The 142,539-nt window shown below is 41.6% G+C and overlaps 1 protein-coding gene and 1 long non-coding RNA gene across 5 annotated transcripts; one reads left to right on the top strand and one right to left on the bottom strand.

The window, feature by feature from the left end:
- The first annotated feature begins 38,345 nt into the window (after positions 1 to 38,345).
- On the top strand, positions 38,346 to 139,451 carry ARHGEF6 (Rac/Cdc42 guanine nucleotide exchange factor 6). Of its 4 annotated transcripts, none has more exons than XM_025460895.3 (22): positions 38,346 to 38,881; positions 40,086 to 40,169; positions 67,675 to 67,759; positions 70,123 to 70,244; positions 71,553 to 71,754; positions 83,213 to 83,283; positions 97,320 to 97,414; positions 100,115 to 100,210; positions 101,678 to 101,800; positions 117,152 to 117,290; positions 119,937 to 119,996; positions 121,863 to 122,009; positions 125,026 to 125,112; positions 125,930 to 126,008; positions 127,055 to 127,200; positions 128,257 to 128,394; positions 129,960 to 129,980; positions 131,086 to 131,179; positions 132,230 to 132,319; positions 134,169 to 134,268; positions 135,868 to 135,922; positions 136,990 to 139,451. In XM_025460895.3, the coding sequence occupies exons 1-22, from the start codon at positions 38,717 to 38,719 to the stop codon at positions 137,128 to 137,130; spliced, it is 2,340 nt and encodes a 779-aa protein (XP_025316680.1). In that variant the 5' UTR covers positions 38,346 to 38,716; the 3' UTR covers positions 137,131 to 139,451. The 4 variants fall into 4 exon arrangements, with proteins under 4 accessions (XP_025316680.1, XP_048963347.1, XP_025316684.1 ...); XM_025460899.3 differs by having other exon boundaries at positions 38,689 to 38,881; positions 128,269 to 128,394; XM_025460897.3 differs by lacking the exons at positions 38,346 to 38,881; positions 40,086 to 40,169 and adding an exon at positions 48,662 to 48,812.
- LOC112668489 (uncharacterized) lies at positions 117,656 to 119,516 on the bottom strand. The gene is made up of 2 exons (XR_003141714.3): positions 119,152 to 119,516; positions 117,656 to 117,943 (listed from the first exon to the last, which is right to left on the bottom strand). It is a non-coding gene; the product is annotated as an uncharacterized LOC112668489 (long non-coding RNA).
- Positions 139,452 to 142,539: the final 3,088 nt, after the last annotated feature.

Below are 142,539 nucleotides of genomic sequence, written 5' to 3'. Positions count from 1 at the left end.
GACCACAGGTTTCTGTTGTTGCAGGGTAGATTTGCATATTTTAGGACTTTATGAATTCAGTCTTACACCAACATACTTTTTGTGTTTAGCTACTGTCCACATGATTTTGAGATTTAGCCATGTAGTTGTATTAGTTTCTTTTTGGTGCAGAGAATTCCAGTGTGTAGCTTACAGTGTATAATATAGTTTATCTGTTCTGATAGGCACCTAGGCTTCTAGTTTTGGGCTATTATGAATAATGTTATGAATATTAGACAAGTTTTGGACATATAGATAAAATTTGGAGTGAAATTGATGAAGTACCTGAGTGGACTCTTTAATTTTTAAAGTGCTGAATAGTGTTCCAAGAGTACTATTTTTATGCCCTCTTAGCAAGCAATTTATGGGTTTTCTGGGTGCTTTCCAACATTGGCTGCTGTTCTATTTCATTTTACCCATTTTTGGTGGGTGGGTGGGGTTGGTATCACATTGAGATTTTAATTTGTATTTCCCTGGTGACTAATGTTAAGCACTTTTTAAAAAATGAACTTCATTTTGGGGTGATTGTAAATTTTTTTTTTTAATTTTTATTTATTTATGATAGTCACAGAGAGAGAGAGAGAGGCAGAGACACAGGCAGAGGGAGAAGCAGACTCCATGCACCGGGAGCCTGACGTGGGATTCGATCCCGGGTCTCCAGGATCGCGCCCTGGGCCAAAGGCAGGCGCTAAACCACTGCGCCACCCAGGGATCCCGTGATTGTAAATTTATAGAAAAGCACAGATAGAGTTCCTATATATCTACACCTAGTTCACCCAAATTTTAATGTCTTACATAATTATGGTGTATTTGTCAAAACTAAGATTATCATTGGTGTATGTTTTACGAGTCTGGTAGTTATAACTTTGTTAGGTCTATAATCCTTTTGAATTGATATTTTTTTGGTAAGAGTTGGAATTTTTTAAAAATAAGGATATCTGTTCTAGTCTGTTGAAAAGATTGCTCTTCCGTTGAATTACTATCTCCATGTCTTTGTAGGAACCATGTATACCTACATCCATTACTTTTTCAATTAATGTGTCTGATCTTGGTTATTGTAGCTCCATATTATGTCTAAAAATACTAATTTTTAAAAGTTATTTTTTGTGGAATTATTTTTTAATTAAAGATTTTATTCATGAGAGAGACAGGCACAGGGAGGAGAAGCAAGCTCCATGCAAGGAACCTAATGCGGAACCGGATCCTGGAACTCCAGAATCATGCCCTGAGCCAAAGGCATTACGCTCAACCCCTGAGACACCCACGCCTCCCTCTGTGAAATGTTTTTTCCTCAAAGTTATTGTTGAAGAGTTTTTGTTTTACTTCAAACTCCATCTTCTATGTTTAGAGACTTTTTAAAGTGGAAATTGTGAGTTTATGCTCATGATTTTAAGAGTAGGAGATGAGCTCTGAGGGTTTTTCAACTCTGAACTTCACTGTAGGGGCTGTTTGGGGAACCCCTGGTGCCAGTGACTATGTTTTTCCTCTTGGGATAGTCCCATTTCCTCAAGGAAATCTTGGCCACATTCCTATCTTGAGGGTGTAGGGTGTATTTATTGGTTCAAGATGTCAGGCTGGGGTGTGTGTGTGTTTTGGGAGCTGATGGACCCGTGTGCTCTTACTACATGTACTATGCTGTCAACCCCAGTGGCTTCAGTGCTACCATCATATAATCCACTTCCAGCTGGCTTGGCCTCGCTGTTTTTTTTTTTTTTTTCTTAAAGAGTTATTTATTTATTCATGAGAGACACAGAGGCAGAGACATGGGCAGAGAGAGGAGGCTCTATGCAGGGAGCCTGATGTGGGGGCTCAATCAGGACTCTAGGATCATGCCCTGGGCTGAAGGTAGATGCTGAGCCACCCAGGCATCCCAGCACCGCCGGTCTTAACATGGTAATGAGGTGAAGGTTCTTTTCAGAGTAATGTTGGGGGAGGGGAAAGAAAGGAGAGAAATTTCTTATCTAGCCTCTCATGGTGCTGTTCCTCTTCCATTTTAGTTTTAGATCGCTGTCTCCTGACCTCCATCTCTGCTCTAGACTCCCCTTCTCCAGTCTTTAGGTGTTCTTCAGTTATATCTAGACTACCTTGAGTTTGAATTCAAGCTCCAGCATTACCAGTTGTGTGACCCTAGGCAGTTTACTTAACCTCTCCATGTTCTCTCACCTGTCAAATGGGGAGAAGAGGATCTATTTCTTAGCATAGGATATCTCAGAACATGAGGATTAAATTGAGTTAATAGTGCCTGGCACATGGTGAATGCTGTACATGTAGTAGATTTCATCATCTGTCATCTTCAGGGCTGGAATTGGGGGAAGGATCCCAATACCTTATGTTAGAATCTTGGGGAAGAAATAGAAATCCCTGTAATAAGCCAAGGTTTTTTTTTTTTTTTTTTTTTTTTCCTGAGTCCTAGTCCTTAGTTTTTTGGTACATTATGATGATTAATCTATACAAGGCCCTTCTCATTTCACTTTCACATTTTATTCCCACACCCATTTACCCCTCTCCAGTGGCAACCATTCTAGTGCATTTAATGTATATTGATGTTTTATATGCATGTATTTTTAATTTACTGAAATGCTGTGGTATTCTGTTAAATGTTTTTGTTGTGATTTCTCATCAGCATCTTTTGAAGACTTCAAGCATATAGGCCGTTGTTTCTTAGTATTTAATAGCCAGCATTCCCGTATTTTGCCTATCCACTTCAGTTTGGTGTGGAAGCGGTTTCTTTGTGGGTTGTAGTGTATACCTGGCCGGCTGCCTGGAGCATGCTATTTGACCCTAGTTATAGAACTCTCATGGCAATTGGAGGTGGTTGTGCTGGATATTAAGGAGAATGGCATCCCTTTTCAAGGAGTGTGCCCCACATGAGGTTATCATAGGGTTTTTAAGCAGAGGAAGGCCTATTTGTAGACCTTGCAGGGTAGTCTGCATCAACTGGTATGGGTGGAGATTCAGAATGACTTGGACATTAAAGATTGTCAGTTTCATCTGGATCCACAGAGGAGGTTCCACAGGGTCTTATTCCGTACCAATCCGTGCACTTTAATGTGAGCCTGAATTCAACTGTTGTAATTCAGCACCCTGTACAGTTGTTTTTCAGGAATATCAGCTCTGTGACTACAAGACCTAGGTTTTTTAAAGGTCTTACTCATTTATTCATGAGAGACCCAGAGAGGCAGAGGGAGAAAGTCTCCCTGCAAAGAGCCCAATGTGGGACTTGATCGCAGACCCCAGGATGATGCGCTGAGCCACCCAGGCATCCCTGCAAGACCTAAGTTTTTTGTTTGTTTTTTGTTTTTTTTTTTAGAGTTGCCACAGAAGTTCTTTGATTCTCAGACTATGACTGGGAGCTGGCAGTTAATGGACTTGAGCTTGTAATTTTTTTCTTTGTAAGCATTCAGGTGAACTAAAAAAAAATCCACCCAACACCACAGTCTTTATGGTCATCTTACTAGTATAAGGGTTAAGTGTAGTAAGTGTTTGGCTCGTGAAGCATGCGTTTTAAGTTAGCACTTCTTGATTCATTGTGATGCTCCTACATGCCATGGATTACTACCATTTGCAAGGAACTCAAGCACAAAGGCATGAACAAACCAATCCTCAAATTCTGTTTTTGTGGGGTCTATCTCCAGTTGTCACTCCAGGGTCTATTTCTAGGTCAATTTAGTGTTTAGGTCCAGTCAGAAGAGAAACCACCGTCATCAAACAGGGAAAGTTTTAACATGGATGGGGGAAATGAGGGATTACTAAGAGAACTCTGAAGAATAAAAGAATACCAGATATAATAGAATGACCAAAATAACGTGATGTATGTAACAGTCACTAAGGCAGAGATGGAGTACTAAGGAAGGCACCCCTCTCCCCTACCAAGGACAGTGATAGACCCCCCCCCCCCCCCCCCGCTACCGCCCCAGGGCTGAAACCTAGACCTGGTTGGAGAGCCACGGTTAGAGAAGTCACTGGTCTCCCTCCCCAAACTGCAGAACTTACTAGAACTATATTCTGGGGAACATGGAGAAGGTTGTTCTTTGGGAGGGTGGTCTCAGAGGTACTGGGCTAGAACACAGCAGGAGGCCTTCTGGGGAAGATGCAGCACATTGCACCCTGCAGGAGCCAGGCACTGGACAGCCTCAGCACAGTAAGGGCCCAAGGCTGCAGGAACCTGCCCTTGCTGCAGGAGCCAAACCTGGAGGAGTTGCCCATGCCAGAGAAGCAGTCTGTAAAAAGCCTGCCAAACAAGCATACCTGAACCAGGAAGCAAAACCCTTTTGCTTCCTGTGGTGTTTAATGCCTTTTACTGACAAAACCTAATGTATTATGATATATTAAAAAGTAGATCTTTTGGTTTTCATCCCCAGCTCCTGAAACCGCTCTGGAGTGATAAAGGTGTATCTTTTGGGTTTTGTCCTCAGTTCCTGAAATAGCACTAGGTTGATAAGGGTGAAAAGAACACCTTTTCGTTTATTCCTGATAAACCCCTTTCAGCCACACCCAGGTTTGTTATTAAACTTACTTTTGGAAAGTCCCTAAGGATGGGAGCTGGTTGCTAGAGGAACTGACCATGTGATTAGAGAGGGTTAAAACTTTAAGCCCCACCTCCTTGACCTTAGGGGATGGAGGAGAAGGGATGATGAGCCCAAGCACCAGTGGCCAAGTTTAGTCAGTCATACCTACATAGTAAAACCTTCACCAAAAAAAAAAAATGCAATGGGGAGGGGATTTGGAGAACCTCTTCACATAGTTGCTGGGGTGGGGTTGTGCCCTGCCAGAGGGGGCACGGGTACCCCGTGGCCCTTTCCCATACCTTGCCCTAGGCAGCTCTTCAGTTTGGCTGTTCCTAAGTTCTGTCCTTTATAATAAATGGTTCATCACGAATACAGTTTTTTCCCTGAATTCTGTGAGCTGTTCTGGATAATTTCCAAACCCAAGGAGGGAGTAGCAGGAATCTGATGTATAGGAGGCCCAGATTTAGGATTGGCATCCTAAGTGGGGCAGCTGTGTGGGACTGAGCCCTTGTAGACGCTAACTCCAGATGGAATTGAATTGCGGGCCACCCAGCTGTTGCCGGAGAATGGATCAATGGAAAAAAACCCCACATTTGGTGGCCTGAGATCTTGAAAGTAGTACAGAGGAAACAAGTTTTCCTTTTACATACTGTTACAACTGGCAAAGGGAAAATATTTAAGGGGTTCAGATTTATTTTCCTTCTTTAAAAGGTTTACTTATTTGAGAGACCAAGAAAGAGTGGGGGATAGAGGGAGAGGGAGAATCCTGAAGCTGATGACCCGCTGAGCGCAGAGCCCAACATAGGGCTTGATCTCACAACCCCAAGATCATGGCCTGATCCAAAATGGAGTCAGATTTAACCAACTGAGCTACATCCAGGCACCCTAGATTCATTTTTCAAAGATTTATTTATTCATGAGAGACACAGAGCTAAAGGCAGAGATCTAGGCAGAGGGAGAAGGAGGCTCCCCGCAGAGAGCCCAATGTGGGACTGGATCCAGCATCCTGGGATCATGCCCTGGGCCAAAGGCAGATGCTCAACCGCTAAGCCACCCAGGCGTCCCCCCAGATTCATTTTCATAGAGCAAGCAAAAGGTGAATTTGGAGATGAGAGGCAATAAATCGGTAATTGGTATGAAGGGTAATGTTGGCCTCAAAATTAATTAGAAAATGTTTCCTCTTCTCCAAAAGGGTGTGTTTAGGATTAGTATTGTCTTTAAATGTCTGATAGAAGTCACTAAAATCTGGAACTGGAATTCTCTGTGAAAAGATTTTTGTATTGCAAATTTATTTTAAAATTTTAGAAATTATGTTTTAGTTGACACACAATGTTATGTTAGTGTCAGGTGTTCAACTTAGTGATTGGACAAGTTTATACATTATGCTGTGTTTCCCACATGCATAGCTCTTGCTATTACAATGTCATTGACTATGTTCCCCATGCAGTGCCTTTTAATCCTGTGACATTCATTCCATACTGCAAGGGTGCCCCTCCCACGCCCCTTCACCCAATTTGCCCACCTCCCATCCTTCCTTCTGGCAACCATCAGTTTGTTCTCTGCATTTAAATCTGATCCTGCTTTTTGTTAATTTGTGGGAGGTTTTTTTTTCTTTTTCTTTTTCTTTTTTTTTTTTGTGGTGGTTTTAATTTCCTGAGTAGATCTAGGTCTCTTCAGGTTTTCTACTTTTTGTGTCTCTGATAAGCAGGATTCCAGCATGGCTCCCCAGATTTCTCTCCCTAATCCCCAGGGCTATGAATATGATACAGTCATGATTGTGTTATGTTACAAGGTAAAAGAGAGAGGGGCAAGGGGCATCAGGCTGGCTCAGTCACATGCTCTTCTCTTTAAAAGATCTCTTCTCTCTTGATCTTGGGGTTGCGAATTCACGCCCCACTACTGGGTGTGGAGATTACTAAAATAAAGGTAAAAAGGATTTTGCATTTATAATTAAGGTTACTAATCTGTTGACTTTGAGTTAATCAAAAGGGAGATTACCTGGGTAGGTTCAGTATAATCACATGAGCTCTTTAAAAGCAAAGATTGAAAAAAAAAAAAAAAAAGGTTGTCTCTGGCTGGTAGCAAAAGAGGAAATCAAAGGTTAGAGCATGAGAAGGATTTCACATGTTCTTGTTTGCAAGTGGAAGGGTGGCTGCACGGCAGGAATAAAGGTAGCCTCTAGAAGCTGAGACAGCCCCAGGCTGATAGCCAACAATGAAAAGGAACTCCATTCTGCCATCAGTCCAAATGATCTTGAAAGCAGATTCTTCCCCAGAAGCTCTAGAGACTAGCCTGGCCCAGCCAACACCTTGATTTTAGTTTTTTTTTTAATTTTTATTTATTTATGATAGTTACAGAGAGAGAGAGGCAGAGACACAGGCAGAGGGAGAAGCAGGCTCCATGCACCGGGAGCCCGATGTGGGATTCGATCCCGGGTCTCCAGGATCGCGCCCTGGGCCAAAGGCAGGCGCCAAACCGCTGTGCCACCCAGGGATCCCGATTTTAGTTTTTAATGTTATCCAAAGCAAAGAACGCTGTAGAGCCTGCTTAGACTTTTGACCCACTACTTGCCCCAGATACTCATTTGACTCCCTGATCTCTCAAGTCTGCTCAAATCTTGCCCATCCCCTCAATGAGGGTTACCCTGACTATCCTACTTAATACTGCATCTGTCCATTCCATCTTCCCCCATTCCCAGCATGCCTGAACTTCATTACCCTGCTTTAGGTTTTTAAAAAATATTTAAATTCAATTTGCCAATATATAGTTTTACACTTAGTTACCCCATCCTCCACCTTAACCCTGCTCTAGTTTTTCCCCTATAATGCTTCTTTTTTTTTTAAAGATTTTATTTATTGATTCATGAGAGACACACAGAGGCAGAGACACAGGCAGAGGGAGGAGCAGGTTCCATGTAGGGAGCCGGCTGTGGGACTCTATCCCTGGACTCCAGGATCACACCCTGGACTGAAGGCGGCGCTAAACCACTGAGCCACCCGGGCTGCCTGCTTATTACTTTGTTACATAACATATAGTTTATCTGTTTATTATACCCATTGCTTATTTTATCTTCCTTTATTAGAACTGTCTTTATGAGATCAGGGAACTTTGCCTGTTTTATTAATGTATCCCAAAAGCCTAAGTGAGTGCCTGGGACAGTAGGAGTTCAACAAATTTGTGTTGAATGAATGAATAAACTTTTCTCATATTTATTCTTCCAGAAATGTGTCTGCCTAACACACTTTATTTTGCATATATATCCAAATTTATTGCTTCATGGCCACCCCAAAGAAAGATACCTCAGAGTTTCATGAATAATTACTCCACTCCCAAGTGCAAAATCTCTGGGAACTTCATATTCTCCAATATATGGACTAAAGATGTTGAATTTATCTCCAAACATGCTTTTTTTAAGATTTTATTTGATAGCTCAAGCAGTGTGGGAGCAGCAGGCAGTGGGAGAGGGAGAAGCAGGCTCCTGGCTGAGCAGGGAGGCCAATGCGGGGCTCAATCCCACAACCCAGGGATCATGGCCTAAGTCGAAGGCACATGCTTAACCAACTGAACCACTCAGGTGCCCCTGAAAATTTTCTTTTTAAGTAACCTCTACACCCAGTGTGGAGCTCAAACGCACAATCTGGAGATCCAGAGTCAAATGCTCCACCAACTGTGCCAGCCCGACGCCCCTATCTCCAAATATTCTATATAAAATAGTGGGAGGAAACAGGAATATGATAGGCTAAGGGACAAAAATCGAATGGAATCTACAACACTTGCTTTGCTAACTGGTCATGAGATCATGTTGGTATTTATTCCCTTTTTTTCCCAATAAAAATTAGAGGGATTTTTAATTTCAAGTCTTTGAGAAAGCAAAGTTAATGCAACCCAAAGTGGACAATCTGGGACACCTGGGTGCTCAGTGCTCAAGTCCTGGGATCGAGTCCCACATCGGGCTCCCTGCATGGAGCCTACTTCTCCCTCTGCCTATGTCTTTGCCTCTTTCTGTGTGTGTGTCTCATGAAAAATAAAATCTTTAAAAAAAATTGGAAGATCTAATTAACAACAAGCCAAAGTAATTTTGTTATAAATTAACCCGTTTATTATAGGCTAGCAGTGTTTCAAATGGACCTTCTACTGGTCTTTAACTCCTTCAGTCTTCTGATGACAGGCTTTTGTGACAGCAGAAGTAGTGTTGCAAGTCCAGATGGCACTGGCTGTAGTTTTTATGCAGGAGCCACAATGCCAGATCCCCATAGCTCATCTTTTCATCTTGGTTTTGCCACAGAAGGAGCAAATGTACTTGGTGTGCTGGCTTATTTCAGTCTTCACCATTTTTCTGAGGGAGGCACCACAACAGGTCCCATATTTACCCATGATTCTGATCTTGGTGCATTTAGCCACATTGTTGCAAACTAGGGCTCCCATTTTATTTTTACTTTTTAATTAGAAAAAAAATTGACAGAGAGTACAAGCAGGGGAATGGTAGAGGGAGGAGCAGGATCCCTGCTGAGCAAGAAGCCTGATGCAGGGCTAGATCCCAGGACCCCGGGATCATGACCTGAGCTGAAGGCAGATGCTTGACCCACTGAGCCATCCAGGCACCCCAGATCTCCATTTTATATTCCCTTTACCTCAGTTAATAGTGGTATTTACTTGGTATGACCTAAACCTTTATTTCTGAGCACTAAGCCCTTAGTGATTCTACCTGTGTGTTATAGTAATTTTTAACTTTTTAAAACATTAAATAGAATAGTAAACCAAGCAACTTGCACTTCTGATGATGGTGGAGTAATTGGTATGAAACCTGCTTTCCCACCATAAACAATTTGTAAAACTGGACCAACTAACGAAAACAACCAGGAGGATCCATTTCCGTGCTCATTTGATTACAGGTTATAGAATTAACGTTCATGTTATTTGTAGGCTGTAAACTGCGGGATGTTCCCTGCTTCTAGAGGCCACCAATCTTTTAAATTTCTATCCCCTTTTCTACATATTCAAAGTCAGAAATGGCAGATTCAGTCCTTGTAACGTATCTCTGGCCTTTTCTGCTCCCGTCTTCTATTTTTAAGGACTCATGTAGTTCAGTTGGGCCTATTTGGATGATCTAGAATGATCTCCCTATTTTATGTAAACTGTTAGGAACCTCAATTCCCCCTACAACCTTAACTCTTTTTTTTCCATGTAACATAACATTCACAGGTTCTGAGGATCAAGAAGTGGACATCTTTGTTGGGGGGGAGCCATTGTTCAGCCTCCCACAACCGAGTATGTTCTCTGTCTATAATGGAACCAAACTAGAGATCAGTAACAAATAAAACTATAGCACTGTTAAGTAATCCATGGGCCAAAGAGAAAATCTCAAAGGAAATTTTTAAGGTACAGAGAATTGAATGAAAATGAAAATGCAACATATCAAAATATGTGGGATTCATCTAAGGCAGTGCTGGAAAGGAAATGTTTTTTATATAGTAGCTTCATTGAGGTATAACTTACCCTTTTTAAGTGTGCAATTCAGTGGTTTTTAGTATATTCACATAGTTGTGCAACCATCACCACTAATTTATTTTCATCACCCCAAAAAGAAACCCCGTAACTTTGTAGTTACTTCCCATTCCTTCTATTCCTCTCTGCCCATAGGCCCTAGAAATAACTAATCTACTTTCTGTTTCCATGGATTTGCCTATTCTTGCATGTAGATGAAACCTTATAATATGTGGCTTTTTGTGACAGGCTTTTTTCACTTAACATGTTTTCAAGGTTCATCTGTGTTGTAGCATCTACCAGTACTTCATTCCTTTTATTAATTAAATATCTATGTTTAGACATAATACAGTTTGTTTACCGATTCAACAACTGCTGGACATTTGAATAGTTTACACTTTTATTGGTTATTGTGAATAATGCTGCTGTGAGTATTCCTGTGCATATTTTTGTGTGAACGTTTTTAATTCTCCTGGGTATATACACCCAGGGTCATATAGTAACTCATTTGTACCATTTTGAGTTAATACAAAATTCTTTTCCAAAGTGACTACACCATTCTACAGTCCCATGAAATAAAAATTTTAAAACTAGAAGAAAGTTCTCAAATAATAGCACAAGTTTCCTTGATTAAGCAACTAGAAAACAAGCAAAATGAAACCAAAGGAAGTAGAGGAAGGAAATAAAAATAAGAACACAAATAGGGCAGCCCTGGTGGCCCAGGGGTTTAGCGCCACCTTCAGCCCAGGGTGTGATCCTGGTGTCCTGGGATCCAGTCCTGCGTTGGGCTCCCTGCGTGGAGCCTGCTTCTCCCTCTGCCTGTGTCTCTCTCTCTCTCTATCATGAATAAATAAATAAATAAATTAAATAAATAAATAAATAAATAAATAAAAATATTAAAAAAACCCAAATCACTGAAATTGAGGAGTGTCTGGGTGCTTAGTTGGGTGTCTGACTCTTTTATTTTTTTTTTAAGATTCATTTATTCACGAGAGACCCCCCACACAGAGGCAGAGACACAGGCAGAAGGGAGAAGCAGGCTTACAGGGAGCTCGATGTGGGACTCGATCTCAGACTCCAAGGTCATGCCCTTAGCCACAGGCAGACACTCAACCACTGAGCCACCCACGTGTCCTGAGTGTCGGACTCTTGATTTCAGCTCAGGTCATGATCTTGGATTCATCGAACTCTGCCGGGTGGCGTGGAGCCTGCTTAAGATTCTCTCTCTCACAGTCTGTCTTCCCCTCCATCTGCTCGCTCTCTAAAAATAAAATCACTGAAATCGAAAACAGGAAAACAATAGAGAAATCAGTGAAACAGGAAGTGATTCTTGTAAAATAAAATTGATAAACATCTAGCAAGTTTGACAAAGATAAAAAGACATAAATCAAAAGGGATATAACTAGATCCTATAGACATCAAAATGATAGAAGGGAGTATCAGGAACAACTTGTCACTCATAAATCTGAAAACTTAAGGTAAAAGTACCAATTCTCCAAATCACAAGGTACTTGAGATGGTTAATTTTACGTGTCAACTTGGCTATGGGATGCCCAGATAAATAATCATGCATCTGTGGGAGTGTTTGTGAGTGTTAATGGAGCTGCTTTGCTTGCACATGCGGACAGCTGGCAATGCCTATGGGTCTACATTCACTGTGACACAATCTTGTTCCTACTCACCTGCAGGCCATGGACTGTCTTTACCTGGTGACTGACCGATGTGGGAGTATGAAGCCTTGGTTCCTTTGGCTCAAGTAGAGACAAACTGAGGCAAAAATTATACTCAAGAGTCTGCCTGGTGGATCATGCTGAAGCAATCCTCCACAGGGATGTTAACAGACATTAGACATTTGTGTAGCTTCTTCCCCCTTTCCTGCTCTGTTTTCTCCAGTCTCTTACCAGGTTCTCCTGGGAACACTTCTTTGAAGTTCATTGCACATACATGGGGGCGCCTGGGTGGCTCAGTTTATTTAGCGTCTCACTTCAGCTCAAGTCGTGATGTTAGGGTTGTGAGATCCAGCCCTACATTGGGCTCCCTGCCCATTGGGGAGTCTGCTTAAGATTCTCTCTCCCTCTCCCTCTGCTCCTCTTCCCCGTGTTCATTCTTTCTAAAATAAATAAATTTCTAAAAAAATAATTTCATGCACGTGAGTTCTTAGCATCTGCTTTTGGGGAACCCACCCTGAGACAAGGGGAGTTACTCCTTATTCCCCAGTTTTCAGGTAGAGGGACATTATTAAAGTAAAACTCCAGGCTTCTCTGTGTCCTTCACTTTCCTCCATGAGAGGAGGAGTGACATGCCGAATTGTGAGTTTGGGACTAGGAATTTGGTATATGTTGATAGAGCAGATGTTCTGTGAACCTGTAGATAGTGGTGCTGGCTGACCCCTTCCTTGTGGGCACTTAAGGCAATACCATACTTGGCACATGTGTCAGTCTTTGTCAGGATGAACCACTGACCTTTCCAAAGGGAAGGGTTCAAATATAATTATTTTAACACCAAGTCAATGGTTGCTATCATCAAAGGATGGTGCCATATTGGGGATTTAGCGTTGGTCTCTGTTGCTGGAAGGTCAGATATTTGGCCATGACAATATATGGATCAGCCTTGGTAAGCGGAAGACCGTGCTATTTGACCCATGCGTAGCCTCCATCTCTGGCACTGTGGTTGAGATAAACTGGCCAGGTCATCCTGTCTCCTTGGTCATTTAGTGCTTCTGCTCTCTGGTGGGTGTTAATGTGAAAACACAGAAATCTTCATGTTGTGCCCATTGTCCTAAGTCCACCCACATAACGTCTTCCTTAGACCTCCTTGACCCCAATCTTTTCATCTTTCCAAGCCCCTGACCAGCTAACCTCAAACCATTCACTGTACCCATAAACCAATATATATTATGACCCCAGGACACTTCTACACAAAGTGGATGATCAAGTGTACCACCAAAAGCTCAGCCCATGGCTTTTATAGAATTCCTCGAGTGTGGATTTTCAAGCTGCCCATTTTCAGCTTGAACCCAAACAGCCTACCCAACCATGAACCAAATTTGAACTCTTTCCTTTTACATCAGATGGTCATGAGGGATACTCCATGTTCCCTATGCCTATAGGAATGAGTTGAAGGAAAGGTACCAGTGCAATGGTGGGTGACTCACGTGTCTGGACTACCTGTTCCTGCAGCTTACTTGTGCCCCCCTGGGCCTGCTTGAACCTAATCCTGCTGCATGTATCACTTTATCTCACAATGGATTGCTGCGGGGCCTGTCCAAACTTATGACTGGGTAGATCTAACAGAACCCAGCTCATGATAAGCAGTTCTGGAAACATGATGTCTCTTGATGTCCCAAGGTCAGTGCTCAATCTCTACCAGGGCCCATAGCATGTCAGGAGCTCCTTTTCAAATGATATATAGTTCTCTGCTTCCAGATGGCATGGCCTTGCTCCAGAGCCCTAAGGATCTGCACTGCACTGCTCCTTTTTGTCTTGGTCAGCACTTTTTTAAAAAAGATTTATTTTAGAGAGTGAGCAGGGGGAGGGGCAGAGAGAGAGGGAGAGGGAATCCCAAGCAGATTCCGTGCTGAACATGGAGCCAGACTTGGGGCTTGGTCTCATGACCCTGAGCTAATATCACGACCCAAGCTGAAACCAAGAGTCGGTCGCCCAACCAACTATGCCACCCAGGTGTCCCACACATTTTTTTAAACCTCAGGTACATTTTGGTGCACCTGGCTGGCTCAGTTGGAAGAGCATGTGACTTTTGAGTTCAAGCTCCACGTTGAGTGTGGAGCTTACAAAAAAACAAAAACAAAAACAAACAAAAAAAAAACAAGGACGCCTGGGTGACTCAGTGACTGAGCATCTGCCTTCGGCCCAGGGCATGATCCTGGGGTCCCGGGATCGAGTTCCACGTTGGGCTCCCTGCATGGAGCCTGCTTCTCCCTCTGCCTATGTCTCTGCCTCTCTCTCTCTCTCTCTCTCTCTCTCTCTCTCTCTCTCTCTCTCTGTGTGTGTTTCTCGTGAATAAATAAAATCTTAAAAAAAAAAAAACAAGCAAGCTAAAAATAAAAAAACCCTCACAGATACTTCTGGATCATCTGACCCAAGTGGCAGATTTGCATTTACTACAGTTTGAACTTGCTACAGAGCCCTTTCTTGCTCTGGGCTTCATTCAAAACTAGTGGCCTTGTAGATCATCCAATAAATGGACCAGTGTGGTATTCCCAAGAATAGAACAAGTTGCTTCCAGACCTGAAGAAGTCCGCTTTTTTACTCTTTCTTGGAGGAGGTTCAAAGTTCAAAATCAGGGCAGCCCGGGTGGCTCAGCGGTTTAGCGCCGCCTTCAGCCCAGGGCCTGATCCTGGAGACCCAGGATTGAGTCCCACGTTGGGCTCCCTGCATGGAACCTGCTTCTCCCTCTGCCTCTCTCTCTCTCTCTCTCTCTCATGAATAAATAAATAAAGTCTTAAAAAAAATTTCAAAATCACTTTGGAGCAAATGTGTCAGCCTTCCCTAGTCACTAGATCTCTAAGAACTTCACTCATGTGGCTTATCATTGCATCTTTGTAAGGTTTATCTCTGCCTCTCTAGAGTGCATATGTCTTAAGGCATCCAGAGAACTTTTGCTTTTCACTCACCAGATCTAATGAACATACCATCAATATGATGGACCAACACAATGTTCTATGAAATATCTAGATAGTTTAGGTATCTTGGTGCTATATTATGAGAGAGGACAGGAGAAATAACATAGGCCTGGGATATAACTGTGAGTCTATATTGGTGTCTGTTCCATGAGAATGGAAACTTCGATTTTTCTTCCAGTTGGGCATGAAAGAATAAATTTTCCCAAATCCATAGCCACCTGCCACCTGGCAGAGGCTATGTTAATCTGCGTAAAGGTACTACATCCAGCTCAGTAAATATAATTGGGACTATTATTGGGCAGGTGCCAGACTGGATAAATGGGGATATAATGGGGGACCATGAGTCTTGCATCATTTAATGTTTTGAGAGTGACATTACTTTTTGTCATCGCCACCACCCCTGCCCAGGGATGTGTTGTTTTTTATTTACTGTCTTGGTCATTGGAGGATTTTTTTGTGGGGGAGGAGGGCTTCAGGGGCTTCTAGGGCCTTTCCTATTACAGTAGCTTATTCTGTACATCAAGAACTGATATAAGGATTCTGATAACTGCTAATATATTCATTCCATCTCTTCATCTGGGAGCTATGTAGATGACTGCTGGACCCATTATGAAATCTGAGTTTATATTCCTTATCTCCTTATTATTCGCCTGAACCCCCCAAAAGCCCTCTCTAACAGTGTAGTGCAGTAGCACTGTGGGCTTGGTATCAATGAATACTTAACTTCCCGGTTGCCATACACCTCAAAAGTTCTGTGTATTCCCCTTTCCCTGGCTATCTGAATAAAAAGCTAGACAGGTTTTGGAGAAAGGCCTGGGGAAGTCATTACCAATATATCTGTCATGTTGTAGGGTGCTTCCTCATGGGAACCTGGCCTGGCATCTCACTTCCTCCTTCCCTCCTTCCCTTCCTCCCTTCCTCCCTCTATTCCTCCCTCCCTCCTTCTTTCCCTCCCTTCCCCCTTCCTCCTTCCCTTCCTCCTTTCCTCCCTTCCTTTCTTCTTCTTTCTGCTCCAGTAGCAGAAGAATCCAAAATCTTGTCTGTTTTTGCTTATGAGAGAGTCTGGTATTTATGACAAAGAATTCCTTAAGGGTTTTGAAACTCCCCTGCTGTTTTTCTAATCATTTACAGGAAAAGTTAGAGAAAATTGTTCCACTAGAAGGATCTATAATTTTCAAAATGTAGATGGTTGGCTGGCAGCCTCAGAAACCAGAGAGCAATGTAAAACTGATTGATGCTTGGGTTTTGTCATACTTTTTTGCTTTAAGAGGGCATAAGGCCTCACTAGACAAATTGCAGTATTGCTCATCCAAGGTAGAAGATTTAGTGTATCTGTTGTCAGCTGTTGGCCACAGAGTGTGATGATCTAGGAGTCAACCCATTTTGCAGATAAAACAGCCTACTAAAATAAACTCAGACAATTTTGATGCCAGTACAATACTAGACAGTGGATTCCATTTTTTGCAGAGTAGATAAAATCTCTGATGAAACAATTGCATGATAATCCTCCAGACCTTCTGGTTTGTTTTCTAGAATCTGAAGAGGCTTTTGAGCAACTTAAATTGATAATACCCTCTCTCCCAGCATCAAAGAGTCCAAAAATTGAAAACTCTGACCTGATTTATATGTTCTTGTCAAAATGCAGATGTAATGATATTTACCAATGAGTAATGCGCTGTGCCTAAAAGTGGCCCACTTGAGGCCTCCTATGTTGTGATGACTTATGATACAGCTTTGGAAGCTCACATTTTGCCTGGAATTAAACCTACGCAGACAGATGGGTTAATACCAGTTGCTACAGCTTTAATTCTTAGTTCTGGACTTAAAATCAACAAATAAAATCTACCACTAATTAATCTGTGTTTGGTGCCGGTCATGCAACAGCACAACTTAGAAAAAAAATAGAGGACTTTTCCTTTATTAAGCTAAAAAAAATCTCATGGAATAAAACTATCTCTGGAAAAAAAATATCTCCTGGAAAACTGATAGCTGATTTGTTAGGGGCTTTACAATTGAATGTGCAGATCCTAGTAGTTCATTTTGCTGACTGCAGCTGCAAAAGTGCTATAGAAACATGGCAAATTCCAAGTTTAGAAGCTCTGTTCTTCCTACAATAAAAAACTTTTGTTAAGTCACAAAATGTGAGAAATAAATAATGTTTTTCAGAAAAAGGAAATGGGCAAATGCATTGAAAAAGAAGCTGAATTTGACCGGGCTATGGGAATTACCTGACAATACTTTTTATGCCCCAGTTAGTGTGGTGTCATCAACAAAACCATCTGAATAAAAGGCCATTTTAAAGGCATTTGACTCTTACTATGTCTACCAAAAAGATGAAAATTTTTAAAATCTATTAAAGAGATGTACTATTTATCAGTAGAATTCTTTACAGACAACTCCCAAGGTAAGCACAGGAGGATATCCCTAACCAATTTTACCAGGAGCCTAGTGGCAGTTGGATTTCATAGAACTAATGTTTGCAGAAAGTAAGAGATGTTGTCTCATTATGATATGTATGATGTTTAGATGACTGAAATTTATCCCACTTCAAAAGCTGATGTACAGACAGTGGCAAAGGCTCGCTACATGCACATAATTCCCACTTTTGGGATATTGGAGCATATGGACTAGGACAGAGGAAGTCATCTTATTTCTTTCTACTGTTGTCCAGGAATTATGCCAATGTTGGCAGGTTCCTGTAAGCCTCAGTCCTCTGGATATGCAGAGCAAATGAATCAAACTCTTTGGAAGGTTCAGCAATCTACCAGGTTAAACTGGCCTAGAACCTAATTAAAAATTAAAGAGACCCCTGTGAGCAAGCAAGGACTCTCTCCCTTTGAACTTAGTTTGGCAGGTCTATGAATTTGGGTCTGAGGCCAGGTCCTGTGCCTAATTTAACTGAAGCTTTTCATAATCATGTTCAATACTTAAAAGGGCTCCTCTCTTTCTTAGAAACCTCAAGACTTGAGGTCATAGGACCTGGAAGGGCCTGCCTGAAGATGTCTATTTCTATCAATCAGGAAACTTTATCTTTGTAAAGGTATTCTAAAAGAAAGATGGGCTGTCACCTAGCTGAAAGGTACACTTTCAAGTGCTGCTGATCACCCATAATGGCTTTCAAAGTAAAGGAGAAATGTAGCTGTATTCATGCTTTTCTCACAAGAAGTCAGCAACACAGAAGGCTGCATTGTGGTTCCCACAAAGGACCTTTCTAGAGTAAGGGATATTGATACTGAACTCAACTGAAAAGGGATAGTCTAGAAAATTGATTAGTATTCTCAGAGGCTAAATAGGTCTCCTACTCATGGCAGTGGTTATTCCACTCACTTTAGGAATCACACTTACTAAGAAGACAGGAATCATTACACTACTTTTTCTTTCTGCACTCCCAAGTAATGATTCCAACCACATATTCCAATTCCTCTACATCATGCTCTTGGTATGGCCATGATCCGGATTTACAAATCCAACATTTTTTAAAAAGATTGTATTTATTTATTCAAGAGAGACACACACACAGAGAGAGAGGCAGAGACATAGGCAGAGGTAAAAGCAGGCTCCATGCAGGGAGCCCGATGTGGGACTTGATCCCAGGACTCCAGGATCACGCCCTGAGCAGAAGACAGATGCCGAACCACTGAGCCACCCAGGGATCCCCAAATCCCAACATTCTGATTATTGGCATGGTACAAGTGGCACCATCTTTATTAGTAATTTTTTATTGTAACAAAGTAAAAGTGGTTAGTATGCATCTATGTACTCAAGCTCTAAATTTAACACAGAAATGTTTTTGTTAACTGGTTGATTGGAAAGTTGATGTAGAAAATAGAAAAGCAAAACATTTAATTAATAGACAAACAGAAAGCTGGCATCTAGAGGTAGAAATTGCAGAAATCAGATATGATATCACTAGATGAACATTGGGAGGTAAGTTCTCTCCAGTCCCAGTATAGATGGATAAACAAAGATGAATACCTGTTATGTATAGATTCAGTTGACTGTTATAATAATACAAGTACTGACTTAGACCAATATGAAAAATGATCCATAGGATTAGTGTGTCCTCAAGACTTAAGACATCAGAGACATGTACAGTAAACACTAGAAGTTCCATCCATGCTCTTGAACTGGTGCCTCATAATAAGACTTCAAGAGGTGCCTGGGTGGCTCAGTTGGTTAAGCATCCGATTCTTGGTTTCTGCTCAGGTCATGATCTCATGGGTTGTGGGATCCAGCCCCACATTGGACTCCATGCTCAGTGGGGGAAATGCTGCTTGAAGATTTGCTCTCTCTGCCCCTCCCCCCATTTCTCTAAAATAAATAAAGTAAATAAATCTTTAAAAAATAATAAGACTGATACTAGATGATGGACATGGGAATCTTTGCATTTCATATTTGAAAAAGATTATTTGGAAAGATGGAACATTTACCAAAGGGCCTAAATTATCATGTAAGTATGATGTTGCTTATGTAATTGATGTACCTCAGGAGAAATTTATTGGTCTTAAAAGGATAACTCTTTCTCTTTTTAAGATTTTATTTATTTATTTGAGAGAGAGAGTGTGAGTGACCATGAGTGGAGGTGGGGAGGGGCAGGGGGAGAGAGAAAAGCAGGAGCAGGGAGCCTGAGGCAGATCTCCATCCCAGGACCCTGGGATCATGACCTGAGCTGAAGGTGCATGCTAAACCAACTGAGCCACACAGGTGCTCCAAAAAGGAAAAATCTTTTTTTTTTTTTTTTCAAAAAGGAAAAATCTTAATTAAAATTTTAAATGATCAGGCTCCTGAGTTAAGCAACCTCTTAGTCTTGGATTGGGAAAGACTTCATAAGGAACTACAAAACAATACTCAGTAGTTAATCATTTGAAAGCACAAGCAGGGGCACCTGGGGGGCTCAGTGGTTGAGTGTCTGCCTTTGGCTTAGGTTGTGATCCCAGGGTCCTGGGATTGAATGACGAATCAGGCTCCCCGTAGGGAGTCTGCTTCTCCCTCTGCATGTCTCTGCCTCTCTCTGTGTCTCTCATGAATAGATAAATAAAATCTTAAAAAATGTGAAAGCACAAGCAATAAAAGCATCACAATAGTTTATAAAATTAATGTATGACAAAAAAGTTTTTTTGTTGTTGCCGATCAAGAATCTGATTTAGGGATCCCTGGGTGGCGCAGTGGTTTGGCGCCTGCCTTTGGCCCAGGGCACGATCCTGGAGACCTGGGATCGAATCCCACGTCAGGCTCCTGGTGCATGGAGCCTGCTTCTCCCTCTGCCTGTGTCTCTGCCTCTCTCTCTCTCTCTCACTGCGTGCCTATCAATAAAAAAAAAAAAAAAGGAGCCAGCAATGTATATTTAAAAAAAAAAGAATCTGATTTAACCATTTACCATAGTATGAGATACTAATTTTTTAAAAGAGATTTAATTCAATTATTTATGAGAGACACAGAGAGAGAGAGAGAGAGAGAAGAAGAAGCAGGCTCCATGTGGGGAGCCCGATGTGGGACTCGATCTCCGGACTCCAGGATCACACCCTGGGCTGAAGGCAGGCACTAAACTGCTGAGCCATCCAGAGATCCCAGTATGAGATATTCAAAGTATTCTCTTAAGGTGGATAATATCCTGACTTTCCAAAAATTTAGTAATTCCATTATTCTATCACACTTTAGATGATTGCTTTGCTTTGTATTTTTCTGTGCATACGCTTGATTTCAATGGCTACAACTTCCCCAGAGAAAGGAAAAAAAATAATGGAGATGATTAAAAAACTTTTAATGTGATTACTTTATAGTAAACACAGGGAGGATATTGTAGGGACAAATACACATTTTGTAAAAAAAAAAAAAAGGGCTTAAATTTTCCCTGTTGAAAATAAAGTATGAGATTTCACTCCCCTTTCTTTTCTCAAAGCATTTACTTTAGAAACTTGTAATTTTAAGCATTTCTCATCTCTTTGAAATGTATGTAAATCCTTTTGAAGACTAAATAGACCTTTTGTCAGCTTTGTGACTCAGGAGTGTCTTTCTCAAGGAACTGGGAATATCTCTTTGATGTGAACAGTTAGAGATAACACCCCTGGGACTCCTGGGTGGCTCAGTCAGTTAAGCATCTGACTCTTGGTTTCTGCTCAGGTTATGATCTCAGGGTTGTGAGATTGAACCCCGAGAGGAGACATGCAGCTCTGTGCTCAGAAGGGAGTCAGCTTCTCTCCCTCTCCTTCTGCTCCTACCTCCCCTGCTTATGTGTGCACATGCACACACTCTCTCTCAAGTAAATAAATACATATTTTAAAAATATTTGGAGAGATAGCTATGTCCTAGCTTCTGTGGGAGGGTAGAAGCCTAACCTTAGTGGGCACCTTGCTCCAAGTTGCAAAACCACTTCCTGTCATAAAGATATGAGAAGTTGGTTGTTTATTGGTTTTTGTGTTTTTCTTTTTTTTATTAGTGATGGGGGAGGGGCAGAGGGAGAGAGAGAATCTTAAGCAGATTCTAGGCCCAGCGCAGAGCCCTACATGGGGCTCCACCCCGCAATCCTGAGATCATGACCTGAGCTACAATCAAGGGTCAGATGCTTAACTGACTGAGTTACTCAGGCACCTCTGATTCTTTTTTAAGGATTTTATTTATTTATTCATGAGAGATACATAGAGAGAGAGGCAGAGACATAGGCAGAGGGTGAAGCAGGCTCCCACTGGGGAGCCCAGTGCGGCACTTGATCCCAGAACCCTGGGATCACGTCCTGAGCCAAAGGCAGACACTCAACCACTGAGCCACCCAGGCATCCCATTTTTTGTTTTTAAAATATTTTATTTTTTTAAGTAATCTATACACCCAACATGGGCTCAGATTCACAACCCCAAGATCAAGAGTCACATGCTCCACCAACTAAGACAGCCAGGTGCCTCTGAAAAGTTGATTTCTTACCTTGATAAAGCCATTTAGCTAACACAGATATTCATACCATTACAAAGTAAAGTTAGGATTAGCTGTGTGTGACAAATGGTGCTGTCAGGCACTCTTCCTTAAGAAGTAGTCCATCATTAATCTTGAGAACATGTATGTAATAGGTTGTATCTGCTTGGCTATATAAAATGGGAAGATTTCTTTTCTGTCTTTGTAGTCTCTTAGTAGATTATCTATAATGCACATCACATTCTGGTTTAATGTTTGTTCAATAATAAAAATATTCTCTTTCGCTACTACCACTACGGGAAAGATTTCTGGGTTTGGAGAATACTTCACTTTTGTTTTTTTTTAATTGTATTTCTCCAGCTTAAGCAAAATAATGACCCCTCCCCAAGATGTCCATGTCCTAATCTCTGGGACTTGTGAATTTTACCTTACATGGCAAAAGGGATTCTGCAGATATGATTAAGGAAGATGGGGAAATTATCCTTGATTGTCTAGGTGGTTCCAATCTAGCCACATAAGTTCTCAAAAATGGAAGAAGAGGGCAGAAGAGTGGGTTAGAGATATGATATGAGGACTCAACTTGCTGTTGCTAGCTTTGAAGATGGAGAAAGGGAGCTGAAAGCCAGGGAATGCAGGTGTCTTAGTCTGTTCAGGCTGCTATAATAAAATACCCCAGATTGGGTAGTAATTTATTTCTCACAACAGAAATTTATTTCTCACAGTTCTGGAGGCTGCAAAGTCCAAGATCAAGATGCCAGCATGGTTGGGTGAAGGCCCTCCTTCTGGTTCATCACCAGTGCTTTCACACTATGTCCTCACTTGGTAGAAGGCATTAGAGAACTCTCCGAGGCCTCTTTTATTTTTATTTTTTCAAGTAATCTCTAAACCCAACATGGGGCTTGAAGTCACAATCCCAAGATCAGTATTTGCACGCTCCACCTACTGAGCCAGCCAGGCACCCCTCTCTGGGGTCTCTTTTATAAGACACTTACTCCATTCATGAGGGCTCCACCCTCATGATCTCTTCACTTCCTGAAGGACCCACCTCCTACTACCATCATGTTTGCGGGTTAGGATTTCAATAGGTGAACCATTGGAGAGGGGGCGGGCACAAACATTCAGACCATAGCAGCAGGTGGCCCCTAAGGGCTGGAAAAGACCAAAAAATGGATACTCTCTTACAGTCTCTAGAAAGGAGCATAGTTCTTTTTTTATTTTTTTAAAGATTTTATTTATTTATTCATGAAAGACACACAGACAGAGAGGCAGAGACACAGGCAGAGGGAGAAGCAGGCTCCATACAGGGAGCCCGATGTGGGACTCGATCCCAGGGCTCCAGGGTCACGCTCTGAGCTGAAGGCAAGCACTTAACCCCTGAGCCACCCAGGGATCCCAGAAAGGAGCATAGTTCTACTGACACCTTGATTTTTAGCCCAGTGAGACCTATGTTGGACTTCTGACCTATAGAGCTAGAAGACAGTCTGTAAAATTGTAGCTATTCTGGTACTGCCATAATAAAAAGTTACAAAGCAAGGGAGTCCCCAGCAGCTAGAGCAGGTCTAAGGAGAAAGCTGCAGGTGTAAGCTGTTAGCTGTAGCTCTCCTCACAACTGGATGATAGGATGTGCTGGCCAGGAAATGGGAAAACAGCTTTGGCTATGCCAGTGAGTCTGCCTGATTCTGGGATGCAATATAAAGGAACCCTGTATTTATGGTTTGGATTTCTTTTTTGGGGGAGAGGTCCTTTTTGGGAATACCTTACCCCAAGGGCACAAACATATCTTTACATTTTCTTCTGTTTTTATTTCAGTTTTATACATATAAGGATTTAATCCATCTCTTCTGAATCTTATTTTTGTTTGTGGTATGAGTTGCTGATCTACCTCTTTTCTCAATGGATAGCCAGTTGTCTCAACATCATTTATGGAGGAGGCAATCTTTCCCTGTTCATCTAAAATACCATGGCTATCATATACCAAATTCCCACATGGGCATGAATTAGCTTCTGGGTGGCCCTCAATTTTTTTCCTACTGATTTGTTTTCACCAATCTTGAGTCAGTACCACACTTATTTACTTATTGTAGGCTTAGAGTATGTCTTGGTATCTTGTGGGTAACATCCCTTATTTATTTTTATTTTTAAAAATAATCTCAGCTATTTGAGGGTGGTGAGATGGGTTGAATTTATCTCCTCCTTCTTTTTAAAATACACAACAGATTTATTGAGATCTAATTCATATACCATACATTTATCCCGTGTTAAGTGTACAATTCATGGTTTTTAGTATATTCACAGATATGTGCCACAATCAGGTAGAAATGACAAGTAAGCAGTTGAATATATGAGTCTGAAGTCTAAGGGAGAGTTGTAAAGTAGTAAAGTTGAAGTGAATCCAGTCTATTGTTTTTCTCTGGTCACATTCAGCTAGAATGAAGTTGAATTTAGCCAGAGTCGGGATTTTGGCAGATTATGGCAGAGGGAGAGTGGAAGAAGAAAGGTGAGGGAATTTGCAAGGAAATTATTCTAACAATGGACCATGGGATCTAGGCTGGTTAACAAGGAGAGTGGTAGGACTCCTGGGTGACCGAATTAGTTAAACATCCCACTCTTGGTTTCAGCTCAGGTGATGTTCTCATGGTTTGTGGGATTGAGCCCCTCAGCAAGCCTTGTGGTGGGCTCCTCACTCAGCAGGGAATCTACTTGAAAGATTCTCTCCCTTTGCCCCTCTGCCCACTCATGCTCTCTCTCTTTCAAAATAAATAAATCTTAAAAAAGAAAACAAGGAGAGTGGTGACATGAGGGCAGTCGTGGACCATAAAGAGGTGTTGGGTTAAATGGATAACAAGATAGTTGGGGGGACGCCTGGGTGGCTCAGCGGTTTGGTGTCTGCCTTTGGCTCAGGGTGTGATCCTGGGGTCCCAGGATCGAGTCCCACATCAGGCTCCCTGCATGGAGCCTGCTTCTCCCTCTGCCTATGTCTCTGCCTGCCTGCCTCTCTCTCTCTCTTTCTCTCTCTCTCTCTCTCTGTCTCTCATGAATAAATAAATAGAATCTTAAAAAAAAAGAATCTTAAAAAAAAAAACAAGATGGTTGGGATGGGGTACTAAATGAATGATCTGGAAAGCTATAATATTTGTTTAGAGTGCTGAATATTTGATCTTGAGATTTCAGAGGTGGTGTAGTTTTGGTAATGATATGTATTCAAATATGCTTATGAGAGTGGGTGGGGAGAGTGAAAACCAAGATCATTGGAAATGAAAAGTCAAGGCAATCAGAAGCCAGTGTTGGACTGATCATCCATATAGATATGGAAGTTACCAAGAACTGTGGCAGTTTTAGTGGTGGAAAGATAGCAAAGCAAGCTGGATGCTAAAGACTATTATGTCAAATGAAAAAAAAAAGAATAAGAAAGAGAACAAGATTTATGGCATGATATCACTCATGTAAAGCACACTACAAACTTTATGAGAGAACATGGATATTTATTTATTTTTTTTAAGTTTTTTTGTTTTTTATTTATTTATGATAGTCATACAGAGAGAGAGAGAGAGAGGCAGAGACATAGGCAGAGGGAGAAGCAGGCTCCATGCACCGGGAGCCCGACGTGGGATTCGATCCCGGGTCTCCAGGATCGCGCCCCGGGCCAAAGGCAGGGGCTAAACCGCTGCGCCACCCAGGGATCCCGAGAACATGGATATTTAATGAGATTTATCACACACATTGGAATGGGTGTCTGTGAGGAGAGTTTGTGAATGAAGGAAAAATATGAGAGTCCTCATGTAGGATTACATGTGTGGTAAACTGAGGAGTATGATTAACTGAACATTCTGCATCTGAAGATGAAGAAATATCTAATGAGTGTTCAGTGATAATAGCTGTGGTATAGTATTCAATTTTTTAAAAAGATTTATTTATTTGTTTATTTATTTATTATAGACATAGGGAGAGAGAGAGAGAGAGAGAGAGAGAGAGAGAGAGAGAGAGAGAGAGAGAGGCAGAGACACATGAGGAGGGAGAAGCAGGCTCCATGCCGGGAGCCCGACGTGGGACTCGATCCCGGGACTCCAGGATCGCGCCCTGGGCCAAAGGCAGGCGCTAAACCACTGAGCCACCCAGGGATCCCCCAGTATTCAATTTTTTAAAAAAGATTTCATTTGAGGTAGAGAGCCTGCACATGTGCATAAGTGGAGGGGTGGGACAGAGGGGCAGAGGGAGAGGAAGAAACAGGTTCTCCACTGAGCAGAGAGCCTGACATGGGGCTCAATCCCAGGACGCTGGAATCATGACCTGAGTGGAAGGCAGATGCTTAACTGGATGAGCCACCCTGGTGCAGCATAGTCTTCAATTTTATGCATATTTAAGCATTTGTTTTTAAAAAGGAGGGTCATATCATATATGCTATTTTGTATTTTGCTTTTTGTGTTTTTTTCAAGTAATCTCTATACCCAGTGTGGGGCTCAAACTCAACCTCAAGATCAAGAGTCAGATACTCTACTGACTGAGCTAGCCAGGCACCCCTGGACCATATACTTTTGCTAAAAGTTTTTCCACATTCATCTCTGAAAATCTTCTGCCCATTATATATCAAAGTCCCATCATATATAATGTCAATTCTTTGTGACCAGACTACCAGACTGCATCATCACCTACTGCTTTACAGTATGGGATGGGTAGACCATACTGGCCATCCAATTTGGTGATTTTCATAAGACAGTCTTTTAGGCCTCCGAGGTTTCTTTATTTAAAAACAAAAGTTCTCACTAGTTATTGCTGAAACAACCTACTAGTGAGTGCAGAAGCATAGAAACAAAGAGAATAATCATTTCCCCAATAAAACATGTCCAGCTGTCCAGATAGTACTGATGTTTCCAGCTTGATACAGTAAGACGCTAGTGACCTTGATGCATCATAGATATGTGGACCATCTCATGTGCAACTCCTTATAGACCCAGCTGGGTTCTTATCCAATGTCTCTCTTTTGAGTTGTACCTGATTTTTTTGTTTACCAGTTTTATCCAAATCCAATGGGGAATAGAACGATTCTGCTTTTGTTTCTTGGCCAGGAATTGCTTGATCTCAAAAGTCTTGCAAGGAGACATGGCAAGGAACATAGTCAACCACACACACCATGATGGTGGAGAAAGGGAGAGAGAGCAGAGTTTTCCTTCCTTGACAGATTTCCCAATATTGGCTGCCAAGTGGGTTCTGGCAAAATCTAAGTAGAAACAGCTGAAAGATGTGACTCCCAAAGTACCACAGGATGCCAGATTGTCAGCAAAATATCTCCAAAACTTTGTGCTTGTGCATTCATCTTAAGAGTACCTGCTGAAACTTGACCTTAAAGGCAAAGTTAATGACTCGATTGGGGATCAATATAATGAGTTTTCTCAAGTTGTTCCTCCAGAAGGAGAAAAGCCACTTCTTGGAGAAGCAGACTATATAATACTATGTGTCTTTGTATTGTTTGTCGACGTCAAGCTTTTCCCGTGTGTGTTTTACCTCTGGTGTTGTGAGACCCCTGGGCATCTCTCATTTCAAGAATGTTATATAAATGAAATATACAGTATGTAACTTTTTAGGATTGGCTTCTTTTTCACTCAGAATATTTTCCTTGAGATCCATCCAGGTTGTCGTGTGTATCAATAATTTGTCCTTTTCATTGCTGAATAGGTTCTGTGATCTGGATATACCATAGTTTGTCTAACCATTCACTTGTTGGAGGAAGAAACTTTGAGTTGTTTTTAGTTTGGGGCTGCTACAAATAAAGCTTTTATGAAGGTTCATGTATAGGCTTATATATTTTTTTTTCTGTGATAAATTCCCAAGCGTGTAATTGCTGAGTTGTATGGCAAGTACAAACTACTGCAAACTACTTTCCAGAGTGGTTGCAACATTTTACCTTCCCGCCAACCGTGTATGAGTGATCCAGTATCTCTGCATCCTCAGCACCATTTGGTGTTGTCAGTGTTTTTTATTCCAGTTCTTCTGATATGTGTGTAGTGATATCTTACTATGGTTTTTAATTTGCATTTCCCTAGTGGCTAATGATATTGATCATCTTTTCATGTGTTTATTTACTATCTACCTATTCTAGATCATGAAATATCTGTTCATGTCTTTTGCCCATTTTCTGTTGGATTCCTTTTTTTGTAACTGTTGAGTTTTTTAAAAAAATATTTTATTTATTTATTCATGAGAGACACACGAGAGAGAGAGAGAGAGAGAGAGAGAGAGAGAGAATTTATTTATTTATCTGAGAGAGAGAAAGAGCATGAGTGGGGAGCAGGGTGAGAGGGAGGAGAAGCAGACTTCCCACTGAGCAGGGAGCCTGAGGCAGCATTGACCCTGGGATCCTGACCTAAGTTGAAGGCAGATGCTTCTTTTTTTAAAAAATTTTACTTTTTATTATTTTTTTTTGCTTTTTTTAAAAAAAGATTTTATTTATTCCTGAGAGACACAGAGAGAGAGAGAGAGAGAGGCAGAGACACAAGCAGAGGGAGAAGCAGGCTCCATGCAGGAAGCCCGACGTGGGACTCGATCCTGGGTCTCCAGGATCATGCCCTGGGCTGAAGGCAACGCTAAACCGCTGAGCCACTGGGCTGCCCCAAAGGCAGATCCTTAACTAACTGAGCCACCTAGATTCCCCAGATTTTGACTTTATTGTCATCAACATATATCTTCTGAACTTGCCATAATTTCCCTAGGATAAGTTTCTAAAGTGACTTTGAGGAAGGACTTTAAGCATATAAAAGGTATATATCATAAAGGGAAAGAATGGTATATTTCATTACCTATAAAATTTTATTTTATTTTATTTTTTTCATTACCTATAAAATTTTAAACTTTTGTATAGTAGTTGTTAAGAAATATATAAAAGGCAAATAACAACTAGGAAAAATTTCTTTTAAAGATTTTATTTATTTTTCATGAGAGACAGAGAGAGAGGCAGAGACATAGGCAGAGGGAGAAGCAGGCTCCATGCAGGGAGCCCAATGTGGGACTCGATCCTAGGACTCCAGGATCACACTCTGGGCTGAGGGCAGACACTTAACCACTGAGCCACCCAGGCGTCCCCTCTAGGAAAAAAATTAAAACATATATACCAAAAGGTCAATATCCTGAATTATCTAAAGAGCCCTTATAACAACAATGAATTGTATTAGGTCTCACTTGTTGCATGATATAGAAGAATAATTAAAAGTAGATTAAGCCAATTTCTTTTTTAAAATTTTTTTATTTATTTATGATAGTCACAGAGAGAGAGAGAGAGAGAGAGGCAGAGACACAGGCAGAGGGAGAAGCAGGCTCCATGCTCCGGGAACCCGACGTGGGATTCGATCTCGGGTCTCCAGGATCGTGCCCTGGGCCAAAGGCAGGCGCCAAACCGCTGCGCCACCCAGGGATCCCAGATTAAGCCAATTTCTGCTTCTGCCCATGAAAGATTATGTAGTACAGATTTTCCTCCTAATGTAAACAACTAGAAAACTTTATAAAATATATGGAACAACTCTTTCCAGACATTGAGACAACAAGCAGTGCAGGATATTGATCCCCAAGAGAAGGGAAACAATGATGGAGAACTTTACGGTCACTCAGATTTTTTTTGCCTCAAAACAGATTCAGTATTACAGTCTCAAGGAAGGGCAACTTGATTGGATGCTGCTTTGAAAAAAAATCTCTAAAACACATTTTTAGGGATAATTGAAAAGTCTTGATACGGACTGAGAATTAGATGGTATTAGTGAATTATTGTTAATTTTCTTGGTTGTGATATAGATTTTTGGTTATGTTGAAAAGGTCCTTAATTTTAGGAGAGGCATGCTGAAGTATTTTGGGTGAAGTGATAAGATGTGTGAGTTGCATACAGTTTATTTATTTTATTTTATTTTTTTTTTTATTTTATTTTTTTTTTATTTTATTTTTTTAAAGTAATCTCTACACCCAACATGAAGTTTGAACTCATGGCTCTGAGATTGAGTCAGATATTCTACTGACTGAGCCACCCAGGTGCTTCATTTTATTTTTAAAAATACAGCCACTGTACCAATGTAGGCAAGTGAAATATGGCAGAATGTTACTAATTATTTAATCTGGATGATGGGTATGAAGGAGGTCATCATACTATTCTTTCAATTTTTTAGTATATTACAAATATTTCCTAATAAACTGTGTGTGTGTGTGTGTGTGTGTGTGTGTGTGTGTGTGTGTGTGTGAGGACTGTTGTTTTATTTCCCCTTCCTTTTTTCCTGATGGCTGGAATGCAGACATGATGGCTGGTGTGATCCTGGAGTTCCAGGATCGAGTCACACTTCTGGCTTCCTGCATGGAGCCTGCTTCTCCCACTGCCTGTGTCTCTGCCTCTCTGTGTCTCTCCATGAATAAATAAATAAAATCTTTAAAAAAAACAACTTTGCTGAGACATAATTCAGATATTATACAATTTACCTACTTAAAGTGTACAGTTCAGTAACTTCTAGTATATTCAGAGTTGTGCACAGTTCAGTAACTTCTAGTATATTCAGAGTTGTGCAACCATCACCAAATCATTTTTAGAACATTTTCTTCACTTCCCCTTAAAAGAAATCTTCATAACCATCAGCAGTCACTCCCAGTTTCCCCTCAACCCCCACCCCAGTCCTGGGCAACTGCCGTTCTACTACTGTGTCTGTATGGATTTGCCTATTCTGAACATGTCATATAAATAGAATCATATAATATATGATCTTTTGTATCTGGCTTCTTTCAGTTAGTATGTTTTCAAGGTTTGTCCATGATGTGGCATGTATCAGGACTTCATTCATTTTTATGACTAATATTTGACTGTAACATTTTATCTATCCATTCATCAAGTGATAAATATTGTATTGTTTGAACTTTTTGGCTGTTATGACTAATACTGGTATTAATATTTGTATACAAGTTTTCATATATACATATGTTTTTATTCCTCTTGGAGAGGAATTTCTGGGCCATATTGTGACTCTGTTAACATTTTGAGGCACTGTAAAACTGTTTTCTTATAGCAACTACAGTATTTGACATTCACACCACCAATGTATGAGGGTTACAGTTTCTCCACATCCTTACCAACATTAGTTATTATCTTTTTGGTTTTTTTAGTTAAAAAATTTTTAGTGAAAAAAAATTTAGTGACCTCTACTTCCAGTGTGGGGCTTAATTTATGATCCTGAGATCAGGAATTTCATGCTCTTGGGGTACCTGGGTGGCTCGGTTGGTTAGGTGTCTGATTCTTGGTTTTGGCTCAGGTCAAGATCTGGTGGTCATGAGACTGAGCCCTCTGTCAGGCTCTGTGCTCATCATGGAATCTGCTTCAGATTCTCTCTCCCTCCCTTTCTGCTTTTCCCCTTAGTTGTGCTCCTACTCTCTCTCTAAAATAAATAAATAAATAAAATCTGGGAAAAAAAGGAATCGTATGCTCTTCTGACTGAGCCAGCCAGGTGCCCCGATATCTGTCTTTTTTATTATGGCCATCCTAGTGGGTGTAAAGTGGAATCTCATTGTGGTTTTGATTTGCATTTGCCTGAAGACTAATAATGTCGAGGATCTTTTTTTGAGCTTATTAGCTATTTGTATATCTTTTTTGAAATTTTGTTTGTTTATTTATTTATTTGAGAGAGAGAGAGAATGAGAAATAAAGCACTGAGTAGGGAGAGGGGGAGGGAGAAGCAGACTCCCTGATGAGCAGGGAGCCTGACATGGGGCTACATCCTAGGACCCTGGGATCATGACCTGAGCTGAAAGCAGACACTTAACTGACTGAGCCACACCGGTGCCCCTGTATATCTTTTTTTTGGAGAATTGTCTATTCATAATTTGTCCATTTTTAGTTATTCGTCCTCTTATTATTGAATTATAAGAGTTCTTTATATATTCTGGATACAAGTCCCTAATTGGATATATGACTTGCGAATATTTTCTCATTCTGGAGTTGTCTTTTCACTTTCTTGATGATATCCTTTGAAGAACAAAATATTTGATTTTGATGAAGACCAATTTGTTTCTATTCTTTAGTTGCTTGTGGCCTCAGTCTGATATTTAAGAAACCATTATTGCCTAGTCCAAGTTCACACAAACAGTCATTTTGAACTATGAGGTAGGAAGCTAAAGATGGTGAAGTAACAGGAGAGTGGAATCCTGGGTCTCTAATGACTGTGAAGCTTCATGGTAGCCTTGGGCTGCCAAATTCTGGACTTATTTTACATGAGAGTGAGATAAAGTATTTTACTTTTAAAGATCAAGAACTGCTATTTCCTAAAATGCACCACATTTTACACCATGATGAAAAACAAAAGTACAGGGATCCCTGGGTGGCTTAGTGGTTTGCTGTCTGCCTTTGGCCCAGGGCGTGATCCTGGAGTCCCAGGATCGAGTCCCACATCAGGCTTCCTGCTTGGAGCCTGCTTCTCCCTCTGCCTGTGGCTCTGCCTCTCTCTGTGTGTCTTCCATGAATAAATAAATAAATAAATAAAAATCTTAAAAAAAAGTACAAGGGGATATTCATGTATGTATATAGCTAACATTGGTTTAGTATCCATCATGTATTATAGACTTTTACAAATCAATAGCAAAAAGACAACCCAGTGGAAAAGTAGACAATGGAAATGAGCAAGTATTTCACAGAAGAGGAAATATGCATGGACAATCGACATATGAAAACATGCTTTAGGGGCACCTGGGTAGCTCAGTTAATTAAGCATCTGACTCTTGATTTCAGCTCAGATCATAATCTCAGGGTAGTATAATGGAGTGCTGGTTGGGCTCTATGCTGGGCGTAGAACCTGCTTAAGATTCTCTCTCTCTTAGGGATCCCTGGGTGGCTCAGTGGTTTAGCGCCTGCTTTTGGCCCAGGGCGTGATCCTGGAGTCCCAGGTTTGAGTCCCACGTCGGGGTCCCTGCATGGGGCCTGCTTCTCCCTCTGCCTGTGCCTCTCTCTCTCTCTCTCTGTGTCTCTCATGAATAAATAAATAAAATCTTTTTTTTAAAAAAAGGATTCTCTCTCTCCCTCTAACCCTCCCACCCACCCTCTCTCTTTCCCTCTTTAAAAATTTTTTCAATGTTTTAACCTTATTAGGAATCATAGAAAAGTAAATTCTACACCCATGAAAATAAAAATTAAAAGTCTGAAATATGTAATAGCTATGATATGGAGCAATGGGAAACCAGAACCTGATTGCAAGAATGTAAAATTGTATAATCATTTGGAAAACAATGCTTTGAAGATCGCTACAAGATTAAGGGATTGTTGTCATGAAGGAAACTGAACAAGCAGGCAGCCCGGGTGGCTCAGTGGTTTAGTGCTGCCTTCAGCCCAGGGCCTGATCCTGGAGACCTGGGATTGAGTCCCATGTCGCATGTCGGGCTCCCTGCATGGAGCCTGCTTCTCCCTCTGCCTGTGTCTCTGCCTCTCCCTCTCTCTGTGACTTTCATGAATAAATAAAATCTTAAAAAAAGAGAAACTGAACAAACAAGCTGGAAAGATGGTAGGTTGTGGTTACAAAATGTAATGATTGAATTCATGATTAGGAAGCAGAGAAATTTGTGTAATGACAGTACATGTTGTGACCTTGCAAGCGATTGGCTAAAGTGAAGGAGTGTTCATTGAAGATAACGAGGCATGTCACTGGGTCCAATCAGGACAGAGAAACCACAGAGGAATTTGAAGAGGAAAAGTTTAACATAATTATTAACAGTAACAGGGGAATGGAGTAATAAGGATTGACTAGTAGTAAGAAGTAAAGAGAATTCTTTTTTCTTTTTTTAGAATTCTAAGAGTATAGGACTAGCAGATAAAATATATAATAGCAGACAATATGAAATAATACATACTACTCACTCCCCTAGAACTGTGAGAACCTCCCCTCTCCACCTGCAGCTGAAATCCAGGCCTTATTATAGAAGTTGCCATGGGGCTGAGTCAGTAGAAGTAGCTGGATACTTGTCCTCTAGAACTTGCTGAAAATGTGCCCTTATAGGATGCTTGTTTCCATTCATGGGGGAGAGGTTCACCAGAGACACTTTGGTATAGAACGCCCCCCACAAAGGTGATGCCACGGGAAGCTGCTACCCACTGTGAACTAGAGGAAGCCAGTGTTGCAGAAGGAGAGCACTAAGAAAGCTAGGAGCTCATCAGGAGCCTGTGGAGTGAGCACACAGGAAACAGGAAGTAAAACCCCTTCTTCCTGCAATATCTCTCTATCACCAGCTACCGATAAAATTTCGTATCAACTTCATATGGTGCAGGCTGGCAAAATAAAAATGATTTAAAAGCCCAGGTCTGTTTTCACAGAGCAAGCATGAAGAGGAGTTTGAGGTAATCCATCAATCACAAAAAGGAAAGGCAAGGAACTAAGCAGTCTTGACCTAGATGTTGGCAGAAATTGGTGTGGAGTGGGGGTGCTTTGGTGGCTCAGTCCTTTAGCCTCTGGCTCAGGTCAAGATCCCAGATGGAGCCCTATATCCAGCTCCCTGCTCATTGGGGAACCTGCTTCTCCCTTTCCCTCTGCCCTTCCTCCTCCTGCTCATGCGCTTTCTCTCTCTCTCTCTCTCTCTCTCTCTCTCTCTCTCTCCCTCTCTCTCTCTCAAATAAAATCTTAAAGAAATTGGGATGGAGTGGAAGGTTATAACCAACTTGTTTCTCCCAGTGTGACTTTGGTCTACCTGCACTGGAATCAAGTGGGATATTTAATAATACAGATTCCTTTGCTTCATTGCAGATCTTCTGAAGTAAGCTTAGCACTGGGGACTAGGGCTCCCAACTCTTCTTTTGAAGTGTCCCAGTAGATTTAAAATTTTAAAAATTTAAAAATCAATTATGGACGTTCCAAATATGTAAAGGAAAATGGTATAAACAGTTACCAGTGTACCCAGCAACTAGTTTTAGCAAATGTTAACATTGACCTTACTTCCTGCAGATCTTTTTTTTTTTTAAGTTTACTTTAATTGAAGTAATCCCTATACCCGATGTGGGGCTCAAACTCACAGCCCCTGTGGGGAGCCCAATGTGGGACTCATTCTAGGACCTCGGGATCACGACCTGAGCCAAAGGCAGATGCTCAACCACTGAGATACCCAGGCATCCCACATCTTTTTATTTTTAATAAAATGTTACCTATTTTGGCTCAAGTTTCACTCTTCATTCTTTTTTTTAAAGATTTTATTTCTTTATTTAAGAGAGAGAGAGAGACAGAAAGGAGAAGGCAGAGGGAGAAGGAGAAGCAGACTTCCCCCTGAGCAGAGAGCCCGATGCAGGGCTCAATCCTAGGACCCTGAGATCATGACCTGAGCTGAAGACAGACGCTTCACCCATGTAGCCCTCCAGGCGCTCCTACACTTTTCATTCTTTTCTCCACCTTCCCTCATAAGAGATGATTATTTTTGTACATTGTTGTTTGTAAGTCATGGCTTTAGGATACGGAGAGCCTTTGAGAGTTTTTGAGCAGGAGTATTGCACTATCAAAGAGGTTTTTCTGGAAGATCAACCAGACCATGCTCTGCCAGAGAATCCATTAGGATGAGAGGATGCAGGTGGGAAAGCCAGTGAGTGGGGAGGCTGGTTCAGTGGCTCAGGGTGCATAGTGCCAAGCTCTGCAGTTGAGTGAGAAACCCGTTCTCTGTTTACTCCTGTTGTCATGTGAAGCCTGTCGCTCTTTGTATCACCATGACCTCTAGTCTCCCAATGGCCCATCCTATTCCCCCAGTTCCTCAGCTCCTTTCTCTCCTCACTTGCTTCCCTAGTCAACCTACACTCCATGGTTAGTCATTCAGCCACATGCTTGCTACAGTCCTGGAATTCTTTGCTCTCCTGACATTTGACCATACTGACCCCAACTTCCAATCTTCATACTAATAGAAGTGCTTTGAGGTGGTAGCCTGGCTTTTCTCATTTAACTTTAGTGGTTATAGTAATGTGCTATAGCCATTGTCTAAAATGAGGCAGATTTTCATCTGGGTGACCTCAGTGGGCTCAAGCCTGTTTTGGGCAAGGCTGGGTTCCTGAAATGACCTAGGCTTTATTCTGGATCGGGAAATGTAAGTGATACCTCAATAATACTATCAGATTTGTTTGTCTGTAAAGTACAGTTCTTAAAAAATATTTATTTGAGATAGTGAGAGACAGCATGAGCAGGGGTGAGAGGGAGAAGCAGGCTTCTCACTGAGCAGGGAGCCTGATGTGAGGCTTGATCCCAGGAGCCTGGGATCATGACCTGAGCTGAAGGCAGATGCTCAACTGACTGAGCCACCCAGATGCCCCTGTAAAGTACAGTTTTGATGAGCAATTGTGAAAATTGTCAAAATGACATAGAAAAACGTATTCAGATAGGTCTGACTTGGGACTTTCATTTATCAACAAGTGGATTTTATATTTCTTCCTATGACACAGCTTTGGCCAGGGTCAAAAGTCAATGAAAACTTTTTTTTAAAGATCTTATTTACTTATTCATAAACACACACACACACACACACACACACACACACACACACAGAGGCAGAGGGAGAAGCAGGCACCATACAGAGAGCCTGACGTGGGACTCGATCCTGGGTCTCCAGGATCACGCCCTGGGCTGCAGGCAGCACTAAACCGCTGCACCACCAGGGCTGCCCTGATTGAGTATATTTATTTTGCTTCTAAGTATAATTACATCAAACCAAACAGTTGGAGGTCAAATCCTTGTTATAGAACTATTGATAGACAAAACAACATGAATGAATCTCAAAATGATGATGCTGAGTGAAAAAAAAAAAACAGAGAAAAGGAAGTACCACACTGTATGCTTCCATTTATATAGGATTTTAGAAAATGTGAACTAATCTGCAGGGGCTGAAAGCAGATTGGAAGGGAAGGTAGGGAAGAAGGGACATCTTTGGGGGTGATGGAAAGTTTTACTTGCATTGTGTTTGATTGTATTGCAGGTGTATATGTCAAATTTAATTAAATTGGACATCTTAAATAGGTGCATAATAATATGCATCAATTATATTTCAGTAAAAGAAATCAGCAAGGAAAAATTTTTGTTTTAAGACATAAGAGTTTATTCGTTCATTCATGCATTCCTCCAGCATTTTTAATTTTATTTATCTTTAAAGATTTTATTTATTTATTCATGAGAGACACACAGAGAGAGGGGCAGAGACACAGGCAGAGGGAGAAGCAGGCTCCATGCAGGGAGCCCGACGTGGGTCTCGATCCAGGGACTCCAGGATCATGCCCTGGGCCAAAGGCAGGCGTTAAACCGCTGAGCCACCCAGGGATCCCTCCTTCAGCATTTTTTAAAAAAGATTTTATTTATTTGAGAGAGAGCAGGAGCAGGGAGAGGGGAGAGGGAGAAGGGGGAGGGATGGAGGGAGAAAGAGAAGCAGACTCCTGACTGAGCAGGGAGCCTGACCCTAGGCTCTATCTCAGGACCCCAGGATCATGACCTGAGCCAAAGGCAGACAACCAATTGAGCTACTCAGATACCCCTCATTCAGCATTGTAGAATATCTACTATGTACCTGATCCTGCTGGGAACAGTGTTAAACAAAACAAACAAGACGTCTACTCTAGGGAGGTTACATTCTGGTGGAGGAGACATATCAACAAGTAAATAGTAACGTGATAAGTGTTAGGAACATGGCAAGAAGAGGAAGCTTTGAAAACATTTAGCAGGATTATCTAAGCTGATCATTTGGTAGTAGATGTCTAGAGCTGTGTTGAGAAGGATTCGGAAGCTTAGCAGGATCCCCTACTTGAGGAGGGGCAGTGACTGATGGGGAGGAGCATGCATTTGCCAGTTTAAGGCTATGCTGTTCTCATTGGTCTTCTTACAAGTTTCCCAATAGTATGACTATTTCAACTGGTTGTGAAAAGATCTCTTGTTTTAGACCAGGTTTGTTTTTTTTCAGAGCAGCATTTTTAAAAAAGGATTTTATTTATTTATTTGAGAAAGAGAGAGAGACAGCAAGAGAGAGTACAAGTGGGGGGTGGGTGGGGAGAGGGACGGAGAAGCAGACTCCCCACTGAGCAGGGAGCCCGACATGGGGCTCAATCCCAGGACCCTGGGATCATGACCCGAGCTGAAGGCAGATGCTTAACCAACTGAGCCACCCAGGCGCCCCTAGAGCACCATTTTTAACGCAAAGTGTTTCTTGTTGGGGAAGCATCAACTTTCCAGACTATAGTATAGACAGAGGACAAGTGCTCTTTTGTTCTCAAAAGTTCTGTTTTCAAGTGTTTTATACCCTCTCATAGGACTGTGTCAGAGCCTTTGCTAGGGGTACTGCAGCTGGATTGTGTAGTGGAACCAGGTCCAGAAAAAGAATTGCTAAAGAATGCAAGTAAACAGGATGTCAGATGTTATCCTTAGCCTATTTCCCTAAACATAGCTTTTTGGCTGCAAAGTAAAATGCCATTCTTCTAGCTTCTGCTTGTACACAGTGATGGCTGACAGCAGGCACCGTCTTCATTTGCTTGGCACGTTATCACCATGCAATTCAACGTGTTTTACAAGGGATGATCATGACACACCATCTCTGTGAGACAGTATGAGGACATCCGGCCATTTCTTGGAAGAATTTTCTCAGCCTACCTTCTTCATGAGCCTCAGATCTATGTGACCTAAGAGCCAGTTGGCATCTTCCTCCTGACAGCAGCCAGATTTTCACTGGGGCTAGACTATTTATTGACAGTGTTTCCCCAGACTGGCCCATGAGTGTCTCATTGCCAAAGTCCCCTGTGTTTTCCAAGAGCACTTGCTTCATTCTCTCTCCTCCCTCCCCAGCATCCTCCTCACTTCCTTCCCTTACAGCTTCTTGCACTGTTGGGTTTTTTTTTTGGGGGGGGGGGCTGTGTTTATGTGTGTTTCTTCTTCTTTTTTTTTTAACCCTGGTAAGTTAGCTTTGCAGGCTTGGAAAACAAAATCCAGCATTATCCAAAGATTTTTATTCTTTCTATTTCTACATCTTTTAAGTGTGATCTCTGTGGCTTTAAGATCCTGTAATTGGAGTGGGGTCGCGTTATCTAAGAAAGTCGTTGAAACGCTTTGCTCTGCAAGCCCCAGAAGAGAACTTATAAAAACGGAAGGCAGTAGCAGATGCAATTACGGATGTGGCTTAGTCCTTGCAGCTGCCCTGGGGAGCTGTGCAGAGCATACAGTCCTCAGCGATGAATCCAGAAGAGCGAATCGTGACATGGCTTATATCCTTGGGAGTTTTAGATTCCCCCAAAAAGACCATCTGTGATCCAGAGGAGTTCTTGAAGTCCTCGCTGAAAAATGGGGTAGTGCTGTGCAAACTGATCAACAGACTTAGGCCTGGCTCTCTAGAAAAGGTAAGGGAAATGGGCATTCTCTTTAGGATTGCTTACCACCAGAGAGCAGCAATAATGTAACCCTTGAGATGTTCTGTTGCCTGGATCATGGGACTCTGCCACTTGAATCTCTTCCTAGGAGTTTGGCATTCTGTCTTGTTTTTGTAGTTTGAAAAGCTCAGAAAATGAAAGGTTATCCGTTAGCACTTGGCCCCCAAATATAGTAAAATCATGATACAATGTTGGTGCCAGGGGACAAGGAGAAAATACTCGTATCATTTGCTCTGTCATAGAGATATGTGTTATTACTCTCTGTGTACCAAGGGCATATTTTGAACTTGGGGTATATATGAATTGGTGTAATAACGGGATGATTTATAATAGATATTGATGGTGTTTATTGACAGTTTGACTAAAATCAATGTTGATTTGCTTCTCAAAGAAATAAAATATCCTTTGAAACAGAGGCAACCAGAAGAAATAATCCAAAATGTCAGAAAAGGTTTGTTAAAACAATAGAAACCAGATATATGTTTTGTATGCAACATGTGTTCAAAGTGAAACTAACCTTACTCTCTTTTAAAAAGCCAAAAGTTTTAATTGTTGGAAATCCATATTCACAAGGATAGATAATTTCTAAAGTAGGCACTTTAAGTTTAAAGGTTGAATCCTACAGCTTTCTTAAGGTTAGCAGGGGACGTGACTATGAGCATAACGTGAGTGCTTTTGCCTTCTTGTACTGGTTGGTATTTTTATTGAGCAAATTGGTTTACTTATAATTTCTCTGAAACTTGAAAAACAGTGCTGAAGTGGTAGTGCAACATGCAGAACTGTAACCAAATGTAACAAACAGTAAATGGGAGGATAGAGTGTTAATAAATTATCATGGGGAGGAGGGAGCAAGAAAATAACTTAAAAGCAAGAACCAAGGTCAAAACACAGCCTGGATGTAATTTGCTGTCTCCGCACTTTGGCTGAAGGCTAAAAAATAGTTTGTCAGTAGAGATAGGTGGTTTGGGACTGGAAGTTTGGTGACATTTGAAACAGACCGACCGTTTAGACTTTTACATCACTTCCTCCAGTGGTTATTTCTCTTCCTGGATTGACAGCAATGTGGCCCCTGCCTTAAAAAGCTTACCTATCTAGTTATCAGAAAATGAGGACTATGGTGTATGCTTGGCATGCGATAACAGGGTTCAAGTGACATTTGGCTATGTTTTTCTAGTACTGTTTGGAGCCCCAAACCGAAGCTGACTGCCTCAACAACATCAGTGACTTCCTGAAAGGATGTGCAGCCCTTCAAGTGGAGGTAAGCCCACCCGGGATGCCTTGCCTTGCTAGTGAAAATGGTGTTGTACTAAAAGTACTGGGTTGTTTCTGACTGTTACACAGGGGTAGCATTTTATGGAGATCATGGTTAAGATTGGTGGTCTCCAGTGGTGGCTGGTTAGTTTGTCTTTTCCAGAAACCAGTTCCAAAACAAAATGAAACAAAACAAAATCAAAACTCAGAATATGCTATTTTTTAATACAGCATCCGTGCCCTGAAAGCAGGCTTCCAGTGACAAAGGCTGTGTAATGTGCCTCCCTCCTGGGAGGAACCAAAAGCAGGCCATTGGCCGCTCTAGGGGGTCATAGTAATCCCCCCCCTCCGAGTTGGGAAGAGATGAAAGTATACTGTCACTTTTTTCCTATTAACACTTTAGAACAGAGGCCATGAAAAGCCAAGAGAGCCTGGCCCTGTGGTAGAAATTGTATATTAACTTACATTGCACTATTTTATATCATATAGATCCTTACAGTATATTTGGGGGTATTGCTGCAAAGGAGGTGATACTTTTGTCTGAGTGTCCAATTATGTAACTTCTTTGTTCCTCAGTGTGTGTGTGTGTGTGTGTGTGTGTGTGTGTGTATTACATCTTTATTTGCAGAAGCAAAATCATGGAAACAACATCCATAACTAGCAATGGGAGAATAGTCAAATAAATTATAGTACATTCAAATGATGCTGAAGTCTTATACATTCATTTAAAAAAGATTGTAGGTTTTTAAAATGGAAGTATAGTTATATTGATATTAATATTAGTTGATATTAATATTAACTAATATTATATTAGTTTTAGATGTACAATGTGTGATTCAACATTCTATACATTACACAGTGCCCACCATAGTAAGTGTAGCTACCATTTGTCACCATACAATGTTACTTCAATATTATTCTTTAAAGATTTATTTATTTATTTATTTATTTATTTATTTATTTATAGAATGCGTGGGGGAGGGGCAGGGGAGAGAGAGAATCCTGAAGCAGACTCTCCTCCAAATGTGGAGCCCACTGCGGGGCTTTGTGTGGGTGGGGTTGGACACGAGGCTTGATGCCAGGACTTGGAGATCATGACCTGAGCCAAAATCAAGGGTCGGCCACCTAACCAACTGAGCCACCCAGGCGACCCTACAATATTATTGACTGTATTCCCTCTGTTTTATTTGTCATCCCCATGACTTACTTATTGTAACATTGGAGGTTTGTGCCTATTAGTCGCCTTCATCTATTTCATCCATCCTCTCAGTCCCCTTCTTTCTGGCAACCACCAGTGTGTTCTGTTTCTATGAGTCTGTTTCTATTTCATTTTGTTTTGTTTTTTAGATTCCACACATGAGTGAAATGGTATGGTAATGGCCTTTCTTTGTCTGACTTACTTCACTTAGCATAATACCCCATCCATGTTGTCCCAAATGGCAAGATTTCATTCATTTTTTTTATATGATTGAGTGCATGTATACCATATTTGTGTCTGTTCATCTCTGAATGGATGCTTGGGTGGCTTCCATATCTTAGCTATTGCAAATAATGCTTTAATAACCATACAGATGCATATTTTTTAAGGATTTTATTTATTTATTCATGAGACATACACACATACACACAGAGAGGAGAGAGAGAGAGAGAGAGAGAGAGAGAGAGAAGCAGAGACACAGGCAGAGGGAGAAGCAGGCTCCATGCAGGGAGCCTGATGCGGGACTCGATCCCGGGACTCTAGGATCATGCCCCCGGCCGAAGGCAGGCTCTAAACCACTGGGCCACCCAGGCGGCCCTACATATTTTTTTAATTCATGTTTTTGTTTTCTTTGGCTATTTGCCTCAGTGTTTTGATCTGTAAAATGGACACAACAATTGCTACCTCATGGGGTTGTTTTAAGGTCACATGAGATACTATATAATAATTTAGAGGAAGGAGCTTCAACCTGAAAAAGTTCTATGAGATAATGTATGTACCGTGCTCAGCTAAGAACCAGGGGCATAAGAAGTGTAGACCTGTTTTAGCAGTATAATTTGTGAAAAAGTATTGGTAGTGGGTTGATGATAGACTCCAATGCTAGGTTGCTTGGGTTCAAAGCTCAGTTCTCTCTCATTAGTAGCTTTGTGACCTTGGGCATGTTCTTTGACTGCCTCAGTCTCCCCACCTATAAAATGAGAATAATAGCAGCACCTATCTCATAGGATCAATATGTCAATTAATTCATGTCCCCAGAAGAGTGCCTGGCACATAGTAAGTATTCTCCAAGTATTAGCTATTATTATTAGTAGTAATACAAGTTGCTTTGCCCCAGATTAATTTGGCTTGCTTCAGAATTTTTCCTAAAGTTATCCACAGCATTAGGCTATAGTTGTCTCAGATTATTTTATTCTAGGTGTCCCTATTGCCCATAGTTAGCTGTGTGTCTGCAAGGGCACATGTGTGTGTATATGGCTTTTGAGGTAGGTGTAGCCTGAAACTTCTCTATATATCTTATAGAATAATGTCTACTGTGGTACAGATCATGGTATTTTCTTCTTTATTTGACAAATAAAAAACATGGTGAGATTGCCAGTGATTTCTGCACTGATAGCTGCCAGAAGATATCCTGAACTTCTTTGCAGTTCTAAGAATACTAGGTGATATAGAAACACCTTCTGGGTCTGGCATTGTGGGATAATGAGTCGTTTCACAAAAGTGGATTTTTCTGATAACTAATGCTTACTCCTTTAAGTACCAGTGCTTAAAATATTTTCACCCACTTTGGGGCACCTGGGTGGCTCAGTCGGGTAAGTGTCTGCCTTTGGCTCAGGTAATGATCTCAGTGTCCTGGGATCGAGCCCTGAGTCAGGCTCCCTGCTCAGCAGAGAGCCTGCTTCTCCCTCTCCTTCTTAAAAAAAAAAATTCATCCACTTTGGATAAAAATCTTTCTGAAAAGTATATGCTAATTTTCATTCTTTTTAAAAAAATATTTTTATTTATTTATTTGAAAGAAAGCACAAGCAGGGGCAGAGGCAGAGGGAGAGGGAAAAGCAGACTCCCTGCAGAACAGGGTGCCCTACTTGGGGCTTGAACCCAAGAGCCTGGGATCATGACCTGAGCCGAAGGCAGACTCCAAACCAACTAAATCACCCAGGTGCCCCTAATTTTCGTTTCTTAAATGAAAGGCATTGGGCATATTTTTGTCTCTCTTTGATCATAAAGGCTGGCCTGAACATTGTATGGGTATTGAAATAAGGCAATAACTGGCACCACAGCTAAGCACATAACTTTCTCTAGTTTGACAGACTTGAGCTAGAGTCTTGGCTTGGTGGGTTACTGACTGTGGACTCTGGGAAAAGTTACTTTGCCCCTCTATTTTCCAGTTTCTTCATCTGCATAATGGAGACAATAATATCTACTGCATAGAATTGTTTTAGGGATCAAATGAGATAGTGCTGAGCTGGGGGGCACTGACCATCCAGTCTCACGCTCCCAGGTAGCTAGGACACAGACCAAGACACAAATATTTACAAAGTTTTTCAAATTCATTTTTTAAATTGAATATATTTGACATATGATGTGGAAGTAGAAGGTGTACACCATGTTACTTTCTATATTTATATATTATAATATGATTGCTGTTGCAGTGATACTTATCACATCACATAATACTAGTACAGTATTGTTGTCTATATTCATATTATGCCATGGCATTAGATCACTGTTGCTTACTTAGTACTCATTGCAAGTTTGTGACCTTGAACAATATCAATGTTTATCTCCCCATCTCCCCATCCCATGGTAATCACCATTTCACTCTGCTTTTTTTTCAAGTTTGACTTTTTAAAGATTTTATTTATTTATTTGAGACAGACAGAGAGAAAGAGAGCAAGAGCACAAATTGGGTGAGGGATAGAGGGAGAGGGAGAGAGAGAATCCCAAGCAGACTCCCCACTGAGCATGGAGCTTGAGACTCTGAGATCATGACCTGAACCAAACCAAGAGTCAGATGTTTGTGCCACCCAGGTGCCCCCAGAACACACCATTATTTGTCTAAAGAAAGAGTGCCAGATTGAAAAGGGTCAGTTGGGAAATGTAGAAAAATGAAGCCAGAGATGGGGCGGGCAGCATAGTGACATCTTGAGTACTGGCTATCGGGCACAGTGGCTCCATTAAAGAGCTGCTGCCTTTTGAACCTCTGGGTGGCCTGTGGGCCTCTCCAAGGGACTTTCATCTTTGTGTTTTCATATGGCTGTAGTGTCCTTGGGTCTCTAGAAGATCACTTAGCTAGTAACTGGTTGAGGAGGTCTGCTGAGACATCTAAGAAACAAAGCACTCTCTAAAGCACCTCCCCAACTTTGATAATATCTTTTGAAACACACAAGTTTCTTAAATTTGATGAAGTCAAACTGATCTATTTTTGTTGTTGTTGCTTGTCTTTTGGGTATCATGTCTAAAAAATCATTGTCTAATGCAAGATCATGAAGATTTATACTTAGGTTTTCTTGTGAGAGTGTTATAGTTTTAGCTCTTACAGTTAGGTCCTTGATTCATTTTTACTTAATTTTTGTATATGGTGTGAGGTAGAATTTCAGGTTCATTTTCTCTTTTTAAAATATTTTATTTATTTATTTGAGAGAGAGAGATAACAAGTGGGAGGAAGGGCAGAAGGACAAACAGACTCTCTGCTGAGCAGGGAGCCTGACTCAGGGCTTCATCTCAAGACCCTGAGATCATGACCTGAGCCAAAGTCAGATGCTTAACCAACTGAGCCACCAGGCAACACCCCCCAATTCATTCTCTTAAACATTATTTGTTGAAAAGACTATTCTTTCCCCCACTCAATCAATTAATGTAGCTGTGTAGTAAGTTTTCAAATCAGAAAGCATGAATCTTCCAAATTTGTTCTTCATTTTCAAAATCATTTTGGCTCAACTGGATCCTTTGTGTACCCATATGGATTTTAGGATCAGCCTGTCCATTTCCACAAAAAACAAAAAACAAAAAACAAAAACCCAACCCAGCTGGTATTTTGATAGGGATCGTGTTCAGTTGGTAGATGGCTTAGGGGAGTATTTCCATCCTAACAATATTAAGTCTTCTGATCCATGAACACAGGATGTCTTTCTACTTATTTGGGTCTTTTAAAATTTGATTCAATAGGGTACCTAGGTGGCTCAGTCCATTTAGTGTCTGCCTTCGGCTCAGGTCATAATCCCAGGGTCCTGGGATGGAGCCCCGAGTTAGGCTCCCTGCTCAGTGGAAAGCCTGTTTCTCCCTCTCCCTTTATCCTTCCTTCCCCCTGCCTGTGCTTTCTCTCTCTCAAATAAATAAATAAATTATTTTAAAAAATTTCATTCAACAGTGTTTTGTAGTTTCTAGTGTGTACATCTTATACTTCCTTGATTCAGTCTATTCCAAAGAATTTTATTCCTTTTGATACTATTGTAAATGGAATTGTTTTCTTAATTTCATGTTTGGATTGTTCACTGCAAGTATATAGATATAGCTGATGTTTGCATATTAGTCTTGTATCCTTCAAGTTTGCTGAACTTATTCACTAATTCTAATAGTTTTTTTTAAATCTTTGTGGTTTTCTTGTATAAGATCATGTCATCTGTGCATATAGTTTTACTTCTTCCTTTCCAATCTAGATGCCTTTTATTTCATTTTCTTGCCTACTTTGCCTGGTTGAAACCTTCAGTACAATGTTGAATAGAAGAGATTAAAGTGGACATCCTAGTGTTGTTTTTAATCTTAGGGGGAAGTTTTTAGTTTTAAGTAGGATGTTAACTGTGAATTTTTCATAGATAGCCTTTATCAAATTGAAGGAATTCCCTTCTATTCCTAGTTTTTTGAGTTTTTCTATCATGAAAGGAGGCTGGATTTTGTCAAATGCTTTCTCTGTATCTGTTAAGAGAACCATTGGTTTTTTGTCCATATCTTGATATGTTGCATTAGTTTGATTTTCATATGTTAGCTCAATCTTGCATTGCTGGGATAAATCCCAGCGGGTCTTACTGTAGTATGAGATGTGTACCTAGAGATAGATTTGTGTACATCTGTGATTATTCTTGAGGCATTTTTCTTCATGGAAATGGAATTTCTGTGTCAAAATTTGATAGATATTCTCAAATCCTCTACAAAAATGCTATATGAAGCTATACTCCCACCAGTAGAGTAGGAAGTGCCTTCTTCCTCATGTCCCTGGCAGCACTGGATATTATGTATCTTTCAGGTTTGCTAAAAGGTTGGGTGAAAATGGTATTTCGTTTACTGCTGTAATTTGAGGTTCATGATTCCAGTGAATTTGGACATCTGCTGACCCCTTTATGGTCCATTTGTATTTCCTCTTCTGTGAACCAACTCTCTTTTTTATTTGTTTACAGAATGGAGAAGGCAGGGAGGACACTCAGGCCTCAAGAGAAAATCTAGAACACATGGAGAAACCGTTATGTCTAGGTAGAGTGTCACTAATTTGACCAGGAAGTCCTCTGACAACACTAGCAATGGTAGCAATGGTAGTTTTGTTTTCATTCTGCCTTTCAACTTGGAAGGAGGAGGGGCAGACACATTTCTTCTGATCAATTGAGAGTGGCTTGGGTGAGATACTTCTTTGACTATACTGTTCTGGCTGCAGCCTTCATGCTCTCCCCCTGGCCTCATGACCAGCTGTTACTCCTGTTTTGTCCCCTGCCACCTTTACCACAAACCCATGGCCAGGGATACTTATCTCCTGTTCTACTCCTGGACCAAGCCTACTTTTATAAAAAGATGTTTTGTTCATGAAGGATTTGATTGAATGTATATGAGGCTCAATTAGTGCTTCTCTCTCTCTCTCTTTTTCCTTCCCTCCCTTCTTTTTTCTCTCTCTCCTTCTCTTTCCAGTACCAGCTGGTCTCAGTATGGCTTTTCTTTGCCCCCACCCCCTCACAGCCTCCTGTCTCCCTGAGTCACTCCATCTGCCTTGTCACTGGAACAGTACGAGTGCCATCCCCAAAGTGAGGCCTGTGGGATGGACAATTTGCCATTTCCCAGGGAATGCTCTGCAGGGAAGCAGTTTTGGAAGGAAGGCAGATCTACTAATGACCAAAAGTCAAGACTAAATCTTCCATAAGAGAACCCCAGCTCTAGGAGAACAGAAGCCTCTTGGAGGAGTGAGGCATGAGGTCAGGAAACTAACCAGTACCTGTCATGGGTATCAAGGCCAAGTCTGCCACCTGTATGAAGTCAGAGACCCCATTCCCTGGGCCTGGGTTGACTCACGTGTGAAAGAGGAGACTAGAATAGGGATTGGTAATATCTAACTTTTGGACACTCTGTTTTTAACTGGCCCAATTCCATGAGTTTCTGCTGGGCAGAGCTTTGTATATCTAGCTGCTCAATTTGTGCTAGTGGGAAGACTAAAGAGGATTTTGGTAAGTTTTTTTGTTTGTTTGTTTTTGTTTTTCCCTGCTGAGCAAATGTGACACTCCTAACAGAATTTCCGTGAGTTACATTAGCTGACACCCAGGGCTCTGGCCATCCTAATCTTTTACCAACTGCACTGTATTTCTGTAAAAACCAGACTTCAAGTAAGGCGGTAAATATCAAGAACCTTTTTAAGCTTATAACAGGCTCACTTGACTTGGGTCCTGTTGTGAGAACCCAGGAAGGGCATCCAGGATAGTTAGGGAAGGGACGGATGTGGAGGGCCACCGGAGAGCGCTACCTTTCTCACTGTCTTGGCGGCTCAGCACAGAGCTGGGGGGTTCCAAGTTGCGTCGGGGAGTGGCAGGAGGAAGCGGGCCGCTGGGAAGGGCTAGTCCGTGAGGCCGGGATTCCCGCCTGAGGGTCTGGCAGTGGCCCGCGGCAGGCCAGGAGCCAGCGGCCCGGGGCTCGGCTGGAGCCGGCGACAGCAGCATGCGCAGTGTGGCCGCCGCCGCTCCACCACGGTTTCTGCCGCTGCCACGGCTACCCGGACGGCGGCGGCGGTGGCGGCTGCTGCTCTGCCCTGCCGCTGTCACTTCCAGTTCCTACTTCGGCGATCCAGGTCCGGGTCACCGCTTCCCCACCGCTGGCCCGGTCCCTCCAGGCCTCCCTCCCTGCCGGGCTCTGGCTCCAGGCCTGAGAAGCCAGAGCGCGCAGCAGAGCGGGGTCCGGGGCAGCCGCTCCCGCCCGCCGCCGCCGCCCCGCGCGCCCTGGCCCGGCTCGCCGCCAGTGCACCCGGCGGGCGGGTCTCCCGCACCCGGCTCGGCGCCGCGCTTCTCCGCCTGCCGAGCCGCACGGCCATGGCAGCAAGAACTTGAGGGCAAGAATCTGGCTTCCCTTTAGATTAAAAAAAAAAAAAAGCATAAAGAAAATCCTCAGGCTGGAGAGGTGGCGGGCGCGGCACAGAGTTTGGAGACGGGCGCCCCCTCCTCGCCCGCGTTCAGGAGCAAAGTTGCAGCCGCCCCTCCCCGCCCGGGCGAGCCGAGCCCAGCTCTCCAGTTTCGCTCCGGTGGCGGCCGCGTTCAGGGCAGGGTCCCAGCTCCGGCTGGGGTGCACAGTTCCCGCAGCCTTGGCACGGGCTCGCCCGCCCGCTCGCCGGCCCCGTGACTCGCCAGGGCGAGCCGCTTCCAGGAGGCGGCGGCGGCGGCGCGGCCGGAGCCAGCGAGCAGCGGGAGGAGCAGCGGGCAGCGGCTGAGCCAGGTGACCTGCCTGGGGGCGAGGGGTCAGGGAAAGGGGAGAGCACGAGGGTCGGGGTGGTGCCGAAGGACCTGGGTTGCAGAGGAGCCGCCCTTCCTCCCCCTGCCGTGGCTTGCAGCCCCAGCCGTGGGGTCGGTGTTCGGCCAGGGCCTGGCGGTGCCCTGGGATCCCGGGGGCCAGGATGGAGGGGCGGGGGCGGGGGCCTAGGGCGCGGAGCGAGGACGCGGCAAACTTAGGGGCGAGTTCTCTGGCTCTGGCCGCTGGGTTTGCAGCGGACAGGATTCCTTCTTTCCCCTGGAACCAGGGCGGGAGTCAACAGTACAATTTTCGATACTAATTTGATGCCTCCCCCCAGCCTCCTCGGTCCCTGGCATCCGCGCATTTGGGGATATTTTCGGCGTCGAGTACACAGGTCTGTCGCAGGAATGGTTTGTGGCTGGGGGATGACCTGTACTCTGGAAGGTGTACCAACGTGCCGGTAGTTAATTTCGAGTTTTCATTTTTCAGTCATTTAGGAACCCAACAGGTATTTGAGCTATTTTGTTTCTTAGCTCTAGAGTGCAGAGCCCTTAAGTTTATCTCTGTCTCTTCAAAAATTTTATTTTTATTTTTGGTTTGTTATTGTTTTGGGCTACAGGGGTGACTCACATGTTTTTTTTTTTCTTTTCTTAATGTGTAGTGGGAATAAAAATGGAATAAGAGAATATATTTATCTATGCAACTACCTATGTTTTTGTGAATAAGAGCTCCACATAACTCCCCCCAAAGTCACAGTATAGGATAAATTTAAGTTGATGTTTTATAAAGTATTAACGATTTTAACAGCAAGATACTAAGGTCCAGACTGCTTTTCTAACTTATTTTTGCCTGGAAAACCCACAATTTGTCCTTGAACTTCCTATCTTAATTTTGACATTGACCATGGTAAGAGGAGCTCGGATGACATCATTTGCTCCAGCCACAGTTCTGGTGTTCTGTGACTGAGAGCACCTCTCTCCAAAACATTAAGGCCTGGGCCTGCCCTTGTACTTCAGCTAAGGCATTTCCAAGGATTTCTCTTAAGCAAAGTATTGTGCTACATGCCAGGCAATGCTGCAGTCCCGTCTTACATAAGTGAGCTTCAGGCTGTGTGCTTGGAGCGGTTAGTATCAGAGAGTTCTCAGTCTCTGGGGGTGGTGGTGGTTGGTGATTGGAGTTTGGAACAAAGTAAATTTGCAGCTTGTATTGTCCTCTTGCATTTCTTGGCTGCTTAATTTTTTAGAATGCCATCTACATGCCTTATCTGAAACTCACTATGCCCTTGTAAAGCATGTAGCATTACTTTCGTTTAGCAGGGAAACTGAAAAGTTAGCTCACCAAAGTCATACAGTTTACCAGTGGTGGCATCACAACTCCAACCTGGATCTTCTGCTCTCAGCTCAGGATTTTGTTTTGTTTGTTTTTACTAAAATGTGGCAATTTATACAAAAGAATTTCATTTGGCACATATAATGGATGGTATGTCTTCCAAGCTACTAATTTTTTCTGTTCTTTTTGCCAACTCACATCTTGGCCTTGTCTTTGCTCGCACAGGGCTGGCACTGTTCTTAAGGATGAGGCCAGGAGTAAAGCTTTCTAGAGGAGGGTCTGTGGTTTCTATTTACGTGTGGTCTGTGTCCTCTCCATTCATCTTCAGGGATAGCATGTGCTGAAGACAGTGAGGAAACTACAGCCCAGAAATGTCCAATATTCGTTTGACATCATTAGTCCAAGTATAATATTACTTCAGTCTTTACAAAGAGACTCATTGAGGAGGAGAAATTGGAGAGCGTGAGTTTTGTGCCTTTATAGCAATCTGCTGATCACTGTACTTAAGAACTTAGATGCAAAAGAGGAAAAGGAGTGGAGTACCTAGCACTTCTCAAGCACCTACTATGTTCTAGGTACTGTGCTAGGTACTGTGTACTACGTTAAGTATATTACTTTGTTTAATCCTCCCAACAATCCTGGGAGGGAAGAATTGTTGTATCCATTGTGCAGTGGAGGAAACTGAGGTTTGGGGATGATGCAGACGAATGCCCCACATTGTCAGTGCAAATCAGAACGTAATTGCTGATGAGCCTTACTCCAGAACTCATTCCATTTGCCATGTGGCCGACTGTCCCCCAAAAGGAGCTATTAATAAATATAGGAACACCAAGCCCCTTGGTGTTTAGATATGGCTGTACATCAGAGTTACCTACGATGCTTCTAAAAAATACAAATGTTGGGGTGTTCCCCCCCAGTTGAGCTTAACTGGTCTGTAGTGAGGCCCAGGCCTGAGTATTTCTTTTTCTTTTTCTTTTCTTTCTTTTTCTTTCTTTCTTTCTTTCTTTCTTTCTTTCTTTCTTTCTTTCTTTCTCTTTCTTTCTCCTCCTCCTCCTCCTCCTCCTTCTTCTTCTTCTTCTTCTTCTTCTTCTTCTTCTTCTTCTTCTTCTTCTTCTTCTTCTTTCTTCTTCTTCCTCCTTCTCCTGCTTTTTAGAGAAGAAGAGGGGTGGACAGAGGAAGAGGGAGAGAAGCTTTTTTAAAAGATTTATTCATTTATTTTAGAGAGAGAGAGAGCATGAGGTGTGGGCAGAGCAAAAGGGAGAGAGAATATGAAGCTGACTCCCTGCTGAGCATGCAGCCCAACATGGGGCTTGACCTCACAACCCAGAGATCATGACCTGAGCTGAAATCAAGAGTCAAATGCTTAACCAACTGAGCCACACAGGCACTTTGGTATTTTTTTTAAATGTTTAAATAAACTTCATATTGAAATATAGCATGAATTCAGGAAATCACACAAATTCTAAGTATTTATAAATTGAACACATCCATATAATCAGCACACCAATTAAGAAACACAACATTATCAGCACCTGGAAGCCACCCTCATCCCCTGTCCCAGTCACACCCCTCATCATTGGGTACCACTGCCCTGACTTCTAAGACAATAGATTCATTTTTTTTTCTGTTTTGGTATATTATATGAGTGGAATCATACAGTATGTACTCATTTGTATAAGATTTGTTTCACTCAGGGTAACATTTGTACAAGTCACCCATATTGTGGATACTAAAGGTTCATTCTTTTTATTGCTGGTAGATCCTATCATGTGGATGTACCATCTTTTGTTTATCCATTCACCTGTTGATGGACATCTGGGTTGTTTCCAGTTTTTTGGTTGTTATGAACAGTGCTGCTGTGCGTGTCTCATGCATGTCTTCTGGTGGACATTTCTGTTGGGTTTGTACATGGTAACGGAACTGCTGGGACTCAGGGTATGTTCAGCCTGAGTAGGTACCGCCTGACAGTTTCCCAGAGTCACTATGTAATTATTTTGTTTTGAAAGGTGCCCCAAGTGCTTCTAATGTGCAGCCAGATTCGAGAACCATTTCCATGGGTTTTTTTTAAAAAAGATTTTATTTGTTCATGAAAGACACACAGGGAGTGGCAGAGACATAGGTAGAGGGAGAAGGGAGCCTGATGTGGGACTCAATCCCAGAACCCTAGGATCACGACCTGAGCCAAAGGCAGATGCTCAACCACTGAGCCGCCCAGTGCCCCTCATTTCCATGGTTTATCTAGAGTTCAGTGACCTAGCAACCTCCAGTGTCTGCCACTTAGCTGAGAACTGTAAAGAAAGAGATACCAAGCTTCCTCCACAGCCTTAGATCTAGAAAATCTCTGCTGAATTGGGCAACTATTGGCCTCATTCCCATAATCCTTTGTGTCAGGATATCTAATGCTGGCAGGCCACTCTCATTATAGGGAACCTGAGTTTGATCATTCTTATAAATCCCAGCACTCAATATAACACAGCACAAAGCAGGTACTCAGTAAATGTTTATTAAATGAATGACCGGTATAATGAATGAATGGTGAGGGAAGATCTGGGCTGCAGAAGAGACACACCGCCCCCATCTTTGCACTAAGGCTTCCACACTTTATTCCTGGGAGACTGCCTCAGGATCTCACTTGGAGCCTAATGACTTTTACTTATCTAAGCATGTTGGAATTATGGGTAATTTGGTTGCTCATCCCAAAATGAATTAGAAATAGAAAATTAGATTAGATGAGATAAGGTATGTGGAAGCACTTTGTAAATTGGAGAACAGCATCTAGATAGAAGGTCATGATAAAGGGAAAAGGGCGGCTGCCAGGGACTAGACGTGCCAGCAGTGGTAGAAAGAGTGCATATCCACGTATAACGCAGAAGAAATGAAACCAACAGCACACCAGGAAAGGAGACAGGAAAACTCTAAAAAGCAGATCTCCAAATATATAACCATCTGGGGCCTTTTGGTGTGGAATCAGGCCAACTCAGCACATGCTCTGTGGTCTAGTGGCTCAAATTTGTGATTTTCTCTTCCTTGGTCTGGGTTTGAATCCTGGTCAGGGAAACCTGTGTTCCTGAACACAGAAGTCGCATAGCAGTGCAGTGGCTAAGAGCCTGAGCTTTGGACTTGAATGGACCTGGATTGGCCACTTATTGGGTGTATGCCAACTTCCTTGGTAGTAGTGGGAGGTAATACTAGGTATGTGCCACTTTATTATTCCCAGGTATACACTACCTCTTAGCCATAAATGAGAGAAGGCAGAGAAAGCACTTGGTACAGTGCCTGGCACTGAATAGACTCAATGAAAGCTCATTCCTAACTGGAATTTTCATATATCCCAGTAGACTAATGTTCACGAATGATAACATTGCATTATCAAAAAAGAAGTTCACTTAAAGTCTTTGGTTACGTTAAGCAAACTCTAAAGTGAGTTATGCTGTACAGAGAGATCTTCTTTTGAAATCTTAACATTAAAAACAGCTTGGGGGTGTCTGGGTGGCTCAGTCGGTTAGATATCTGACTCGATCTCAGGGTGGTGAGTTCAGTCCCTGTCTTGGGTTCCACGTTGAGTATGGGGCTTGCTTACACAAACAAAAAACTTGGGTACAGGCAGGGGTAAGCTGTGGCCTCTGTGGGATGATGGCTTCTCCTCAGGTTTCTGAACTTATACATCAGTCACTTTGAGAATTTAAACAGGGAGGAACCTTGAAACAGGAAAACAAAATCAGCTATCTTGTTCCTTAGTTCTGTGCTTTATTGGACAGAGACTGCTTGTTTTTGGAAAAAACGTTTTTAAAAGTAAAGTTGAAGGTAAGATGCCCACATACTTTCTCATGCTTACCACCCCTCTTCTGAAGGCAAACCCAAGTTGAGTGTTTCTGGAAACTTAGGATGAATCGTGGTAGTGGCCTTGGCCTCTGTTGCACTTGCCAGCACGCATCAGGCCTTTCAACATTATTAACGTCTTTCACTCACTAATTGAAGTGCTTTTTTTCTTTTTTTTGTACTTGAGATTCTCAGTGCGTCACATCATAGAAAATAATTTGAATTTAGCTTAGAGTATGTTGAAATGTGTTTAAAATTATTTGTATGTCCTATTTAATTTGCCATACTTTATTTGAAAGGCTACATAAAGACAGTTTAAATTTCAGTGATATCGTGGTTCAGTGATATCCATGGAACAGAGACTGGAACCTTCCACTATAATTTCTGTCAATTTATGTCTCAGCTTAAGAGTTACATGAATCAGTTATAAAAGTTCATGTTAAGCTCTCCAGCTGGCTGTCTTACTGTTGTTCTCAGTGCTTACCCTGGCCAGTTTTTAACTGCTGAAAACTATTTGTAGATGGTTTCCTTTGTAAGAACTGAGGACTAGAGATGTGTGGGTCTCCAGGTTTAAGGAGGACCTGGGGAAGACAAAGCAGGCGAATTCTTCAGAGACTATGAATTATTCAGTTGTTAACCACAGTAACTTCTTTAGCTACCATTTTGTGTGCTAATAATAGAAACAGTTTGGACGGATTCCTCTTGGAATTGAAAAATCAGGAATGCTTTTTGCTCTTTTTTACTCTATGCATAAACTAGAAGGTGATAAAAGAATATTTCTGCTTTCTTACATTGACTACCTGGATGAAGTAGTTTAATTTTTGTGTCTTTTAGTTATTTTCAAATTTCTGTGTCTTTTAAAACAAACATATTTGTTGTATAATGACAACAATAAAATTTAGAAAGATACCCCAGAACAAGATGCTTGTTTTAGTTAAATTTAACTGTTCAACAAATGGTTTTCTAGTTTTGGGGATGACTGACAAAAATCATTTCCCCTTGCCCCCAGGAAATAAGTAATGAATCTGTCAAATTGGGCATAGTTGAGGGGGATAATCAAAATCAATTGCCTCTATTAAAAAAAGAAACATGGTATGTAATACTTAAAAAGGAAACATGTCATTTCTGAATCGGGTTGAATGTATATTGATAGTACCAAAAGGAATACATTTTGTTGGAAAATTTGATCAACTGAATCTTCCTGATGGGAGATACACAAGTTATCTTGTTTTAAATCTCATTCACTCTAATTCGGTTTTAATGTTGATTCTGATTCAGGCTGTTTCAGGGGGCACCAGAGGAAAATATAGCTCTTTACTAGAACTACAGAATCTTGGCCAGCTATCCCCTACTTCAACCCCATTCTAATCTGGTCATATGTTATCATTGAGGCAGCCCCCAAGGATCAATCTGAGAAGTGAAGACATTGCTGGCACAGCAGAAGGTATGCCGAACTATTGGCAATGACTCTGGGGTTAGTACCAAAAGGCAGTGTAAGGTCTGGCCTCTGGACTGCCAATGAAGAAGTGTGAGGGCACTTGTCAGTGTTTTAGGGACTTTACTTACCAACTTTGTAGAGGGAATATATGTCCACCCAGTCCAGAAGCTGCTCCATAACTGTATTTCAGCAGTGACATTGCCACTTCCTCTGCTGTCGTCTGGAGGACTTAGGACACCAGACATCTCTCTGATTAGCTCTAGCTTTTGTTGTATATTGGCAGACTGGACCCTATCACACAGAGGAGTGTATGGGTGCAGAGAAGTGGCTGATTTGAAAGAGCTTAGAGCCACTCATCATTTGTACTTGACTTCTGGCAGAAGATTTACCTTCCTAATTAAGTTCTGCTTAGACAAATAGAGTAAAATCCCAGCTTTATACTTTCTTGGGACTTGAATATTATTACAGAGATCAGACATATCAGCTGAGGGATTGAAGTGGGCAAAAGGGAAAAGAAAGGATTAAATTAAGGTGAGATCGAAGTTTGCAGTTTGCAAAGCAGTGAGTGACACTGTTATTAAGGGCTTGTCTTGCTCTAGACAATAGCAGGCAGGATTCCCTATCCTTGGAAGCGTGGACATTATTTTAAGAGGCATCTTTAAGGTGTCAAGCTCTTCACATCTGTATGAAGCAGACCTGAGCACTAAGGAACATTCTAACTTATAATTTGTCTGTTCTTCATGGCAAACTGGGGCTATTTACCAATACTTTGTGGGAAACATATGCAAACTAAGAAAATGCATTATTTTTGAAACAAAAGGAATTTAACCACTTCTTTGGGGGGATATATGTTGTGATAGTGTCACTAAGCATTTGTGCTGTAGCACGACCAGTTTTCTTGAAGACGTGCTGGTGTTTTATGAATGTGTTATGAATTGGGGAAAATCTTGATTTGGGATTGAAAAATTACCTTCTAGAAAAGACAACAGAGTGGAAAACAATGGTTTAGTGGCTGGTGAGCCTGTAAGTGACTCCTTTATTTGCCAGATTTTACATACTATCCTTTTTACGTCTCATCTTAACAACAAATTTCTCTCTTAGTCCCTGGCATATACCAGGTGCTCAGTAAATATTTTTTAAATGGAGAATGAATGGATAATATCTTTTTTGAGAGAGAGAGAGATAGCACAAGTGGAAGGTGGAGGGGAGAGAGAGAATCTCAAGCAGGCTCCATGCTCAGTGCAGAGCCTGACATGGGCCTCAACCCACGACTGTGAGACTGTGACCTGAGCTGAAACCAAGACTCAGATGCTTAACTGACTGAGCCACCCAGGTGCCCCTGGATGAATTTGTAAAAATGTATTTTAGATAGCTTGTATATCTGAGTCTATATGTAGATTATCAAGAGTTGACTTTCATTCATAGAAATGGCTCTTCATGAATGAAAATCAAGATAAAAAGAAAGCTGAGTTTCTCCTAATGCAGTATTTGCTCTGTTTCTTTGTGTCAAGCTAGAGTACCTGTTACAGGTTTTTCAAAAAGAAAAAGAAAAAAATAATGGTTTGCAAGTTAAGTCCCATAATGTCACATGGAAGACCTTCTCTGCTTTTTCAGTCCTCAGCTCACTTCTTATTTCTTATGTTACCCAAACTCTCTTGATTTCACTGTGCTTTCAAGGTGTGACACTTTCACATTAGGACTCTGTAATTGTGATTCTCCCAAGTGATCCTAGGCAGTACCTTTGCTTCCTTTGGTGAGATAAATATTTAGTCAGCATTCTTCATGACTCTCAATCATAGCCATCCAAAAGAAGAATCTGTTTTACCAAGAGATGAAAAAAAAGATGAGCTCTGATTAATCAAATTCTACCAAAAAACCCCCAAAAAACAAAAAACAAAAAACAAAACCCAACCTTTTCTCTGTCTTTCCTTCTGAGGAAGGCATGCCAGAAGGACTAATGTTTCTGGTGGAAGAAATACCTGTTTAACTTTTAGGTGAAAAGGAAAGAATAATAGTCTGCAAGTACTAGTTTGCCATCTGTACGGTGGGCGCTGTACCTGTGGCATTATGGGAAGAGGCAGCAGGTGTATGAGAAATCGTGGACTTGAACAACGTGGATTGTGTTGTATGGCAAGGTATCCAATCTAGTGGGTCCAGGGTCTAGAGCATAACGCAGAGTTCAGAAGAAGCCCATTGTATACTGAGGTGTAGTGTTTGGGGCAGACCCTATGGAGGGGGAATGATGTCGTCTGGGCCCCAAAGGACAGCTGGGATTCAGATGGTTGAGGGAACCTTTTCATGAGAAGTGTGCGTATCAAAGAGAGGCACAGTGAAGAAAGTGAAGGATTGTGGGGCATACGAGTTGATGATGGTGAGAAATGATGGGCTTGAGAAGAAATCTGAATGCCAGCTTAAAGATTGGGGATTTGATTTTGTAGGCACTTACAGGCTGAGTTCCATTAGGCTGAGAGACCTAATGGATGTTCATGGAAAGCACCGTTCCTGACATGTCTGATAGGTGAGCTCCCAATACCACCTCACCACATTTGGATTGTATCCTACGTCTAAATCTTTGAGATCACATGGAGAAAAATTAATTAACTGATTGATGTCAGGCATTGATGGGCATCTCTGAAAATGGCATACTTTTGAAAAGGTGACTCACACATAGACATAAGCAAGGAGTGCCAAAAGTCTTTGCCAAATATATTGTTGAGGGTGATCTCTAAATAAAGGAAATGGTTGTAACTTTGGCACAACATCCTTCCTACCCAGATTAGCTGGTGTAAGAAGGACTGTGGGCATGTGGGTTGTAGGCTTTTAATTTGCCTGTCACCCCTTCTTGCTTCTCGTGAGCTCCTTTGGCATATTTTGCCATGTCCCACTGTGTTCTGTCTATGACTCAGAGCCTGTTTTGGAGTAAGGGATGAACAGATGAGTTTGGCTTATAGTGTTTGTCCTTTAAGCTATTTACAATGAAAAATATAGCCAACTCCAGCAAAGCAGTGAAATCCCACAGTTCTTTCCTGCTCTCTCTCTGTACTGTGTAAGTTATGGTGCTTTGTGAGGGGAATGAAAGGCACCTATACTATCCAGGACAGGCCAGCAATTGCAGACTTGGCCCGAACTGGCACATAGCTCAATGAAATCCACAATCTTGGAGCTTGAAGTACCTTTAGTCGTCTCACAGTTGCAAGGCTTAATTTTGATGACTTGTATGGGTGTAATATTATTTTAGCTAATAGTTGTTTCCTGGAAAGTCACGTGGAAATTGATTGTTTCTCCCTTAATCATATTTCTTTTGAACTTTACTGTAATTCTGGCAATGCTTTTTCTTCAATTATGATTAATCATCTGTTGGCAAGAGCTTCTAAACTTGCATCAATTCATCAAATATTTATTAAGTGCCTGCTGTGTGATAAGCACTCTTCTAGACACTGAGGATCCAGAAGTGAAAAAGTTTTTTAAAAAACTGGCTTCATGGGGCTTGCATTTGAGGCATAATTTGTGTTTAAGTTTTTCTGCCAGTACATCCTGTTGATCAGCCAATGAATAATTATTTATCGAGTCTCACATATGTTGAACAGTGGGCTGGGTCTGTGGGGCAATTTGGACTTCTAAGAGTCCGCCTTCTAATTGGAAATCCAGAGCTAATCTTAATACCCACAGAATAAATAGAGAATATTACAGTAGTAGGTAGTTGAGGGCTTAAGTGTGCAGCCTCTATACAGACTGGAAGACTCCTCCTTCCCTAATCTTTGTGTGGGGTTCATTTAACATCAGTCTCTCTGGTGCATGGAATCTGTAGTGAAGCCCTTGATTCTGCTAGACTCCCAGGCTCTAACCACAGCAGACTCCTGGGAAAGCTGGGGCTGCAGGAGCCCTCTCTTTACATGAGAGTCTCCTCCTTAACTGTCTGGCCAGTTAAACACGCATGATTTGTCAACTTAAAATTTCTGAGGACATTCTCATCATCTTTGTTTTTTTTTTTTTTTTTTCATTCTCATCATCTTTGTATGTATCACTTGATTGTCTCATCATGGGCAGTTCTAAAATAAATAGCACTTGGAGTGTCTGGGGTAGTTGTTCATCCTTTATTTGAAAGGACAAGGAGAAAGTATAACAGATGTAGACATTAATTTGGGACCACACAACCAGGCATTCTTCAATGTAAAATGGATTCTTTTCCAAAAGTTCATTTGTGAGTTACTGTTAGGAACACAGAAAACATTTTGCCCCCTAGAAACCAGGTTCTGTGTGCTGATTAAGTTTCCTGGCTGGCCCAAAACAGCCTGCTTAATAAGTATGGCTGAACTATAGAATTCACACACTAAGTGGCAGATGTGACACTATGTCTCTGTGAAAATGTGTTCCACATTCCAATTTGGAACGCTGGAAAATGAGTCCCCTTCTCTGAAGGGATGGGGGTGAGGAGCTTGGGGAGGACACCCCCAGGTCTGGAACCCAGATGCTCTAGCAGCTGAGGAATTACCCGTCCACCCCACCCCTCAAAACTGGCAGCCAATGCAGCTCCTGCAGAGGTTCTAGCGACAGGAGTGCAGGAGGAGGGGGCAGGCCACGGTGGCGTCTTGCTGAGCAGCAGCTGGTTCTAGGTGCCCAGCTTTCTGTCCTGGGCTTGGCAAGCCCTATTGACAAGAGAGATTTCATCTTTTCATTCTCTTCATGCCTAATCTCTTCTTGGTGAAATTATCCAAAACCAGTTATTCTGTCTCTTTCTCTTTTTAATCCTGTGACCGTCCTGGCCAAGATACCTATATCATTCCTTGTGTCATTTTGCTCTTTCCTGAACACTTAATACTCAATTGAAGAGAATTCCCTGGGGCACCTGGGTGGCTCAGTGATTGAGCATCTATCTGCCTTTGGCTCAGGTCATGATCCTAGGGTCTTGGGATCGAGTCCTGCATCAGGTTCTCCGCAGGAAGCCTGCTTCTCCCTCTGCCTATGTCTCTGCCTCTCTGTGTCTCACATGAATAAATAAATAAAATCTTTAAAAAATAAAAGAATTCCCTATTGTGGAGAATGTGTTTTTTTCCCCTACAGGAGTGTTAACAAGGAAGAATAGAGGCCATAAGGTGTCAATGATTCTGAAATGGCCATCAGGAAGTGGATTTGGTGATGTTCCATTGAGGTGTGAGTCATGTGGCATTACATGCAGAACTTCACTTCTGTCATAGGAGCTTTGTGGAGCTGAACTTCCTGGCTCTGGATTCTATAAGGTCCAGGCAATCTAGAAGCCCACATTAGTTATGTAAAATGACACTATATAAATCCACAGATACAAAAGAACATAAATGGTTAAAGCTGTCCACAATCACAGGCCAAATGCCACTAGGCAGTGGTAGCAAGATAGAGCAAGAATTTATAAAAAGGTCACTATTTATTTTGTATTTTTTTTAGAGAGGGAAAATGGGGGAAGGACCAAGGGGGGAGAGAATCTTCAGCAGGCTCCACACCCAGGGCAGAGCCTGACCTGAACCGAAATCAAAAGTTACATGCTTAACTGAGCCACCCAGGTACCCCAATAGGTCACTTTAAAAATGACATTTTGAAAAAGTCCACTAACAAACAGGTAGTAATTACATTAGCTTGTGATACCCCAGACTCCTTTTGCTTTGATTGTGTACTATCCAACAGATTTCTAACTTTCTAATTTGGCTTACCATGCAGATTTCTCTCTTGCAAGAGAGTGATATGCTGGCCATAAAATGGGAGTATCCAATCTCCTTAACGGTCTATTTCTTTTAGCAGAAATTAGCAAATTGGCCTTTTGGTTGATGCATTGGCCTTTTGTGAACTTGGTTAGTGTGAGTCCATTCTCAAGAACCATGAGAATCAAATACTAGATTCTGGACCTTGGGGACACAGCCCGGGTGATACATTTGAGAGCCCCTATTCAGACGATATGCCAGTGTGCCTTTCACTGTGCCGGTCTGGTCAGAGACATCTCTCACTTTCCAGATAGGAAACAGAGCTGCAAAAAAGTAGTGTGACTTTCCTATGGTCCCCACAACTGCTCAGCAGTGACAAATCTGGGGTTGGAATCAAGGTTTTCAGACCCTCACACCAGTGCTATTTCCAAACACTGATGTTTTTGCAGCCACACACCCAGGTCAGATCTCATTCCCTGAGTTGCTGAATGGAGAGAAAGGAAGGAAATAAGAGAGGAGTGGAGAGCTGGATTTGCTCTCTTAAGTTTGCTCCATATCAAATAGGAAGTCATTATTTAAAACCAGGCACAGTAAAAATGCCATCTACTGTATTCTAGTAAGTGGTGTGTCAGTGGCTAATTGAGTGCAGTTTCTGAGCTAAGAGCATTATTTGTTGCTGATGTCGTGATTGCTTCTAGTAGGAGCTATGTGAAAGCATCCCTGGTTGTGTTCACAGAGCCAGGAGCAATGCTACCCAGTGAAATATGACTAAGCAGCTCAAATTTGCTTGCTCTATTGCACTATGTAATGACATTTCCTCCAAAGTTCAGGGGTTAACAGAGGCAGCATGCTCAGCTGTGAGAATGGGAGAATGTGATTCAAGATGGCCTAAGTTAATTTAAGATTTTATTCAATAGGAACAGGGGAGAGATGGAATGTTCTTAAAATATTTGGAATCTTTTTTTTTTATGGGCCTGAAACAGAGCTATGTCCATGTGGTTCTACTGAATCCCTTGCTTTTCAGCTGATTATGTTTTAACAGATGAGTGACGGAGCCTATTGTGATCACCCCAAACCCTAAATTAGCTTTAACTGGAAGTCTATTGAATGGTACTGAAGTCCCATGACATTAGAGACCTCACCGTATTCTGATCGTGTATACGGTGTGGCTTCTTCTCCTAACAAGGATGTGGCCAGGGCTGTCACTGGTTATCTCAGGTGGTTAGAGCAAGGTGCCAGGGAATGGTTCAGCTTGGTTCTATAACCATGGGCTGGACCCCCACCCAACCGACACTTCACACATATGGACGGCAGCTCACAAGGTGGAACTAGATGAACAAATAGGAGTAGCTCAGCACAGCCCACTTCCAGCAAACATGAGCAGATGCTTCCTGGGTCAGGACTTGAAATGAAAAGGCCAGTGCTGGAATCAGCCATGGCCTCTGTGGAGACAGCTTTGTCATATGAGAGATTTTCTCTTTGCCACAATTAGTTGAATTAGTCATCTTAGAGGTTGTAACAAACTTGCTGCCAATGGTACAGATGTGGCTCATATTGACAGCAGCAAGGGATTTCTTTTTGTGTACAAATCCGCAGATTTCTTTTTCTTCTTTTTAATGCCTCATGACAGTGGAAGGTATTCAGACAGGACTAAAATGCCCCTCAGAGCACTTTCTTGTGTATCTGCATTGGTTCCAGCACTCTCTTGCCGTGTGAGTTAACTACTTGGAGTGCAGTTTGCTCATCTATAAAATGGGGGAAATAATTGTACCTACATTACAAGCTTGCTAGGAGAAACACATGCAATGAATAGAGACAAATGTATGTATCTCCCAGCATGGTGTCAGTGCATAGCAAGGTCTCAGTAAGTCAGTACACTATACCTACAAGATTAGTGAGGAAATGGAGCAGGGGCTTTGGAGATTTTCTTCTCATGTGTTTCCTTATGTTTGTCTGCTTAAGGAAAATGTCATAAAACAGCATACGTATTGAGACTGAAAACTACTCCAAAAGGGTCTATTTGTAAAGCCATGAAAATATTAACTGTTGTGTGGATTATACTGCCAGATCCTCAACAGTTTAGAATTAACACCTGGTGTTTAGTGGATGGAAAAGAAGTTTTGTTGTCATTGTGGATATCCAAAATGTTAAAATGTGAGGAAACATTTAAAGATCAAATGTTGGGCAGCCCAGGTGGCTCAGTGGTTTAGCGCCACCTTCAGCCAAGGGCCTGATCCTGGAGACCTGGGATCGAGCCCCACGTCGGGATCCCTGCATGGAGCCCGCTTCTCCCTCTGCCTGTCTCTGCCTCTCTCTCTCTCTCTCTCTCTCTCTCTCTCTGTGTCGCTCATGAATAAATAAATAAAATCTTTTTAAAAAAATAAAGATCAAATGTTTTGTGGGCGCCTGGGTGGTGGAGTTGGTTAGGTGTCTGATTCTTGGTTTCGGCTGAGGTCATGATCTCGGGGTTGTGAGATCAAGCCCCGCATTGGGCTCTGCGCTCAGCAGGGAGTCTGCTGGAGATTCTCTCCCCCTCTGCCTCTGCCCCTCCCCACTACCCCCCATCCCCGAAAGCAAGCTCTCTCTCTCAAATAAATAAAATCTTAAAAAAAAATTCAATGTCTTGTCTGAACTCAGCTATTGATGTAGTATTGGACCTTATGTAAATTCACCTTATGTTAATTGACCAGAAGTCTCAGTGATAACATCAATAGTCAATTAACATATTTAGTATGTTCTATGTGTTATATACTACGTTCTTACAATAAAGTAAACTAGAGAAAAGATGTCCTTACAAACTCATAAGGAAGAGAAAATACATGTATGGTTCTGTACTGTATGTATCAAAAAAAAAATCCACATGCAAGTAGACCTGCACACTTCAAACCCATGTTTATCAGGGGTCAATAGCGCTTTAAAAAAATCTTTCTTTCTTTTTTTTTTTAATCTTTCTTTTTTTTAAGATTTTATTTTTTTATTCATGAGACACACACACACAGAGGCAGAGACATAGGCAGAAGGAGAAAGAAGCAAGCTCCCTGCAGGGAACCTGATGTGGAACTCGATCCCAGAACCCCAGGATCATGACCTGAGCCAAAGGCTCAACCACTGAGCTATCCAGGTGCCCCTCCCCACAAAAAATCCTTCAAGTTTAATCTTTGTCTTTCCTGTCACTTACCCAGAGTAGAGTAAATGTTTGTTGTTGTTTTTATCCTTTAGCCTCGCCTCATCCCACTGCAGGAGTAGAACCTTGAAAGCATCTAGGAGTCGTCTGAGAAGCAATCTTTTCTTTCTTGTCCGCATCACAATTGTGGTAAATGGAGGGAGGGGATCTTGTTCATCTGACCTTGGCAAATCCAACTGGAACTAACCAGCTAATTTCTGGACCCACATGGTACAGAGAAAGTGCAGCTAATCTGTGGCTCAGTTTCATGCCATACTAAACAGGCTAGTGAGGCTCGCACAGAGTAGCAGAAGATGAGTAGCATCATGGCTTCATGTTGGAAAAGCACAGGCAGCGTAAATATGCAAATATGCATTTCTTTTAACAAGCCTCTGTGCTTTGCAGACAGAAGAGGGGAATTGGTTCTCCATTTTGTATATAGAAATGGTTGGGATTAGTTGGAGGCAAATGGCCTGTACTACAACCGACTTCTTGTTCTCTCCGTACCCCCCTCCGCATTGGGCAATTCTCCTGCCTTTTCCCAGCGGGGCACCAGTGCCTTTAGGTTTTCTGCGTCATCATCTCTAAACTTGGTCTCATGCCTCTCGTTTCCACGAGGGTCTAAAAGACTGCTAACAGCTGAAAGTGTTGTGCTCCCTCCAAATGTTTCCATTTTAGTAGGGGACCAGTCTCAGCACATGGAGGAAAAGGCCCGGGGTGGAATTTTTACTAGCATTCATTTTGGGGTTTGGAAGGGTGTGGTGCAGTGGAGAGTGTTCCTGGTTATATTTAATCTTTCAACTGCTCTGACTTTGTAATTCTTAGGCTTTGCTTTCTGTACTCCTCCCTAGAGACGTCTTCTAGCTCCTTCCTGTGGAGTGCTTAGTGCTACAAAATGAGAAAAACAGTATCCATGGGTAAACTCTAGTGTATTGGCCTTTTCTAAAAAGGAAACTGTATAGTCCAGGCAACTTCCCTCGCGCAGATGCAGTGACTCTTGCTGATGCAAGTTTCATTTTCTGATTAGGTTATTTGTCCTAATTTCAGCCAAGTACCCATATAAGTGAATCATGGCACTCTTGCCACATATAGGCAGTCAGTTACTCTGGATAAGGAGCAACAGAAAAAGGGAGAGGTTTTGATCACAGTTTTTGCTCTCATGCCTTATTCTGCTAATATTTTCTTCTGCTTATTTCACACTCTACCCGTCTCCACCACACCTACCGAAGATACACATCCACATGCACACACCTTTTCATGCTCCTGTTAGGAATGATGGGCTAAAAACAAGTGAATTTCTTGCTTTGTTACCACTTTGTCATACATGTCATTAACACTTTCCCACTGATGTGCTCTAAGGGAGGTTAAGTGAATCTGGAATCCTCTGGGATACTTGATACTCTCTCCAGGGTCTGCTGCATCTTGTTCAGCCAGACTTTGGCAGACTAAAACAGAATGCCTATCCATTTATTCCTGGACAACTTTGAATCTAATATTGTGGCATTCAGAAACATATTTGGGATGTAATATCATTTGACTCTTTAGTAATATTGAGATTACCTCTTTACTAAAAGTAGATTAGTGTGTAATTTTTATTCTTTCAAAGATCTATTTATTTATTTTAGAGTGAGAGAGCATGCACACGTTCACACATGTGAGTCGGGGGAGGGGCAGAGGAAGAGAGAAAATCCTGAAGCAGAGTCCCTGAGGAGCACAGAGCCTGGGGCAGGACTTGAACCCAGGACTCTGAGACTGTGACCTAAGCCAAAATTAAGAGATGACAGCTTAAAAAAAAAAGAGATGACAGATTAACCAACTGAACCACCCAGGCGCCTCTAACATGTCGTTTTTAGATGTGATCGGGCTCTTCAGTCATATTGTTTGAATGCAAAACATTCATTGATCAAATGAGTAGTACAGTCGTGAATCCCAGAATAGGCAGACTTCTGTTGGCTCATATTTGCTTATATTATCTATATTGACACCTCTTCCCAGTGTGAAAAAAAATGGCCACTATATATTTTCATTCTAGAGACAGAGTTTAGGTCTTAAAGAATACGTACACAAAGAAGACAGAATTTTGTCTTGACGTGGCTCCCAGAAAACATGCAGATTAGCAATGACATGGATGGCTCTGAATAATAGGCCCATTACCAGTCATGTCCCACGTGAAAAGATATGTTTTATTCCTATCGCTGCATCTGGGAAAAGAATATTCAAACTTCTATAACTCCTGGAATGAAATGTTTTTAGAAGGTACATTTCCGGGATCCCTGGGTATCTCAGCGGCTGAGCATCTGCTTTAGGCTCAGGGCGTAATCCCAGAGACCTAGGATGGAGTCCCACATTGGGCTCCCTGCATGGAGCCTGCTTCTCCCTCTACCTGTGTCTCTGCCTCTCCCTCTGTGTGTGTGTGTGTGTGTGTGTGTGTGATAAATAGATGGATAAGGTTTTTTAATAAAAGAAGGTGCATTTTCATCCAGAACCTGGGCATCTGGTTTCCTATAGATAAATATATCTACATCCTTGGCTGGCAAATTAATAGATTGTACCTATGATTCAAAATACTTCTAGTTTCAAATACACATGTATGAGACTAGAAGAATTCTCCATACATTTTAATGCATTGAATACACTGATAGAACAATTAATTTGTACTTAAAACAACAGCTGACTGGTGTTTTCACTAGGGACAGTGGCATATCAGAATGAAGACAAAGTGAAATATAGTATTCATTTCGTGTTTTATTGCTGACAGTTGAATAGTATTAGGAAGGCCAGAGGTCACATCTGGAAAAGTCACCTGAGGGAAGAGCCAGCACAGTTTCAGATTCATGAAGACAAACCAAGAGGGGCAAGGTCAAGCAGCAGAGACCAGGAACAGAGGCTGGGAGCAAAACGCAGGCCTGGAGAACTCTGGGTGGCATGGATTTAGGATCCCAGGCTGTTGGGACCCAGTGGGTGGTAGCAGGGAGATGAGGAGCACAGGAAAGGCAGTGTGGGTTGTGGCTATACTGAATCCAGTGATTGAACTATGCCCTTGGCAATGTGTCAGAAAGGCTCCACCACCTTCTTCATGGACTGTAAGGACTTTATGTAGGTGATGGACATGAACTGTAACCCATACATTCGGGTTTCCTGGAACTGGGCTGCATATTGACATGCCTAGGTTTGCTGGGGACCCTGCTTCTCAGCTTGGCTCTCATTTCCCATCACTACTTCACTCTGACTCACTGATGGCCTGCCACATGTAATTAGGTGGCTCAGCTGCTGCTTTCACTTTCCCAAAGGTATACATACAGAGATTTGGGTCTTGGCTTTTACATTTTTTTTCTCCTGAGAGCCGGAGGAAGTGGCCTTTTGATAGTATAAAGGTTTGCTAAGTTGAATACTTACAGTGTCTGACAGTTTCAATTTCCTTTCTCATAGGTATTTGATCCTGATGACCTTTATTCAGGGGCCAACTTCTCCAAGGTCCTCAGTACTCTTTTAGCTGTCAACAAGGCAACAGAAGGTAAGCAGGGTTTGTGATTTATGAGTCATACATGACATGTTAGGATCCACAGGCTTCTCATTCCCCCGGGAGCCAACTGTGGCCAGGATTGTTCGATTGGTGCAGATTTCTCCTCTCCTCGAAAATAAATCGCAGTGGGTGTCAACATGCTTTCATTGTTCATAGCTTAGGATTTAAACATGCCTATCACAGATGTTCCTGTAATGCCCCCCATATAATGGCAAGAGCCAAGAAACCATTTCGTTCAAAGCTATGGAATAAGCAACAGAGTGTAACAAGACAGAAAATGAAAAGGAAGAAACCAGTTCTCTTTTTCATGAACTTTACAGAAGATAGCTGTTACTTCCCTGTCCCCACTAGAGCATGTTTTTCTCTGAGATTTTTGTATGTATCTGTCCATGTAAAGGAAGCCATCAGTAACCTGGCACTGGAAATGAAACCTCAGGTTCATAGGGACCGAAAAAAAAATTTTTATTTGAACGTTTAATAGCTACCACATTGGACATATTGAACGTAAAGCCGAGTAAATGTGAAGAAAATGCTGATACCTTGGAGTATAGCTTCACTCCTGTGAGACAGCACCTTACCTACAGCTGGGTGGGAATAACCAGAGTTAAAATACTTGAAGCCCTCACCGTGAGTCTAAGCAATTCTTTTTTTTTTCTTAAAGATTTTATTTATTCATGATGACCCACACAGACAGGCAGAGACTTAGGCAGAGGGAGAAGCAGGCTCCCTGTGGGGAGCTCGATTCGGGACTCGATCCCAGGACCCTGGGATCATGACCTGAGCCAAAGGCAGATGCTCAACCACTGAGCCACCCAGACATCCTGGGTCTAAGCAATTCTAAGAGCCATCGTTGGTCTCATCTTTGAAACAACTCTGGGGGTAGGTATTATTATTAGGTCCATATTTCGGATAAGAGAAGTGAGGCCCGCAGTTGCCCAGTTAGAAAGTAAGTGGCAGAACTGGGATTCAAACCTACATCGGACTGACCCTGGGACCCTTATGGCCGAGCATGGGTCTTGATGTTCACACTGTTGGGAGAGTCCATAGGCTGTGTGCTCAGCACTGCCAGGTGCTACAAAGGAAGTGTTAGCTATGGTCCCCACCCTTGAGAAAATGACTGTCTATTTAGGGACACTCAACTTACCCACATGAAACAATTAGCGAACAAGAGCAGACAATATAGTCAAGTGCCAAATAGAATGGAGCATCTAGGAAGCTATCAAGTAATTATAGTTTTAGTCAAAAGAACTGTATATAATAGCAATAAATGTAAAAATACTTTTCTAGAGTTGTTCTTTTGCTATTTGGGAAAAAAATGCTTTTGAGCTATTGCAAGGCATATAGCAGAAAGTACAGCTAATTCAAGTAACTATATTTAACACACATGACAACTACCCAGTGCTGGGCAGGGAGGATCGTATAATTCTAACATTATGCCATACAAATTATACGTTCCTTTGCCAAACTCTGCTAGCAAGTTTTACAGTCTCTTCCCTTGCCACAGATATTTATAAAATACAAGGAGGTGAAAGTTAAAATCCACAGCATCAAGGAAATTACTTGGATACTGAGCTTGTCGCCTAGGGAATGTTTGGGCTTTAGACTTTTGCAGTTTATGTCTTTTAAAAATAAATGGAGAGGAAAAGAACCCTCATTTGAATTTGTCAAGGAGCCAGCTCCTCTCTTTATTTTAGCACACTGTCAGCGTACAGAAAACATCCAGCTCAGCGCTGGTCTGATCAAATTTCACAAGGTTTCAAGGAAGAGAAGATTCTTGAGTTTGATTTTTTAAAAGAAGAATACTGATATCAAGATTGCATCTTTCCCAGATATACAATTTTCTCTTGGATTATCCTTCTCCACCCCCCCCCCACCCTGAGGCTCTGGGGGAGAGTTTACATTACATCCGCCACACATACTGCTGCCTACGAGGAAGACAAGAACCACCCAGTTAAGGGCCAAAACACAAAGAGAGAAGTTTGAAATATTTCAAAGTAATAAGAGCCACAAACAGCTGTTTGGTACCCAATATAGTTCTGCCTTGGATAACAGGGCGTACTGTTGCAACTGGTTTAAGAGGGGAGAGTTGTAGGGAAATGGGTTAAGAGAAAATGTGGCTCTGTCGCTGTTTTTCATTCTACTGGACAGCAATGGCCAGTAAGGTTACGCAGAAGGAAGTTGGCCACCAAGATGGAGGGAGGGGGAATGAAATACCCTTGGCATGTTCCTAATGGTAACAGTGAGGAGGACGGCCAGGGTGCCTTCGATAATGTCCCATGAAAGATGACTTTATGTTGTAGCAGTGTTTCTGACAGGAGTGGTTCCTTTTATCTTGCCTTTTCCTCTTTTCACAGATCAGCTATCAGAAAGACCATGTGGACGTTCTTCTCTTACTGCTGCTAATAGTTCTCAGACAAACCCACAGGGAGGAGTTGCTAGCACAGCTCCAGGCCTGCAAAGGCAGTCAAAGACAGTGGTAAGTATAGAACTCAATTCCCCTTGCCTGTTTTAAACTCCGTAAAATGAGATCCCTATCCTGGTTTCATCTGCATATGTGGTGAGATAGCCGGGTCTGTATGTTTGGGGCGTCGCCCACAAAACGACTTTGAAACCCAGCGCCAGTTCGGGCTGGCCCACTGGCACCCATCAAAGGTGTGTGAGCCAGAGGGTCAGAGTGTTGGGGTTGAAGCCCCAGAGATGTTTTCCTTCCTTGAACTGAGTGAGTTGGTTCACAGAGAATGCTATGCAAATGGAAGTCCTTATAACTACTTCCTAAGGGCAGTTTGCTGTTGTTTCCTCTACCCCTGGTTTATTAGGAGAACTAAATTGTGCCTGGCACAGAATAGGCAATCAATATATATTACTTGCTCTCATCATCGTTATTGTCATTTTGTTTTTCTCTTTGCATTCCTAGTGAGCCTGTGGGGAGCTTGCGCACTGGCATAGCCCAGTTATCTTTGCTTTTGGTCTTAATGGGAGCTTCTATTTGGGAGGAACCACCTATCTTTTGCTCTTTAGAAACCTTTATTCCTCGTCAGAAGCCACCCACTCCCTTTAAGCCATCAGGAGCTCTTACTTCCAAAACACTTTAACTACTTCCAAAGGGCTTAACCTTTTGGGATCACGATGCCTTTGAGGAGCTGATGAACTCTATGGTCCCACAGCCCTGGGACCCTCACAGATTGTGTGCAAAATCTCCTGTGTGTGAATTTATGCATGTGTGTCTTGGGTAAAGATCCGTTGTGCTCATTAGCTTCTCTAAGGGACCCACGAGAGGTTAACAACTCCCGATTTAGGTAACTATGGGGTATTTGATGTTTGCATATGACTAAAGCACAGCCAATTTAAGATATTCTTAGCAATTGGGAGGTGGGAGGCTGATTTTACGGGTAGATTAGTACCTAATCTTGGCCGTATAATTATGTAAGACTGTGTCTGCCTGTTGGTAGAGGCAGGGTGGAATAGTTTATCACTCTACTCTGTTTCACAGTTCATTTAAATAAGTATCTTTAGGTAATTGGCGAGGGAGAGGGAAATGAAAGCTATGGCCTCCTTCAAAATATACATTCTCACAAATGCAAAAGGTCGTGCGTGCTTCCGAGTGTCTTATTAGCCTCCCCTCACCCCCAGTCGCACTCCGCAGCTAAAAACTCAGGACTCAAGATTGAGATAGACCTGGGGTTTCATCCTTGGTCACCCCACCTTCTTTGCCTCAGTTCATTTAATTCATGCCCCTGCCTCATGTAGATGAGTGCTTAATCTGGTGTGATTTTTTTTCTCTTAGGAGATGACGGAAAATGGGAGCCATCAGTTGATAGTGAAGGCAAGATTCAACTTTAAGCAGACAAACGAAGACGAATTGTCGGTTTGTAAAGGGGACATCATTTATGTCACCAGAGTTGAAGAAGGAGGCTGGTGGGAAGGCACGTTAAATGGCAGAACAGGCTGGTTCCCCAGTAATTATGTCCGAGAAATTAAATCCAGTGGTAAGTGGGTCTTTTAAGAGCCTTCTTGAATGTGCCTCTTGTACTTTCTTGTATTTCTACTACAAATCTTGTACTTTTTTAAAAAAGATTTTATTTATTTATTTATGACAGACACACACACACACACACACACACACACACACACACAGAGGCAGAGACACAGGCAGAGGCAGAAGCAGGCTCCATGCAGGGAGCCCGATGTGGGACTCGATCCCAGGACTCTAGGATCACACCCTGAGCCCAAGGCAGGTGCTCAACTGCTGAGCCACCCAGGTGTCCCAAATCTTGTACTTTTAATTGGTTCCCAGAAACTATTTGTTTTTGTATCTATATGCCCACAGTAAGAGTAGGAGAGAAATGCGGGGGTGGGGGGGGGCATGGAAATCTGTGAGTAGATATTTTGAAACACAATTGTATTTAGATTATATCAAGGCAGCAGAAACCCCAAAAAGCAAAAGAATTCAAAGCTCAGATAGTTAACTATTCCACCTTAACTATATCCTCTTCTGTCTACTAATTGTAGCTCATGTAATATAGAACATAGTCTTGCCTGCTGCTCCAAGGCTCACCATGGCAGAATACAATAATAAGACAGGCCGTGTGCTAACTTCCTTTTTTTAGCCCTACGCTCCTTAAGCAGACCTATGTCTAAATGCTTCAGAGATGTGTTTGAGAAATAATAATCGTCGGACTGCAAGAAGCTGTCTGGCTGCTTTGATTCTGAATAAGATTGTCCTTAACTCATTGCATACTACTAACTGCTTGTCTTCTTTCATAATAATATCCAGAGAATAAAATCTAGTAATTCTTCATTAGTCTTTCTAGAACTTTCTTAGGTAACTTCCTTGCCTTTTATTATTATTATTTTTAAAGGTTTTACTTATTTATTCATGAAAGACACAGAGAGAGGCAGAGACATAGGCAGAGGGAGAGGCAGGCCTGGGCCAAAGGCAGATACTCCACCACTGAGCTACCCAGGTGTCCCACCTTTTATTATTTAAGAAAGTAGATCCTACCTCTCTATTAGCAAAGACCCCTGATACATAAAAATATGTCACAATCCGGATAAAATAGCGTTCAGTTATTTACATTATTATATCTCTTTACTTCCCCAAATTATTTACCCAAGGGCTCCTTTGAGTGGTTATCTCCTCAGGGCAGTTTTTCTTTTGTAGATGTCTTTATTGCTTTCTTAATGCCTCAAAATTAATACTATTAACTAATATAATTATAGGCTCACTGTAAATAAATTAAAACATTACAGAGATGTATAATGCAAATAATACGAATTCCTCTCTCCTTTGTACCCTCCCCCAGATAACCACCAACCATTAGGAGCTTTTCCCTAAAACATTTAATAGAAAGTTTAGTTTGCACACTTTCTCTGTTGTGTGTTGGTTTAAGGGCAGGGAATGCATCTTTTTTAATGGAATAGATGTTTACTAACAGATTTACAATTATATATGTATGTGTGGACTTCTTAGCATTTTTTTAAGATTTTATTTTTAAGTATCTCTACACCCAGTGTGGGGCTTGAATTCACAACCTTGAGATCAAGAGTCAGTCAACCAACTGAGCTGCTCAGGTGCCCCTTAGCATTTTTCTTTACTGGGAATCAAGATGTTTCTGTTGAGTCCTGAAATATTTTCACAGGCCTTGATTCGAATTTCCTTGGTTTTGATGATCCTCACAGCTGATTTTTACCCCTTGCTACATCTTTCAATTCCTTTGATCTGGTTATCAAGGTCTCTAACTTTCCAGATTCACTCTAGCTTTGTTCCTTGATTCAGTGTCTTCATCTGCAAAATTAAAAGCCCCAGCACTTGCTGCCTTGCCTGGGAATCCCAAGCATTGTTGAGAGGACACAGGGAGTGGACACACAGCATGCCCTCATTATTGTGTCCCTTACTGAGATGCCTTGTAGCCCAGGCTGGCTGCTGTACTAGGGACTGCCCTGGGCTGTTGTCCTGGGCTTTGGACTCTTCAGGTTTCTCCTATACTCTCTTTTGCTTGGAACTCAGTGAAGGACTCACATGGCAAGGTCTGGCTCTGATTTGAGCACTTAGGTAATCCTTAGAAGCATTTCACCCATCTGTCAAAGATAGATCTGTACAGTGTGGCCCAGGAAGTCTGCTAGTTAAATGAAATGTAATTTAAACTCGGTAGCCAGAGTGATTTTTTTTTCTAAATGGAACTTGAGTAATGGTTCCCCATCCCAAAAAGAGTAAAAGCCAAGGTCATCTAAGTAGTCTACAAGATCCTCCAGGATTTGGCTTCCCATTGGTCCTCTGACATCCTCTCTGACCTTTTTCCCCCTCACTCCTTCCACTTCAGCCACACGGGCCTCCTGGTTGCCTGTGCCAGACGGGCACCTGCCTCACTTGCTGACCCTCTGCTTGGGACACTGTCCCCAGATATCTGCATGACTGGTCCCCTCGCCTCCTCAAGTCTTTGCTTACTTGTCTGCTTTGCAGTAGTGCCTTTCCTGATCACCTGAGAAAACAACCTTATCCCCATTGCCTCTGTCCCCCTTCCCTGCTCTATTGTTTGGTTTACCACTTCTCCCCATCTAATATAATATACGTGTACTTATTTATTTCATTTACTGTCTGTATCTTGCCATTAGAGTGTAAGTGCCATGAGGACAGAGATGTTTTTGTTTTGTTTAGGCTTAGTAAATATCTGTAAGATGAATGAATACTGTGGGGCAGGTCATTACATTCTGTTCAACCCATTCACTGAGCATCAGTTAGATACTGGGTAGTGGTAGAGCTATAATAGTCTGTCCTCATGGACCCAGCCTCTAAGGATGTTTCAGTCTAGTGTCAAGATAGGAGTGTATGTAACCAACTGTAACAAGATAGCACAAGGTAAGTAACACAGACAGAGCTCTAAGTCTAGATAAGATGCTGTTGGAGCAGTAAAGAAATTATTTTATTAACAAAAACCTCGGTGAGGGGAGAGCACTTAAATTGGGTCTTGGAGGATGAAAAGAAGCTTCTGCAGGTAGAAGATTAGAGGGCTTGCTCACTTCCGCAGCACATATACTAGAAGGTTAGAGGGCATTAGTAAGTTAAAGAATGGAACTTGGAGGGCAAGGCACTGACAGGTGGTAGGGTGATTTGGGTTGGGGGGAAGGTAAGTAAAGAGAAGTGGGGCCTTGGCTGGAGCTGCATGAAGAAGGGTGTCAGTGAGAAGCAAGGGATAGCATGTGGTTTGGAAAGCTCTTTCTAGTGGTAGTATAGAGGCTGGATGGCAGAGAAATGGTGAGGATAACTGACGAGGATGTGGGGAAGCCAGTAGAGACTCTTGCTGAGATCTAGGCAGGCCAGATAGTGGTCTGGGCCACTTTTGTGACAGTGGAGCGGAAGAAGAAGTGGGTGGATGTGGTGGAGACTGTCAACATACAATCAAGAAAATTCGCTGACAATTTGTTATGAGCACAAGGGAAGAGGTGAAGGTAACTCCAAATCTAGGGGTTTAGCTTGAGGGTGAGCTCTTTAAGGGCATGTAGTATCATGTACCTAGCCAGCCAGCAAAGGGTTTTTTTTTTTTTGCCACAACTGGACCATCAGGCTCTGTCCTGGACTCTGGTGAGGCACAGAAATATAGACATGTTCATAGTCTAGTGGGGGGGGGGCAGATCTCTTACCATGTAGCATGAGAAGTTCAGTGATAGAGTTAAATGCAGGGTGCTATGAAGAGTGGCGAGCAGAAGAGGGATGCCTGACTCACTGGACATGCAGGTCAAGGGGAATTTATTTGTCCTTGTCAACTTTCTGTCTCCATAGGACCTCATACAGTGCTTTAGGCACAGGAAATATAGGAAATGTTTGACACGCACTGAACTCCATTAATAGAGAAGATGGGATGAGGAGGGTATGTGTGAGTGTGTGTGTTGGGTGGGTTGTCAGGACCGAAGATGAGGAGTTGCTTTGGACATGTTGAGTGGAGATGCCAGAGAGTCATAGTTGTGAAGATTTGCAGCAGGTAGTTATCCTTCCAGATTTGGAGTCTGAGGGAGAGCTAAAAGCTGGTGATGAAACAGAACTGACAATATAAGGTGAGAGGCAAGAAAGTATAAACTGCAAAGCAGGTCAACAGCGGAAAGAGTGCGCTGTGGGTGGAGAGGTTGTCAGAGGCTCTGTGGAGGAGGTAGGGCTTGAGCCAAGGTAGTCTGTGGATAGGCCCAGATGAGAGGGGAGGGTGATCCAAGTCGTAGCAATGCGTGGGGGCAGGACAAAAGCCACAGAGGATCTGTGGTAGGATTGAGTCAAAGGGAGCCTGGGGGATGGTGGAGATCAGCTTGATGGAATGAGCTGTTGGGAAGGAGGTGTTGAGCCTTTGTTGACCTGAATTCTTTCCCATCCCAACTTGTGCACCTTCACAGAGTAGGGAGTAGGCCAAAACCCATTGAGGAGGCTGCTGAGGGACATTTTAAGTTCTGTGTGTGCTGTTTTGTCTTTGGCTTAGAAAATGCTTGTCAATTTTTAATGTCTGTCCGTGAAATTCATACTGATATATAAGCTTAGGAAAGGTTTATCTTTAAGGAGTTAAAAAAATGACTCAAAGGGGCCCCTGGGTGGCTCAGTCGGTTGGGAGTCTGCCTTTGGCTCAGGTTGTGATCTCAGGGTCCTGGGATCAAGTCCCATATCAGGCTCCCTGCTCAGCAGGGAGTCTGCTTCTCCCTCTCCCTCTGTGCTCTCTCTCTCTCTCCTCAAATAAATAAAATCTTTAAAAAAGTGATCCATAGATGAAATGCATCTCTCATAGAAATGAAATTGGCCACTCAGTTTTAAACCCCATTGCTATACAACCTCTTGGGTCATCTATAGAAGTTAAATCAGGCATCAAACTAAAGGCCTCCTGTCATCTCTTTCTGCTTACTCTTGGGTCACATATGTAGCACTGAGGTCACTCAAGTAGTCTGTAATTCTGACAAATTCATTCAAGGTAGCCTGGATACTGTTCATTCAGGCCAACATTACCCATTCTTTTGTATTGTCTTAAAAACAAAACAAGCAACCCTAGCCGGTGCAAACTCTCGCCCTGCAGATTGCTGTGCCGTGGGAGTGCTGTGCACAGTTTTCTTCCCTTGAGCCTGTCATCCACAAGAGCACTTTGTGCTCTGGTAAATGCCCTAGGGGAGTGGCATTTTAAGTTTTAGATTCCACTGTAGCTTTTGTCGAGAAGATAATTATGGCCAAAGCCCTGGGGGCAGCTTCTTCCCTCTGTTCAGATGGAGGCTGGTTTCAGAGGACTTGTGGAACTACCAATCTACTTCTGTAGAAAGTTAAGAAATAGAATATTTGAGGGGTGCCTGGGTGGCTCAGATAGTGAAGCATCTGCCTTGGGTTCAGGTCATGATCTTCAGATCCTGGGATTGAGCCCCATGTTGGGCTCCCTGCTCAGCGGGGAGCCTGCTTCTACCTCTCCCTCTGCCTCTGCCCATGCTGGTGCTCTCTCTCTCTCCCTCTTCCTCTCTTGAATAAATAAATAAATTTGAAAAAATAAATAGAATATTTGAATATCTCACACACACGCACACACGTGCACTCGCACCCTCAAACTCCTTTCAACATGAGCTTGAAGCTGAAGGTAGAATAGATTTTCATGAGTATGATGATAAAAGCCTCTCACCAAGGATGATGGAATCTGGAAAGTGGTGACATTATGAAGCCATTGTTCTCAGTCCTGCTTGCATACCTCTCGATTTCTTGTTACATGAGAAAAACCCTAATTTGAACAAAAATATTTTTCAAAGATTTTATTTCATGAAAAATGTATGTATGAGGGGCGCCTGGGTGGCTCAATGGTTGAGCGTCTGCCTTTGGTTCAGGTCGTTATCCCAGGGTCCTGGGATGGAGTCCCTCATCGGGCTCCCCGTGGGGAGCCTGCTTCTCCTTCTGCTTATGTCTTTGCCTCTCATGAATAAATAAATAAAATCTTAAAAAAGAAAAATACATGTATGAATAAATTAGTCATTATATAAGCTACAGAAGCTACATTAAGGGCATTTGCTCCTCTGTTTGAATCAGATACGTTACAAATAAGAAAATTAGCCATTGTTACAATTATCAGTCCTTTACTTAAAAATCACTGGTGACCTATAAATTAACGTGTTATTTATACATTAGACAAATTTCTGCCAATACATCAGGAACATGGTCAATTATGTCTCTTTTTCATTTTTGTCTTTGTTCCTTAGAAAAAAGCTAAGGGTTCTGTCAGGACTTGGCGTTAAAATTTTCCTGGCAAAATTTCCATGCCGAGGAAGTATTGAAGCAAGTATGATCAGAACAGATATTTTAAGCAAATTCTGTTTTCTGCCACCAGTTCAGTTAAAGGGTCATTAAATCCTTCTTCTAAAACTTATTAGCAAGAAAATATAGATATCACATGAGGAGATTAGGTAGCATTCTAATTAAATTTGTATTAAGGCAGATTAAGAAATGGCTCATCCTACTGATTGTAAACCAAAACTAGGATTGAGCTTTATATTTAGATTTCCTTTTGTAGTCCCCTGGGTATGTCACATAGATGTTTCCTTTTCTTTTTTTTTTGGCTCGAGATTTTGTATTCTGCATTTTGGGGCCTCCTTGCCCCCACTACATAGATGTTTCCTATCCAGAGAAACTAGTTGTCACTGGATTTCTTTTTGTCCAGTCACCATCACAGGCAATAGGACTCTGTACAGTGGCAAGGGAGGGGAAGGAACTGGAGGTTAATTGGAAAGGGATCAGGGCACCTGGGTGGCTCAGTGGTTGAGCATCTGCCTTCAGCTCAGGGTGTGATCCCAGGGTCCTGGGATTGAGTCCCTCATCAGGCACCCCACAGGGAGCCTGCTTCTCCCTCTGCCTATGTCTCTGCCTCTCTCTCTGTCTCTTATAAATAAAATCTTTTTAAAAAATTGGAAAGGGATGTTTACATCAGGATTAGGAGGGCTTCTGAGGGCTGCATCTGTGTGATACTGCTATTGTTTAAGTTCTGTTATGCCAGATAACCCATCTGAATTCTTCATGACACTGATTGATGTCAGTGATTGAATTGAATTGAGTAAGAGTGGTGAGAGAGGCCACCTTGCCTTGTTCCTGATCTCAGGGGGTGTGCGCTCAGCCTCCCATCTCGCACCATTTATGTAAATGCTAGCTGTGGGTTTTTGGTAGATGCTCTTTATTCAGTTGAAGGAGTTCCACTTCATTCCTGTTTTGGGGGTTGGTGGGGGTGGGAGTTTTTTACCCCTTGAATGAGTGTTGAGTTTTGTCAAGTGCTTTTTCTGCACTGATTGATATTATCTTGTGATGTTTCTTTTTAGACTATTAATGTTGTGGGTCACATTGATTGATTTTTGAATATTTAACCAACCTTGCATCCCTGGGATGAATTCCATGGTCTATGGTGCTTAAAAAATATTGCTGAACTTTATTTGCTAATATTTTGTTAAAATCTTGTGCATCTATATTCATGAGGGCTGTTGGTCTGCAGTTTTCTTTTTTAAGACTCTCTTTGTCTGGCTTCGGGGCTGGGGTAATAGTGACTTCATAAAACGAGTTTGATGGCTATCCCTCCTTTCATTTTCTCTAAGGGACTATAAAGAATTGGTATTGCCTCTTCCTGAAACATTTGATAGCATTCTCCAGCAAAACCATATAGGCCTGGAGATTTCTTTTTCACGAGTTTTAAATTTAGAAATTCTATTTCCCTAATAGTTATAAGGCTACTCAAATGGTCCGTTTCCTACTGGGTAAGTTGTGGTAGTTCTTGTTTTCGGGAGAGAGTTGGTTCATTTCACATCTAATTATCAAACTTATATGTGTAGAGTTGCACAGAGTATTGCTTTATCATCCTTTTGCTGTCTCCAGGGGCTGTTATGATATCCCCTGTTTGGCTCCTGATATTGGTAATTCGTGTCTTCTCTCTCTTTTTTTTTCTGTCAATCTCGCTAGAGGTTTGATAATTTTATTGATCTTACCAAAATGCCGTCTGTTTCTTTGCATCACCTTCAGCCACCCAGGAATCTCCAAATCAGCTACTTCCTTCTTTTCAATTCTTGTCTCTCCATTCTACATTACATAGTTAACATTTTGTTTCATTTGCAATTACCCATTCCAGTGGCCTTTCCTGCTCTCTTCTGTTTCTTGGCAGGCTCTCCATTACTGTTTACCCTCCTTTTCAGCCTGGCTTTTGAAAGGTGACCACATCTTACTGGTATCTCTAGAAAGTTTAATTTTTATCAAGACTGGCTTGTATTTTCATTGCACAAAGCAACTGTGAGTTCTAAGTAGAACCATTAAGGGTACATTGTAGAAAACTTGCCTAATCAAAAATGAAAAGAATTGGGTAACTGTCAACTTAGAAGATATGTGAGTGTACAACACCATGATATACTGGAAAGTATACCACACTTGGCTGTACAGTACTTGGTTCAAGTCCTGGCTCTGCCACTTACAATCTCAAGTATAGGCAAGGTTGCTGTACATTGTTCAGTTTTTCCCAATAAGTAAGGCCTTGTGAAGTCACCAGGTAGATCCAGGAGGATCTTGAAATAGCTCAAAGCTCCCCGAAACTGGCTATGCCTCACTTGTCATCACTTGCAAGTGGCAGAATTGGCTCAGGTTTCTGCCTTTTGGCCTTATTTTCACTCTACCCAGCATGGTCCAGCTAGATGATTCACTGTCACAGGAACAGTCCTCCCTTAACATTGCCATTTCTGTAGCTGTTCTTCTGGAATCTTCTCTACCTAGAAAATTCTCTACAGTTTTCTCTCCCAGTTTGAATTCTTACCACTCTCCAGGACTGGATCAAGTGGCCCTTCCCCAGCTAAGTCTTCTCTGACCATCCCAGCTCAAACTGATGGTCCCTCTGAACTCCAGTAGGAATCACTACCAATGCCATCAACTGAACCCTTCAGTAGCTTTATCTCTGGACATCATAAGGGTTAGGAATGCAGGCTCTTCTCAAGGCACATCTGGGCTTCAATCTTGGCTTTGCCATTTCCTAGATACATGCCATTAGACAACTGACTTCATCTCTCTGAACCTTAGTGACCTCTTCTGCAAAATGAGATCACCTCTGCCTGACAGGGCTGTTGTGAGGATCAAATAAAATGTCTTAAAAGCTATTAAGTTCCAAATAAATATAAAGGATATTTTTAATGTAATAATTAAAAGTCAAGATTAGATGACAAAATATTCATAAAATAATGTTATGATAGGAGAATTAGAAGCGTACCTGGCTGGCTCAGTTGATAGAACATGTGACTCTTGATCTTGGGATCTTTATTTTTTTATTTTATTTATTTATTTATTTATTTATTTATTTATTTATTTATTTATCTTGGGATCTTGACATTGAGCCTCTCATTGCGGATAGAGACTACACAAAAACATTAAAAAAAACATTATTAGGAGAATTACAAAACTGTAAGTAAAGTAAGAAAGATCCCTGTGTGTGTGTGTGTGTGTGTGTGTGTGTGTCTTCACAAATACATATATAAAAAGAGTGGGAAGACATGCTTTATAGAGACGCCTGGGTGGCTCAGTGGTTGAACATCTGCCTTTGGCTCAGGGCATGATCCCAGGTCTGGGGATCGAGTCTTGCTTCAGGCTCCCTGCAGAGGAGCCTGCTTCTCCCTCTGGGTATGTCCCTGCCTCTCTCTCTGTCTTTCATGAATAAATAAATAAAATGTTTTTTTAAAAAAAGAAGATATGCTTTATAATGTTACTCTGATGATGGTTAGCTCTGAGTGATGGCTAATCATTGGTTTTTATTTTCTTTTCTATAATTTTCATTTTTAGGATAAGAATGTAATATGTTTAGAACTAGAAAACATTTTTTAAAAATATTTTATTTATTTATTCATGATAGACATAGAGAGGGAGAGGGGAGGGAGAGGGAGAGGGAGAGAGAGAGAGAGAGAGAGAGAGACACAGGCAGAGGGAGAAGCAGGCTCCATGCAGGGAGCCCGATGTGGGACTTGATCCCAGGACTCCAGGATCACGCCCTGGGTCAAAGGCAGGCGCCAAACCACTGAGCCACCCAGGGATCCCTAGAAAACATTTTCTTAAATGATTTTTATTTATTTGTTCATGAGAGACACACACAGAGAGAGAGGCACAGACACAGGCAGAGGAAGAAGTAGGCCCCATGCAGGGAGCCCGACGTGGGACTTGATCCCGGGTCTCCAGGATCACACCCTGGGCTGAAGGCAGGCGCTAAACCACTGAGCCACCCGGGCTGCCCATAAAACATTTTTTAAAAAGAAAAATCAAGCGTGATGATATGTTACATTTAGTTATTCATATATACTCTACCATACTTCATAACGAGTTTAAAGTACCATATAATATAGCAAGGTAAAAATGGAATATAAAACAAAATGAAGCAAAGGAAAAAATGAGGGTAGGAAAGATAGTATTAGTGACACTGTTAAACATTTATCATCACCATCTTGTATTTATCTTCTGTGTTTTTTTTTTTAAAGAAAGAATGTGGGGCAGCCTGGGTGGCCCAGTGGTTTAGCTCCGCCTTCAGCCTAGGGCGTGATCCTGGAGACCCAGGATCCAGTCCTGCACTGGGCTCCCTGCATGGAGACTGCTTCTCCTTCTGCCTGTGTCTCTGCCTCTTTCTCTGTCTCTGTGTCTCTCATGAATAAATACAATCTTTTAATAAAAGAAAGAATGTGTTATGATATCTCTTAATCGTGAGTTTAATAGCTAAGATTAACTTTGTAAAAGAAAGCATTTTATCACTCAATGTCATGATGTTAAAATGATGCATAAAAGAAAGAAGAATTTTCTGCCAGTTTTTTTTAAGATTTTATTTATTTATTCATGAGAGTCACAGAGAGAGAGAGAGAGAGAGAAGCAGAGACACAGGCAGAGGGAAAAGCAGGCTCCATGCAGGAAGCCCAATGCAGGACTCGATCCCAAGACTCTGGGATCATGCCCTGAGCCAAAAGCAGACGTTCAACCACTGAGCCACCCAGGCATCCCTTTCTGCTAGTTTTTAATGTGTTAGAGATTCTGATTATTTTATTTTTGGCACAGTAGAGAGCCCCAAGAAAGGATGGTTGCTATTATCTATATTATACTTATATAGTAACTTATGAGTTACAAATATATATATATATATTTGGTTAGTGTTGGCTTTACGTATCTGTTTTGATTAAGTTGAGGGGAGAGACAAGACTGGAGTAAAGAAACAAGCCTGAATGGAGTGAAGTTCTTACCCTGGGCCTGCCATTCATTAGCTAGGCCTTACCTCCTTAGAAATTGAGGGGGCCTGAACAAGAAGATCTATCTAGAGTTTAGCAAAATTATAGTTTCACTTATTGAGGAATGTACATTTCCATTGATCATTCTATTTAACAATATCTACTGTATGTGAGTTGACCTGTGTAATAAAATGTTCCTCTTAGATTTCTATGACATTAACATAATTTACATGTCTTTCACAGAGAGACCTCTCTCCCCCAAGGCTGTCAAAGGATTTGAAACAACTCCACTTACCAAGAACTATTATACTGTGGTGAGTGTTCAGATCATAACAAAAAAGTTTCTTGACTGTGGAAACTTTTCAGTGGCTGAGCCACTGATGTGTCGAGTAACACTTATGGGAGACTGGGTAAAGTATTGCAAAGGTCTCATGTCAGCTGTGCTACAGTAAAGCTCTTCTGCTTGTAGGCCTCTTACAGATGTCTAGAAGTTTTAGATTCACCATACTGAAAAATTCAAAGATGGTACAGTGATTCTGAGCAAGGCCTATTAAACAGTGCCGAAAGAGAAATTGGTCCATAGGTAGGCATCATGGGGAAATTCAGCAGTAGATATAGCTTTACCAAATATTTAGAAGGTGAATTCCCAAGTTACTCTAAGCAGTAAGTTTTAAGTGATTGCATACTGTGATTTTATTTTAGAATCAACCAATCCATTATGATGTCCTCTGAAATATGATCAACCTTGTGTTCGAGGAGAGCCTGAAGGGAAGACTGCCCTTTGGCAAAAAGCAAGGAATTAAATGGCTCTGGCTTGAACACAGATATGTCAAAATCTATTAGCTATAAATAGGGCATATGCAATATTCAAAATAACTTCTCATTTGAAAAAAAATCATATTATTCTCAATCTTCTCTCTGCTTTCTTTCGTATCTACTTTCCAGACTTAGCCCAGTCACTAATGAAAAGGTCAAGTCATCATAACCTCTAAGTTTTCCTGTCTGATAGCTTTGTCATCATCCTCCACCTCAGCTGAAATAGTGTCACTTTCCCCCCAATATTGGATGTGCATTTGGACTGCATACTCCTTTCATTTTGTGCATGGATAGTTTTTAAACATCTCTATACATTGCGTTTCAGAAAACAGATTTGCACTCTTCAGTGAATTTGCTCCATAATGATGACATGGGCGGGACGATAGTTGGCATGAAAACTCAGAAAGTAGCTTCATAGGTGACATGGAAAATAATCATAGGGGACAATTTTGTCACTATTTTTCTTCTTACATTTACACTATTTTCCTCTTACATTGGGTTAAAATCTATTACCCAACAGAGCTGGGCTCCCTTCTCCCTTCCTCATGATCATTTCTTTAGCCTCCAGGTGACCCCAGTCATTTAATTTTTAAGACATTATCTATCTATCTATCTATCTATCTATCTATCTATCTATCTATCTATCTATCTATCTATCTATCTATCTATCTATCTATCTATCTATCTATCTATCTATCATCTATCTATTTGAGAGAGAGAGAGAGAGAGCATGCACAGGCCAGGGGAGGGAGGGGTAGAGGGGGTGGGAGAGGGCGAGGGAGAGAATTTCAAGCGGATTCTGCACTGAGTGCAGGGCCCAACAGGGACTCCATCTCACAACCCTAAGATCATGACCTGAGCCCAAACCAAGAGTGTGACACTTAACTGAGCCACCCAGGCACCCTACCTCAGTGATTTAATTTTTTTAAAAGATTTATTCATTATTTTAGAGAGAGAGAGCATGCACACACATACCCATTTGCACAAGTGGGGGGAGGGGCAGAGGGAGAGAGAAGTAAATTTCCCAGTAAGCATAGAGCCCGACACAGAGCTTGATCCCATGACCCTGAGATCATGACTTAGGCCAAAATCAAGAATCGGACCCTTAAATGATGGAGCTACCCAGGTGCCCCTCCACAAGTGACTTAATTTTTAAAGAAAAGATGCAGTCAAATGAGGGATGAAAATGCTACCATAGCTTCTTTTCCCTGTGGATTTAGAGTATACCATCGAGCTGCTTTGGAGTTGTCTCTGCTTCTGTGGATTCTACCAATTTATTTATTTATTTTAGTTTTTATTTAAATTCCAGTGAGTTAACATACGGTGTGCTATTAGTTTCAGGTGTACAATTTAGTGATTCAACACTTCTGTACATCAGCTGGTGCTCATCACAAGTGCCCTCCTTAAGCCCCATCATCTGTTTCACCCATCCTCTCCCTGCCCCGCCCGGGGAAGCCTCAGTTTGTTCTCTGTGGTCAAGTCTGTTTCTTGGCTTGCCTCTCTCTCTCTCTTTTTTTACTTTCCTCATTTGTTTTATTTCTTCAGTTTCACATAGGAGTGAAATTAGATGGTACTTGTCTTTCTCTGACTGACGTATTTAACTTAGCATAATTACTCTCCAGCTCTGTCCATGTTGTTGCAAATGAAAAGATTTTATTCTTTTTTTGTGGCTAATATTCCTGTGTTTGTGTGTGTGTGTGTGTGTATCTGAAAAAGTTAAAAATAGAACTACTTTATGATCCAAAACCACACTACTGGTTATTTACCCAAAGAATACAAAAAACACTAATTCAAAGGGATACATGCACCCTTATATTTATAGCAGCATTATTTACAATAGCCAGGGTGTGGAAGCAGCCCAAGTGTGCACTGATGGATGAATGGATAAAGAAAAGGTGGTATATACATAAATGATTCTACCGATTTAAAATGCCGTTGGGATTATCCAAGGCACATTAACCTCTGTGATTCTTATGGGCCTATGTAAACCATATATATACTTATACACAAATTCTGGATGTCCTGCAGTTTATATCTCCCAGTTCCTATTGGAGTTCATGTGCATTGCTTCTAGTTCCCTGCTGCTATATAAACAGTTCTGCAGTGAAGATCTTATCATAGGACGTTGGCAAAGTATATGAAGATCTATAGAGTAGATTCCTAGAAATTAAATTGTCCAAAGGCCTGAGAACCAGGAGAGCCAATGGTGTAAGTTCTAGTCTGAGGGTAGGAGAAGACTGATGTTTCAGCTCAAGAAGTCAGGCAGAGACAATGATTCTCCTTCCCTCTCCCTTTTTGTTCTATTCGGGCCCTCAACAGATTGGGTGATGCCCACTCACATTGGGGGTGGGCAGTCTGCTTTAATCACTCTACCAATCAAGGGCTCATGTTACCTGGAAATGCCCTTACAGACACACCCAGAAATAACGTTTAAGCCAGGTACCTTGTGACCCAGTGAGGTTGACATGTAAAATGACATGTAAAATTAACCATCACATCCTAAAAACATGGGCAGGAGACCTCTTGGATTTGCAAATCTGTAGATATCGTGTCCCCCTTTTCAAGTTTCCAAGGGATCATCTTCTGATTCCTGCCCTACTCAGGCTTTGATGCAATTTGGGTAGCACATCTGATTTGAAATGTAACTCGATTTTATGTGCTAGGAGGTATTTAAAAATAAAGAACAACAGCAACAATTGGAACAAGAAAGGAAAATGGTAATGTTGTGAGAGGAGGGTTTTTAATGAGTGACTGTGGTGATCATTTTGCAAGGTGTACTTCTATCAAAATATCAAGTTATATACCTCCAATATATATACTTCTTATTGGTCAGTTGTACCTCAGTAAAACTGAAAAAATAAAGAACAGAGAAAGGAATCCAAGTGGCTTTGTTATCAGGCTTAATTTGCGTTGTGGCACTTAGCTCTTAGCACCCATGGCCTCACTGGGAAGGCGGGGCAGATGTGATAGTATAAGGCATGTGGCAGAGATGTCACATTATAAAAGTGTCCTAAGATGGGTTCCTTACACTGTGCTTGAGGTCTTGTGCATCAGAAGCCCCCGGGGAGCTTGTTAAACGTGCAGGTTGTGGGCCCCACACCTGACTTACTCTACCTGAGAATCTCTGGCCACAGAGCTCAGGAAACCTGCAGCCCCTTCCTCACCCCTACCACCCCCCACAGGTGATTCTGAAGCTCACTAAACTGAAGTTGGAGAACCCAGCAAAAGAAAGGTTCAGTGGAAGACGAGACTCAGTCATGTCCAGACCTAGATAAGCAGAGAACAGCTGGAAGGGAATTGGGGCAGTGGGACTATACAGGCACATCCGACCAGGCAGGAATGTGCGAGCCTGCAGTCCCTCCCCTCAGGTCACAGAGTGGATAGAACTCTCTTCTTCACCCATCAGAATGCCCCTGAGAAGGTGCAGTGCTTTATTCACTGCAACCAGTGTGGCACACGGGAAGAATGCTGTCCTTTGTGCTGCCATATGCAGTGATCCGAATATTCAGTTCTGCATGCTAGCATCCATCTGCAGAGGGAGAGATGGTGTCTCCCTACATCCTAACAGGAAAATTCAATCTGTAATGGCCAGCATTATTTTTTTTTCTAGTTTTCTTCTACTTCACTGTTACTTGTGGCAGATGCCTAAAGGGTATGTCTTAAAGAGCCTACACTCAGTAGGAAAGGTGGAGAGTGTGTGGCATGTGACATCACAAAAATCCCAGGAAACCTCCTGTAATATCTGCCCTTACTGCCTGCTTTCTGCTTACTCTATTTTCTCTCTTACTCCTCTATCTGCCCACTTGCTCCCACCCTGAATTTTCTCTATCTTTCTAGTGCTTATCAACTCCTTACCCCCCTCTTTTTAATACTTTATTTTATAGTGCAGTTTGGGGTTTGCAGCAAAATTGAGTGGAAGGTACAGAGAGTTCTCATATACCACCCACAACCACACACATGCACAGCCTCACCCACCACCAGCATCTCTCACCAGAGTAGTGTATTTGTGACAACTGAAGAATCTACACTTTCACATCATGATCATCCAAAGTCCATAGTTTACATTAGGGCTCACTCTTGGTCTTGTATGTTCTTTGGGTTCGGGCAAATGTATAATGGCATATATCATCCATCATTATGTTATCATACAGAGTATTTTCACTTTCCTAAAAATCCACTGTGCACTTTCCCTTTTTAATTTTTTTAAAGATTTTATTTATTCATGAGAGACACAGAGAGAGAGGCAGAGACATAGGCAGAGGGAGAAGGAGGCTCCCCACAGGCAGCCCGATGCGGGACTCAATCCTAGGACCCTGGGATCATGACCTGAGCCAAAGGCAAATGCTCAACCACTGAGCCACCCAGGTACCCGCACCTTCCCTTTTTTAATATACCGACCTAAACTACTTTATCCATCCATCCATTTATTCCTTCTCCGTATCCCTGTACTTTTTTTTTTTACCTACCCATTTCCTGTCTTACTCATCCGTATACAGTTGACCTTTGAACAACTCGGAGGTTAGGGTCGCTGACCCCCTGCATAGTCAAAAAATCCATGTATAACCTTCGACTCCCCAAGAACTTTACTGAGACCTTGCTATTTACTGGAAGCTTCACCGATAACATGAAGAGTTGATGAATACATATTTTGCATGTTATATGTGTCATATGCTGCATTCATACAATAAGGTAAGATGGAGAAAAGGAAATGTTATTAAGAAAATCATAAGGAAGAAAAAATACATTTACAGTCCTGTACTGCATTTATTGAAAAGAATTCGTGTATAAGTGGACCTGTGCAGTTCAAACCTGTGTTGTTCAGAGGTCAGCTGTTTCTCTTCCATCTGAAGGCTGGAGGTTAAGGTGGTGACAGCATTTGCATAGTCTGTCAATAGGGAGATAGTGCTGCTTGTTGCATGAAAGCCAGGGACCTGGAGGTGTGAAATCAGTCACTGCATTTGAATGTAAGCAAGGAGGCTCTACTGGCATATAAGTCAAATATGACATAAATACAGGAATAGGTCGCTTTTTTAGGTCCCATAGGACTTTATCAACATGAGCTCATTCTTACGGGCATCATAATTATCTCAGAATTCCTATAATATGACATCTTTGCTTTGAGGTTTCCTGAGGCCATTATAATCCTCTGTGATCATTGGACCTTCCTCTATTTTCAGCCTTTTGTGTTTATGCATTTTCACCTCTTAAAATAATTCCTTCATACTCTGTGACTCCTTCCCTTTGGAAGAAAGAGTTATAAAAATGAACTCACTCTAAAGCCTTCCCAGGAAATGTGGGAAATACATTTTACTGGAGAATCAATAGCCCAGGATAGAGGTACAAAAGGCCTCCACGTCTTTTTCTATGGCTTCTCCCCATCTGTCTTATTCTGAATTTAGTCAAAGGTTAATGGAGCAAAAGGATACTCAGTTACCCTTGTGGAGACAGTCAGGGAGGCAAAAGCAATGTCTGGATGCAGTCTATTTTAGCAGTTTGAATGGATTTCATCTCGATCAAACTGTACTGCTCTGAAGTTGGTTGGCTTGCCAAACCCCTTGCCATCTGAGGCCTTCTGTTTGGGAACACATAGCCTTCTCTGTCTGCTTCCCTTTTTATCCTTTTACAGTAGATGCCCTGTGGCCTGCAAAATAAAGAACCAGTATCAGAAGTTCATCAGTTGGTCTTTTGAGATTGAGGAAAGCAATGAAAGTCCAGATGAATTTGGGAAAGAATCCCAAGCATCCACCCAGAAGATTGTTTCTACTAATCAGACCACAGCAAGGGCAGGACTATCTAATACCTTACCGTTCAATTTTTTTTTGCATTATTTAATGAAGGATTCATTGACCACCTTTGTCAATTTAGTTTTGTAAAGTTAGCATTCAGCCATCCTCAAAACTTATAGTGATATGAGTTAAAACGATTTTTGGTGTAGCTCTCCAGGACTCATTGAGAAGCAGCAGGAGGTGTCTCCTTGCCTTTGTTACCTTTGTGTTCTGTGTGTCCCAAGCTAGTGGGTCCAACAGGAATGGAACTCCTACAAAGTGTCCTGCCTCACCTCACAAATATACCCACTGGAGCAGGACAGTTAGCACCTTTCTTGCAAAATCTTAGTGATTTCTTCTTCTTTTCTTCTCTCTCTCTCTCTCTCTTTTTGCAAAATCTTAGTGATATCTTTAAAAGAAGCCCCAGATGATAGCATTTGAAAGGAAGATGAAATAATAAAGCTGTTTCAGTGGTGAGAGGGAGGTCGGATTAAAGCAGCATCGTTTTAAAAATCACATTTTTAATGTAAATATGACTGACTTTTCTAATTTAAAAATTCCCTTCAGGCAATGAATGACTGGATCTAGTTTGATTTTTTATTTATTTTTTCTTGTTTTCAACAGACATTGCAATTTGGGTAGGGTGGCAGTTATAGGCAACAGCGCTTGAGAGGAAGGTGAGGATGTGGGATGGCTCATTTCCAGACACAGTCTTTTTAGAGAAATGTGAACAAAAGGAGATGATGAGATGACTTCATTCCTTCCTGAACATGAGCAGGAAGGCTTGCCACCATCCTTTTTCCCCTCCCTCAATACAAATTCTATAGAAAAATAAATATTGTTAATAAAGCAGTATGCATATATATGTTTTACCTCTTCCTTAATAAAAGATGATACTGCTGAATTCTGGTGCAGTTCTCTCCATTTCTAAGAATATAAAATGAATATTAGTGCTGAGCATGCATGTAGTTGAGGAGCTGGGGTACTGCATGCTTTGAACAGTGGCCCAGCTGGGCAGAGAGCTCTATGATGGACAAATTTGAGTTTGGAAGGACACTCTCCTGGATAAGGACTTGGAGTCTAAGAGAAAAACCAGAAAGAATTTCTATTAGCAGATGCAAAATGTGTGCTTTGACTTTTTAAAATGGCTTCATTGACATATAATTTACATACCACAAAACTCACCATTTTAAGCTGTATAATTTACTGATTTTTAATAAGTTAACAGTTATGTGACAATCACCAGTCTGATTTTACAATATTTTCATCACCTCATCACTCCAGTTATAAACCCTGTACCCATAGCAGCAATGTCCACAATAGCTGAGCTATAGAAAGAGCCCATGTGTCCATTGACAGATGAGTGGGCAAAGAAGACATGGTATATATACACAATGGAATATTACTCAGCCATCAAAAAGAATGAAATAAATATTGCCATTTGCAATGACATGGGTAGAACTAGAGGGCATTATGCTAAGTAAAGTAAGTCAGTCAAAGAAAGACAAACACCAAATGATTTCATTCATATGTGGGACTTAAGAAACAAAACCGATGAACATTAGGGAAGATAGGGGAAAGTAAAATAAGATGAAATCAGCGAGGGAGACAAACTGTAAGAAATTCTTAACTCTAAAAAAAAAGAAATTCTTAACTCTAGGAAGCAAACTGAGGGTTGACGGGGGGATAGGGTAACTGGGTGATGGGCATTAAGGAGGGCACTTGATGGAATGAGCACTGAGTGTTTTTTTTAAGATTTTATTTTACTTATTTATTCATGAAAGACACACAGAGAGAGAGAGGCAGAGACATAAGCAGAGGGAGAAGCAGGCTGCCTGTGAGGAGCCCAATACAGGACTCAATCCCAGGACCCTGGGAACACAACCTGAGTCAGAGGTAGACACTCAACCACTTAGCCACCCAGGTGCCCCTGAGCACTGGGTGTTATATGCAACTGATGAATCCCTAAATTCTACCTCTGAAGTTATAATACAGTATATGTTAACTAAATTGAATTTAAGTGAAAAAATTTTAAAAGGAAACCCTGTACCTATTAGCAATCACTTCCTCCAGACCTTGACAAGCACTAATCTACTTTCTGTCTCTATGGGTTTTGACTATTCTGGACATGTATAAACTGAATCATACAATATTTGTTCCTTTGTGTCTGGCTTCTTTCACTTAGCATATTATTTTCATGGTTCGTTCATGTTGTAGAATTTACCAGTACTTCTTTCTTTTTATGGCTAACATTCCATTGTATAGATACACTAGGTTATGTTTATCTATTCATCAGTTTATGGACCTTTGAATTATATCCACTTTTTGGTTGTTACTAATATAGCTCTGTGAATGGGGCACCTGGGTGGCTCAGTTGAGCACCTGCCTTTGGCTTGGGTCATGATTCTGGGATCCTGAGATCAAGCACTGAGTCAGGCTCCCTACTCAGTGGAGATCTGCTTCTCCCTCTCTCTCTGCCCCTCTTCCCTGCTTGTGTTCTCTCTCACTCTCAAATAAATAAATCTTAAAAATATAATGCTCTATGAAGATTCACTTGCAGATTTTTGTGTGGACATTTGTTTTCATTTCTCTAGGAATTGAACTGCTGGGTCATAATGTAAAACTATGGCTATTCAAAGCCTTAGCCGACTTTCAAGTAATTATTTTTACTGTTCAGTTGTTAGAGTTTTTTATATATTCTGGATACTAGACCCTTTTCAGATATATGACTTGGAAATATTTCTCCCATCCTGTGGCTTGTCTTTCACTTTCCTGATAATGTCCTCTGACACACAAAAGTTTTTAATTTTATGAATTCCAATTTATGTACTTTTTCTCTTGTTGCTTGTGATTTTGGTGTCAAATCCAAAGTCATGAAGATTTCCTCCTCTATTCTCTTCTAAAAGTTTGATAGTTTTAAGTCTTGAGTCCATTTTAAGTTAATTTTTGTATATATTATAAAGTTGAAGTGCACATTCTTTTGCATATAGCCATCCAGTGGTCCCTGCACCATGTGTTGAAAAGACTGTTTTTTCCCTACTGTATGGTCTTGGTACATTTGTCAAAAATCCGTTGACTATAGGTTTATTTTTGGACTCTCAATTCTACTCCACTGATCTATATATCTATCCTATACCAGTACTAAACTATCTTGTTATTAGCTTTGTAGTATGTTTTGGAATTGGGAAGTATACCTTCTACTCTCTTCTTTTCCAAGATTTTAAGAATTTGTGAAGGATTTATATAAATTCTTTCAACTTTTGGTAGCATCAACCAGAAAAGCCATCTCATCCTAGGCTTTAACTTATGGGAATTGTTTTGAATGCTTAATCAATGTCTTTATTTGTTATAGCTGTTGAGACTTTCTTTTTTTTAATTTTTAAAAAATTTTTATTTATTTATGATAGTCACAGAGAGAGAGAGAGAGAGAGTGAGAGAGGCAGAGACACAGGCAGAGGGAGAAGCAGACTCCATGCACCGGGACCCCGACGTGGGATTCTATCCTGTGTCTCCAGGATCGCGCCCTGGGCCAAAGGCGGGCGCCAAACCGCTGCGCCACCCAGGGATCCCTGTTGAGACTTTCTATTCCTTTTGTGAGTCAGTTTTGGTAGTATTATCTTTCTAGAATTTTCTTTTTACTTTTTTCAGTGGTTGACCTAGAGTTTGCAATGTATATTTAGAACTAGTCCAAAGATAGTAGTATATTACTTCACAGGTAGTGCGAGTACCTTATAATAACAGAGTATTCCTAATTCCTCTCTCCCATACCTTGTATCTTTGCTATCATTCATTTCAATTATACATAAGCATACTGGGTGTTATAGTATATGTTGGCAAATTGAATTTAAATTTAAAAATAATAAATATGAACACCAATAAAAATAAATTAAAAAAATAAAAATAAAAATAATAAATAAATTTTAAATCATATATGCTTATCTGTATGCAAGCATATAAGCATATATCTGTTACATCAATTAATAGTGCAAAAATTTAGAGTTTTTATTTTATCATTACTTATTTCTTCTCTCATACTTTCTTTCCTTATGTAGATCTGGGTCTCTGACCTATAGCATTTTCCTCCTCTCTGAAGAACCTTTTTTGAAACATTTCTTCCAAGGCAGTTCTGTTGGAAACAAATTCCCTCAATCTTTGTATGTCTGAGAAAGCCTTTATTTTTCCTTGAGTTTTAAAAGAAAATTTCACAGGGTACAGAATTCTAGGTTAGTGGGATGTTTTTTTCTCAACACTAAATATTTCTCTCCACTGCCCTCTTCTTACATGGTTTCTGAGAATACGTTGGATATAATTCTTATCTTAGCCCCTCTATAGGTAAGCTGGATTTTTATTTCCCTCTGGCTTCTTTTAGGATTTTTTTCTTTATCTTTGCCTTTTCTGTACTTTGAATATGATTATGTGTAGGTGGGTTTGTCTTTGGCATTCATCCTGCCAATTTTCTCTGAGCTTCCTGGAACTGTCATTTAGTGTTTGACATTAATTTGGAAAAATTCTATCATTGTTGTTTCAAGTATTCTGTCCTTTTCTCCCCTTCTTCCTCTTTTGGCATTCTGATTAAACATATGTTATACCACAGTTTGTAGGTATTCTGTTTCTTTTTTTTTTTGTCTTTTTTTTTTCTGTTTGCTTTTCAGTTTCAAAATCTTCTATCGATATATCTATCCACAAGCTCAGAGATTCTTTTCTTGGTGGTCCAGTGTACTAATGAGCCCATCAAAGGCATTCTTCATTTCTGTTACAGTGTTTTGGATCACTACCATTTCATTTTCATCCTAAGTATTTCTATCTTTCTGCTTACAATACCCATCTGTTCTTGTATGTTGTCTACTTTCATTAGAGCTCTTAGCATATTACTCATAGTCATTCTAAAATCCTAGTCTCATGATTCCAACACTCCTGTCATTCCTGACTGTGGTTTCAGTGTTTTCTCTGTCTCTTCAAACTATGTTTTTTGCCTTTTAGTATGCCTTATAACTTTTTGTTGGAAGCCAAATGTGACGTACTGTGTAAAAGGAATTGCAGTAGTAGGATGGTGAGGTGTGGGGGCTGGGGAGGTTTTCTGAAGTCCGATGATCAAGTCTAAGTCTTTTGGTATGCTTATGTCTCTAGATTGTAAACTTCACCAGTGCTTCCCAGGTTGTTTTACTCTTTTAGGGGGGGACAGGAAGGCTGGAGGGAGCTGGGGTAGGTATTTCCCTTCTTCTTGTGAGGTTCGGCTTTGGTAAAGACCTGAAAGGTTAGGCCCTGGTCAAATAGTTTCTCTCTTGAGGGCAGACCTTGTCAGGATGGACAGAATGCTCTGGTGTATTTCCAAAATGGCCACCTTTCCTTTCCCACTTCTGAAGCAGGAGGGAGATTTTCTTCCTATCTTTACTGTGACAGCCTGATAGAGCCACTGGACATATAACAAAAGGTGAGTGTGCTGCTCTGTGACTGGGCTCCCTGGAGGTCTGAATGCTCAGACTTGTCCACCCTGTGCCCCCAGCAGTTCAGTTACAGCTCAAGTTGTCCTGCCCTGCTCCTGATTTCCACAGAGGCCTCTGCTCATGGATTTCTGTGCCAGCAAGTTTTGATTTTGTGTATCTTCCTGTTTGTCTCTCCAGTTTGGGAGGTAGCATTTTCCAATGTGGCCTCAATTCCTTGACAGATATAAGAAAAGTCAAGTGGTTTTTTTTCCCCAGTTAGTTTAGCTATTTACTTATGGTTAGGATGGGGTAATGACATCCACACTGCTTAAATGCTGGACCAGAAACAAGAAGTCCTCTTTCTTCTTTTTCCATATGGACATTTACAGCTATATATTTGTCTGCTTTAACTGCATCCTGTGAGGTTTTTTATGTTGTGTTTTCTTTTTTGTTCATCTCAAGATAGTTGCCAATTTCCTTTGTGGTGCTTCAGCTTTCTATGGGGGGGAGTCATTTCTGTTCTGTCACTGGATTAATTTCAGAGAGTGTCAGTGCCTCCAGGCCCTGAGGTTTATTTACATCTACACCTTTTGACAGTAGTTTCTGAGAATAGGGGAACTGAAAGGAGACATGAGTGACTGGAGAGGGGGGAGTATGACTTAAGCTCTCGCTTTTGAAGCCATGCTGTAGCTTGTGGCCTCTACCCCAGAGATTCTCAACTAGGCCATATCGTCCTTCAGGTGGCATTTGGCAACATCTGGACATGTGTTCGGTTGCCATACTGGATGGAGGAGTGGCGTGCAACTGGCGTCTAGTGAGTAGAGGCTGGGGATGCTGCTCAACACCCCATAATGCACAGGGCAGCCCCTCACAGCAGAGTTGTCTGGTCCAAAATGTCAGTAGTGCTGCCATGGAGAAACCTTTTGTAACACCTTACATTAGCAGGACTGTATCCTGCTCACTAAGCACCCACCTGTGTAGTATCTCAGTCCCTCTTCACAGTGATCCCTGAGGTAGGTGAAATGTCACAATCTGAGGTGAGAAGAGTGAAGCCTTAAAACTGTAGCAACCTGTCAGTTGGTAGCAGAGCCTGGATGACCACCTGCCAGTCTGATTGTTACCCCCAAAGGCCATAGTTACCTGGGTCTCCACTCGCTCTGTCCACTCCATCTTTCAAAAGCAGATCAACATGCATTGTCCTGTGAGTAGATGTCTGGAGCACTGGTTGCCTGAGGGGCCTCTCCTAGCTAAGAATGCTTCACATGGTCTTGTGATCCTCTGCAAACACAGTGGAGAGACTCCCTGCAGGCCATGTGGCATTTGGCACGGAGTGGGCATACAGTACATTTCTGTTGAGTAAATTAAGAGTAGCTTGGTGAGCTCTAGGAGCTTGAAATGTAGGTTGTAGGTATCTCCAGAAGAGGCTGGAAAATGAGACAGGACCCTAGGATTGACAGGGCAAGAGAAATCGCGGACTGTACATGGGTTGTTTTGCCTCAAGGATTTTAATTTGGTTATTATTCATATAAAAACCAATTATTATAATTTGGTTATAATTCATTATTCCCCTTGTTAAATTCCTCACACTTCAGCTTCCTCTTCTTATTGAATTGTTCATACTAGTACTTTTTAACCTTTCTTAAAAGACCAGTTTTTACTCTACTTAAAAATTCACTGTGGCTTCAGATTTTGTCCCCTAAAGATCTTACTGGAACATTACTTCAAGAAAAATCTTTTGTGTTACTTTTAAAGATTTTATTTATTTATTCATGAGAGACACACACACAGAGAGGCAGAGACATAGACAGAGGGGGAAGCAGGCTCCCCACAAGAAGCCTGATACAGGACTAGATCCTGGGTCCCCGGGATCACACCCTGAGCCGAAGGCAGACGCTTAACTGCTGGGCCACTCAGGCATCCCTTTTGTGGTATTTTGACATCAGTTATCATGAAATTATCCTGACATTGAATCCGTATGTCTTCAGGTAACTGGTCTCTATGTTCGCATCCATAAAATGGGATATGGTCCTTTGTTAGTTAACTGTGGCCTTTCCCGAGGATAAATGATTTAGAGCATGTGAAAGCATTCTCAACAGTGCTGTGTAAATGGCCAGGTCCCTCCAGTTATGAGTAACTGTGAAAAATTGTATTCATATGAATTATGCAGTATAACCAGTTGTCGTGCAATTATTAAGGTAGTTTGCTAGAATGAAACAAAGTGCATTCAGATTTTGTGTTTCTTACAGTGCTAGCCTAGTAATTTGATGAAAAGATCTCAAGCTATATCTTACTTTGGACTGTCCTGAGAAATACAAGAGCTTGACCTTGACCTTTGTTTCTCCATAGGTGTTACAGAACATTTTGGACACTGAAAAGGATTATGCTAAAGAACTTCAGTCTCTACTTGTCACTTATTTAAGACCCCTGCAGTCCAATAACAAGTAAGATTTACATTTTAAACCCCTTGCTAAATAAAGCAAGATAATGTCAGCATCCAGAGTTATTGCTCTTATGTCACTGAATAATTGATTTTGCCCTTTAGAAGAATTTCCACAGATCACAGGTTGCCAAGAACACGGTCAGGGCAACGGAAATTACACAAGATGTTGCTGCTGGAGAGCTTGGCTTTCTTTCTCTTTTGCCTGTGGAAGGAATGAGCACATCTGCATTTCTGTCTGTAGCAGTTTTTATCATTTCTGTCTGTACAGTTTTTAAAAGCGATATATGCAGTTTTACCTTGCACACACGGATCCTGCTAGTGTTTTTATGCAGAAAACATATAAACTGGAAAGTTTTGTGCTCCCCCTGACCTTTGCTTGCTGGGGCAGAAACTCTTCCCCATGGTCTGAGAAGGGAAAGCATGTGGCATTTTGTGAATGTTTGTTAAGGGCACCTCGAGGTCGTATTTCATTCAGACCAAAGAGAATGATAGAACTGTTAAAATGTTTGTGTGTTTGTTTTAAATAAAATACTCAAACCTTATTCTGGTCTTAGAAATGTCTGAAGCTTGAATTGAAAACTTCATTTTCACAAAAGAAAAACATTGACCATTTTTTTGTGCTTGTAGGCGTGGCCTATTTAACAAATAGTGGCTAACTGCATTTGTGTTTTTATTTTAATTGATTACACTTTACTAGAGATTATGATCTATAAGTCAAATAGAAAATTGAGCCACAGGCCCTTAAACTGCAGGACAAAAGCCTTCTCCTTCCCCTCAGTAAGAGTTTACTTTTGCTGGACAGCTGCCTCAGCTATTGGACTTCAGGCTTAAATAAATTTAACATATTTCGTGATTTTTTTCCCTCCCTTTTTTTTTCCAAATCATGTTTGCTAAGGCATAAGGTCTTGCTAAATTTCCCAGTTGGTTATTTTCCATGGCACTATGGGAATCTTAACTTCGGTATGAAAGGATTTTGTATTCCTGTGTTTTGTAAGCATTGAAACATGATCAACAACAAAGTGTCTTTTGTTATTATTATGTAAAACATGAAGTTAATCCTGTGAATCATACTTATTAGAGCTGAATGGGAGGAACCTCAATGAATCATTGAGTCTAGTGCCCTGGAAGAAATGACTATCCCCATTGAACAAATAAGGAAACTGAAGTCCAGAGGCTTATTGCTGTACCCATCACACAGCCAGTAAGTGGCCAGACTCGACCAGCTGCACCTCCTGCCGCTGATTGAAATGTGCCTTCCATTTCGTAGAGGTGACAGACAGGGGCAGGAAACCGAGGTGATGACCCTGAGAGGGGAGATGGGAAAGTTTCAAATGAAGGAGGCAAGAAGCCTGACTCAGAACTGTGCTGTTGCCATGTAAATTCAGAATACACTTGGGGTCTGTTTCTACCAGCTGTCTTTCTGGACAGAATGACTCGAGCAAACCAGACTGTTTACTGTCTGATCCTAAAGGGACCAAGAAAGCCCCCAATCAGGTTCAGTTCGACTCCCCAGTCACCTTCTTGGGGCCATGAGAGAAGGAAGTCAGGGAAGCTGGCTGGCTGAATGTTTCACTTTTGATACCCATACTAGGGGTTTTCCAGCTTGTGGTTCAGAAGGGCATGATGGCAGAGGAACTGGGCACTTCTTATACTCGAGGGGTTACTGGTAAGGTTTGTGTGGGGCTTCCTTTTCTTTGTCAGCAAAAATTACTCTCTTGGAAACACTCCCCTATTATATGAAGAATAAAGAATGTGTGGCTGACACTGGCCTTCTAAATCTTCAGAAAAGTTTTCTCCCAAAAAGTGTTTAAGAACATGGGCTCTGGAGTTAGAATGTTGTGGTTTAAGTTCTGGCTTCACCCTTCACTAGCTTCGTGACTGGGTGATTTGCTTTAACCTCTCTGTGCCTGGGTCTCCTTACATGTAAGATGGAGACAATAGCACGCACCTCATGAGGTTGTTGTCAGGTTAAAATGAGTTATTATTTGTGAAACACCTGCAGAAGTGTTAAGTGCTGTGTGAGTGTTGTTGGTGCATGTAATCACCTACCATTTGGTGGGGGAAAATGGAGAAAATTCATAGTACAGAGGCTCTGGATAAAATTGTTCAGTTGGCCTTTATTTGCTCCATTCCATCCCACAAACAAACAAGCAAGAAAACAAGCAAATAAATCAGTACTATTTTCTTCTCCTCTACTTCCTCTCATGAAGATTTCCTTTTATTGATTTATGAGCATTAAATTGGGAGAAAGTGGATTTTGCAATTTTTCCCTGTGCAGTCTATGAGAATATATAATATCTTTCAATTAATCTCCCAGCTCCTCTAGAAGAGAATACTCAAAATTTTTTACATTTATTCCCCAGCTATGATGTATTTTGCCTATTTAGATACTAAATATTACACACTTGTTATTTGTTCACTCATTGCATTTTGAAACACCTAAATGTCTTTTATAAACACTTGTTTGCTCTGGGATCATTATTCTTATTATAGAAAAAAATCAAGGAAAGACACTTTTAAAAGTTGTTTAAGACCACAGAGTTGTTGTAAATTTAAAAGTGAAAGTTAAAATCTAGGGATTGCCCTTCCCTCATCCCATTTGCCAATTTTTAGCAAATAATCAGCTCACTAGACTAGAGGTAGATAACTGGAATCATCCTGAAGTTCTATTCACTGAAACTATGTATTATTTTTTTTTCAGTCTGAGTACTGTGGAGTTTACATCTTTATTGGGGAACTTTGAGGAAGTATGCTCATTTCAACAGACACTCTGCCAAGCCTTGGAAGAATGTTCAAAGTAAGTGTTGGGTGTTGCCATTAGGATAGCCAGCAATACCATTTCTTTGGTGTCTTTTGTTTACCCTTTACCTGTTGTCTTAGACAGGGGTACTTTATATTTACTCATTTGTTACAACGTTGATAAATTGTCCTGTATAGAGAAAACCCACTAGGTGGTGGTATTTACAGAGCCAAACCACTAATGCATTGTATATCAGGGCTCTACATGCAGTACGTTTTTTTCTGATTTTATTTAAAAATTGTTTCGGTTTTCTGCTCCTGATCAGTGTAAGAGGCAAATAAGGTCTCAACTGACCATGGACGATGCCTTTGACATTGATTAGATATTTTCTTTTGTATACTGCAAATTACTTGGAAAAATTAGTCAGATGATTCATTCAGTTGCATAAGCTGCTTTTTCTCTTTATATCACTCCTGCTATCTTGTCTATTATATTAATAGTAGAAATACACAAAAAAGTGGGGAAAGGAAAGTATATCTATGTGACCCACAATACATATTTGATGGCTAGCTCAATAGTTGAGGTGTTCAACTTCATATACAAAATGGACTGTAAAGATCATCAGGCAATATATTTTTGTAGCAAGATTAATTTTCCAAGCATTGTATCTCGGAGAAGTTTCATTGTCTACAGGGAGATTGGGGTGATTGCCTGTTTCTTGAGCTTTCTGGGACACAGGTGGTCATCCAGGAAGGAAGATGGTAAGAGCCTATACCAAAGAGACCTGAGGAGCCATCCTAAATACTGATACGGATCCAGCTTATTGATGTGGAAAGATAAGTCACTAAGTGAGAGGAACCAGTTACAAACTAGATTTGTAATCTTTGTTTTCCATTTTATAGAGAAACATGTAGAAGGAAGACAAAGGAATATGCCAAAATTGTTCTAATAGCTGTCTGTGAACAGTGGAATGCTGAATAATTTTTTTCTTGCACTTTTCTGATTTGTCTACAAATGAAGACAGGTGGCTTGTAACTTAAAATAATTAGTCTTGAGGCCATCCTGCCTAGCGACCACCAAGCCACGAAGACTGCATAATATTCCTTTGTGATGTGTCATTTTTAGATTTGATTTCTTTTGTCTGTCCTTTAACTTCATATAAATTAGCCAAGAGTATTTTTTGTGTGCCTAGCTAAAATTTTGAATATTATAATTTGAACAAATATCTTAAAAAAAAAAAACCCTACCTAGTAATTTCAAGTAAGCATCTAGCCCCTATTTATTGGTTCTGTGTTTGGTGGCTCAAGTTTAAAGTGGTGGTCAATTATCCCTTCAAAAAACAAAAAATAAGGTGGTGGTCAAGAACTTACATTCCATGGAGAAAGTGATTAGAACATATTTTCTCTTTTAACTTTCGCAAAATAATTCAAAAGGTTTGCATGTAGTCAGGCTTGATTGGTAATCCTCTTCCTTTGTCCCTTGTTTCATATTTTACATTCTGTGTTTCATCTGTCTTACTTACAGGTTTCCAGAAAACCAACACAAAGTAGGAGGTTGTCTGCTGAACCTCATGCCTCATTTTAAATCTATGTATCTGGCTTACTGTGCAAATCACCCCTCAGCTGTCAATGTACTCACACAGCACAGGTAAATTGTTAACTGTTTGCCCAAATAAGCCATTCTGCAGTGAGATCCTTTCCTAAAACCACTTCCTTTAGAAATCCAAGGTGTCCAGTTGGACTTTTGATTATCCCCCTTCACAATTGCAGGAGTTAATCTGTCATTACGTGGATTGCTAGTCTGTCAGTGCAGCAGATCATTTCCTGAGCATCTGCTATGTGCAGAAACCGGTACTAGCTGAGGGGGGATACAGTAGCAAACAAGGAAGAGGAAGTCCCTTCCCTCCTGGAGCATAGAATCTCAAGGGAAATACAGACATGAAATGAAATGTCATAAACATGTGGCATTACAAAAGGGTAATTAAAAGGGTGCTGTGAGACTTTGCAGTGTGGTACCAGCTTAGTGTGGGATGAGGGAAGATCAGGGAAAGTTTTCCTGAAGCAAAACTCCATTTAGATCCAGTGTTTTAGCCTTTCCTCATCCCAGTGAATGATTGATCTGAGTTGCTGACAGAAGGCTAAAGTGCCTGGGTTCATTCCTTTTTTCTCTTTCCCTTTCTCTGGTGGGGGAAGCTTCAAACAGTGCTATGGCTCAAAGGCAGATACTCATTACCCTGGAAGGGCAGAAGGAAACCAGCAGTGTGAACTATCTGGCAGGCGTTTTAAGCAACGGGCTGTGATAATAATTGTACACGAATATAAATTGTTCACAATTCATGGGGAACAATGAAATGGTATCTCCTTTAAGAGTCCTTGCGAGGGACCCAGATTAGCTCGTATCTCTCTTACCCTTCCTCACCATCTCCTTTCCCAGCCCTGATGCATTCACTGATGCATTCATCTGGACCAGAACCCTGGATGATAGGTTTAAAGATACAGTTTGGACTTTGAAATGGTGTGCTAGAAATCTAGTGTGGGGGTCGGGAGGAGGAAGACAACAGCAAGAACACCACACAGAGTCTCTTAGTACTTGACCCAGAAACGAGACTCAGAATGGATATGGATTCCTCAGGACTGGAAACCGGAAAGAATATTCTTCTCTTAATCTGGCTCAGACTTGAACCCCCAGAGCCAGACTGGAACACTAGTTGACACGAACCCTCAGAAGTGGTAGAAATTTGGGTTTTATCCTGGTTGGTTAGGAGTTTTATTGAATTTAGAGAGCCAATAAGTAAGGATTCTTAAGGTAGAATTCAGTGGGTCCTGCTTGGAGGTCAATTTTCTTCTCCTGATCAAAGTCATGAGTTCTTGTAGAATAGCAAATATGGAAGTTGGAGTTTAAAGAAGGAGAGGCCATGATTCTGAGTTATTTAGGCAAGTAGCTGAACTCCTTATAGCTAATACTAGCTAATAATAGCACTGACAGTGCACCAGGCACATAAGAGCCTATGAGGGAATTACTATTACTACCTTCACTGCTTTACAGATAAGACAGTGGAAGGTCAAGTAATCTGCCGGAGAGCTCATAGCTCTTAAGTAGTTGAGCCAGAATTAGCATCCAGGTCTATCACACTTCTAAAAAAATATTTTTATTAAGATATATATATATATATATATATATATATTCCCTACAAAGTATAATTTAAATGCAAATTTAAAGAATTACAATAAAATGAGCACTCGTATGCACACCACCCAGCTTAAAAAATAAAACATTACCAAAAAAGAGAGAATGAAAGTGTTACCATTTCCTTTTTTATCTACCAGCCTTATTGAATTCTAATTCACATACCATGCAATTCACCCATTTGAAGCATACAGTTGAATTATTTTTAGCATATTCAGAGTTGTGCAATCATCACCACAATCAATTGAAGAACATTTTCATCACTCCCCAGACAATCCCATGCTCATTAGCAGGCACCCTCCATTGCCATTCCAAGGTAACCCCTAAAGTACTTTAAGTCACTCTGGATTTGCTAATTCTAGACATTTCATTTAAGTGGAGTCACACACCACAGGGCCTTTTATGTTTAGCTTTCTTTACTCATCATGTTTTCAAGCTTCATCATGTTGTAGTACTTATTTGCACCTCATTTTTTTAGAGATTTTATTTATTTATTAATGAGAGAGAGAGAGAGAGAGAGAGAGAGAGAGAGAAGCAGAGATACAGGCAGAGGGAGAAGCAGGCTCCTGGCAGGAAGCCTGACATGGGACTTGATCCTGGGTCTCCAGGATCACACCCTAGGCTGAAGGCAGGCGCTAAACCATTGAGCCACCCAGGGATCCCCCAGTACTTCATTTTTTAAATCCTCACAGAAGATTCCATTATTTAGATACTGCATATTGTTCTTCCATTCACTAGTATGTAGACATATGAATTGTGAATAACCTACTGGCTATGAACATCAGCTACAAGTGTTTGTGTGGACATCTGTTTTCATTTCTCTTGGTAGATACCTAGGAGTGACATTGCTGGGTCATATGATAACTCTTCTGTTTCACCTTCGGAGCAGTTGTCAGACTGTTTTCCAAAGTGGCTACACCAATTTATGTTCCCACCACCAGTGTATGAGAGTCCCATTTTTCTCCTCATCCCCACCATTTATTATTATCAGTCTGTTTGATTATAGCCATCCTTATGGGTATAAAGTGATCTCTCATTGTGATTTGGTTTGCATTTCCCTAACGAATAATGATGTTAAGTGTCTTTCATGGGTTTATTGGCCATTTGTATATCTTCATTTGGGAAAACATCTATTTGGATCCTTCACTTACTTTAAAATCAGATTATTTGTTTTATTGAGTAATTATCTGCGTACTGTAAATTCACCATTTTATTTATTTTAAAAGATTATTTATTTTTAAAAGATTTTGTTTATTTATTCATGAGAAATACACAGAGTACTTACACAGAGTACGTCACTCTGGATTTGCTAATTCTAGACATTTCATTTAAGTGGAGTCACACACCACAGGGCCTTTTATGTTTAGCTTTCTTTACTAGTCATGTTTTCAAGCTTCATTGTGTTGCAGTACTTATTTGTACCTCATTTTTTTAAAGAGATTTTATTTATTTATTAATGAGAGAGAGAGAGAGAGAGAGAGAGAGAAGCAGAGACACAGGCAGAGGGAGAAGCAGGCTCCTGGCAGGGAGCCCGACATGGGACTTGATCCCGGGTCTCCAGGATCACACCCTGGGCTGAAGGCAGGCGCTAAACCGCTGAGCCACCCAGGGATCCCCCAGTACCTCATTTTTTAAATCCCCACAGAAGATTCCATTATTTAGATACCTCATTTTTTAAACAGATTTTATTTATGTATTAATGAGAGAGAGAGAGAGAGAGAAGCAGAGACACAGGCAGAGGGAGAAGCAGGCTCCCTGCCGGGAGCCTGATGTGGAACTTGATCCCAAAACCCCAGGATTATACCCTGAGCCAAAGGCAGATACTCATCCACTAAGCCACCCAGGTGTCCCTATTTATTTATTTTACAGAGAGAGTAAGAGAGAGTGCATGAACACACACACACACACAAGCTGGGGAGAGGAGCAGAGGGGGAGGGAGAAAAATCCTCAGGCAGACTCCCCACTGAGTACAGAGCCCCACATGGAGCTTGATCCCACAAACCTGAGATCATGAACCAAAATCAAGAGTCGGGTGCTCAACTGACTCAGTCACCCAGGCATCCCAGAAATGCACTATTTTAAAGTGTATAATTAAGTGGTTGTTAATATATTCACCAGGTTGGGCAACCATCACCACCATTTGGTTTCAAAACATTTTCATCTCCCCCAAAAGAAACCTAGTAGCCAGTAGTGGTCACTTTCCTTCTTTCCAGTGGCTAATGATGTTGAACATGGTTGCACATGCTTGTTGGCTATTATAAGACCTTCTTTGAAAATATGTTTGTTTAAATCCTTTGCCTGTTGTTTAGTTGGGCTATCTTTTCATTGTTGAGTTGTAACACTTCTTTATATATTCTTCTTTATATATTCCTCATATCAGATACATGATTTGCAAAAATTTTCTCCCAGTTTATATGTTGTCTTTTCACTTTCTTGATGGTACCCTATGAAGCACAAAAGTTTTAATTTTAAGTTTAATTTTGATGACATCCATCATACCTATTTTCCTACTGTTGCTTGTGGTTTTGATGTTTTAGCTAAAAAACTATTGCTTAATCCAGGTCATGAGAATTTATGCCTATTTAAGAATTTTATAGTGTTATCTCTTACATTTAGCTCTTTAATCCATTTTTGAGTTAATTTCTGCATACGGTATGAGGGAGGGGTCCAACTTCATTCTTTTGTGTGTGTAAGTCTAATGTCCCAGCACCCTTTGTTGATTTCTATTCTTATAAATTTATTACATTGTTTTATGTCTCAGAATTGGATCTATCTTGGTGAATGCTCCACTTGAGCTTCAGAACAATGTATATTTTTCTGTGGTTAGATGAAATATTCTATAAATGTAAATGAGATTACTAGGTTGACGGCCTGTCTACTTCAGCTATGTCTTTTTTTTTTTCATCCCAGCTATGTCTTTACTAATTTTCTATCTGCTGGATCTGTTGATTACTGATAGAGGGATGTTGAGGTTTCTAACCACAATAGTGGATTTATCTGTTTCTCCTTTCAATTCTATTAATGTTTGCCTCGTGTATTTTGTTGTACCGTTGTTAGGTGTTTTCACATTAAGGATTGTTTTGTCTTGTTGGGGAATTGGCCCTTTTATCTTTATGTAATGCTCCCTCTTTATCCCTCATAATTTTCTTTGTTCTGATGTAGCTTTTTCTGAAATTAATGTAGCTAACTCAGCACATTTTTGACATATATTTTTCATCCTTTCCCTTTTATTCTATTTATATCTCATAGACAATATACAGTTGTGTCTTGTTTTTTAATCCACTCTGACAGCCTTGTCTTTTAATTGGTATATTGAGACCATTTACATTTAAAGTGATTATTGATATAGTTGGATTCATGTTTACCATGTTTATAACAGTTTTCTTTTTAAATATTTTTTAAAGATTTTATTTATTCATGAGAGACACACAGAGAGAGGCAGAGGAATAGGCAGAGGGAGAAGTGGGCTCCCCGCAGGACTCGATCCCAGGACCCCGGGATCCCGGGACCTGAGTCAAAGTCAGATGCTCAACCACTGAACCACTCATGTGTCCCTATAACTGTTTGCTATTCATTGTACTTGTTCTGTTTCTTTACTACCCCACTTTTACTGACTTCTCTGGTTTTAGTTAAATGTTTTATGTGACTTCATTTTTCATTTTATCTTCTCTCCTAGCATATTATACTTCTGAAAAAAACTTTAGTGGTTTCCCTAGAGTTTACAATAGCCATTTATAACTAACAGCACTTTCATATAACACTTTGATTTCATAGGTAGTATTCTCAATTCCCCCTCATCTCTTACAACATTGTTCTCATTCACTTCATTTATCCATAAGGTAAAATCACCTGATATATTGTCACTATTATTACTTTGAACAGTTATCTATTAGATCCATTAAGAATCAGAAAAGGGGGGGACCGCTGGGTGGCTCAGCGGTTTGGCGCCTGCCTTTGGCCCAGGGCGTGATCCTGGAGTCCTGGGATGGGAGTCCCGCGTCGGGCTTCCGGCATGGAGTCTGCTTCTCCCTCTGCCTGTGTTTCTGCCTCTCTCTCTCTCTGTGTGTGTCTATCATGAATGAATGAATAAATAAATAAATAAATAAATAAATCTTTAAAAAAAGAATCAGAAAAAGGTTTTCTTTCACTTACATGTATTATTCTCTGGCACTCTTCCCTTTTTATGTAGGTCTAAGTTTACTTCTCTCTGAAGAACTTTTTTTAACAATCTTTGTGAAGGTGGTCTACTGGTGATAATTTCAGTTTTTGTTTGCCTGAGGAAGTATTTTTCCTCCACTTTTTTTTTTTAAAGTAGGCTCTACTCCCAGTGTGGAGCCCAATGCAAGGCTTGAACTCATGATTCTGAGATCAAGACCTGAGCAGAGATTGAGTCGGACTCAGAACTGACTGAGCCTCCCAGGTGCTCCTCTCCTCCACTTAAAAAAATTCTTTTCCCTTTTATTTTTATTGTGGCAGAAAATATATATAGCATGAGATATACCCTCAACAGATTTCTAAGTGTAAGAACAGTATGCGAGGAGATTTTTCTATGATCTTTGCCTTGAGAACTTGAGTGGACTCTTGGATGCAAAACCCATGGAAGTATTGGGATCCTGAGACTAGGCCCCTGGGAGTTTTTAACTGTTCAGCTAGTCCACATGTAGACTCTTAAAATTCATCAAAATTAGCATTTGAGTGTTTCTACCAGTTACTGGCTCCCATGGCTTCTTCAGGGAAGCAGATCTCTGTTTTAATTCTCTGTATTTACCTGCCTTTCCAGATTTGGGGTGGAGGGGTCATCTCATTTCCTGGTGGATCTAAGGAAAGTCATTGATTTTCAATTAGTCCAGTTTTTTTTTCTTCCTTGGGAGAATAGTAAGGATGCCTTCCAAACTCTATATGTCAGAGCTGAAACCAGAAGTCCTTCAATGATTTTTTTGAATTCTGTTTTTGGTGGTTGCTTTGAGACTTTCCATATGTATCCTAACTTATCAGAATCTCCTTTATATTCACACTAAATTAATTCTAGTGTGATAAACTAATTTTACTCCTCGTATACCCTGTGTCTTCTCATTTGGGGCTACTGTTATACATATTATATCTATATGCTATAAACCCAGAAATACATTGTTGTAAATATTATTTTATGTAATGCTATGTGTATTACTGAAACAGAGAGGGAAAGGAGAACAAGGATATATTTAGAGCATCTGTTACATTAACATTCACTTTTAGTAGGTGTTTATCTTAATTTCTTCCTGTGGATTTGAGTTACTATCTGGTATCATATCCTTACTCCAATAGTGCTTTCCTCCCACCCACTGCCACTGTGCTGTGCTTGTAAAATATATTACATTTCAATGTTACAGGCCCAATGATATTGCTTTACACAATCATTTTTATACTAGTTAAGAGAAAAAGGAGAAATATGTAAATATGTCTTTCACAATTGCATGACTACCTTTGCTGGTGCTCTTTTTACGTGTAGATTTGAATTTACATTTGGATTTACTTAATTTTCTCATGTAACTTTAATATTTTCTTGTAAGCTGGGTCTTCCAGCAAGTAATTCTTTGGTTTTGTTTATTGGGGAATATTTCCATTCCACCTAAATTTTGGAAAAATAGTTTGGATGGATATAGAATTCTTGGTGGGCAGTTTCATTTTTTTACCTTGAGTATATGTCATTTCACTGCCTCTGGGCCCATATTAATTCTGATGAGAGATTAGTGGTTAATCTTATTCAGGTTCCCTAGCCTATGATCAGTTTTCTCTTTCTATTTTTAAGATTTTCTCTTTTTTTTTTTTGTCTCTCAGCATTTTTACTACAATTTGTACATGGATCTCTTTGCACCTGTCCTACTTGGAATTCATTGAGTTTCTTGGCTATATAGATCAACATTTTCCTCAAGTTTGGGGTTTTCAGTCATTATATCTTCAAATATTTTTTTTCTGCTCCATTCTCTCTCCTCTCCTTTGGGACTGTCATGATTCATATGTTTTTGTGCTCAAAGATGCCCCACATTTCTCTGAGGCTGGTTCATTTTTCTTTATTCGTTTCTCCCTGCCCCACCCCTGTTTTCTCAGATTGCATTATCTCTCTGAATCTATCATTAAAGTTACTGATTCTTTCTTCTGTCAGTTTGCATCTACCACTGAGCAGCTCCAGTGAATTTTAAAATCTCAGATATTGTATCTTTTAACCCCAGAACTTCTATTTGGTTCTTTTTTAAAAAAAAAAAACAATTTCTGTCTCTTCACTGATACTCTCTGGTAAGACATTGTCATTATAGCTTCCTTTAGTTCTTTAAGCATGGTTTCCTTCTTTTGTTGTTGTTTATTTTTTTATTGGAGTTCGATTTGCCAACATATAGTACAACACCCAATTTTCATCCCATCAAGTGCCCCCCTCAGTGCCTGTCACCCAGTCACCCCATCCCCCCACCCACCTCCCCTTCCACTACCCCTTATTCATTTCCCAGATTTAAGAGTCTCTCGTGTTCTGTCACCCTCTCTATTTCCCACTCATTTTCTCTTCTTTCCCCTTTAATCAGCATGGTTTCCTTTTGTTCTTAGAGCACATTTATAATGGCTTTGAAGTCTTGTAACTCTCACAGACAATTTTTATTATCTCTTTTTATCTCTTGTGTATGGGTCACACATTCCTGTTTCTTTGCATGTTACATATTTTGTTGTTGTTGTAAACTAGACACTATGCAATTTTAGTGTTAGAAACTCTGGATACTGATTCCTTTCTCTCCTCTTGGGGGTGTGTTGTTGTTATTGTTTGCCTATTTGTTTAGTTACTTGATAGTCTCTCTTAGTGACGCCTGTTTCACCCACAGTGTGCACCTCTGACGTCATCCTTCAGAGAGCATAGCCCTGGTCATGCACACAGTCAACCTGAAAGGATGGTGGTTTTAGCAGGGTTCTCTTTGACCATCTCTCCCTGATTTTCCTGTTAAGCTGTCTACCCAATTCTGCATCAGATCCAGCTGTTAGGCCCCACTAATTTCCAGTGGATTGCTCTCATGGTTTTGACAATCCCCTGTGGGGCATAAATTGATCTGTCATCCAATCCAATGAAGTTCAGGCAGGGGTAGTTTTTGAGACAAATCTTTGAAGTGTGTTCTGACCCTTCTTAGCTGTGTCTTTCCTTGGTACTTTCTAGTGACCTAACTAGCCTGTGGTTTACATTCTTGCTCTTAATTAAGAAGAGCTGCCGGCATCCTCTTATTTTCCTCATCACCAAAATCTTCATTGTTTTTGCAAGAACTTTTAGGTTTGGATTCCCTCACACTCTTTTTCTTTTATCCTTTTTTTAAAAAGTAGGCTCTACACCCAACATGGGGCTCTAGCTCATGACTGTGAGATCAAGAGTCACATGGTCTACCAACTGAACCAGCCAGGCGCCCCTCCCCACACTTTTTTTTTCTTTTTCCTTTTTTAAAAATTTAAATTCAATTAGCTAACATCTGGTACATTTATTTCTGATGTAGTTTTCAGTGATTCGTCAGTTGCATATAACACCCAGTGCTCATCATATCACATGCACTCTTTCATGCCCATCACCCAGTTACCCCATTCCCTCATCCCCCACACTCTTTTTCAACTAAAACCAGTTCCTCTGGGGAGAGCCTCAGAACTCTCTGTTCCTGTAGGCTGCCTTCCTCCCTGGGAAAAATCTTTGTGCCACTGTTTTGGGCACTGGGTAGGGCACTAGCCTCTGGTCTTCTCTGCTTGCCTCTCTCAGCACAGAACCTCTGCCCAGCAAGTGAGTAGGGGTGAAGGTGTTGGGTCCCAGTGTTTTCAGCCTGCCACTGTAGGGATAGAGCCTTCTTCCTATGCCTGTGTGAGAGGCTGAATAGAGAAGGAAGCCTCCACCTCTTAGCCATGCTGGCTAGGAATTGGCTTCTTCAGCTTAAAGTTTAAGCAGATGAGATATGCTAGTGAGGTATTGTGTCCTTGGATTGGGAGCTGAGGGGAGAGGGAGGGAGACCTGAAGTCTTGGCCACACTTGCAAGAGGTAGAGCCTCCATCAAGCTGAGTGGGGAGGGAAGGAGAGAGGAAGATGGCAAGTTCATGGTCAAATGCCAGGTACTCTCCTTGTTCTGAGCATTGGAATGTTTTCTTGAATAAATGTTCTTTCACTTATCATTATGCCATTAGGACAATTTCTGGAGACCTGAAATGGTTGCTTTTATAGTTTCCACCAACCTGCAGGTTTGTGTGGGGATTAAATAAGATAATGTCTACAAAGTACCCAGTGTTTAGCACAAGGCAGTTGTCACCACTCTTTATTTCTACTTTATTCATTTGCTACCAGCCATTAGTTACTTTTTAAAAAGAAAGTTGTATGTGGCATTTCCAGCATACAAAATACAGAAATAAAATAAAGTCCACCCAGGTAGCCACCATTCAGCTTAACAAACAAATTTTAGCTGCAGTCGTAGTCCTATATGTACTCTCTCCTATTTCCTGTTCCTCCCTCCCATGCCACAGGGAACCACAGTCCTGAATTTGGTTTTATCATTTCCAGAAATATTTTCATACTTTACTATCTATCTTCAATTAAGAAAAAAAAATACCCAGAAGCATTTTTCCTGTGGTGGATAAACATCTTGTGTGTATAAAGACAAATTTCTTAATACCAATAAAAAGAGATCCCCCTCATGTTAGAATATGAGCACATTTTCTTTTCCTTTTAACCTGAGAAGGTCAATTCCAGAAAGAAATGGTGTACCTCCAGGAGCCAACTTCTATAGTGTTCAGAGAAGTTTCAGTTGTAACTCTGTGTGCTAGAATGTTATGACTGCATTTACCCACATTAGGATTTTAATTTTGTAAATAACAGTAGAGATTCCTTCAACCATTATGATTTAAAGTTTGTTACAGGGATGCCTGAGTGGCTCAGTGGTTGAGTGCCTGCCTTTGGCTCAGGGCATGATCCCGGATTCCTGGGGTCGAATCCCACATCGGGCTCCTTGCATGGAGCCTACTTCTCCCTCTGCCTGTGTGTCTGCCTCTCTCTGTCTCTCATGAATAAATAAACAAAATCTTAAAAAAATAAATAAAGTTTGTTAGAGAGTTAATTTAAAGTTTCTCAACTTTGGGGGGATTATCATATCCTATTTGCTTCATTTTGGTTAGTGGTGTTTTTTGAGAATTTTATAATATACCTTGAAATGATGGAAGACTCATTGGAGTCCCATAGAACTGAATTTTTATATTACCTTTTATTTCTATATAAGGGATGAAAATTAAATTGAAATCCTTGGAGGTTTCCCCAGATGTGTTTCTCATATAATCTCAGCTCTTTTACATGTATCTTGTGGGCAATTTATGCTGAAGACTAGAGGCAAGGTATAGGTGAATGAAATTTCAGTCTAAAATCCTATTTTATTGTTTTTTTTAAAAAAGCAAGATTTATTTACTTATTTGAGAGGGAGGGAGAGAGAGGGAGAGATAGAGGGAGAGAGAGAGAGAGGTGGGATAGGAGCAGAGGGAGAGGGAGAGAGAATCCCAAGCAGACTCCCCGCTGATCATGGAACCCTGATGTGGGGCTCGATCTCATGACCCTGAGCTGAAGCCAAGAGTCGGGTGTTTAACTGGCTGTGCCACACAAGCACCCCTAAAATCCTGTTTTAGATGAAAGTGTCAGCCGAAATAAGGACATTGGTGGATTTCTGTTCTTTCCCTGCCGAAATCTGTGGATGCTTAGACACTGAATTCCACTGGAGCCTTAACCGGCCAGTCAGTTGAACTTCTTCCTTTCGGCCTGCAGATGGCAGCATCATACCAGAAATATACCTGACATTTGGCAAAGACCTACTACAGCTTTGAAATTCATTACGTGTTGGTACCTTGTTAAAAATGCAGTGATGTATCATCTGAATATGGATATAGAAGCAGACCCCAACTTTGATGTGTCCCCATATTTACATATATTTGAATGGCTGCCCCAGTCTTTTGTTATCCCTTGGTTGAGGTCTTTTGGGATTTCCCCTCTCTTTCCCTTTCAGGCTTATTACTGTAGCTCTTGTTTCTTCCTGGGAATAAGTGCTCCCTTACAAAAATACCCACTTCTCTCTCGTGCTTTGGTGTGTCTCCCATCCTTTTCGCGAGGGAAGGGACTCAGATTGAAAGAGAGAGCAAGGTGGGCAGCCCGGGTGGCTCAGCAGTTTAGCGGTTTAGCGCCGTCTTCAGTTCAGGGCGTGATCCTGGAGACACCCGGCTCCATGTCACCACTGTGCCCGGTTCCTCTTGTTGTCTTACTGTTTACCCTGTTGTCAGCAATGAAGACTTGGAGGAAAAACCCAGAGTTGTGTTGTGCATTCGTTCCGGGGACAAGGAGCCTAGGGAACATTCTGAGACTGGGTTCGGTTCTTTCTGTGTCTTTGAGGAACCGGGGGAGGGAGCGCATGCGGGACAGATCACAAACAAAAAGTGGCGGGGATGAAAAAGAAGCAGACAGCCTTGGCTCTGGGACTAGATGAATGAATAAAGTGATAATAGGGATCCACCTAACCCATTTGAGTGGCATCCCTGGGATTTCCCACTGGCCAGAGGTCCAGGCCTTCAGCTCCTCAGGCCTCACTTCCCCCTTTCCAGGCCACAGTGATTTCCATGAAAGCAGGGCAGGGGAGGAAGGAAGTGTAGGGGGGGGATATCTAATCCTTTTCCAGCTATTTTAGGTAGACTTCTCATCCTCAAAGTAGAAATCTATGCAAAGATTCCACAGAAACACTCTTATATGATATGGTTAACCTCTGTAGAAGTATTAGAAGTTAGGATCATTTTCTGGAGCTTTCTAGCCTAACCCCAAACATCCCAGAGCCCCATCCACCATGCATTCTGTGAGATAAATGTATATTGAATCTAAAACAGCATTCATACATTGAGAACTGCTTCTCTTATATCACATCATGTGTACAGAACATGTGAAGCTTGAAAAACAAGTTTTAACCCACTGACATTTCCAACAGGCTATATAAAATTAAAAACCGCATTTTAAAGACAGCTTGTTCTTTGATATAACAATAGATATTTGAATCTTACATTTTTGTATAATGACCTTAATTTGTGGATTAAGTTTATTTGGCCAAGTAAAATGTGTCTTGTAGGATCTAGTTATTGTAATGGGCAGTGGCTTTATTAAGACAGTTTTGTTCATTTGTTGCACTAGTAAAATGCTCATTTCTTCCCAATAGCCGATGATCTCATGTTAAATGGAAAATTTTTTTTAATTTTTTATTTATTTATGATAGTTACACACACAGAGAGAGATACAGAGACACAGGCAGAGAGAGAAGCAGGCTCCATGCACCAGGAGCCCGATGTGGGACTCGATCCCGGGTCTCCAGGATCGCGCCCTGGGCCAAAGGCAGGCGCCAAACCGCTGCGCCACCCAGGGATCCCTAAATGGAAAAAATTTTAAAGACCCTCTTTTATGATATTTAGCAAGCCTAAAAGTTAGAATGCGGCATGGAAAGTAATAACAAAATACACGTTAGCATTTGCTTTTAATTGTTGTAAGCCTTGTATCAATTAGTGTAGAACATCGAGGACAGGGGGCATTTATTTAGTCATGGAGAGAAAAAAAATAAGACTTGTTTACCTAATTGAAAAGAAATTAGGAAAGTGATTTTCCCTAAATTACATTTCTATTCAAATGCACTCTCCAAATTCAAGTTATTTTCCTAATTATATTTTATATGCAATGAATTTTTAAACCTCTTTGTGCACTTTATGCTCTTGGTTGGAAATTTAACATCAATTGAGTTTCCATTAAGCTGGAAATCACAGCTTAATGGTAGTTTTTAGAGATGTGATTTTAGCAAGGTATTTGTCTTGGCATAGTAATAACAGTAATATAAATGCATTTATAGACTACTTTAAAGTTTACAAAATACTTTTCTACACAAAGGCGTGTGGTGTCATGGAAAGACTTGAGGCTTTGACTTCAGACCTGGGCGTGAACCCCAACTTAGCCATTTACTTCCAATTACTCTTCCTGAGTCTCAGGCTTCTCATCTGTAAAATGAGGGTAACACCTGGGTTGAAGTGCCACTGTGCATATTAAATAGGAATGAATGTTTGTGAATATCTTAGCATGAAACAAGTCACCTTCTGAACCCCAGTAGTGAATCTTCAGAATTTAGTAGGAAGTAGATTTAATCCCTGTCTTACAAATGAGTCAGCTGAGTCCAGGTAACTGATCCAGAGGCACCAGCCCTGATTCATGACTCCAGGTCCAGAGCTCTTCCCTCCTCCCAGGGGCTTCTGGGGCAAGACGGCAAACATAGATACAATACTCAGCATGGATTGCCAGGTGTGGCCACTCAGATACCATCCAGCTTCCATCAAAGCAGTGATTCCTAGCCCATTTTCCCTCTGACATACATGTGACCCTGCATGGCTCCAGGTTGCTGGGGTGTTAGCTGAAACCCCATCCCTTTCTCTCCCACTCACAAAAGCCCAAGAAGGGAGTGTGTCTATTAATAGGATAACCTACAATCCATCCCATCCCCACCCCACCACCCAGTATTTTACTGCCAATAGCAAGTTTCTCTGAAAACCTTTCACCACTGATTGCAACATGCCATGGTTAGGAACTGCCTGCCTGAGCTGTCTTCTAGGGAGAATAAGTCATTTTGAAGTAGATAGTTCATGATCGAGAGTGATGAGAAAGATTGGTGGGACCAGTGGGAGGTAAAAAGTGTGGGCTTGAGTTTGTAGGCAATCAGAGGTTCTTGAGTAGAAAGCAACAGGATTAGAGTGGTAGTCTGCAGGACAACTTGGAAGCCAAAAAGGCTGGAAGCCAGGAGACCAGTTGGACTCTTGGAGTGAACCAGATGGTATGAGATAAAGGTCTGAACCGTGGCAGTGGCAGCAGGAATGGAAAGGAATCAACCTGAGACTGATTGGCTATGCACAAGCAAGCAAGGAGGCAGAGGGGGCCCAGTCAGAAGCAGAAGTTTCAGAATATGCTGTCAGGTAGGCAGTGGGTGTCCTTCTTTAATTTTATTTTGCACAAATGAATATTAAAATGATCTTGCAGCCCCAGGACTCAGGATCACGTTGCTAGAAAGGGACAATTAGGACGGTGCAAAAAAGCAGAAAAGAAAAGCCCAAGCTTATAGGGCATAGTTCATAACATATTAGTGGTCTTTTTCTTTTAACCCAATTGCTGCCTTATGGAACTGTCTGTGTAGCCTGCTGTGCTGGTTTCAGATCCTAGGCTAAGTGACTTTGTGGCTAGTCATAGGAACATGCAGCTATCTGAATTTTGAACTTGATTCTGAACATTACAAGTGAGTGCCCGATGATAGGGAGTATGCGGTGAGTTGCTACGCTTGGCATTTTACCAGTCAATAACCAGAAAGTTTGAAATGACTCAAGCTGTATGTGGAGGCCGTCTGATAGACTGTATGTCCCATGTTGGTGGGGGCAGTCTCCTTAATTGAGGGCAGGGATTTTTATTTCATCCACTGCTGTGTCCCCTGCAGAGAACAGAGCCCATTTATTTGTAGATGTCAATCAATGATTGTTGTATGCACAGATGAAGCCGGGGATCACAGTGACTCTGGCTTGCCACAGTAGCCCCAGTGCTGGGCACAAGGCTGATTGCATAGCAGGAGCTGAATAAAGGTTTATCAAATGGAACTGACATGAGTTGGACATCATTTGGTTTAGCGAAACTGATTTCTGTCTGGTTTTATATTGTGCAAAATACAGGAAAATAATATTGGGTTGGGAATTCTTTACTTGGAACATTAAGCAGTAACAAAACCATGTTCATTCTTTTGCTAGTGATGATCTGGAACAATTCATGGAAAGTCAAGGTGCGTCCAGCCCAGGGATCCTCATTTTAACAACCAGCCTCAGCAAACCATTCATGCGACTGGAAAAGTATGTCACTCTCTTGCAAGAGTTGGAACGGCATATGGAGGTAAGAAGGCAGTGTGTGGACCTCTGCTCTAGAGGAAGCAGCCAGTCTCCCTTCAGACTAACCCTGCTGAGGAATTCAGGAAAAGCCTTGGTTTCACATTTTACTTGATCCAGTCTTCCCTCTTCCTGGGCTTCTAGTATCCCTCTTTATGCAGCAAAATAGAAAGGGGGCATTCTTTTTCCCCCCTCTTAAGATTTTTTTATTTTTATTTAATTTATTTTTCCCATTTTTATTGACAAATAAAAACCATATATGTTTAGGTTGTACAATGTGATTTTTTTAAGTGTACCATGTGATGGTTTAATATCTGTAGACATTGTGAAATGATTCCCACAAGCTAGTTAATTCACACCTCCATCACCTCACACAGTTACAAGTATTTTTTTATAACACTTACAATATACTCTCAGTGAATTGCAAGTATACAATACAGTGCTAGAAACTATAACCACCATGCCGTACATTAGATCCCCGGAATTCATTCATCTTGCAACTAAGAGGTCCCTCCTTTACTACAAAATATTCGTGATCATTTGTCTTCCCAGCCTCAAACCCGGTGCTTCTCTCAAGTTGACTTAGGTTCTCCTCATCTGTCGATGGTGGTTCAGTCAAAATTGGCCAAGATTTTCTGTTGTTCTGGTATATGAACCAGCCTGATTGTGGGATATAAACAAAGCAAAGCATCAGAAAATATAAACACCATTTTCACTTATAGACAGGGATAAATATCTTGAGATCACTGCGATCATTCAGCTTTCTGAATTACAGCTTTCTGGGTTACACTGGAACATTCTGGAATCTCCTTAAAGACTCATAAACAGGATAACCAATATTAATTGATCTATGTATCCATAGACCTACATCAAATCCCCTCACATTTGTGTTTATAAACTTAGAGTTGATTGGCAATAGCTGCAGCATAGCTATAATCTTTCCTAAATATTAAGATTGGCAACGATGCCTGACCATTGAATACTGTTTCAGCAAGAGGCCAGATCCTTTTATTAAAACCCAATCAACAGGGATTGCTTCTAGAGTCGTCCTTGCACCATGGAGCATGGGTGTTTGAGGTGTGGGTGGGAGAGGAGGGCCCTCTGAGGGAGGCTGCGTTTACCCTAGTTGCTCTTCCTGTGTCTGAGGAAAGGTTTTGAGGTTTTAAAGGGTTTGATTATCTTTAAAGAAAAAGGTTGCACACCGCTGTTCTCATCAGCATTTGTAAGGATTGAAAGCGTGTACTCTGAGCAAAACCACATTCTCAGGTTGTTTGGCCTGCCGGAAAGCTGGAGGCAGCAGGGAGCTAGTGAGCAAAGCCTGCTGGGATGAAATTTCAGTTAGGCCTTGGGAAGGTGTTGACCTCTGGATGCCTTCCCAAAAGCTAAACCAGTTTGCTGAACCGTTTGAGGTTTGCCCCTCCTTGCTTATTGCAGAAATCCAGAAACCAGCGGCCTCAGTTTCTGTTCCTGCTCAATGCAGGAGTGCTAACATATACTCAGTTTGAGGAGAAGAATCCCCAGCCACCCCCGCTGTCTGGATCCCCTCCAATGGGCTTCTGTGTGTTGGAGCCTGTCTGCACTCCTGCCTCCGTTGGCTGTTGCTCACCTGCCTTGGGCCGCCTTCTGTTTCCCACCAACAGATAACCCACACCCTCAGCACTAGTTAGCCATCCGGTGAGCCACTTTCTCCAGATTTCTGATCATTTAGCATGGCCGCTGGCTAAGGGGAGCCTAGAATCAAATTAGCTATTGGTTAATTTGACAAAGGATACATTTGACCATAAAAGAATAGAAACCTTCTTCACAGAAGCAATACTGTTCTTGGCTTGGGGCAGACCCCTGGTCTGTCCAGCTGTGTGTTTTCTTACCTATGGCTGGTGGAGCAGCAGATTTTGTCCTTCCGTTAGGCCGGCTGAATCCCAAAGGTTAGGTAGACATATACTCCCATGGTGGGTATACAGCCTCCCCAAGAATCTCCCCTCTCCTTTCATGAGTGGTCACGGAGATATGCATTCCTCAGAGCCGTTCTGGAACCTGTCTGCTTTTCGGGGTTGTAAGTAGCACAGAACTGCAGACCATATATGTGGCTTACAAAGAAGCACATGGTATGAAACTTGGAATTTTGTTCCCATCTGCCCCACTGAGCCTCCTGGAGGAAAATGAAGGCATTTTAGGAAGTAAGATGGGATTGATTTTTCTGTAACCACGGTTCCCTACCTCTTGTCACTTATTAACAACGTGGCCTGATGATGCCCCCTCCTGACTGCTGATTATTTATTATCTAGAGACTCAGTAACCACACCTAGCATGTTGTTGCCAAATCCATGATGCGCTACCTACCGCCTGTCTACGTTTCTTGGTCATCTGATCATGGGAGGCGCTGAGACGCCAAATGCTTAGGTGCTGCCTTATTTTGTGATCTTTAAATTAGCATACAGTGAAATGGACTTTTTTCTTTTGACATATAGTGCTGTGGCTTTCAGCACGTGTCTGGATTCATCTGACCACTGCCACGATGGAGATACAAGACAGATCCATCATCCCCTCAGATTTCCTCTGTGTCCTTGCGGCTGCCACACCCTCCTCCCTCAACCCCTGGCAATGGCTGATCTGTTCTCCTTTAATATTATTTTGCAATGTATTCCTTTAATAGGATACGCATCCAGATCATCAGGATATTCTGAAAGCAATCATAGCATTCAAAACTCTCATGGTAGGTGATGCTCTCCAATTATAATTCTGTTTTGTATGCTTTGTTCCTAAAAGAGTGACATGTGTGTAACGTTTCTTTCCTTATGCAAAGGTCTTTAGAGTGGAAACAATAAGCTTTAGTGACAGTACGGCAGTGATTGTCTCATTTAATTTTGTCTTCCAAAAAATCATGCTTACCTATGAAAGGTTGCCAGGCTGAGAGTATAAAGCACTCACATTTGAAGTTTCTGCCACATTAAGCATTGCTGTGTAGGTGGGGGGTTTCCTTTTGTCTCTTTGTCTTTCCCCCCCGTGTCGTTCACCTTATGTCTGTGCAACTTGTCGTTCACTGATTGGCATCGATAATGGATTCATCTATATATGCCAAAAGGTGTGAGTTTGTTCTTTGCATATGAAAAAGAAATCCTTCATCAAATCTAAAAGGAGAAAACCTACTCAAATACAGTTGCTTTATACAGATTTCTATCAAAGCTATCTGTAATCTTGTATCTTGAGCATGATGGTTAATGTCTTCTGGAACCCACTGATGGCACTTGGTAGCATTTTAGGAGAAAAGATAGTGTTACTTTGAGTGATTGATTAAGTTCAAATTCACTTTTTAAAAAGATTTATTTATTTATTTGAGAGAGAGGAGCACAAGAGGGAGAGGGAGAGAGAATCTCAAGCAGACTCCACGCTGAGCATGGAGCTGGGTGCAGGGATCTCTCACAACCCCGATATCACGACCCAAGCTGAAACCAAGAGTCAGACACTTAAGCGACCATGCCACCCAGGAACCCCAAGCTTAGCTTCATTTTAGACATTTCTGTGGCATTCTAATTGACTGCATTCCATGGTTAGTTACTGATCCTTGCTATAACGTTGTGAGGCAGCATTCACCATCACCTCATTTTTATTGCTGTTAAAAGATCAGTACCTGGTGTGTCCACAGGAAACATCAAATTGAAGAGCAGAGTAAAGCATTAGGTTAAAATTGCTGTAGTCATAGGTCAAAAATGGTTGAATATTGGCAATTTTCTATGGCTCAACCTAACAGAACAGCCCACCGAAATATGGCATTTATTACTACTTGTGTCCCTTGATTTGTCCTATGTAAATTGAATATAGAATTCTTTTTTATAAAAATAATATTTCTTTCTGACCATTGTACATGTTGTGAAGCTTGCTTTGATGGCCATAGTATGTTTATTCCCAGTATAGATGCTTCAAAAATGTGTGTACAGTGAACTGCTGTCTTTAAGTTTACATGTAGCTGAAAGGGGCAGCAGAGATTTTATAGAAAACACACCCCAAAAAACTATGACATTTATTTGGAAACAGTAGCATAGCTAACCATATGTTCATTTTCATATTCAGCTTGGAATGAGTACTGTTAAATCACTCTAAGAAATAACTTCACACTTTCTGAAGCAGTGATATTTATATATAGTGTATTCATATGCCACATATTGTTTCCTGGCTTGTATTTTCAGTTTGTATTAGTAAAATTCAGTTGTATCTCTTTTTCATGGTTCTCTTAGGAATGAAAATTAATTTCGTATTTTTTCCATATCGATCTACTACTAGTGCCTAAAGTATAGGGCCGTGCCACAGTGAATCCAACTGATCTTATAACGAAACAAATACAGGGTCCCTTCTACCACTTTATCTTGATGTTTTGACAAAAGTGGCCCTTCTTCACAAAACCTTTGGCTAGAGATTTAAGATAGTGGATCTCTTTATGTGTCAGGAGCACATCTGGTGATGGGACTTGTGATGAGGAATAGGGACTCCGTGGCAATCTGAAAGTGCAAAGTCCCATCTCACTTTGGTCTTGTTTTGGGTCTGTGTAACAAGATTTCCATTATGTTCTGCTTTGGTTCTATAGGGCCAGTGCCAAGATCTAAGAAAGAGAAAACAGCTGGAGTTGCAGATACTTTCAGAACCTATTCAGGCATGGGAAGGAGAGAATATTAAAACCTTGGGAAACGTGCTGTTTATGTCACAAGTAATGATGCAATACGGAACATCTGAGGTAAGATGTTTCAAATCTCAACGCCATTGCTTCCATCTTCCCTGTTTCTCTTCTTTGACTTGTCCTTTCGTCAAGGTCAAGTGCTTGAACATTCAAAGAAACTGAGCACCTCTTCTTTGCCCGGCACTCTGCTAGGTGCTGTGGGAGATAGGAGGAAAGAATACGCGATAATCCCGGCCTTCGAGGAATGTCTTACAAAACAGATGGAAACTCAAGCTGCAACTGGCAAACAAACCCAAATAGTCAGCATAGGTTGTGTGGTCTCCAGTGGATTCCACGGAAAGCCTTATGGAGGTAGGATCTGAGGAAAGCCTTATGGAGGTAGGACCTGAGGAGGAGGCCAGGAAGAGAGATGGCAAGGATTTTGTAAGTTAGAGGCTGTTCCTACCTCCGGAAAGAACAGAAGCGTGGCCTTTTGAGATGGAGAGAAACATCAGGTTTTGAGAACCCCGGGCATCAGGCAAGAGCTGTTCAGATCCACAAGGCAGGCAGCAGAGTCATAGAGAAATACGACGAAAGGGGTGATAACAATATTCACTCTGCCAACCATGTGTGTCAGTAAACTGGGGGGATGGGGCTAGGCACAGAAGGACCAGCTGGGTTGCAAAGTGAGAAGCACCCCCCACGAAGGTGGTGGGGAAGAAAATGAAAGTGCAAGGGCAAATGAACCCCGTTTAGGAGGGCAGGTTGAGACGAAGCAGTGACCTGGGGGCCAGAGGAGACGATGAATGTTATCTTAGACCTGTTAACTTGCCTGTAACATAGGTCTCCAGGTGGAAAGGTCTTGTAGGCAGCTGTTAAAACAGAAGAAAAATGTGGGTGGGAGTGAGAGGCAGAGATTCAGATGTCCCTGACAGATGTGCCCTCCTAGGAAGTAAATATCTGGAGAGAAGCATGGAGGGCTGAAGATGGATTATGTCTTTTAGGAAGGGGGCAGAGTAGGGGAGGAAGGTTGCTTATGTCACCTGGTATGATTTATCGGGTCTTAGAACTGCCTTCCCTGTCCCAAAACATCTTCCTATAGTCCCTGACAGGTCTCTGTCAGAGATTCATTACTTAGGGTTAATAAGCAATCTCATTTAAGATGCAGATACCCTGGGGAGGGTTAATGCAGTGGCCAGTCTAACTATTAGTCTTTCACACCTTTGGGATAAACCTCTGGGGTGAAGGGAGGAGGAGCCAGGGCCTGAAAGAGCCCACAAAGAGAATTGGAGAAGTGTGTTGTCATGGAAACTCCAGGAGGGGCTGTGGAAAGTGGTCAGCCTGCTGAGTGCCGATGAAGGTTCGAAGGTTTGAAGGTTCGGAGGTCAAGGAGTCTGGAAACCAAGAAGAAACCATTGGATTTCGCTAGAAGGCAGTTATTGATGACTTCGAGAGAGCAGTAGGGCTGCAGTTAGGGAGGAATCAATGGGGAGAAAAATGAAGACAGCAAGTAATTTGGCAATATAGTCTCAAGGACCAGGAGGTACTGGCATACCTGGGAGATGTTGGACGTTGGGTTCCAGACACCTGCCATAAAGCAAACAGTGCAGTGAAGCGAGTCAAATGAAGTTTTTGGTCTCTCGGTGCATATAAAAGTAGTCTTTATGCTATATCATAGTTTATTAAGTGTACAATAGTGTCATGTCTAAAAACAGTTACGGACCTTAATCAAAAATACTTTATTGCTAAAAAATGCTAACCAGCATCACGGCTTTCAGTGAGTCATAATCACTGATCACCATAACAAAAACAGTAATAGTGAAAAAGCTTGAAATGCAGCAAGAATTACCAAAACATGACAGAGACATGAAGTGAGCAAATGCTGTTGGAAAAATGGCGCCTACAGACTCGCTTCACACCGGGGCCCTACGAACCCTCAATGAGTAAAAACACGGCACCCGTGAAACCCGATACGGGGAAGCGCAGTAAGGCGAGGCAGGCCGGTGTTACACAGAAGGAGCCACGGGATCCATGAAGGCCTGTTAGGACAGAAGCTGGCCATATGTTAACGAGCAGAAAAGAAGAAATTAGGCTGCTGGAAGGACAGGGAAGAGACAGAGTGTCTGCAGAAGGAAGCTAAGTAAGAGAAAGACGTGAGAGGGTGCAAAGAACTTGCTAGAAGAGTGAGCCTCAAAGGATTGATTGCCTTTCTCAAGTGCAAGGAAGATGGAGATAGGCATAAGGATCATTGTAGCTAACATGGCTGGATGTGTCAGCCAAACAGAAGTTTTTGCACCTACTAATCACATATCTGTGTAAGAAGTTCAGAGAAGCCCTCTTGTGTGAAGTTTCCTTTAGTGCCACTTCCAAAAAGTATTTACTTCTTCGTGTTATGTGGGAACAATAGCTACCTTGTTCTAAAATTTTAGTGATTGGGCAGCCTGGGTGGCTCAGTGCTTTAGCGCTGCCTTCAGTCCAGGGCATGATCCTGGGGACCCAGGATTGAGTCTCATGTCAGGCTTCCTGCATGGAGCCTGCTTCTCCCTCCACCTGTGTCTCTGCCTCTCTCTCTCTGTCTCTCATGAATAAATAAATAAAATCTTTAAAAATTAAAAATAAATTAAAAATAAAATTTTAGTGATTAAGTGATTTTGTAATTAAGATTAAAATTAATTTTATGAATAGGATTTTAATATACATGCTACAGCATAATAAACTTCCTATTGCCCCAAAGCCCCTTCTGCTTTGCTCCTTTTCAAAGGAAAAATCATTTTCATTTTGTAAACCCAGAGACTTGTGCCTTACCATTAATTGTGTGATGTCTCAGGTGTGCATACCTGGGAAACCAGCATGGTTAATTTGTATCTAACTTATGTATATGAAGAAAAAGGATAAACCAGGGGTTTGTACTCATATCAAAGCAAAATTCAACCAGTTTTGTGTTTTTAGGTTGGGTATCTTTTTTAAACGTTCGCTTTTTGTGCTCTGTTGCCTTATACAAGCTCTGTGTTATACAACAGTGACTCCAGAAATTCTTAACAAATAAAATGTCCAATTTCTGTTCTCCACTTAACATTTTTTCATTTCACTTTAGGAAAAGGAGGAGCGGTACCTCATGCTGTTTTCAAGTGTCTTGATTCTGTTATCTGCAAGTCCTCGGATGAGTGGCTTTATCTATCAGGTTAGTAGATTTCATACAAAGCAAATAGCAGGATCCAGAATGAAAACAGGTTTCCATCCAGATGCAATATTTCCACTCTGGCATTAAAAGCTCCAGCCAGAAAAGACAGAATGTTCTGACCCTTTGTTGTAATTAAACAGCTTATAAGAGCAGATGTTCCTTAGATCAGAAACCTTTATATAGCTGTAATGAGTTTATATTGAATATCCACTGCTCTGGTTATGAGCTAGGTTATGGATGTTCAAATAGAATTCTGAGTCTACAACCAGATAAATTAACAGCCATATTTCACAGGCTCATATCATATCATTATTGCTGAGAAACTATAAAGCTGGGGCCTGCTCCTGTGACTGTCTGATTGCAGTCATATCACATGATTTGGGGTTCTGAGGTGCAAGTCATGAAACTCCTTAGGAAATTAAACTTCCTTCTGTCTGCTCCCAAAATATGGAAGGCTAGTGAGTTACTGTCATCTGTTATAACTGGCCTAGTGATTACTAAGTTTCATAAAATTGGAATTTTTTTTGAATATTTACTTTGTTTACTGATTCCCTTCCAAATGTGTTAGAAAAAAGTAAGCTGTTTATAAATCCCCACCGTATGGTTTAGGGCGTGTTGGCAAAACACAACCCACATTTCCCCCTTGCTTTTTTGTCTAATTAAAATTGAAAGGAAAACATATTATCTATTGACAAGCCAGAGAGATATGTCTGGCCATAATTCAGCAGTGATTCCTGAGAGGGTCAGAAAAATCTGATAGACATAAGCAGGGATGCATATAACCACAGAATTAATGGAAATGTTCTTTTTCCAATAGGGAAAAATACCAGTGGCGGGAATGGTGGTGACCAGATTAGATGAAATTGAAGGGAATGACAATACATTTGAAATCACAGGTAGGTAATTTTATTTTTTTTTTCAAGTAGCTACTTGAAATCCTTTTTGGAGCAAAGTGGGATTTGAATAAATAAATGCTATTATTTTCTGCACTAAGTCTATGAGCTATAAGCTTTACCTGGGCAGGGCAAGGTTTGTTCTCTTTCCCAGGATAATTAGCATCCTGGGATAATTAGCATCCAGTGAAAGAACAAAGTCTCTCAGTCATTCAAAAGCCTCAGCTTTGCCATTAGTTTCAATCTTTTCTTGCACAGGAGCCACTTGATAGAACTAAAAAATAACAAAACAGGCTGAAGTAAATGAACAAATTGAGCAAAATACCAGGCCTGACCTTTGTGGCCTGTGGTCCCTTTTGCCAGGCCTGTGTAATTTCCATGTGGCGGTTTTCCTTTTTTTACTGACATGGCACAGTGGCTAGCACTGGGACTATGGCCCCAGGCCTTCCCCCTTCTTCCCCAGTAGGGAGCCTGAGCTCGGATGTTGGCCTTGTTTCAACTTGAATATTGGGTAAAGCGGGACAGCATTCTCATTGTAGGCCGTGAACTAGATGGGCTCTGTGTTTACACTTTTGCACTGTGAGTTTGTTTAAAGTGAAGTTTTAGACTACTTTCCTCAGATTCTGTAAGCAGTAGAAGTCAAGGACAGTTTTAAAAATCAGACACAGGGATCCCTGGGTGGCGCAGCAGTTTAGCGCCTGCCTTTGGCCCAGGGCGTGATCCTGGAGACCCGGGATCGAATCCCACGTCAGGCTCCCGGTGCATGGAGCCTGCTTCTCCCTCTGCCTATGTCTCTGCCTCTCTCTCTCTCTCTCTCTCTCTATGACTCATAAATAAATAAAAATAAAAAAAAATCAGACACAGATATTTCTTTCCTTGCTTCATTACCTGTTCCTGACATAGAAGTTTCCATAGGGTCACCCCATAGGTGTGACCCCTTCTGATAACAGACACCCAACTCTTAGTTGCGTCAGGTCTGTTTATGAATGAGGTGCGTTCAAGCTTCTCCTTGCCTCTTATTTCCAAATGCTCACCATCGGGCGATGCAGGTAACATGGTCGACAGAATTGTGATCCACTGCAACAATAGCCAGGACTTCCAGGAGTGGCTGGAGCAGCTGTACAGACTGATCAGGGGCCCTGCCTCTTGCAGTTCCTTATCCAAAACATCATCGTCATCTTGCAGCGCTCATTCTGTAAGTAGTCCACTTGTGCGGCTTGGGGACTGATGAGTCTCCCATCAGACCTGCCTGCAGAGAACTTTCAAGAAGCAGTTAGCATGCCCTCAGTCTTTGGGTCTTCTATATTTGTAGGTTTTGAAGTACAGTAAAACCTCACTAATTCTGATTTCTTGTGGAGGGAGGCCCATCCAAATTAATAAAACATTTTGCCGAGGGATGTGCACTTTTGTTTGACGATTCTAAGCAACTCCCCCTGACTGCCAGCAAAGTTTTTCTCATCACGGGTCCTGCTAAGACATTTCAATGATAAACAAGATTCATGTGAATTGTCAACCGTTAGTCTCATGTGAATTGTGTGCTGAGTCAAAACACAGAGTTTACCTTCGTAAATCCTTAAGTGCCCTCATGGAATCTCATTTATGCTACCGCATTCACTAGGTCAGCTTTAAGGGTAAACTCTCAGCGTTGCCTTCTTCCAGGTTATCATGAATCTGGAATTCCTAGAATCGGAATCGTTGAGATTTTACTGTATGTGCTGAGTGAGAGCGCATATTGTTGTGTTGTCTGTTAACACTCAAATGGGCAATGCCAAAACCCCAGTCTTAAGTACTGTGCATTGTGGTGGGAAGAACAAGGGCTTTGGCATCAGATCTGAGTTCAAATCTTGGCTTGTTCAATTGCCAGCTAGCTACTTTGCTTTGCTAAGGTTCATCTTAAGTCATTCTGCCAAAATAACCTATTTCGGCACCTAGTAGAGCGCCCAACGCATGACTGAACGCAGTCAATGTTGACTCAGCTTTCCTGCTTCCTAAAGGAAAGCCACCCCTGACTTGAGTGACATTCCCAAAGAGAGAGGGAAGACAGGATCATGGGATGTTGAGTCAATTTTGTGCTGTTCCTTAGAGACCCCATAATCTGAACTGGAAAGTGCCAGTTCCCAAACTGGAGAATTTTGTTTTCCCACCTCTCCTTTTCTATGGCTGGCTTTGCTGATCCAATGACATTGTCGCTGTTCTCTCACCGTGTGGCACAAGGTCGGGTTCAGACGGCAGATTGCCAACATCTCATCAGACATTTTCCCAGTCTTTTAGCTCTACTGGACAGCCCCGAGGACCCCTGGAACCTCCTCAGATTATAAAACCGTGGAGTTTAAGTTGTCTACGACCCGCACCTCCACTTAGACCATCAGCAGCACTAGGTTATAAAGAGGTAATTTTGCTACATGTGGTATAAAATGCTTCTGACAAGCTAATTTCATAGCTCGTTACAAAGAGTTCTGTGGGAATGTGCTAGAACTTATGCTAGGTGATACATGTCAATCAATTGTGAATTGTTAGACTCAGGGATTTTGTTTGTTGCTTAATTTCCCTTTTTCCCATGGTCCCCGCACAAATATTTAGCAAACATCCACAGAGTTTCTGTGCACTGCCTGAGTTCCCTGGCCCCCTCCTGAAGTGCCTCTGGCTCACCTGATTGCTTTGGTAATAATGTCCACACATCTCAAACAAGAGCCACTTCATTTGACTTGAATTTCCAACCAAGAAGACCCAATTCTGCATTTTGGACCATTTTGATCTATTAAGCCAAACCAGGAAAGTCTTATGGGACCAAGCCATGAGTCTGAATTTTGAGGGTCTGGTCTTTTTGCTGCAGTTGAGAAGGGAAAAGAATTTAATGAAAAGAACATCTTTTCCACAGAGGCTTCTAAGCGACAACCCTAGAAGATATAGGATAAATTTGGGTAGTGGGGGGACTTTGAGGTTCTTTCTATTTTTTCCTGAAAGTCACAGTCAGGAAATGTCAGTCACTAGCTTCTAGGACTGTATGGACTGTTACTTTTTCCATCCAGTGTTTTTTGGGTTGGTTTTTTTCCCCTAAGCTGTTTCTCATCATTTCAGCTTTTAAAGAGCCTCATTTATTAGGAACTGTTCTTTACCCAGATCTTACCAAGTGAAAGTTTAAGTCCATGACGGTTATGAGGTACATCTTAGAATTAGAGGTAAAGACAGCATATCAAACGTGTGCTTTGACATGTGATACAGATTTAGCTCCATTTCAAGTTGATCTTGATTTCAAACACCATGCTGCTGTTTCCATTAATTGTTGCCTTCAACTCCACATGCTTTAAAAAATAGAACAATCTTTGGGCACTGGAGGATTTTTTTGATCATTTCAAAAAAAATGATACGGGCACAACAGGAGATTCATAATAAGCTGAATCCTTATTATGTACCTCTGTTCAGAATTGGGCCAGGAAACAGTCCCACAGGTTTGCTTTGGAAATCGACCAGTGATACCCGCAAGCATCCAGTTTTCTTCTCTGATTACGTAAAGCAGGAGTGCCACTGCATAGTTATCTGGGTCCCCTTTTTAACGATGGATATTTTAGAATTGTCAGTTACTAAGTTCAAATGAAGGTGAGCCTTGAAGGGTAAAGTTTACTTAATCCTTCACAGAACTAATCCATTAAAACTAAGGCATGATCATGTTGTTTCTCTTGGGAGAAGAGAGTTATTAATATATTCTTACTGCATAGTGTGTATTTCGGTTATTTTCAGTATTTGTTATTCTGCATAGAACTGTATTTCTTGGGCTTTTGCATGATGCTATTGCATCTGAGACTAATGTGGGAAACATAATGATATTCCTTCTGTGTAATTGATGATAACACTAACATTTCAAATGTTGTTTTAGAATTATTGATAAATGGATTTGGTCATTATAACCATCGACCTCTCACGCTCATCTTCTCTTTCTTTACATATTCACTTTAGAGGATGTCTTATATCTTGAAGGTAAGGGTAGAACAATATCTTTGGCTTATGGTGACATCATAATGCTGTGCTGTAATCTTTGATGAATGAAACTTTCCTTTATGCTTGTTGTGTCCCTTGTTCTAATTGGTGGCTAGAGTATGAAGATGCTATTCTGACATGTAAGTATTTGCTTCAAAAAATCAGGCTCTTATGAAACACATGTGAAAACGTAGTCTTAGATGCCTTAAAAATGCCTGTTTTCCTTGTGTTTTTTTTTTTAATTGCTCCTTTTCCTGTTATTTTTGTCCCTCGTGAATTTTCCATGTCTGTCTGTTCTCAAGTCTAAGTGGGTCACTGTGGTTAAATGGAAGAAATTAAATTCTTTGTTCCATATATTTTAAGGTACTAGTTATTATCCATACATCACTTATATACACTGCATGGGAGATTGGGATAAGAATGGTCACTAGGGTCTAAGATTCTAATCTGTTTACTTGGGTACCTGTTCATGGGCTCTGGTTATTCATACGGCAAAAGCAAATTTAAGAATCCATGGCTCTTTTATCTACTAATTTAAAATACACTTTATATATGTATTTTTAAGCTTGGGTCTACACCCAGTACTCCTAACCCCAAGTTATGTATCCAGAGATCCCTCATTTAGCTCTTCTCTCTGGCTTCAGGGAAATTATTTAGTCCCTCTGCCTTAATTTTTTCCATCTGAAAAATGGAAATTAATATTCTTCTTTCCGGGACTGTTGCTAAGGAAAATGTATTTAAACCGCTTTGAAATTCTTTGAAAAGCAGTATATACTACAATTGTTGTTTAATTCCCTTAACACTGTATCAGTGAAGACCATCAACTAAGTTAGGAATACAGGTATTTCCCTAGGATCGACACCCACTACTTTCTTTGCAGATGGCACCCATTCCCTATGGCAATTGAGACACAATGTCATTGCCTCTGTTTTATGTGATCTTTTAGAATTTACTGGAGCCATTTTTATTGTGTACATTATTAAATTTTGATGCATTTTTGAGACTGTTAAAGTAAGGGAGAGCCATGCAGTTTAAGTTCATTTGCTCTTTTTAATTTGTTTTTTGGGGATAATTCTAATTCATAAAGAAACTTCTATCCTTACAGGAGTCTAGTAAAAGCCCCAAAACAATGAAGAAGTTTCTTCATAAAAGAAAGACGGAAAGAAAGCCATCTGAGGAGGAATATGTGATTCGGAAAAGTATGTGTCTTGCACTTTTTTGACAGTCGGTTATGGATGAGCTATCAGAAGAATTTTGTTGAAAGCAAATGATTAGAGCCATTTGTCCTCCATTATCACCTGTTACACAAAGAAAAATGCCATTCTAGGGCTGGTCACTTCTAAGCTTTTTGAATGAGCTGCCTGCTTCTGCACTTCATGTGATCTGAGGCAGACACCATTATATGATCTTGGGATAGAATATTTTACCCCACCTGGATGAGAACCACTAAAGGGCCCCATTTGCTACAGATTCATTTCTTTCCCTCAGTTTCTCATACACAAAATGTTTTCCCTACTGAGATAGACAAAACAGACCTGAAGGCTGAAATCCTTCTGGAAGTTTAATGCTCAGTGACATTTCCAGTTAGCTAAGCAGTCACCCTGCTGCCATGTAGAAATGGCTTGATTCCAAGGTGAGCTACAGAGTCCGTTGGCCAGTACATATGTCCGTATTTGCCTCTAAGACTGGGACCGAGGTACTCTGGGAGACACATGAAGGAGTGAGTGGTACATCCCAAAAGGGTCGCAGAATTGTGTGTCTCAGGCAAAAGTAATCTGTAGAAGTCTTTACTGGACTCCAGCTTCTGCATCGCCCAGCCCACCCCTGGGTGCATGCATCATCCCTTGAGCAGGGTTCCGCCTCCCAGTCATTTCAAGAAAGAGTTGGAGGGGAAGGGAGAATCAATGACTCTGCTGGCTGATTGGGAAAAACCGAATGAGGTCTATGGGGGAAAGCTTCCTAGAGAAGGGATGCCTTGCAATTTGGAGGGGAGGCAGGCTGTGGTGTATGTCGGGTGAGAACTGAGGCTAGCGCCAAGCCTGGTGCTGTCATCGTGGCCCCTAGGAGTCTAGTAAAAGCCTCCAAATGATGTAGAAGTTTCTTCAGAAAAGAAAAATTGAAAGCTGCCGCTGCTGGCAAAGGCTTTCCGGTCAGGGAACCCAGTCCCCAGCAACTGAGTACATGGCATCATTTTGAGGGTCCAGAGGTGGATCTCTGTCTGCAAAGTCATTATTAATTAAATCCAATAGGTACGGCTGCTCTGGAAGAGGATGCTCAGATCCTTAAAGTGATTGAAGCCTACTGCACCAGCGCGAATTTTCAACAAGGCCACGGCTCAAGTAGGTTCCCCCCCAAACCACTTTCTCTAATGAATGCTGTTTCTTTTTGACTGCTCAGCACCTCTTTGAAAAAGAGCAAAGCAACCCAGATGGGTTGCAGGGTGTGGAAAGCAGGTGACCTGGTGCAGAACTGCATCTTTCCGATAAGGTGCTTTTAGCTGCCAGGCGGTTTGTTTACCCACTCTTTCTTTTCACTCAGAGAGAAAGAGAGACGCAAGAGTAAAAAAGTTGGAGGTGATAGAAATGAAAAAAAGAAGTCTTTTTTTTTTAAAAGTCCTTCTCCTTTGAAGTATACAGATACCTTTGCCAGCACTAGTTAGGAATTAAAGAGCCCAGAAGAGTTCCTGTGTCTGTGAACTGATGGTAATCTCTTCTCATAGGCAGATTTGGAAAGGAAGTTACAATACTATCTTTGATCAGCTGCATTTTTAAGCGAACAGTGCTCCACCCAGCTTGAGTTTCAAAGTTGCTCTGAAAATCTGGAAATGTAGCTGCTTAGCAGGGGCTGTTTGGAATGTCTGCAGTTTTCAGGGAGTGATCAGGAAGGGTGTTCCCCACTCACTCCAACATCTTTCAGGCTACAGAACTGAAAGCGAGATGAGGTTGTCTGATTGATCCTTGAGCTTCTCAAAAAACTGGGTCGCATCAGTCCTGTCTTGTCTTGCATGATTATAGACATTCAGGAGACCTCTATGAGGTGTTTGCATCCGCACAAGAAGTGAGTTCTCTCCATAATGCTCCATTTTGGACAGCTGCTGACCCACCACTCGAGTTGGAGGCGGGGATCACTTGGGTGCCTCCAAAGGAACTTGTCCCTAACTAAGGTTGGCATGAGGAAAACATTTGATGTCAAACTTGACACATTTGGCCGTGAAGAGAGGTCTGTCACACCCTCTGCTTTCACAGATAGATCCTGGTGGTGGCTTTGGACATGCCCAGCTCTGTGAACAAGTTTCAAGGAGGCAGGAAAGGACAGAGAGAGCAGTTTGGGGCATGAAAGCTAGGAAAGAGAGGGGGACAGGGAGACACCAGAAGAAGCCTCCCTCGTACAAAACGTGACCTCATCTGCTCCCCGACCCCGCTCTCTTCACATTCACGGCATCCGCAGATCTGTAGGAGGCACAGGCAGGTGTTCTGGCCTAAAGAGCCACATTTCCGCCCCTCCTACCTAGCCTGTCCCCGACACGTGGCAGGTTGTCTAGCATCGTGGCGACCTTCCATCCTCTGTCCCTCTTCAGCTGGAAGTCCTATTTCCTAGGACCTCGCTGCTGTTATTTCCTGCTGCATTTAACCAGTGAGTCAGCCAGTCTGCTGTCTAATTATTAAGCACCTACAGAGTCCTGGGTCCAGGAAGGCAAAGCCACTGCCACCTGAGCAAAGGTGAGACAGTGAGCGCACACAATTTGAAGGCTCAGGGAGACTGAAGATTAAGGCCTTGAGCTCCAGGAGAAAGGATCCAGAAGTGAGGAGGAAGTTAGAGGTGCAGGAGAGTTGTTTGGTCCAGTCCCTTGTCTGTTCTGTCACCTCTTCCATCCCCAGAGCCTGGAGACTGTCTGAGCAGAGCCATGAGGATGTCCACACCTTTGTGCTGGTGTGACGATCCCCAAACCCCTCTCCACCCTTGACCCAAATGAACTTGACTGATAAAGTGCCCCACCCTGGCCAAAATCCAATTGATGTAGTTGTCTGTTTTCTCATGTCAGCAAATGTTGGATGACTGCTCTCTGGGTGCAAAGCAGCAACATGCCATCAGCAGAGACCCCTAAGTGATATTAGTAGAAGAGACCAACACCTAGAATAGTCTCTGCTAACTCTCCCCTCTCCTCCCTCTTGCAACCCTTGTTTGTAGGTGCTCGCAAAGATTCTCTTCCACAAGTCTTACTCCCTGAGGAAGAGAAACTCATCATTGAAGAAACCAGGAGCAATGGCCAGACTATCATTGAAGAAAAGTGAGTAGAGTGGGCTACCTTTTCTGATTTGTCTGTGGGCTGGAAATAAGGTTCCAGAAAGGCAATGCATCTCTTGCAAAGCCTGCACTGAAGGACAGTCCGTCCTTCTCCAGGAATATAGTTGGGAGCTGCAGGAGGGCTGCCCCCACAATGAGGGGAAGGGGGCAGGGGAGGCAGAGGGCGTGGAACTCTGTGTGTGGTGGCTGCCCCTGGGGCTAGCTCCCCCATACAGTAAAGTACTTCAGGGTATGCAAGAATCGCACTCTAGATGGGTTTAGATGGTGCTTGGGAAGGCCACAACACCAATTTCCTTGCCCAGAGGGATGCTTCTCACATTTACTGAATCAAACACTGGACTTCCACATACTTGGCCTATTTAGCATCCTACAGAAACCCAGTGAATTAAGCATTACTTTCATCAATTCTATTGAAGTTGAGGTTCAGGGAAATGATGTTCCTGGTCTACCTTTGCACACTAATGAGGGTGACCTAATGGGGAAAAATCAGGTTAAGTACCTATGGGCTCATAAAATAAACACAAAGTAGCCAAATAATTCATTTGTTTAAACTTGAGTCATTTCTGAAGTCAGGCCTAAATTTGCATAGTACAGCATATTTCAAAGTGCTTGACATCGTCAATGTATTTTTCCATCTGGTATACGAAGTGATGTGGCAAAATGGTAAAGTGCTTGGGCTCAAGAGAACAGTCCTGGTTCAAGCCCAAATTCAGCATCGTGTTAGCCGTGTGACCTGGGGCCAGCCTCTTTACCGTTCTGTGCCTCCATTTCCCCATCTGTAAATAAGTATGATAGTAATACTTTAAGGTTTATTGTGAAGTTAAATGGAATAATAAGTATAAAGGCTGGCACATAGTTATAGAGAGCTATATTAATCCCCACAACAACTTTGTGAAGTTTGTGGGGAATGTGGTATTATCCCCATTTTGTATGCGAAGAAAGTAAGGCAAGGAGAGGAGAAAGAACCTGATTACCCAAGGCTGGAGGATAGTAAGTGGTAGGGTCAGACCTGGAACCCAGATCTCTAGAATTCTTGTCCAGGGAGAGAGCCATCTGGGAATTAACTGTTCCACGAGTCAGGCAGGGCATTTTATCCTCTTTTGGAACAGATGAGACCTTCCAGAAAGAATGCCCCTGACTTTGTGTCATATAGGGTCACGTAGGGTCACAGAGGTGAGAGCAGCAATGCCATAGCACAGGATAAGCAGGGCCTCATGACACCCCTCATTATATGTTATGTGATGCTCATTCCTGCTCTTAAGAAAGTCAAAACCTTGCGATGAGCTCTAGTCTCTTTTTTTGTAAATCCCCCAAGCTGGGAAGTAAGTGGCCAAGGAGGAGGGCACTATAGTAAAGGTGTAATGACATGGCATTCAAATGAGCATGTGGGCTGGTGGTGGTTTGCCCATAAAAATAGAGACCACAGGGGCCATTCGTAGCAGTATCTCTCCCAACCAGCTCCCCCCCCAAAAAAAGGCCACTGTTTTTCAGGATCTGTATTTCTTGAAAGTGGCTTTTATGGTTAAGTTTTATGTGACAGTGTTTCAGTACCAGCTATGAATCTCTGAACTTTATGTTCTAGGAGTCTTGTTGATACTGTGTATGCCTTGAAGGATGAGGTCAAAGAACTGAAACAGGTAATGAAATATATAACTGATTTTCTTGGGTCATATAATAGGAACAAGGTGGTGAGGTGGGGATTTTTCTTATTTCTACAGGGTGAGTTCTGTTGATTTTGCCATGTAGTGTTGGGTTTAAATTTCTTAGGCTTGCTCATATACCTATTTAGCGGTTTACAATAGGTTCCCAATACTTAGTTACAACTTTCATGTTCTCTGACATTTGTAAACAGAATTTTAGAAAAGGTAAGTCATCCACGAGTGTGTAAGTATAAAGAGAACCATAAATCTTGATTTGCGGGCTCCTCTGAAGATGTGATCCAGTGCTCCATGATGCACACTTCCTGGTGTTTGGGGACTGGCTGCACCTGGTGACGGGGTAAAGGATGGACTGGAGGGGGGAGAACAGAGATTATCTGTCACAAAACTCAGGGTGAGACACAATGGATTTCTGAACTGAGGTAGTGCCATTGAGGCTGCAGAGAAGGAAAACAAATGTAAAGGAAGGCACATCGTAGAGTTAGAGCCTATGGAAAATTGATGCTGTGATGTTGGGATTGAGAGGGAGAGCCAGAGATTGAAGATGAGGCTTCTTACATGGATACCTACTTGGATAGGGCAGTGCCCTTCACGAACTCAGGAACCACAGGAGGAAAAGAAGTTTGGGGTGACAGAGGAGAGACTGAGTTCACTCTAGGATATGAGTCTGAAGTGCTTGTAAATATCAACTTGACACTAGGGACTGTGGACCTGGTGCTCGTGAGATGAGATGAGGTCAGGTGTCAGAGGGATTAGGGAGGCCCCTGAGTTGAGCTGAAGAAGAGACATTAGGTGAAAAGAGAGCTGAGTTGGAAGAGGGCCCGGGCCAGTGCTGTACAGGACGCTTAGACTGCAAGCAAGAAGACTGCAAAGGCTTGGCCAGAGAAAGGTAGGAGAAGCAGGGGGCTGCCTTGTCCTAAAAGCTGAAGGAGAGGAGTCTGAGGAAGGAAAGTGGTCAGTGGTGAAAGCTGCCAAGAGGAGGAACAGGAGGAGCCCTGGGAAGGGGCCACGTAGTTTGGGAATTAATGAGTCTTTTCTCATCGTAGGAAAATAAAAGAATGAAGCAATGCCTGGAAGAAGAACTGAAATCAAGAAGGGACCTAGAAAAGCTGGTCCGGAGGCTGTTGAAGCAAACTGATGAGTGTATTCGGGCTGAATCTAGTAGCAAGACCTCCATTCTTCCATAACTATCACTGTGCAGCTGGGTAGACGTGCCTTCGGGGCATCTCAAAATGTCCAGCTGAATGATTTGTTTGCTCACTTCCTTGGCTTTTATTTTGTATCTGAGTCAGTCCTCTCTCCCCCCCTCCCATTTCCCCCGCTCTCGCTCTTGCTTTCTTTCTCTGTCTCTCTGTTTGCTTTCTGTTTGCTTGAGTATTTGTTGTTGTTTGGTTATTGGTTGGTTGTTTTCTTTCTGACAGGGGTAAAAGTGAAAGTGGTGGTGGAAGTCTCTCCAGAGTCTTTTCCATTCAATAAGAAAAGGAAAACTAGTATAGGCAAATGACTTACATGGTCTTCAGATGGCCTTCAATTCATAGTGCCTCTTCAACCAGCCATTTCCCCTCCCCGCCCCGCCCCATCACTCTTTTGGGGCTGGATGCCATATCAAAGTGGCTGGCCATGGCTTAGTAAATGTGAACTTGACTTTTTCTCTCATGCTTTCTTGTATCTGGAAGCCCCTCTGTACCCAATTTAAGGAAGACAAAGCTCCTTGAGCTATGACTAGGGTAGGGTGAATGGAAGACTAGCACATTTGCCCGGTGACCCAGCCACCTTCCCTGGACTATCATGTGCCACCCCTCAATGCACACTTTTTAAAAAAATTACTGTCCTGTGTTGTCTATAAGGCCAAGAAAACAGTAGCACCCTTATTCCTTTTGTGTGCGTTTACATTTTAACTCTATGGGGCAGAAGCTCCGGTCATCCATGCCAATACCAGATCCATTAGCAAATTGCACTAGACAATCTTCCCCTTCAGCAGCAGAGTTGATCATCTCTCCCCAGTGCATGATAGATTTCGCCCCCAACCTTCTGCCTCGTATGTAAGTTTTATATTTCCCCAGTGCATTTAGCCAACCATATGAAGCGATGTGTAAACTAGTATGTGTGTGCTTCGCTTCCTTTTTGAAAATATAGACTGTGAGCAATTACTTTATCTACCCTGCATATTCAACTTGTGACTTCTCATCCTTCAAAACAATCTGCATTGAGGAGCTATCATGCCCTAGTAGACTGCTTTAATTCACTTTATTGCTCTACCAGGTATGCAGTGAGAAGCTGTAATATTCCTCAGCCTTGAAGCATTATTTGCAGAAATGTGCTCTTGGTCCAGTTTGTATATCCAGAAAGAATGGACACTTCTAGTGGTTGTGTGCTGGTTGCTAGTGAAGCTCAGGATTTGGAACTAGTTTACTAAAGTGGCTCATTAAATCCAACGATCACCTTTGTAAGTGTCTCAACAATTAGAACTGCGGTAAACCAGGTTTAGAAGGGTCACAGAAGAGCAGAACTCATGCAAATTCAGCACAACTGAAAGTCAGCACAGTGCAACCCACCCCTCTCTCTCCCCAAGACAGGTGCAACTGGGCAGGTGGGAAAGATCACTGGAAAGAGAGGCAGAGGGCCAATGGTCTGGTCAAGGTAGTCTTCCAGATACATTTGACGCATGCCTATAAATGTGGGTTTTGCAAATGTTATTTAGAAAGCACACTTGAAGCTCGAATCCCCCAGCTTGCTAAGCTCTTTTTCTTTCTCATACTGGGGTGGGGGGGCGTCTCAAGTTCCCATAGCTACACGGTACAGGGCTGTTGACTACTTGCTGCACAACAGAAATGACACCATCCACAGGAAAGGGACTCTACCTGCAGTCTGCCATCAGCCAACCACATGCAGCCATCTTTGGAAGCTGAAGAGTGAAGATTTCTAGAAATGGCCATCATTCTGTTTTTAAGCCCAAAAGCTTAGCTTTGCCATCCTTCACCTAAAAATTAACAACAACCACACAGATCTGAGCATCTGCCCCGTCTGTGGTTAATCAATGGCTTACAGTAAATGTGCACACTATATCCATAGGGAACATTTTTGTGATTTAAAAATACTTTAGTAGATAAGGTACAGGATTGCTTATAATACTGAAAGGTCTTTATTTTAAAGTAAAGTGTACATATGCATGTTTTTGGAACTTGGCCTTCTGAGGAGAGGCCCTCGGTACTCTGGGTAGTGAAGCTTGTGCAGAGTGTGGTGTCTGCGCTCACACAGTAAGCAGTAATATAAAGGAAATGAAGCCATGTTAACCCGAGAGCAGTGTCTTCATAGTTGTGTTGTTTACTTACTCTATAAGTGGGTTCCTCTTACTCTGTAATTAAACTGCTGCCCTTAGAGGCTTTTTAGTTCTTCTTCCGTCATGTTCCTTCTTACACAAGCTCAAATTTTCTAACTTGTTTTTATTTTGAAGACTTTTAAAATGGACGTTTTCAATAAATAAGAATAACAGTGCTTTATAAACTAAGTCCTGTGTTTTCTTTTCTTTTTCTTTCTTCTTCTTCCTTTTTTTTTCTAACCAGTGTGCAGAAGGATTTTTCATGCTATGGCAGCTTCCTCCCCCATTTACTCATTAGGCGTCTGCTCTCCAGCTGTCTTCCACCTGTTTCAGTCTGGGCAGGTGAGATTTGCTCCCTGCTTTACAGAGATAATACGGGCCTTCCTTAACTTCTCCACCCCTCTCCTTCCATCCTCAACCTATGAACTGTACACCATTTTCCATCCTGTATCAGGATTTTGTCAACCACTTGAAGCCTACATTTTGACTGCAGTTGGAATGCTGGTGTCAGCAGTCAAAATAAAAATATATGCTCCACCTCGAGACAGGTGTGCTGTAGGTATCTGTTGCTACTCAGCTTCCCTTCCTACCCCTTTTGTGTTTCTCCCTGGAAGCCTAAAAAACAAAACAAAAGACCTATCTCAGACTCCGTTGCAGCTAGGGTTCTCTATACAATGTGGGTTCTGACGTATTTTCAGTTCTGCCAATGAGATGCCTTTGCATGATGTTTGGAAGGTTTACGTGAGGCAGAGGTCATCTTCCTGGGGCTTGGCAGCTGGTGGGCAGTTCCACAGATGTGTTTGTGGCTTCTGAACTGTAGCTTCCAGTGTGTCCACTCATGGCTTTGTGCTTGGGAGATTGTTGTGGCAGCGGTGGGGGGTGGAACAGGAGTAGAAGCTTCCTGGACCAAATTTGGATCACAACTACAGTACGATGACCTTGAAGCCATTAGTCCAACAGAAGCCCCTGACTTCCACTCCTGTAGCCAATGATTTTTTAGGCACCAAGTATTACCTTTCTGCTTAGGATGCCTTTGGAGGCTATTTCTCCTACTCTGAAGCAGTAGATCCAACATCACACCTCCCATGTTCTGGGCTCTATCCTAAGTGTTTTATATGGTTGAGCTCACAAAACATTTGCACCCACTGTATGAGGTACTGGTTATCCCCATCTTAAAAAGGAACAGAGGCACAGGTGTTGAACAAGATGCTAGTATGTGTGGAGCTGGGATTCGAAACCTTGGTCCATCTGCCTCTGGGATCCATGCTCTTTCTACCATGCTTTCACTTCTATACTTGGAGCCTACTAAATAGGCTTCTACCTCAGCGATCTACTCTCATGAAATCACTAATGAGCTCTTAATTGAAAAATCCAGGGAACACTTTTCAATTCCTGTCTTGACATCTCCACATTATTTGACCCTCACCTCCTTGGCTTTCATGATCCCAACTTTTCTGGCATTCATTCAATCTTTCTGACCACCCCTGTCTTTGCTGCCTTTGCCTCCTTTGCCTGTCCCTTGAACATTTGATATCCTCAACACTTCTTCTTCTCTTCCTTTTTATAGCCTCTTTCTGAACAACCTCATCTATTCCTAAAACCTCATTGATGAAAATGCAAGTGACCCCCATGTCCGTGTTTTTCCATCCCAATCTTTCTCCTGAGCTCCAGACCCATGGATACAGCTACTTCCTGCAGTCTCAACTTGGTTGTCCTACAGCACCTTGAACTCCACATGTCCAAAATAGGACTCCTCATTTTTATTCCCAGATTGGCTCCTCCAATGTTTCCCATCCCAGTGAACAGCACCCCTGGCCCCTTAGTTGCCTATCAGGAAAATGGGCATTATCATCTGCTCCATCCTCTCTCTCAACCCTGTATAAATTTATACATTAACCCTTTATAAGTCTAGCTATCCACTCTTACCATTTTTAACTCTGTTGTATCATCTGAATTCCTCTCCATCCTCCTGACCATCACCTGTTTTTGGCGCTTATCATCTCTCCCTTAGACTAATGCATCTCCTTGCCTCTTGTGTCACCTCTAGTCAATCCTCTTTGGTTCCCATGGCATGGTTACCTAAGAGATCGATGTCATTCATCTGTTTAAAAAATTAGTCTCTTGCTACTCCTCACCACACAGTAAAATTTAATTTCCATGAATTTCTCTTAAGTCCTATAATATGCCTTTTGCCCTGCCTAATACACCTATCCCTTTCCCATTCCTGTCCATCAAGCAAATTCTTTACTTTCCATTTAGAATCAGCTTACATATCTATGTGAGCTCATGATCTCTAAAACATGTGTATATATGTGTGTCTCTGCATGTGTATGTGTACATTTATATGTATGTACTTTATATGTTTGTATGTATTAGGATTGCCAGATAAAATACAAGATGCTCAGTTAAGTTTGAATTTCAGCTGGGGCACCTGGCTGGCTTAGTCAGTAGAGCAAGCAACTCTTGATCTTGGGGTCTTAAGTTCAAACCCCATGTTGAGTATAGAGCTTACTTTTAAAAATTGAATTTCAGCTGTGCAACAAATAATGTTAATAATGTTTTGGTACAGATCATGTCTCATATATTGCATGGGATATATTTCTACTAAGTTTTTCAATGTTTATCTGAAATTCAAATATAACTGGGTATCCAGAATTTTTATCTGCTAATTCGGATAGCTTTTGTGTGTGTGTATAAATATATTTATAGTTATTAGTATATATTTATATATGTTATACTATATATATATATATATATATATATATATATATATATATATATTTACACTTCCTAGGAGCAGTGACACCCTCATAGCAAGAAATACAATTAGTACCCAGAACTTGGTTTCTAAACACTTAAACTCTGTGCTGAAAAGAACCGGAGCTCCTTGGCAAAATGGCTGATTCTATAGCTGAAGCAGGGAAGGTACAAGATGAGGCCGGAACATCTTCTTGTGCCAGAAAGTAAAATAATGCTAAAAAAGGAACCTGGTAGATCCCATTTCAAGGACACAGGGGCTAACCCAAAGAGGCTCCCACTAGCAAAATAGGGTAAGTTTGAGCACCAAAATAAGGACAGTGATGAGTTTGAAAACAGTGAACAATGTAGGAATCTATGAGTCCATACTGATAAGTAAGTGGGCAGAAAGGGAGAAGCTCTTGCTCACAGGACCACATTGAGTGTTGATGGTAAATGTGGAAGGAAGGCCAGAGTTGGAAAAAATCATTTTGCAAGCATCATACTATAGACTGATTCAGGCAAAAATGACTATCAGATG

The sequence above is a fragment of the Canis lupus genome, chromosome X, assembly GCF_003254725.2.
Source record: "Canis lupus dingo isolate Sandy chromosome X, ASM325472v2, whole genome shotgun sequence".
NCBI lineage: Eukaryota > Metazoa > Chordata > Mammalia > Carnivora > Canidae > Canis > Canis lupus.
The sequence above is the reverse complement of the archived record's forward strand: the minus strand, read 5'-3'. Positions and strand labels throughout refer to the sequence as shown.

Bases quoted from the DNA above. Each gene is read 5' to 3' on its own strand.
- ARHGEF6 (XM_025460895.3), top strand. From the start codon at position 38,717: ATGAATCCAGAAGAGCGAATCGTGACATGGCTTATATCCTTGGGAGTT. The intron at 67,760-70,122 runs GTAAGCAGGGTT...CTCTTTTCACAG, and splicing joins TGTCAACAAGGCAACAGAAG to ATCAGCTATCAGAAAGACCA. The intron at 71,755-83,212 runs GTAAGTGGGTCT...TGTCTTTCACAG, and splicing joins CCGAGAAATTAAATCCAGTG to AGAGACCTCTCTCCCCCAAG.